Source organism: Jaculus jaculus, chromosome X, assembly GCF_020740685.1.
Source record: "Jaculus jaculus isolate mJacJac1 chromosome X, mJacJac1.mat.Y.cur, whole genome shotgun sequence".
Taxonomy (NCBI): Eukaryota; Metazoa; Chordata; class Mammalia; order Rodentia; family Dipodidae; genus Jaculus; species Jaculus jaculus.
Genome location: NC_059125.1, coordinates 39,054,122 through 39,170,729, shown reverse-complemented (window position 1 = coordinate 39,170,729; position 116,608 = coordinate 39,054,122). Strand labels below are relative to the sequence as shown.

Below are 116,608 nucleotides of genomic sequence, written 5' to 3'. Positions count from 1 at the left end.
AGAAAAGTACCAAAGCATTAAAAGACTCAGTAAGAATTAAGTAGAGTAGAGAGAGGGCTGGGGAGATGGTATACTATTTCTTTATGCAACTTATTTGTGCCTTTGGGGTCTGCTTTTGCCCGATATCATATACATCTCTTCCATTAAATGATGGAGTTTTGCTATGCATACACAACATTATGGCATAGCCAGTTGGAGAGCATCCAGTTCATAATAGGCAGTTTGGTTTATATAACTTGGTGGCTTATGGCTAAGCCAGACATTTCATCTCCCTGCATCCCAATGTGCCATTATTATTTCAAGAATTACTATATTTCCTGGGATATGATGGCCCAAGTGGCAAAGCAGCTTGTACCCCAGGCTTGAGAAAAACCTCTTGTTTTGGATCCTATGCAGAAGTAGAATTTCCCAGATTACATTCATAGGATGCATACCTAAAGAGAAAATTAAGAGTAATTCTTTTAACCAGCTTATGATTACAGGAACTTGTCCTTCTGATTACAGGAACTGAAAAGCCAAGTTCTACTGATTTTTTTTGTTGTTTTTTGTTTTGTTTTTTCATGCTCTAGCCAAGGCTGACCTAGAATTCACTATGTAATCCTAGGGTGGCCTCAAACTCACAGTGATCTTCCTACCTCTACCTCTCAAGTGTTGGGATTAAAGGTGTGTACCACCATACCTGGCAAATTATACTCTCTACCCTGTATATTTTTTAAATACATTTATTTATTTATTTATTTATTTGAGAGCGACAGACACAGAAAGAAAGACAGATAGAGGGAGAGAGAGAGAATGGGCACGCCAGGGCTTCCAGCCTCTGCAAACGAACTCCAGACATGTGCGCCCCCTTGTGCATCTGGCTAACGTGGGACCTGTGGAACCGAGCCTCGAACCGGGGTCCTTAGGCTTCACAGGCAAGCGCTTAACCGCTAAGCCATCTCTCCAGCCCAACCCTATATAATTTTTATAACACCCCATGGCCAGTGTTTGAGAGATTGTTGCAGTCAGCTTCAGAATTTTGGAATGAGCATCCAACCAGACACAATTTATGGGGAAAGGGATTTATTTCAAGATTACAGAGACAGAGGAAGTTCTATCAATGGCAGAAGAATATGGCTCTCTTTAACAGTTTTAAGCATAGAGAAAAACCACCAGCAGCCACCAAAACCAAAAAGCAGTATACAGGAACCTTGCCAGAGCACATAGCTATCCACACCTTTGGGCTGGAATCAGATCCACCCCAAAACACACCTTTGGGATGGACACTAACATCCATTCCCAGTGACACCTCTTCCAGCCAGGCATGTGGACACCCAAATCACAAGCTTAATAAAACACCCCAGTCTATAAGGGACAAACATTCACATTCAAATCACCACTGTAGGTTTACAAATAATTTTTTTCTGGAGGAAAACTCTATGTATATCCCCAAAAGGATTAAACTCCTACTCATTTTCACACTCTTCAACCAAAGAGATAATGTGGGTTTCTCAGTTATAAGTCTCAGAATATTTTATATGCATGTTTAGAAGCATCACCTTTATAACCTACCCATTATTATCCAGTTATTTTAGTTACATACTGATACTACTAATCTGCATATATTTCAATTTTTATTTTTACTGAACTATCTGTGGTAAGCATGATTCAGAAATGCCCATTATGACCATTGACTCCTAACACCACTCCCATGATTATGTTACCTTACATTATAAGAATGTTTCCACATATATAATTAAGATTACTAGTCAGTTGAGTTTAAGGCAGAAATTTCTGGGTGGGCTAATTGAGTCCTTAACAGTAGATATTTCTGACTGTGTGTACAAGAGTAAATGAGAGTAATGAAATTTGATGCATGAGAATTTAGAAATGAAGGAGTCTGTGGCGAAGGAATCTGGGGCTGTTGTATACTTATAGTAGCCATGAACCAACAAGCAGCAGGAAAATAGTACTTCAATCTTTCAAATGTAAGGATCTGACCATGTAGGACTTGGGCCATGTTGAATTTACCATGCCCTATGGTGCCAAAGGCTTTGTATTTCTTTAGTTTCTGCTTATGTCTCCTGTTTTGACTTTGGGCTTCCTACATCTTGTACTCTGAAGTAACAGTGTGTCTTGTTGCTTTTTAAACTGAGATTCATAGCCATTTTTCTAGAGTCCTCTTGGTATGGTATGAATAGGGAAGAGCTCTATCATTTTAAGATTAAATCTTAGCTTTTCTTTTCTTGGACTGTGATTTTAACATGTGTTCCTTAGCATGGCATGTGTGTGTGTGTGCGCACGTGCATGTGTGTACGTGTGTGTGTGTAGGTACATGTGTATATGTGTGTTCCTCCAGAACAACATTATTTATAAACCTACCATGGTGGTTTGAATGTGAATGTTTGTCCCTTATAGACTGGAGTGTTTTTTTAAGCTTGTCCAGATACCTGGCTGGAAGAGTTGTCACTGGGGGTAGATGTTAGTGTCCATCCCAAAGGTGTGTTTGGGGGTGGATTTGATTCCAACTGAAAGGTATGGAGAGCTGTGCGAGCTCTGACAAGGCTCCTGTGTACTGCTTTTTGGTTTTGGTGGCTGCTGGTGGTTTTTCTCTATGCTTAAATCTGTGAAAGGGAGCCATATTCTTCTGCCATTGATAGAACTTCCTCTGTATCTGTAATCTTGAAATAAATCCCTTCCCCCATAAATTGTGTCTGGTTGGGTGCTCATTCCAAAATTCTGAAGCTGACTGCAACACTCTCTCAATAATAGTGTCCACCTTCTTTGAGACTGGGTCTCATATTGGCCTTCAGCTCACCAATTAGGCTAGAGTGGTTGGCCAGTGATATGCAGTGATCTGTCTGTGTCTGCCTCACCAGTGCTGGGATTCAAAGTATACTTCATCATGTATGGCTTTTCTATGTGGGTTCTGGAGACTGAACTCAGGTCCTCATGCTTGCAAGGCAAACATTTCACTGATAGATATTTCCCCAGTCTGTGTTTCTGATTATAAAAACTGCCTCTCTTAGGTGAGGCAGGAGGTGGCTAAGAGGCCTGGGGAGACAGGATGTGGCTAAGAGGACTGAAAAGCAGGCAAATGCCCTTCCCTAAGACAAGGGCATAGCCATGGTTAAGTCTCTCCCCTTGTATAGTGGTGCTTTTGTTATGAAGAAGTCTCTCAGCATGGTTCAGACTATCAATCTTCTCAACCCAGCCAAAGCAGAAACGTCCTTTCTTGGACTTTCATCATAAAAAATTGGTGGGACTTCTGAAGGAAGTACCACAGTGTGTAGGTCAATTGCTATGACTCCAGCCACCAGGAAGCTCTCATTATCATAGTATTCCACATTAAACTTCCAGCAACTTTTTTCAACTTGCCATTTAAGTTTAGGGCTCCAGCATGTCTTCTGTTTCAAGTCTCAGCAGTGACTCTCTGGACTCGCCTCCCTTCACAGATTATGAAGGGAGGCAATTTGCCCTGAAAACATAGTTCCCTTTTGAGTTAAGAAATTGAAGATTTTTTTAGTATATTCATTCCTTTCTAGTTGTAAAGTCAAGCACCATAGTTTCCAAATATGTGACAGCTATATAGGAAATCTATTAGTTTCATCTTTAAATTTCTGCATTCTTATAGTTCTCCATTCACCTTAAGGCCTCCTATTCATACTTTATAAAAAGTATTTTTGCTGGGGATGATGGTGCACACCTTTAATCCCAGCACTTGGGTGGCAGATGTAGGAAGATCACTGAGTTGAAGGCCAGTCTGACACTACATAGTGAATTCCAGGTCAGCCTGGAATAAGATCAAGACTTTACCGCATCCCCACCCCCAAAAAGTGTTTTCAATGAATTATTATTATTTACCTATTTATTTATTTGCAAACAGAGAAGGAAGAAAAACAGAGAGAAGGAGAGTGACAGAGAATGGGTGCTTCAAGGCCTCTAGCTGCTGCAAATGAACTCCAGATGTACACACCACTTTGTGCATCTGGCTTTATGTGGGTATTGTGAAATCAAACCTAGGACCTTGGGATTTTTAGGCAAGTGCCTTAATCACTAATCCATCTCTCCATCCCAGAACTAGGTTTTTAATATATCCTACCTTCCCTATGGCTCTTTCAATCTTTCTACTCCCTCTTCCTCAATGTTCCCTGAACTGTTGCAGGCATGCTAGCAGTCTGATTTAGTGTCAAGTTCTATGTAGCCTCTGGATTTCTGCTTTGATGAGCTTAGTGTGATGACAGTGTTTGCCATCATCTCCCTGGAGCTAGTTGTCAGCCTAGCAGTGAGAGCAGTGCTCATGCCATTACTTCCTCACCAATGTCTCCTGGGCCCCAAGGATGTGGTAGAGGTGGCCCATCTCTTGAAAGGCATTTGTCTATGTTTCCTTGTGGCATTGATGGAATCTGGATCTCCCCAGTATTCTCTGTCATCTGTAAAATAAAACAGATTCTCTACCCAAGTCTGAGAGCAGTTTGGATTAAAGAGGCTGAGCATAGTTACACACTGGCATTTTATGAGACAGAGAGAGAGAGAAAGAGAGAGAGAGAATCTGTGTGCTAGGGCCTCCAGCTACTGTAATTGAACTCCAGACATGTGCCACTTTATACGTATGTGAAACCTTGTGCATGAATAACCTTTTGTATCTGGCTTACATGGGATCTGGGGAGCCATGGGTCATTAGGCTTCACAGGCAAGTGACTTAACCACTAAACAATCTTTCCAGCCCTCAAAAGACATTAATTTTTTTTTTTTTTTCAAGGCAGGTTCTTGCTGTAGCCCAGTCTGGCCTGTAATTCACTATGTAGTCTCAGGGTGGCCTCCTACCTCTGCCTCCCAAGTGCTGGATTAAAGGCGTTTGCCAAGTCCAGCTAAATGACTTTTTTTTAAAAAAATATTTTTTGTTCATTTTTATTTATTTATTTGAGAAAGAGAGAGGCAGATAGAGAGAGAGAGAGAATGGGGAAGTCAGGGCTTCCAGCCACTGCAAACGAACTCCAGACGCGTGTGCCCCTTTATGCATCTGGCTAACATGGGTCCGGGGGAATTAATTGAGCCTTGAACAGGGGCCCTTAGGCTTCACAGGCAAGCACTTAACTGATAAGACATATCTCCAGCCCCGGGTAAAAGACTTTTTGATGTGCATTCTCACTCTTCTTAACCAAAGAACAATGAAGTCTTCTTTCTAGAGTTCATTCATTTCCTATCCATGGAAATCTGACTTGGTTCCCAGGATAAGGTATGAGTTCTACCCCACTGAGTAGGTCTCATGTCCAATCTAAGAACAGGTTGTCCTTTTTTTTTTTTTTTTAACCTACATAGGTTGTGTTGCACTATTATACAGGTGTGTACTTCTTGCTCCACTGGTTGATTTCATAGCTTACAGGATCTACTGCTTTTTTAGTGTTGGTGACCATTATCCCTTAGCCACTCCCATAACACTTTCTAGCACTATAAGGACTAGCCAGGAGAAAAATGATTTCTCTCTCAGTTACAGTATGGCCTCTCTGTGTCTTGTGGCCACAGCCTATGTGGTTTGCAGCAATAGGGTTACCTCTGATAGGCAACCAAGTGTTTTGGCAATGGCCTGCATTGTTTGCGGGACCTTATGGGTGGCCCTGACCAACAGCTCACTGTGGGGGTGGTAACCCAATTCTAGCCCTGGGATTTAACAGCAAGTGCCCATGATTTTAGGGTTAAACTATTGCCATCCCCCCAATTCATTAATAGTAATGTCAAGCAGAGGAGGAATAAGATGAAGGCTTATAGGGCCTATATGCCATACCCTGAGTGACTTCCCTTCATTTTCATCACTAACCCATAAGTTATTTGACAGATTATGACCTAATTTCTTATCCTATTGTCTATCAAGATACTGTGGAATAAAGTGAAAAATATCTTTCCCCACCTTCCTTCCTTTCTCATTCCACCAGAGAAATAATAGTAATAGTAATAATGAAATAATAAAAATCCATTTGGAATTTTCTCTCTCTGGATAGCAAAGAGAGTAATTTTTTTTTTTTTTAATTTTCAGAAAGAATCTCCCTAGGTAGTTCCGTCCCATCTCAAACATGTGATGCGATTGCCTCTGCCTCCAAATTGCTGCAATCACAGGTATGCATCACTACACCTGGCTCAATTGACTGATTCTTAATTCTTAGTGTGGTGTTTCATATAATTCCTTGCCAGCCCACGAATACCTTCATGAGAACTCACTTTACAGGTCCCAAAGGAAAGGAAGGTCACTGGATCATGCTAACTTACATTAATGTATATCTGAAATTTGGAGTGCACAATAATCCTTCCTCATGGGCCTACAAAAATTCTTCCTAACTGGGAACAACTTTTGTTCTGGGATACATTTAATAATAGGTTGCATTTAATAATAAGGTTTTGCTTGCCAGAACTTACAAGTTGGAGGTTGCTACTGAATCTGGTGAGGAGATGAACAGGAGAGGCCCTCCTGAGGAAGAAAGTATCTCTCCTCAAATGGCAGTAGTGTTTATGTTAAGAAATTGTGCTCTTGAATTTATCCCATTCTCAAGTCTGTACCTCTGTGCAAAGTAAAAATGTCCATCTGTTGGAACCTTAATACCTTAAGGACTCTGATTTCATTGGTCCTAGGAAGAATCTGAAATAGTCTTTTCATGAATCTCCTCTGAGGGCTTCCTTTGTGTATGGACAGAATTGTCAACTGCTCTCTGGAAAGTCTTGTCTGAAGAGACTGACCTTCCCCATTTTTTTTTTTGCAATTAGGGGCTTATGGAAGAGTTGTTGACCCCTACAGGAGGGGACAAAATCCACATAAAAGTTTCTCTCAAGCACTGAAGAGGGTAGCAGGGAATTTCAAGGTTTAGGCATGAGTGAGAATTAGGAAAAGCCCCCCATTCTTGTTAAACAAATTCAAAATCTTCTGAGTGCTCCCAGGCTGTTAGCCTTGCAAGGAGAAAGGTGGATGTGGCTCCTGGCCATTCTCCCCTCAAAGGCCTCTGTAAACGCAAAGGTTACTGGGGTTTGAGTCTCACTTGCCCAGACACATTTGAGATGTATCCAGACTGTAAAACTTATGCAAGAAACTACAACTGGAATTGGCCTTAGCTAAAGTTTTCTGGATACTGTAAAGAGTCACAGAACAACATTTTATAGGGTTACCCAAAATAAAGCAAATTTTAAAAAAAGCAAAAAAAATCTCTGAGAGGCTCTCTCCAGTACCTTAAAGAAACCAGATCCATCCTGGGAGCAGCTTAAAAACCCTACTCTGATGCCAGGATCCTGCCATGCCAGCCCACAGGGTGGAGGCTGTGGGCTGGTCCTGGTCCTGGCCCTGATGTCTTTGGGATGTCTGAGAACAACCCAGGAGGTGGTAGGATCTTGGCTGCAGGAAACTGCCATTGGGTCTCTGAGTCTGTGGATGAGACAGAGAGCTTCATGTCCCTCCAATCAGCTGATTCTGAAAGGAGAATCTTTAAGTTCATCCTAAGCCACAGCCCAGCAAGCATGCACCAGGCTTAACCCTTGATTCATTTCTTTGCAAGAAAAAAAACACCCGTGTGTATGGACTTTACTGCCAGTGTAATCTCACATGTAGATTCTAACCCCTGATGTATGTCACTGGGTGAACTAAGCATTTACTTCGTCTTGGCAAAGTGAGTATAATGATAGTGAACTTGGGACATGGTTATGAGGGTCAAACCAGTGAGCCATAGTATCCAGCTACACAGGCCACTATTGTCTCTTAGATTTCCCTTTTTCTTTTTCTGTGACTCACACAGCCTTGTGCACACACACATGGTTTCAAGCTAGGGGCTCAGGATCTGTGAAGCGGAAGAGCCAGGAGCTTGTGTATTAGTGATGAGGGGCATGCAAATGGAGCAAAGAAAGATCCCCTCGGATATTACGTTGCTGGCGATCCATCTTTGGCTCGGAGGGGACAGTTTTGTTTCTGAGAAAAGGTCTGGCACAAAAGTTGGTGGTGGATGAGTGGGAGCCCCCAAATCGTTCCGTGATCCAGGGAGGCGGAGAAAGGAAAGCAGGCCCCTGGTGGGAGGGAGGGAAAAGAGGCGAGGGGAGGAGTTTTCTAGCCTAGCCCCAGCCCACTTGCTAAACAGCCCCTCGGTTTCCTCGGACTTCTCCCTCCCCTGGCTAGCTCCTCGCCGCCTGTGGAGCTGAACTGAGAGCGGGCTTGCCATGGGGAGCCCGGGACTCCGGCCTGCGCTGCTGCTTCCTCCCGTGTTGCTCTTTCTGTTGCTGTTACACGTCCCACAGAGCCACGGCTTCCCAGGTAGGATCAGAAGTAGGGCTTTCTCCTCAGCTGGGCATTGGGGAACCCGTGAGCCTTAGCTGCTGGCACTCCTTGCTCCGAACAGCGGGAGATGAGAGAAGCTACTTTTGTTTACACTGTGAGCTCATCTTTCGCATCTCCAGGGGGTTGGTAGCTCGGAGAGGGACTCACGCCTGGGCACGTGGAAGGGAGCAGAATGTCCCGTCATGCGGTGCCCAGAGCCCAAGCCTGAGCACCTTCTGCTCCCAGGGCTCCAAGAAAGTTCAAATCAAATATTCTTGGCACTGGAGGCTCCAAAAAGAAAGTTTGGCAACAGGCTCATTGGCTACTTTCTCACCACATGGCATCTTGTCTGTCACGCTGTTGATCAAGTTGCCAGGGCTTTTGGGCCTGACAGCTTATTCTGGTCTTGTTGGAACCCACTACCCCAGCCCACTCTGGGGACACAGGGCACATGCCAAGGTAGAGGGACTCCTGTGGACTGCGCAGCACCCCCCTCTCTACCCCCATTCCCAGGATGTCTGCTTCTCTAAGAGAGAAGTACCAGTTGAGAGTGGTGACATGTGGCATGCCCTTGGTTAGCCCCAGGGAAAGATGAAGAGTAGTATGTGTGCCTGTGCTGGTCAGGGGATAGGACTGCATGTTGCTGAAGGGCAAGGTTTCCATTATGGTATCTGATAGGGATCTTAATAGATGCAGAAGTTTAAGTTTTACAGTCTAGCCAAAATTCTTTGTGGAAATATGGGGTCCAAGAAAGAACCTCTGGGGTTACGATAGAAGGATGAGGGGGTCCCAAATAGAGTGCTGGGCAGATTGTAGACTGCTGGAAATTCTCTGCCCTTTGCCAAGTGAGTGAATGAATTAAAATGTGTAAAACAATAAACAGAAACTTTTGTGTTTAAAGTTTGTTGTTTTTTTTTTAATTTGTAGAAACTAATTCCAGACAAAGTATGAAGGAAACTTATCTTCAGTGCAGGCAACTGCCATTCTCATAGTGTGATAGTGTCTTCACTCCCACGTCCTCTGCAGGACTTGGGTTAATATTAAGCAGAAGGGACAGAGGAAGGCAGTAAGTGGACAAGAATCCACTTTAGGGGAGGAATGGCAAAAGGTGAGCTGCCAGGGAATCTCAACTTCTACATGATCCTGTCTCAGGCAGAGACTCTCTTCTTTTCCATCTGCTTTTCTTCCTTTCCTCTCTCCTGCCCTGCCCTTCTCATTCCTTTCTCTCAGCTTCTATCCTTATATAGTATAGCTTGCTGCCAAGGTTCAGCCACCCACAGAATCACGAATCTGCCAATTTGGGCACTTAACTTCTCTTCGTGTTTTAGGGACCTGCCCAGGACTTTCTAGATCTCTTTAATAGCTTTCAAGTCATTCTTTCTAGGAGCCACCAGGCTCCCCTTTGCCAGCACTTCTGTTCTTGCTTTAACCTGCCATCTGACTCTTCTCAGTCCACAGATGAGTTGAATCCTTTTGGAGCAGCTTGAGAGGCTCCTCTGTGGAGCCTTCTCCAGAAACATCCCAAATGAGTATTTTGGGAAATGAGCTCTGCCAAGGCTGTTGTATCCAACAAGGAGAATTGCAGTCCAACCTAGAGATTTTGCAAAGCTGGGGAGGGGAAGCTCTAGGCCTTTGTGTCTGGAGATAACTCATACCAGCTGAATTCACCATTATGGGTAGGATAACAGATTTTAAAGATTGTTTCAGAGGCCTTTCCTCAGTAAATGGACTACATGTCTCCAGGAAAACAGAAAGTAAAAAGCATTGAAACTGGGATTTCTGGAAGAGGGAGCTGGTGATCTAGGGCCCTATCAGTACACTAATTATGTAACCATTTGAGCTTTTATAGCAAACCTGTCAGAGAGAGCGTAAATGTTTTCCATTCCAACCCTGAAAAGTTCTTCTGGAGATCTTCTATCCTTGAATTTGATACAGCTTTTCTGGCCTTTTGAGTTATTATTTATTTACTTTTCATAGCTCAGCAAAGATTCTATGACTACTGAAACTCATGTAACATGTATGGATCATTCTTAGTGAAGTTGTTTATGTTTCATTGTGTTTGGATCCCTGTAAGAATTATGACTGTATGTGCTTGTTTTACATGCATGTGTGTGGGGTGTGTTCATATGGGTGTGGTATACACATGTGGGTATATGTATGGAAGCCAGAGGCCAACATTGCTCAAGTGTCTTCCTCACTTGCTCTCAGGGTCTCTTACTGAACCTAGTGTGCATTGATTTAGCTAGACTAATTAGCCAGCAAGCCCAAAGGCTCCTCCTGTCTCCACCTCCTCCACATGGGAATTAATGGTGTGTGCCTTCTGGTCCAACACTGATGTTGGTGCTGTGGATTCAAACTCAGGTTTTCATGCTTGTGCAAGAAGCACCTTACTGACTAAGCCATATCCTTGGGCCAGAAATGGGAGTTTTGCTTGATCCTATTCTTAAGTGAATTCTTGACAACTTCTTTATGTCTGTTTTGGATTTTGGAAGTTCATTCCACTTCCTGCAAGCAAAGTTGAGGTGGAAAATGAGCACCATTATCAAAAAGAGAGACTTTGTGACTCTTCCTAGGTATGAACAAAACAGATAAAGTAGTGTGCTGTCATCAGCCAGGAAAATCAAATATCAAACCAGATCACAGCAGTCAAAGCAGTATTCTGAGATACTACATTTGGAGATAAGTATTAGGAACAGAGCACCTGGCTCAGGATATACAATTAAAGACTCACCAGGAACTTGCTAAAAGTTCCTATTTGGGTTTTAAACATATAATCAACAGACAAAATTACTCTGCAATAACAAGGAGATCTGCTAGAAAGAACAGCACTTTTGTCTGGCATTGTCTTCATTGAGAACACTTCCAGGACACTTTTCACTGAATGAGACATCAGAAACCATTAGTAAAGTACCCACTTCACACTCTCCCATCTTCTCTGTCCTTGCACCATAATCAAAGTACCACCTTTCAGTTTTAGATGATGAACATACCATTCGCACTGTTAGTCTCCCTCTGGCTAATTCATTCTTTTTCTGACCAGATACTGGTCCTTTAAATATATTCACTTTATCATTTCCATACTCCCCTACCCAGAATTTTACTGAAGTGGATCCTTCCTGTGGGAATTTCTCAGTTTTATTCATAGAGCAATATGGTTTGCTTCCAACCCAATGTTTAAGTGTTCCTCCTTTATTTTCCTAAAATCCAGCCAACATTGACTACCTGTCCATATAGAACTTTAGTTACATTTTCATTCTTCTTGGTGGATGTTGCCTCCTGCACATACAATTACCCACCCAAGCCTTTCTGTCCAAATTTTGCTCATTCTTCAGTGATGACTTCACTTTCTCTGTGCTGGGTATGGAGCCATGACTATATGCGTACCCTGTGATGGAGCTACATCCATTCTTCTGCAACTGTTCTAAATCCTTGAAATGGGAAGCCTTATACCTACTTTTAAACAACTGTGACTCTTTGTAGGTGTCTTGGGGTCTTTGTGGCATATGCCATATGTTTTAATAATTTACGCACTTCTCCCACATCTAGATTTTGAGTTCATAAAAACAGAAGCTAGGCTGGAGATGAGTCAGTGGATAAGAGTGCTTGCTACACATGCATGAGGACTTGAGTTTGATCCCCAGCACCCATGTAAACAGCCAAGAATGGCCACATATGCCTTTAACCCAGTGCTGAGGGGGTGGAGATAGAATTGCTGAGGCTCACAGATCAGCCAGTCTGTCAAAAACAAAAACAAAAAACAAAACAAAAAAACAAAAAACACCATTACCACCAACAAAAACAGCTTCATATTCGATAAGAGAGTCCATCTCAAGGATATAAACCAGAATGAGACATTCTCCTCTGGCCTCTGCACACATTTACATGGGGCACATGCATTTGCACACACACATGCTTCCACTAACACATGGCATACAATCATATAATAAAAAAAAGATCAAAACTTTTAAAAGCACAGGCTGTGTTGTGTTTTACTCTTATCTGTATGTCTATGGTGTCTAGCAGCATACCTGGAGCCAAATGGATATTTGTGTTTATTGAACTAATTTTCCCATGCAACTGTGATGATTGGCCTTTGAATATGAAAGGACCTGAAAGGTACACAAGTGAACAGAGCTTTTTGCTACCATGAATCTACATACATAAAGACGATGGCTTGCTGGCCACAGAGGTTCTTTTAAATTCATGAACACCCTCTGTTGAAGCAATAACCTTCTCTGTTGGGGGCTGTAAGATGAGAGACTGGGTGCAACCACAAGCTGAAGTTTGCATTTATTATTTTTCTTGGACACTTTGCTTCAGGCCCTTCCAAAATAGTTGAATGGTTTCCTCAGTAAATACAAATATGTGTGATACATCAATTTCCCTCTCAGCAAACACAACTAAAACCTGTACTTGAAAATGAAGAGAAACTTTCAACAGAAGGTTTAAATTTCACCAGGAATAATATAGTATGAAGTTTATAGCAGCTAGGTTCTGATTAACATTCATGTTAAAGATTCATTTCCAAAATAGCAGTGTGAATAATCATCCCCAAGTTCTAGTTTATAGGGATATTTTCATGCCAGACCCTCTGTTCTTGATTGTACAATTTCCTGAATTTTCAGACCGTCGGTTTTGGGAGGGGTGGTCTTTTAAACCTACTCCTTCTCTTGGAAAATTTAATTCTGCTTTTAAATAAAATTGGTTTCTGCTTTGTCTAATTAAATTTGAGTTCTACCCAGAAACTTACTATTTTGGACAATTTTATTGACAGTGTGTGTGTGTGTGTGTGTGTGTGTGTGTGTGTATATATATATATATTATATATATATATATGATGCATTTTGATCATAATACACCCCATTACCTTCTCTTGATTTCTTCTCCCATTCCCTCTCCTCCCATTTCCACTAAATCCCTTCTTCCCAACTAGTCTCTCTTCTACTTTGATCTTTTATCTCACCAATGTGTGTGTGTGTGTGTGTGTGTGTGTGTGTGTGTGTGTGTGTGTGTGAAAACCACTGAGTTTAATTAGGACTGCCTTCATGCACACAGGAGAGACATTATTTATCTGAGTAAGTGTCTATATATACCAATTCCAAGGATCAGGGACCAATGTGAAAGAGGATGGAATGGATGTAAGAACCAGAGGATGGGAAAAACTGCTGTGCAATGTTGTCTTCCAGGCATGACATGGCTGTAGAATTCATTACCTCACAGTGACTGTTGTAACCTGTACAAACACAAATAATATTGCTGAGAGATGCTGATATCAAGATTTCAATGCTAAAGGTTCAAAGAAGGTTGCATTAGGGAGTCTGTGGGCTTCTCAAAGAACATTTTAAAATTGGAAACAAAAAAAAAATATATGTTTTGGGTCTATTGGTTTCCTACCTATGGAAATCTGACTTGGTTTCTAGTACCTGGTATGAGTTCTTTGCCATTGAGTGGGTCTCATGTCCAATCTGTGAACAATTGGTTACCCACAAAGGCTGTGTGCCACTATTGCACAAGTATATACTTCTTACCCACATGCTTGATTTTTCAATTTGCATTATTTCTTGCTTATTAACACTGGAATGGGTGTGGGGGAGAGGGGCTGTAAGAATATAAATTTAAATATTGATGTTATATGAAAAAATCTGTATATCTATTTTTTCTGGGGAAATACCCCTATTCTAATTCAAAACCACTATTCACTAGATCAGCTTGAAAAATACATATTTAATGGGCACAAAATGAGCATACAAGGTAAGGTAAAATTACCAGAGTAGGCAAACTTTGAACCAATGAGTAGGTAGAGGTGGCCTTTCTAGTTAAGTCCAGCTGAACAATTTCCAGTTCTCATTTAAAAAGAAACACCAGGCTGAGGGTGTAGCTCAATGGTAGAGCAAACAAATCCTTAGCAAGTCTGAGTCCCTGAGTTAAAATTCCAGCACCCCCTCAAAAAAGTAAAACTAAATAAATGAAATACAAAACAAAACAAAATAGTTATGAAATACATTGGAATTTCATTCTCTACTGGCATGATGTCTGAGACCTAGGGAAGGACTTGATTCAATAGTTGTGGATTAATTGATTGATTGATGTAGTTGTTACAATGAATCAAACCATTATATTTAAAATATCCTTGTAGATTTTTAATAAATAATTTCATTTATTATTTGCAAGGAGAGAGAGAGAGAGAGAATATGAAAATGTACACACCAGGGCCTCTTGCGACTGCAAACAAACTTCAGACACATGTGCCACTTTGTGTATCTGGTTTTTTACATGAGTACTGGGGAATCAAACCCAGGCCTTCAAGATTTGCAAGCAAGCACCTTTAGATGCTGAACATCTCTCCAAACCATCCCTGTAGTTTTAACCATAATTTACAAGATTACTTCCCAGTGGCAAAAGAGTAGGGGAGAAAGAAAAATGTCAGTGAAAATTTAAGGTACCCTTCACAAAAGAGCCAACTAGATAGGCAATAAGTTGTGACATACTTAACTGGTGAGATTCTTCTATTGGATTTTAAACCATACTGGGACACAATTCTAAGAGATTTAAAAACTCTGGGAAGATCTAGTGGTAGAGTTTTCAGATAAGTATTGAAGGGAAAAGCTTGCACAAGATAAAAGCCATTGGTAACATTGCTAAACTCCCAAGTTTTCCAGACAATAATTGATTCCACCTAATGTTACAGGAGCATGGTACACTCTGGCCTCAGAAACCTCTAGAGTACTCATTCCTTAGCCAAATGATTCACTCACTCTAACTCTTACCTCATATTGGATGCTTTTTCATGCATTGTTCTCCCAGGAGAAGATAAATGAGTTTGGACCTAATGTTTTGAATTATCCCAGAGATCTGGTATTGTGAATTACATATATTGGTGTTAAAACTTTTTCTGAGTAATATTTTGAGCAGATTTTCCACTTGGACTTGAAATGTCAATGCCATATTTTTCTGTCCTGTAGTATAATGTAGTAAAATCTGCCAAGGACTCATTTTCTCAATTGTCACTGTCTGTTTACATTGTCCACAAACTTGTGCTTAAAGGCTATGCCTTCAAATGCAGTGGCGTCCTATGATCCCCTAGTAATTGACCTCGGTCTGTGGCTTATTGTGAGGGTTGCTAAGCTTAATGACCCTGTCAATTCCAGGCATCTAAGAATGTTCAAGCACACTAGTTAAGTTAGGGCTGCAGGGTGAGAATTAAGCCAAGATTTTGTGGGCCCATTGTGGAGTGGTGAGGAAGTGGTGTGGTGGCCACATCTTCCCACCTTTTGAAACCCTATTCCCAGAGTGGCCATTCTTTACAGGAACTCTGACAGATATTTTGCCACTGACTCAGTATTTTTAAGACCAAAACTCCATTTTATTTTCAGTGTCCAATATTAAAATTATGTTTCCACTTAAATTTAGCTCAGATTTTCAGGGGATAGCATTACTTTGTTTCTCTAATGGATCTAGTGGTCTTTATTCATGTGAGCAGGTTGTGGAGTCTTGTTCATGTTTCCATCCTTGCAGCTTAACAGGAAACCTGAATGTAAGAGGCAAATAGCATGTGATAGCAAGTGCTTTTGGCCAGTTCTTACTCTATGAATGGGTATCTCTTGCTCTATCTAGGCTCCAGTAGGAGTTTCTCCATATCCTGGTTTACCTGCATAGACCATTTAATTCACTGAACTGTGAAGCTTCAGACTGAGAAACTTACTGAAACAGTAGCCCTCCTTATACTTTAGGGAGGAGCCTTAGAGGCCCAGCCAGTTGTGTCTAGAGTCACAGAGGGAGTTAGAAAGACAGCTTGTATTAGAGCTTACAGAATTCCGTTCACTACTACAGGTCCATCTTTGAATTTAAGTTCTGGGTGGTCACTGCATGTTAGGTACTTTGCTCCACTTAAAGGCTACCAAGCATGAATAAATTACATTGTAGCTCTCAATGACACATGTCCAGGGCTTGATCAGCATTGTTGTTTATAGGGATCCATAGATGTACTCTCAAGGTCTTATATGTGAGCTACTTGAATGTTTCTCAATGATTTTGAGAAGTTGCTATCCTAAGGCCAGTCCTTGATTGCTTTTAAGGGCATCAAGGTCTAAGAAGTTTTGTCTATACACCACTTGCTTTGAGCTCCAAACCTGATTTATGATAACATTTTAATAGCTTTTCAGAGGCATATTTCGCCTACTACACAATCTACCCATTTAAACTGTGCACCTCAGTGGTTTTCGTATATTCATAGTGTTGTGTATCCATCACCAAAATCAATTTTAGACATCTCTATGGCCTCCACAAGAAACCATATGCCCCTTATGTGTCATTGTTCAATCCCTCATCATCCCTTCATAAGCAACTACAGTCCATGTTCTGCCTCTGTCGATTTGTCTATTCTTTCAATTCTTAATAAATGGAATTATACAAAATATGTCCTTTTGCATTTTGCTTCTTTCATTTAACATAATGCTTTCAAGGTTCATCTGTGTGGTCACACTTGTCAGTACTTGAGTCTTTCTTATGGTAGAGTAATGCTCCATTATACTATATTTTATTGAAATATTATATTCTATTGATCAGCTAATGGGATTTGTATGTTTCCCCTTAAAATCTCTTAGAAGTAATGCTACAGTGAAAATTCGTGAACAAGTGATTTGTGAACATATGTATTTTTTTCCTCTTGGCCAGATGTCAAGGAATGTATGGTCACTCTAGGATTAACCATTCATCTGTTTACCAGACTGTTTTGCAAAGTGACTGCACCCTTTTACCTTCTCACTTGCAATATATAATAATTATAATGTCTGTGCTTCACCAAGCCTTGACATTTACTGTCTCTTTAATTAAATATTCTCATTTTATCTCAGCTCATTTATAGATTCCCCTCAAGGACTAAATAAGAAACCAGTGTCTTTTCTACCAATAGTGGCAGGGTATTGACAAAAGATAGCCAATGGTGTTTGTGTCCCCTCATTAAGGCTAAAGGGGCACCACTAGCTCACAATGTACCTTTGAGTGAATTAGAAAGGGTTGCTGTGGTGGTTTTATTCAGATGTCCCCCCATAAACTTAGGGGTTCTGAATGCTAAGTTCCCAACTGATGGAGATTTGGGAACTAAGACCCCCTGGTGGCAGTATATTGTTGGGGTGGGCTTATGGGTATTATATCCAGTTTCTCCTTGCCAATGTTTGTCACACACTCTCTTGTTGCTGTGGGCCACCTGATGTTGGTGAGGAGCTGATGTCCACTCTCTGTTCATGCCGTCGTTTGTCCCTGCCATCATGGAGCTTCCACTTGAGTCTGTAAGCCAAAATAAACTATTTTTTTACCCACAAGCTCTTCCTGGTTGGGTGTTTTCTGCCAGCAATGCGAACCTGACTGCAACAGATGACCTGTCTGGACACATATGGTTTTGTGGGCATAGAGCTAGGTTTGGATAGAGACTTTGTGCTAATAAGGAAATGAATAGATGCAGACCCAAGACTTGAGACTTAGAGAGGGGAGGGGAGGACAGGCTTGAGTTGAAAGCCTGTTTGCTCTTTTGTGCCTATGATAGTGGGTGTTGTGTAGACATTTCTATGAATAGCTACGTATGTAATGCCAAATGACAGTGGCTCAGCCACAAATGGGACAATAACATAGATCCAGTATTCTCTTATGGTCTTTAACTACTTAAAAGGAGAGCAAAACAAACAAAAACAAACCAGGATCTTGCCCACTTGGATCACCAAGTCAGAAATGCCCAGGCCCCCCCTTATGACCTACTAAATTAGTATCTACATGTTAACAAGATCCTGATAATGATTTCTAGAAAGCAAAATTTGAGAAGCATTGGTCTGATGAAGAAGTTACAACATTTGCCAAGACAGGTCGCTCACCTGTTCATAACTGCCACACAACAACACACTTCCTTTCCTCCCTGTGCTCTGATTGACTTTGTCTTCATCACCAAATCTGCTAGACTTCCTTTCTTAGGTCTCTCACATTCCTGAAACAAGCATGCACAGCCTTTAGGTTTCTACTTTCTTCTCTAACTTAAAAGCAAACTCAAACTTTCAGCCCCCCCTTGACTTCATCTACTTTTAACAGTCTTCCTACCAGGAGTGCTGCAGCCCATTAGGCCTGACCTAGAGCAGCAGCAAATCTCATGTGCAGATGCATAGTAGGACATTGTACAACTGTTCCCTGCAGCTATTGTGGTCCTTCTGAATCACTTTAGCTGGTTCATAAATCCAGAATAGTAAACCAAGCCTACATTCCCACCTTCTTTGGAGGATTACTGGAAATTTAAGTTCCATCTGGACTACAGAGTTAGTTTAAGTTTATGGTCAGTCTGAACTACTTAGTGAAATCCTGTCTCAAAAGAAAAAGGTACAAAGAGAGTTGGAGATATAGCCCAGTAGAAGAATGCTGGCTTGATATTCACAAGGCCTTAGGTTTAATCCCCAGTACTGCCTCCCTGCAAAAAAGCAAGAAAGCAAGAAAGCAGGAAGGAAGGAAGGAAAGAAAGAAAGAAAGAAAGAAAGAAAGAAAGAAAGAAAGAAAGAAAGAAAGAAAGAAAGAAAGAAAGAAAAAGAAAGACAGGCATAAAGAAAGAAAGGGGGAAAGGGGGAAGAAGGAAAAGAGGGAGGGTGGTAAGGAGAAATGATGTGATCATAGTTGTTCGTGTTCTGCCACTCTGTCAAGATTCTGTCCTGAATCTGAGACTCACTGGAACTGACTGGCCCTTAAAGATCCAAATGGAGAGTTCTTATCTTCATACTGGAAATCAATTCCATTGGGGTTAGGAAGGAGATGACTTCTTGGAAATTGGATGAGAGCAAGACCAGTGGGGAGATAAAGAGAACTTAACTGTGACTCACACATTTTCACAAATTGGGAAAAGTAGGGTTGTCTCAGATATTCACTTACAGTAATAGCAAATGACCAGAAACACTGGGTTAAGTGTGTTTCTTTACTGCAGGACTGTTCAGAGTCACTGATACATTAGTTTACTTTCTTACCCTCTGATGAAGTACTGGAAGGTATAAGCTCAAAGTATGGACCACGGATTACTATCAGCAGCACTACCACCTGGGAACAGTAGATAAATATTTGCCTAGGTTTCACCACAGAGCTACCACCTCAAACACAAGGCCTAAGGAGTTGTTGGTCTCGGTAATCTGACTTTTAACAGATTCTCTAAATGATTCTAATACACACTCAAGTATGAGAACCATTGGTGTGAAGATTTTCAAACTGTTTTTTTTCAGAAATTTTCATTATATTAATATTTCACATTTGTTGTTTTTATGAAAACTAAGGTGTTTTTTTTTTTTTCCAATTAGGACAGGGCTCTGAGAAACAAGACATTGAATTTACTAAGATATTTACTGGTGGCAGTGAGCACAACAGACTTCAGGGTTAACTTTAAGTAGAATCATGTGTCCTGCATCTGTTCCCTGAAGCAGTTCATGTGCATATTTGGTTTAAGGACGTTTTCTCAAGTTGAAAGCCACTAACTTTTGGCTGCTGTAGACATATGTTCTTTACTATGTTTTTTTTTTAAATTTTTATTAACATTTTCCATGATTATAAGAAAATATCCCATGGTAAGTCCCTCCCTCCCCCACTACTATGATTTTTTTTGTATTAAAATGTGAAGAAAACTGAGGATCAGGCTTTGAAATATTTCCTTCTTCTGTGCACAATGTCTCCTTTCAGAATGTGGTCCTGTCTTCTGAAAAGTTCCTCACCCAAATCCCAAACCCATCTTTTTAGGCCAGCCAAGTTCAAATGGCTTGACTTGGTATCTTAGATCACAGGGAGTAAACCTTCTTCCCATAGGAAAACCTCTAGAGGCTGTGCTGGTCTGCAGGTAGGGGCTCTCAATACAGAATGGCTGCCTCTTGCTTCTCAGAGCTCATCTCATTCCCTCTCATTTCTTAACATCTCTGGCACTCTATCTGGACCATCTGGTCACACCCTTGGGCCTGCACTTGAGGGTTCTTAACTGTTGTGTTGTCACATAGTTTGAATATCCCAGTGATACTGAGTCTTGTGGGTAATATGGGAAGAAACACTAGATTATTCTACTTTCTCTGTGGGCTTACTGCTGAGTATAAGAGAAGTGAGGGAGGGAGGAGAAAACCACTCTGACCTTGATTTTCTTTCAAAATGAATGAGACAAATAAAAACTTGCATTTTTTATACTTTTTTGGAGAGAGAAGATAAAACTCTTACAGCTTCATTTCCTTGTCTCTGTGGTCTGAAAACTTTTTTTTTTAATTTAATTTATTAGTTTTCTTTTCAGTAAATACAGGCAGTTTGGTACCATTATTTAGGCTCATCTGTGATCTACCCCCTCCCATTAGACCCTCTTTGTTATTGAAAATGGGTCGTGCATTGTGGAGTTAGCCCCCAGTTATTAGTATGATAAATGTCTCTGAAAATCATGACCCAACATGTAACTCTGACATTCTTTCCGCCCCCTCTTCCGCAAGATTTCCCTGAGCCATGTTGGGGTCATTTTTGGTCTGCTTCAGTTCTGAGGTGTTGGGGGCCTCTGAGGCTCTGGCTCTCTGATTTGGTAGGAGTTGATTTTTCTCTGCATTGATCTCCTTCCCCTTTGTGCTGGTATCCAGTTCACAGGAAAACTGTGGTCTGAAAACATATGCTTATCTTTAAAATATTTTTGTTTATTTTTATTTATTTATTTGACAGCAACAGTCACACTGAGAGAAAGAGACAGAGTGAGAGAGAACAGGCAATGGGCGCACCAGAGCCTCCAGCCACTGCAAATGAACTCCAGACGTGTGCACCCCCTTGTGCATCTGGATAACATGGGTCTTGGGGAATCGAGCTTTGAACCAGGGTCCTTAGACTTCACAGGCAAGCACTTAACCACTAAGCCATCTCTCCAGCCCTATGATTATCTTTAAAACAGGCCATTATGTTTCATATAAACTGGCATTCTCCTCTGATAAACACACACACACACACACACACACACACACACACACACACACACGACACTTTTAAAAATTATAAAAGTAAGGCTGGGCATGGTAGTTCACACCTTTAATCCGAGTCAGGCTGAGGTAGGAAGGCTGTGACTATAAGGCCAGCCTGGGTTACAGAGTGAGACCCTGCTTCAAAAAACAAAACAGGGCTGGAGAGATGGATTAGTGGTTAAGCGCTTTCCTGTGAAGCCTAAGGACCCCGGTTCGAGGTTCGGTTCCCCAGGTCCCACGTTAGCCAGATGCACAAGGGGGCGCACGCGTCTGGAGTTCGTTTGCAGAGGCTGGAAGCCCTGGCGCGCCCATTCTCTCTCCCACTATCTGTCTTTCTCTCTATGTCTGTCTCTCTCAAATAAATAAATAAAAAATGAACAAAAAATATTAAAAAAAAACAAAAACAAAAACAAACAAACAAAACTATGAAAGTAGCTCGGGATGTAGCTCAATAATAAAACATTTACTTGGCATATGCAAGGTCTTGGGTTTGAGCCTTAGTACTAATCAAAATTAAAGTAAAATAGTGATGGGGAAAGTGTTCAAAGAGATGGATGAAAAGTTGAAAGTAGACCTAGTTGTCATTTCCTTCCGATTCCATTTTCTTTCTGAAATTGCCACTCTCCATAGTTAGATATATATACACTTGTAGCTACGTTCTGTGAATATGATCTTTATAGGAAGCAAGGTAAAAATATTGCATTACCACATGCAGCAATGAGGATGAATCTCAGAGACCTAATATGACTTGAAATACTCAGACACAAAGGACTACACGTATCACTACCATTTAGATAATGCTCAGTATCAATGAGCAAAGCTAGTCCATGGTGTTTGAAGTCAGAATAACAATTGTCATTGGAAGGGTTAGTACTAAAAAAAAACACAAAGAAATCTAGTATTACAGAAGTGTTCTGTATCCTGATCTAGACTGGAGTTTCATATATACAACATAGTGATTCATGCTCAACTGGAAATGTTTAACTGAACTATAAAGCAAAACAGTACTAAGATATGTGTGGACAGGGCATAAAATGGGTTTTAAAAATCTGCAATTTACTTAATATATTTTGATTAACTTTTATGCCATTCACCAGCCTTTTTGGTATGGTGATTTTGGTTGTCACAGTGAGGAGGTAGGGACCCTAGTCACACTTACCAATAACAGGATATGTGTGTTGAACACCTTGAACTGTACAATATAGAACAAATCCTTCAAAATGCCTTTAGAACTCACTTTGAGAAAGGCTGTATCAAATGTCTACAGAATATTCTGCCATGCACGTGTTCATAATGTAGGTAGGTCTGTGAAATGGTTTTGCTTATATCTTGCTTTGTATTCACTTACATGAAGATGAGGCCTCAAGAGCTGCTCTAGATGTCTACATCTTTTTAATTTTTTTACCTTCTATTTTTTTTTTACCTTTTAAACAGAATTGTAAAGAAGTGGAATCACTTCATTTGCCAGGAAACAGATAATTCAAAGGTTATTGATATGAATGTGATCAAATATAAAACCCCTTGTCAGTTTAGCATTTCCTTGCTATACTCTGTTGCTCTCAGATACTATTTGGTCATAACCTTGGTCTGAGGTCCAGTTCAAAGACTAGCTGTACCTTCCCTTCTTTTCTTCAATTTTCAGAGTCTCCCTGGTAACCAATGTGGACGGCAGTTAAACCATTTGAGGATTATTTGACACAATTCAAATTGCTTTTGTTCCATTGTATGGCTTTACTTTAAAGGGTAGCCCTCTTGCTTCTGTCCCTGTTGAGTGAAAACGATAGGTTCCTGAGTTTTTTTTGTTGTTGTTGTTGTTTTTTTGTTTTTTGTGTGACTTCTTTTTTGGTTGTTTAATTTAATTTATTAGTTTTCTTTTCAGCAAATACAGGCAGTTTGGTACCATTGTTTAGGCTCATCCATGATATACCTCCTCCCATTGGACCCTCCTTGTTGATGTAAATGGGCCCTGCATTGTGGAGCTAGCCCACAGTTATTGGTAAGATAAATGTCTCTGCATATCATGACCCAACATGTGACTCTGACATTCTTTCCACCCCCTCTTCCGCAAAATTTCCCTGAGCCATGTTGGGTTCATTTTTGGTCTGCTTCAGTGCTGAGGTGTTGGGGGCCTCTGAGGCTCTGGCTTTCTGATTTGGTAGGAGTTGATTTTTCTCTGTGTTGGTCTCCTTCCCCTTTGTGCTGGTATCCGGTTCATCAGGAAAACATCACTCTTGCTTGTTTCGCCAATTGACCTTAGTTTCAGTCGGGCCCCTTTTGAGGTATGTTGGGGCAGCTCTCTCCTTAGGATCTGCATCTATCTGAAAAAGAGAAGCAGATTCTCCAACGGAGAGTAAGTTAGTACCCAGAAAATTGAGATAAGACTTACTTTTTTGATAAAGAGTTTGATAGGTGTAGGCCCTCTTGTACCCCATGATTGATGGTAGCTTGATATTGGAGAGTGGGCTTATGTTTGGGTATGGTTCTGACTTGTTTCTCAGCTCCAGCTATGGGTCTCATACCACCGAGGGGATCAGTTAGCCAAATCAAGAGCAGTTGGTTCCCCACCATGGCTGTGTGCCACTATTGCACTTGTGTGGGCATCACATCAGGTTATTTGTTGCTAATTAGGTTAGACTATGAGTTGTTTGGACAGATCTTGGTCATTTCCCCCAGTCGCCCATGTAGCACCTTCTGGCACTAGACACGCTGACTGGGGACTGACTCTCTCCTGGCTTCCAGCCATGCCATTCCATTTTATGTGTCAGCTGCGTATGTAGTCTTCAGCAATAGGGTCTTACCACTGGCCTTTGGTGGGTCATCAAGTACTCTGACAGAAGTCTGTCATTGTTTGGGGAAACCTTGTAGGTTTCTCTGATCAAAAGCTCACTGTGGATGGTAGCCCCAACCTGGAAGTGGGGGTTACAGGTCAGTGCCCACAAAGAAATTGAGGAAATACATAATTAATATACAAGAGTTAGAGAGGAGAGAGAGAGAGGGGAGAGGGGGAGAGGGAAGATGTAGAAGATATAGGTTAGTCTTGATCCTACCTTCTCCAGTGTCTTGTGGCTCAGGTGTTTTCTGTAAGGGTCTAGTGAAGGTTCAGCCATTTGGTCTGTCTTTTAGGAAGTAGAATTTTATGGTACCATTGCCGTTTGGGTCCGGATTACTGTTTTCCACCCTTCGATGCCCTCCCCACCCTCCCCATCCATCCTATTGTCTAGTCCATGAGGTGCTTGCTGGGTATATAAGGTATTTTGGATAGATTCAGGTTAGGTGTTGTAGATGAGTGAGACTATGTGTCAATTTTTTTTTCTGTGATTGGGTGAGTTCACTGAGAATGATCTGTTCCAGGTTCAACCATTTTTCCTCAAATTTCTTTGTGTCATTTTGTCTTACTGCTATATAGAATTCCAGTGTGTGATGTGGTATATCTACACAAAGGTTCCTGAGTTTTGCAAATGGTACTTAGTGATAGTAGGAGTTGGCTATCTTTGAGGGCCCCTGCTTTGAGCTGGCCTCTTGAGTTTTAGTGGGTAACTGTCTGTTTTGTTTATTCTCTTTTCTCCCAGGTCTGTGCAGTGTGTGCAGCAGGAACACATTTTTGCCTTTCATATTAAACAATTTAATCATATTTAAATTAAATTAAGCATATTAAGTGTATTTCCCAATTTAGGAAAATATTCTTTCTCGCCTATACCAGAGTAATTATAATGTGAGCCTTTCAACTTCTTTTTGTTAGCTCTGTAAAATATGACCTCAATTAAAATTTCATAAAGCACATGCTGTCTTTATTGTCTTAACTAATTAAAAGCTGAGTGTCTTGAGATTATATGTGCCATCCTCTTTTTCTAGAGCTTTCCTTCTGGGATCATTTAAATAGAAGGTGGGATGCTATACTATATGAAGCAGTTATAAGCCAGGCTGACAGGTCATGCCAGACGAGGATCAGTTTCTCATTTTCCACCCACTCTACTGACATTTATTGCTGGATGAAATCAAGTTAAAATGAACATTTAGGGGGATTATTGGGAACTAGTACATAAGAGCAGTGGTTGGGTCAAGAAGGGAAGAGTATTTCCTAGTAAGATGGAACTTCAGTCACCCATAGCAGTGACTGGCTGTAAGTTGCCCAATAATGCTCTGGTAAGCAATGCCCTTTTGCTTTTTCTTCTTTTTTGGTCTTTCATATTCAGCTCATCACTGTACTTCCTGGGCTTGCTTCCCAAGCCAACTACTTGTACCCTTTTTAAAGTCCTGCTTTGTGGATAGCTCACACAAATAATGACTATGCTGGAACTTAACCAAAATTTAGGTTTCTCACCTGAAATTGTTTCTCCTGATAATTGATTCTTCCTGAATAGAGATTTGTAGGTCACAGATGGAATTGTAATGGAGGTTTCTATAATGGAAGCTTAAGGATAGTTTCACTTGTGCAAGACACCACCTCAAAACTTGTGATTTAACTCAGCAGCAACTACCTTTTTACCTCAAATTTTATAGCTTATAGCTTGGACAAGGCTTAATGTGGATAGCTCATTTATAATCCATGTGCCATTGGTGTGGTGCCTCATCTGCACCTATTGAACCCAAGATGGAACCACTCATGTCTGGCACTTGATCTGTAATAACTAGATGTCTGAGGTGGCCTTTCTCCTCTTTCCACCTCTTTCAATTTTGGGTTTTGACGGTTATCTCTTGGTTTCAATCCCCATACTTGCATTCTCTGTGGTGGTTTTTATTGAATGTGTGTATTGCTATGTTGAATTTTAGAATTTGCCAGTAAATTTTTCTACCCAGCCCACTAGAATTCTTGAATAGCAGGCAAACTCAACACCTAGTATTACTTCTGTAGTTGGATTGGAGTACAAGAGCTACACTTGGCATGTTAAATTTGTATTCTGATGGTATATCAATTTGGATTTCCAAATCTAAAATCACCACAGATTATTAGAAAACCCAAGCATCAAATCAACTCAGCATGCAAAAATTACAACATTATAATATAAGAAACACAAACAATCAAGACAATACAATCCCACCAAAAATTATATATCCATAAGAAATGGCCCCATTGAGACTGTTTTGGATGAAATGTCTGACAAAGATTAAAAAAAAAAAAGATTTAATCTATACTCAAAGAAAGAAAGTGAATCAAAAAAGAAAACAAAGGAATTAAAGAAGAAAACAAACTCCTGAAGGAATTCTAAGAGAACACAGGAAACCAGCATAATGAAATAAGGAGGTTATTATAAGACATGGGTAAGGACATAGAAATTCTGAAGAAAAATATGGCAGAAATTCTAGCACTGAAAAACACAGTAAGTCAAATAAAATACTCTGGAAACTCTCACTAGTAGAATGGATAAAGAACAGAACAGAATATCTAAACTAGAAGACAAGGTGTCAGATCTAATACAGTCCAACCAGGAGAATGGCAAGCTAATAGGAAGGAATGTATGGGAATTTCAAGATATCCAGAACTCTATGAAAAGATCAAACATAAGAATTCAGGTTATTGTAGAAGGAGAAGAATTTCATTCCAGAGGCTTAGTAGGCATGTTCAACAAAATCATAGAAGAAAAATTTCCCCAAATTGGGAAAGAAATGCCAATGCAGATACAGAAAGCTTTTAGAACTTCAAACAGACAAAACCAGAAAGAATTTCTCCTCACCATGTTATAATTAAACTACTAAACACAGAAACCAAATAAAGTAAATTGAAAGCAGCTAGAAAAATCAAGTCACCTAAAAAGTCAAACCCATAAGGATCATGGCAGATTACACAATGTAATCTTTAAAAGCCAGGAAGGGCTTGGGATCATGTACTTCAAGTTCTGAAAGATAACAACTATCAACCAAGAATACTTTATCCTGCAAAGCTATCTACCAAAATTGATGGAGAAATAAGTACGTTTCACAACAAAAACAGGAATTTAAAAAAAGGAATTTATGACAACTAAGCCTGCTCTACAGAAAATACTAGAAGAAATCCTTCATACTGAAGAGAAAGCAAGGCACACACATGAGGAAATAGGAAAAAATAAACCATACTCAAATAACAGTTAAAACAAGAGAGTAAAGGGAAATAAGCACTACAAAACAAGAAGAATGGCAAGAATAAACACATACTTTTCAATAATAACTCTTATTATCAATTGCCTCAATGTTCCAACCAAAAGACACAGGCTTACAGAAGGGAATAAATGGCAGTACCCTGCTGTTTATTGCCTCTAGAATACTCATCTCTCAATAAAGGGTGAAAGGAGGAAAATTATATTTCAAGAAAATGGGACTAGGAAACAAACAGGGGTTGCTATCCTAATATTTGACAGGATAGATTTCAAACCAACATTCGTCAGGAAAGATAAAGAAAGCCACTTTATACTGATTAAAGAATAATCCAACAGGAGGACATTATAATCCTAAATGTATATGCACCTATCATGGGGGCTCCCAGTTTCATCAAACAAACACTATTAGGCTTAAGGTTATAGATTAAAAAAAAAAAACACAATTGCAGTGGGTGACTTCAATGCCTCACTCATATCAATTGACAGGCCATCCCAGCAAAATTAAATACACCATATATTAGGACACAAAGCAAATCTTAAGAAATACAGGAAAATTGAAACTTTCCCTTGTATTCTGTCTGACCACAGTGGGATTAAACTACAAATCAGCAACAAGAAAAACTACAGAGCATACAGAAATTTATGGAGATTAAAGAGTACAATTGAATGATGAATGGGTCATTTAAGAAGTCAAAAAGGGAATCAATAAATTCATAGAATCAAGTGATGACAAGAATACAACATACCAAATCCTGTGGGAAATAATGAATGCAGTCCTATGATGGATATGTGTAGTTCTAAGTGGGTAGATCAAAAAATTAGAGAGTTCACAAGTAAACAATTTAATGCTTCACCTTAAGGCCTTGGGAAAAAAGAACAGGGAAAACCAAAAAATCAGTAGATGTGAAGAAATAATAAAGATTAGGGAAGAAATTAATGAAATATAAACAAAAAATTCAAAGAATCAATAAAACAAAGAACTGGTTTTTTTTTGTAAAGGATAAACAAGTTTGATTAAACCCTTAGCAAATTTGAGCAGAAGAAAGAGAGAAGAGACAAAATTTAGTAAAATTAGAGATGAAAAGGGTACCATTATGACAGATACCAATGCAATTCAGAAAATTATAAGGACACACTTTAATAATATATATGCCTCTAACTTTGAAAATCTGACAAAGATGGATAATTTCCTTGATTCATATGATCCTACCCAAATTACATCAAGATGAGATAAACCATTTAAATAGACCTATAACAAGTATTGAGACCCAAGAAGTTATAAGAAGTCTTCCAACTAAAGAAAGTCCAGGCCCAGATAGATTCACTGGTGAATTTTACCAGACATTCATAGAAGAACTAACACCACTGCTTCTAAGTTTTTTTCCATAAAATAGAAAAGGAAGGAATTTTACTGAGCTCCTTCTATGAAGCCAGCCTCACCCTGATACCAATACTAGACAAAGATAGAACAAAAGAAGAAAATTATAGACCAATCTCCCTCATGAACATGGATGAAAAATCCTGAACAAAATATTGGCAAACACAATGCAAGAATATATTAGAAAGTTAATTCACCCCGACCAAATAGTCTTTATCCCAGAGATGTAGGGATGGTTCAACATACACAAATTGATAAATGTAATGAGCTATATAAATGGACTTAAGGGCAAAAATCATATGATAATCTCAATAGATGCAGAAAAGGCATCTTATGACATCTAACATCCCTTCATGGTAAATGTCATACAGAGACTGGGAATAGAAGGAACATACATCAACATAATAAAAGCTGTTTATGACAAACCTTCAGTCAACATAATACTAAATGGGGAAAAACTTGAAGCTTTTCCACTAAATTCAGGAACAAGATGAGGGTGACCACTGTACCTATTTGTATTTAATATAGTACTGGAAGTCTTAGCTATAGTAATGAAGCAAGAGACACTCATAAAAGGGATACAAATTGGAAAAGAAGAAATCAAATTATCATTATTTCCAGATGATATGATTCTATACATAAAGGACCCTAAAGACTCTACCAGCAAACTGTTAGAGCTGATCAACACTTTTAGCAATTTAGCAGGATACAAAGTAACTACACAGAATTTAGTAGCTTTTCTATATATTAACAACAAACATGCAGAGGATGAAATCAGGGAATCTCTCCAATTCAAAATTGCCTCAAAAAATACCTTGGAATAAACCTAACCAAGAAAGTTAAGGATCTCTACAATGAAAATTTTAATAAACTCAAGCAAGAATTTGCAGAAATCACTAGGAAATGGAAAGACATCCCATATTCTTGAATTGGAAGAATCAGTATTGTGAAAATGCCAATTTTACCAAAATCAATCTACATATTTAGTGCAATCCCCACTAACATTCCAATGACATTCTTCATAGAAATAGAAAAAAACAATCCTAAAATCATTTGGAAGCAGAAAAAAATCCTCAAATAGCCAAAACAATTTTGAGCAACAAAAATAAGGCTGGTGGCATGTATCACCATACCTGATTTTAAGCTACATCACAAAACCATTGTAACAAAAACATCATGGTACTGTCACAAAGACAGACACATAGATAAATGGAACAGAACAGAGGATCCAGTTGTTAATCTAGGTAGCTACAGCCATCTTATTTTTGACAAAAATGCCAAAAATTGGAGAAAAGACAGCCTCTTCAAAGACATTTGGATATTTATATGTAGAAGGATGAAAATAGATCCTTGTCTTTGTTCATGCACAAGAACCAATTCCAAATGTGTCAGCGAATTAATTAATATCAGACTTGAAACTCTGAAACTGCTAGAGGTAAAAGTAGGGGAAACCTTTCAACATATTGACATAGGCAATGGCTTTCTGAATATAGCCCCAATGGCTCAGGAAATAAAGCAATTAATCAACTACTAGGATCTCATGAAATTACAAAGCTTTTGTATAGCAAAAGACACTAAATAGAGCAAAAAGACCACCTGCAGAATGGGAGAAACTCTATACATCTTACAAAGGATTAATATCCATAATATACAAAGAACTTCAAAAAGAAAATAATAAGAAATCAAACAACCCAATAAAAAGATGGGCTATAGAATGAAATAGAGAGCTCTCAAGGAAAGAAATACAGATGGCATATAACATCAAAAAACCATGTTTCAGCCTGGACCCAGGTGAGACCCTACCTCGAAAAACAAAAACAAAAACAAAAACAAACAAAAAAAACGTGTTCTACATCCTTAGCTATCTGGGAAATGCAAATTGAAACTACTGTGAGATTTCATGTGACTCCTGTCAGAATGGCTATCATCAGGAAAAAAAAAATGACAATAAAGGTTGGTAAGGATGCAGTTGGTGAGAATGTAATCTGGTACAGCCATTGTGGAAATTAATGTGGAGATTCTTGAGACAGCTAAAAATAGATTGACCATATGATCCAGCTATTGTACTCCTAGGCATATATCCTAATGACTCTTCTCACTACCTTAGAGATACTTGCACAACCATGTTTTCTGTTGCTCTATTCACAATAGCTAGGACATGAAACCAGCCTAGATGTCCCTTAATAGATGAATAGATATTAAAGATGTGGTACATTTACTCAATGGATTTCTATTCAGTGGTAAAGAAAAATAAAATTATATGGGCTGGAGAGATGGCTTAGCGGTTAAGCGCTTGCCTGTGAAGCCTAAGGACCCTGGTTCGAGGCTCGGTTCCCCAGGTCCCACGTTAGCCAGATGCACAAGGGGGCGCACGCGTCTGGAGTTCGTTTGCAGAGGCTGGAAGCCCTGGTGCGCCCATTCTCTCTCTCTCCCTCTACCTGTCTTTCTCTGTCTGTTGCTCTCAAATAAATAAATAAATAAAATTAAAAAAAAAAGAAAAAGAAAATTATAAAATTTGCAAAGAAATGGATGGATCTGGACACTAAGTGAGGTAACCCAGGCCCAGAAAGCCAAACATCACATGTTCTCTCTCATATGTGGATCCTTTTACAGATGTTTGGATTTGTGTGTGAGCTGGAACCAAAAATATGTACCAGATGCTAGTAAGCTAAAAAGGCTGTGTGTGTGTGTGTGTGTGTGTGTATTGTTTTTCTGAAGAACAAAAAATATTTTTTAAAACTCCCTCAACTCAATAACAAGAAAGCACAGATTTTAAAGTATCCAAAACATTTGAACTGGCACATATACCAAAGAACAAGTGTTTAACATCCTTACCCACCTACCTTATGGATGGACTTTGTCATGCTCAACCTTTGATTTCTCCTGCCAACGATGTGAACAAAGCCACTTGCCCTCTTCTGGAATGGATTTGTACTGTACCAAGCAAATATAAGGTATGGTAATTATTTTCATAAAAGGACCTCCACATGTTTGTGATCAATGTCTAGGCTAACTAGCTGTTTTTTTTTTTTGTTTGTTTGTTTTTGTTGTTGTTTCCCTTACTAGACCTTATGTGGCACCCATCCACAAATTGCTAGCCAAGACCTTTAACTGACCACTGGCCACTAGCAATTTGAGGCAGGTCATTTACTGTAAACTTAAGAGGATGTGGGTGTCTTCCACCATGTTTTTTCAAGCTAGTCTGGTCTTTATGGCTCCCTTTAAAAAAAATCTCCCACCTACTTTTTCTGCCCTCAAGTATCCTAATGTTGTTTCATTTCAAGGAACTTGCATCATTTGAGCCTCATAACAAAGGACTTTACTGTCCTTGGTGTTATTGGTATGTAAAAGATATATTTTTTCTCATTTTTTCCTTTGTATTCCTTTGAATTCTATGTGTAAGTCTAAAATGTATAATTTTACATTATCCTTCCTCTAGAAACTGTTACATTAAATTCCAAGTGCTTAATAAGGACACTGATTATTTGAGAAATGTAAGCAGAACCATTTTAATCTAGTTTCTAAACCTGGTACAAAAAGCTTGGATGAATAGCTGTAGTGTTCCAAATAATTTTCCATTTCTATGAGTGCCCCTCCTCATGCACTGAACATTATGGAATTTTTGTTTACATAACACATGTTTTTTGTTAGTACTATTCTCTCTCTCCTCTTTCCCATCCCCCTACCATCTTTTTGTACCCTTCATCTCTCCAATTGTCTTCTTTCCATTCTCATGTCACATGTATTCTATAACCCTCTTGTTTCCTTCTCTCCTTCAATAAAACCTTTTTTAATCCCCTCTCATAGTACCTTTTTAAGTTTCATAACCTATATCCATCCCCCCCCCACACACACTGTATTTTTGTCCTTTGCATTTAGAAATGCTACTGATTTATGTGCATTGATTTTGTTTCCTGCCACTTTGCTGTCGGATTTATCACATTTAGAAGTTTTAAGATGGAGACTTTCAAGTTACTTATATATAGGATCATGTCATCTGCAAATAGAGCTAATTTGACTATTTACTTTCCAATTTGAATCCATTTTATTTCTTTCTCCTGTCTTATTGCTTGGACTAATACTTCTTGAACTATGTGGAAGAGCAGTGGTGAGAGTGAGTACCCCTGTCTTGTTCCTGATCTCAGTGGGAATTCCTTGAGTTTATCCCTTTAAGTATTATTTTGGCTTTAGTAGCTTTATAGTACCCTTTATTGTGTTGAGATATAAACCCTCCATGCCTGTTCTTTCCAGTGTTTTGATCATGAGGTGGTGCTTTATTTTGTCTAAGGCCTTCTCTGCATGAATTGAGATGATCATGTGCTTCTTATGATGAATAACTTTGACCTATTTGCGTATGTTAAGCCATCTCTGCATGCCTGGGATGAAGCCTACTTGACCAAGGTGAATAATGCTGTTGATGTATTGTTGAATTTGGTTTGCAAGGATTTTGTTCAGGATCTTTGCATCTAAGGTCATTAGGGATATAGTCCTATAGTAAGTATTCTTTCCTTGTTGCATCTCTGTTTGGTTTTGTATTAGTGTGATGCTAACTTCATAAAAAGGAGTTGGGTGGGTTTCCCTGACATTATGGAGGAAGTTAATTCCATTTTCCTGACTTTATGAAGACATGCTTTCTGGCTTAATATATGGTCAATTTTGGAGAAGGTTCTGTGGACTGCTGAAAGAAATGTATATTCTATAGAATTGGGTTGGAAAAATTTGTAGATATCCGTTAGGTTTAGTTGATCTATGATGTTGAGCTCTATTATTTCCCTGTTGATTTTCTGCTTGGCTGATCTGTCTATTGTTGAAAGTGGAGTCCTGAAGTCTCCAACTATGATGGTGTTAGTGTTTGTTTCTGTTTATTGTTATGTAGATTTTGTTTTTATAAGATGTAGTGCACCTGTGTTTGGCACATATATGTTTATGATTGTGATGTGCTCATGTTGGATCATTTCCCTTGATGTGTAAGAAGTGGCCAACTTTGTCTTTTTTGATTACTTTTGGTTTAAAATCTATTTTCTCAGATATTAATATAGCAACACCTGTTTGTTTTTTTATTCCCATTTGCTTGGAATATCATTTTCCAACCTTTCACCCTGAGCTGTCTATCTTTAGTGGTGAGGTGGGTTTCTTGAGGATAGCAGATTGAAGGGTCCAGTTTTTTTGTTTTTTTTTTTTTTTTTTTGGTTTTCTGAGGTAGGGTCTCACTGTATCCCAGGCTGACCTGGAATTCACTCTGTAGTCTCAGGGTGGCCTCGAACTCACAGCAATCCTCCTACCTCTGCCTCCCGAGTGCTGGAATTAAAGGTGTGCACCACTACGTCCAGCCTGTTTTGTTTTTTTAATGCATCCTGATAACCTCTGTCTTTTGATTGGTGAGTTAAGACCAGTAATGTTTAAGGTTATTAGTTTGAGATTTGAATTAATCCCTTTGATGATTAAGTGTTTTATGGGGTTTGATGCTTTCTTGCATTATGGGCTGTTTAAGGCTGGTCTATTTTGGTTATTGTGATCTTGCTGGTTCTTGAGATTGGTTGTTTGACTATTCTGTGTGGAGTATTCCCTCAAGTATTATCTGTAGGTTTGGCTTTGTGTTCATATAATCACAGAGTTGACTTTTTTCATGGAATGTTTTTCTTTCACCATCTATTATGAGGGATACATTTTCTGGATAAAGTAGCTTGCATTGGAAGCCATAGTTTTTCAGATTTTGAAGTGTTCCATTCCAGGCCCTTCTGGCTATCTGGGTTTCCATTGACAAATTTGATGGAATTACCTTTGTATGTTGTGACTTGTTTCTCTCTTGCTGCTTTTGACCCCCACTTTTTTGTTGTTGTTAAGAGTTTGAACTATGATTTGTCTTGGAGAATTTCTTCTTTGGTCCTGTCTGTTTGGTGTTCTGTCATCTTCTTGTATCTGCATGGGTCTCTCTTTTGAGATATTCAGGAGATTTTCTTCAATAATTTTGTTGAGTATATTCTCTAACCCTCTTGCTGGGATTTCTTCTCCTTCTGGTAAAGCCATGATCCAGATGTTTGGTCGTTTTAGGATGTCCCACAGTTCCCTCGTATTCTGTTTACTTGAGTTTTTGAACTTAGCAAAGTTTTTGGCCTCCCTATCAATTTTTTCTGTCTTCTCTTTCAGGTCAGAAGTTCTGACTTCCACATGAGTAACTCTGTTGGTGAGGGGTTCTAGAGATGTTTTTATAACTTCTATTTTATTTTTGTTTTCTGTTATGTTATTTTGCATTGTGTTCATTTCTGTTCTGAGGTACAATTTCAATTTGAATTCTATTTTTTTATGCTTCCTGTAGTTCACTCTTACATTTGATCAAGTCTCCATTAAGCTTAATCAACTGGTTGTTGAGGTGTTCCATTTCTTGACTTACCTTCAATTTATTCATATCTCTTTGGAGGGTTCTAAAATTTTCTTCAATCAATTTAAGCCTACTGTCAAAAGCTGAACACTCTAGGAGATGATTCTGTTCAATTTCATTGATATGATTGTTGATTCTGTGCTAGTTTGTTTCTAGTTCAGTGATTTTTTTTGATCAGTTTCTCATTGTTTGTTGTTTTCATTTTAGGAATGAATTTCTGTTGATTTCTCCATGATTTCACTGGAGGCTTCCATTGTAGGATTAGGCATCCTTGGTGGAGATCTCTCAGTTTTCTGACTTTTGTTGACTTTTTGCATAATTGTCTACCCATTTTAGGAAGATTCTTTATTTTATTCAGGAGGAAGCAATTTTTTGTCCTTGGCCAGTTCACCCTCTGACTTAGGTGAACAAGGATGTTGGTACCTAGTGCCCAGTGAAGATACCAGAGCAAAAGGCCTAATTCTGCCGCTCACACAGGGACCAGGCCTCCCCAAGGATGTCACAATGGGACCTACCAGGACCAGGGGACTGGGAAGAGCCAGGTAACAGGGATTTGGCCTACTTTATGATGCACCCTCTAGCACATGAACCAGTGTAGGGATCCAAGACCAGGAAGGTGGGAGGAGTCCGGAATCAGGGGTCTGCCCTACTCACTCCAGCCTACTAAGACTGCACACACTTTGTCCAAGCAAGGAACTCAGACCAGTGAAGTGGAAGGAGCCTGGATATGAGTCTGGCCCATTCACTCCAGACTTCTGTGCCAGCCTACACACTGTCCATGGCAGGAACTAAGATTGGGGAGGTGGGAAACAGGCTCTGGCCTTCTCACTTCACACTGCTGCATCAGCCACACAATGTCTGTGCAAGGAACTCAGATTCAGGAGGTGGGAAGAGCCCAGAAACAGGGGTCTATCCTGCTTATTCCATACCACCATGCCCGCCCACACACTGTCCATGCAAGGAACTCAGGCTGGAGAGGTGTAAGGAGCCCAGAAATAGGTTTGGCCTACTCCCTTCACATTGCTGTGTCCACCCACACACTGTCTGTGCAATAAACTCAGACCTGGGAGATGGGAGTAGCCAGGATACTGGTCTGGCCTACTCACTCCAGACTGGCACACGTGGCCACACACTGTCCACCCAAGGAACTCAGACCAGGGAACCAGTTCCTGCAAACTTTATTTTCTTTATTGTCCTAGTAACTTTTTCAAAAATTGATCACGGGGGGGGTGCTGAAGAGATGGCTCACTAGTTAAAGAGCTTGTCTGTGAAGCCTAATGACTTGGATTCAATTCCCCAATTCACATAAAGTCAGATGAACAAAGTGGAGTGTGCATCTGGTGTTCATTTGTACTGCCTAAAGGCCTTCACACATCCATTCTCTCTGTCATGCATGTGCTATCAGAGTCTTTTACTCTCTTTTCACAAATAAATAAAACAAAATTGATTGGTAGTTTTGAACAGATCTGCTCCTGAGTTCTGTTTTCTATCCCATTGATCTATGTGCCTATCCCTTCATTAACATCAAAAATGTCTTGAGTACTGTAGCTTTGCAATCAATCTTAAGATTGAATAGTTTGATTCCCTCTGATTTTGTTCTTTTTCAAAACCAATTAAGATATGTATTCACATAAATTTTTAAACCATCTTATCTTTGTTTACAAAAACCTTGCTGAGTTTCTGATTGAAATTATTAAAATTCTGTGGATTAATTTGGGGAGAATTGATGTGGTTTTAATTTGAATTTGAGCACAGTATAACTTTCCACTTATTTAGGACTTACTTGACTTTTTCCAACAGCGATTCTTATATTTCAATGTACATATTTGTTTATTCAATGTACAATATATTATATATTTTGGTGAATTTGTAATTATTTCATTCTCTGAAATAATTGAAAGTGCATTATTTTACTCTTCAATAATTCATGGCTATCATATAGGAGCCAGTTAATTTTTGTGTTTTGACTTTTATCTTGTGATAATGATAACCTCAGATATTACTGTTTATTCTTAGGGATTTTCTACATGGATAACCATGCCATCTATAAATAGAGTCAGGCTTATTTCTTATGTCACCAAATTTGCATCCTTTATTTTCCTTTCTTATCACACTTGCTAGGGATATCAGTATAATGCTGAGAAGGGGTAGTGAGAATTGACATTATTGTGCTATTCCTAACTTAAGAAAAAAAGCTCCTCAGTTTTTCATTATGAAATCTGAATTGTAGGCTTTGTGTAGATACCCTTCATCAGATTGAATAAATTCTTTTTCTTCCAAGTTTTATACATTTTTCTTTTAGATTTTAATTATTTTATTTTTTATTTTGATTTATTTAATTGAGAGAGAGAAATAGAAACACACACACACACACACACACACACACACACAGAGAGAGAGAGAGAGAGAGAGAGAGAGAGAGAGAGAGAGAGAGAGAGAGAGAGAGAGTTTTCCAGGGCCTCTAGAAACTGCAAATGAACTCCAGACACATGTGTACCTTCCTTATGTGGGTATTGGAGAATAAAACTTGTGTCCTTAGGCTTCACAGGCACAATGCCATCTCTCCAGCCCAATTTTATTTTTTTTAATTTCATTTTTTTAAGAAAATACTTTGTATGGATACATCCTATGTTTCCTTCTTACCTGCCTCCATCCCTCCGGGAGCCCTCCTCAGTGGTGTTTCTGGTACTTTCCATGGGGTTGTGAGTTATGTTTTGTGGGAACAGCAGTCAGTTATGGGGGGAAGGCAATGCCTTTATTTATTATATCCCAACCTGTGGCTCTTTAAGTTTGTTTTGAAATGCATTTTATATATCAATTAATATGGTCCAAAGAATTTTATGTTTTAGTCTATTATTAATGTGTTAAGATTATAAGGATTGATTGACTTTGAATACTAAGCCAGCTTTCTATTCTTAGATACCATTTGGTGTTATATTATTCTTTACATGTATTTCTGGGCTTTAGTTGCTATTGTTTTGTTGAGGCTTTTATCATTTCTCTTCATGTTGTTTATTGTCTAGTAATACTATTTTCATGTGATATCTTTGTGTGATCTTAGCATCAAGACTTTGTAGAATAAGTTTGGATATGTTCTCTCCACTTCTAATTTGTGAAATTATTCTATAGAATTTGGGTTCTTTCTTCTTTAAATGTTTGATAGAGTACACTAATAATGTCATTTGAGCCTTGAGATTCTTTTGTCTTTTTCTCTCCTTTCTTTTCTTCTATCTCTAGTCTTTATTGGATACATCTTTTATAGCATATAAAATGGGAAACAATAAGCAAATAAGCAACAGCAAAATAAATAGATCAAGTTGATAAAATATATAACATTAGCACTGACTGGAAAGAAGAGATAACAGTAAACTGTAATGTCTTAATATTTTATGTGATATGATCATGTGTTATAGCCTATTCATTCAAAATCACACAGTGTATGGATATGCCTTTTTAGATAGATCATCTGTTTCTTCTTAGATGAGTTTTAGTACTTTGTGATTTTTGAGAAATTCATGTATTTTTCTTTCTAAATTGTCAAATTTTGTATTATTTCAAGGCCAATTCTCTCTTCTAATAGAAGTATCTGATTCTGTAAATGTCCCTCTCAATGACAATTTTAAATGCCTTGTACTTTAGTCTTTCACTTTTCCAAAGATCAGACTCTTTGAACTTTAAGCTTGTCTTACAAGTTCCTGAAACTCTGAAAGGAAATATAAGTTGTTATAAAATCAAGATGACATAGAAAGAAAATGCCATGTAGACCTCCCCAATGTCTAGACTACATCTTCTCTAGAGAGAAACATTCCTCCTTTCTCACAGTTTTAAGCAATTTCAGGCCCAACCTTTGTGTTAATATCAAAATTCTATTCAAAAATTCAATAAAAGCCAATTTTGCAATATAATGGCTTCTTTGCAAGTCTTCTCTTTAAAACTAACAATATTGATATGTGAATTTATCATTAGCTCATAAAACGATTCAGGTGTATAAATCCATATAGAAGTTTATAATGGACTCATGCATGGTGTTACAAATAGAGCATCTAACCTGGGATTTGAGACTTTCTCTTTTCTAAAGCCATTCAATACTTTCATCAATATTATCTCCATCCTCATTTGCATCTTGCTTATATTCTTGATAACCAGCCTTTCCCTCTGATAGAATGTTTGTGCCTTAATTTTAAAGATAGTCAATAGAATATACCATTCTATGTTTAAATAAGTAGAGACTAAGCCTTTTGAAAGATTATGGGGCTAACCAAAGTCCTATATCAAGCTATTAGGTTACCTTATTAAGAACACTTAGAATCCCATGCTAGCAGTTTACTCTTAGTCTTCTGGAAAACTCTGTGGCATTCTCACAATCCTACACCTGAAGATAGAACATTGAGTTTTTGACCCACTTAGGCTTTCTTTTAATGATTAGGGGTTATATGAAAGCAAACCAATTTGTTCTGTTAGAAATCAAGATGTTGGATAATGAGAACACAACATACCAAAATCTCTGGGACACAATGAAGGCAGTTCTAAGAGGTAAATTTATAGCCTTGAGTGCCTATATTAAGAAATTAGAAAGGTCGCAAGTAAACGACCTAATGCTTCGCCTTAAAGCCTTGGAAAAAGAAGAACAAGGCAAACCAAAAATCAGTAGACGGGAAGAAATAATAAAGATTAGGGCAGAAATTAATGAAATAGAAACAAAAAGAACAATCCAAAGAATTAATGAAACAAAGAGTTGGTTCTTTGAAAGGATAAACAAGATTGATAAACCCTTAGCAAATCTGACCAAAAGAAAGAGAGAAGAGACACAAATTAATAAAATCAGAGATGAACAAGGTAACATCACAACAGATTCCAGAGAAATTCAAAAAATCATAGGGACATACTATAAAAGCATATACTCCACAAAGTATGAAAATATGAAAGAAATGGATGATTTCCTTGATCTATATGACCTACCTAAATTAAATCAAAATGAGATTAATCACTTAAAGAGACCTATAACAAACATGGAGATCCGAACAGTTATCAATAATCTCCCAACTAAAAAAAGCCCAGGCCCGGACAGATTCACTGCTGACTTTTACCAGACTTTTAAGGAAGAGCTAACACCATTGCTTCTTAAGCTTTTCCAGGAAATAGAAAAAGAAGGAATTCTACCAAACTCCTTCTATGAGGCCAGCATCACCCTGATACCAAAACCAGGCAAAGATAGAACAAAAAAAGAAAATTACAGACCAATCTCCCTCATGAACATAGATGCAAAAATTCTCAACAAAATATTGGCAAACAAAATACAAGAATATATCAAAAAGATCATTCACCCTGACCAAGTAGGCTTTATCCCAGAGATGCAGGGATGGTTCAACATACGCAAATCTATAAATGTAATACATTACATAAACGGGTTGAAGGATAAAAAGGCATAAGGCCAGTTAACTATGTGCCCTCTACTAGAATTTTTTCAAGTATCACCTGAACCAACATATAATAGACTCAATAAAAATTAATATGAAAAAAAAAAAAAGAAATCAAGATGTTGGCAAGACTTGATCATGTCCTGTTTCTTGATCTGGGTGCTATTACATGGGATGTGTTCAGTTTGTGGCAATTCATTGAACTATGTGCTTATTTTAGAGTCTTGATTTTTCCCTTTCTTCATCTTTCTGCCTACTGCTCCCTCCCTAAAGGTTGCTTTTTCATAAAATAAAAGTCAATCTTGGGCCTGTGTAGGAGTCATTGGTATTATAATTTCACAGAAGCAACCTTGGAATGGGCCTTAGAACTACTTCTCATCCCCAGTGCAGCAATCCCTCCATAACACCTCTCTTGACAGCATCCTCCAGCTTCAGGGGAATGCTTCCAGTACTATGAGTATATCTTAAGATGGTCTCAAAACCTTAGAAATTACTGTTCCATATTGGTTCTAAAATCTCTAGCCATTGTCCTTTTTTCAGTTTTAAGACTATACAAGAGTATGATCTCATTGCCCTAATCTAGTTACATCATGGCCATTGAACAGTAAGTTAGAATATAGGCATTCTATTTTTCTTAAGTCTAATTTTCAGGCACATCCAAATATTTATCTTCAGTAAAATTTGTTTTCTTATTATGAAAGCTAGCCCATATTACTCAACCCCTTCTGGATTTTTATTTTTATTTTTTTATTTTTTTGCTTGCTTGTTTGTTTTTACTACTTTCCAAGTTATCTCCAAATTCTTGGGCTCAGATATTTCTCCTACCTCTTTTTTCCAAGTAGCTAAGACTACAGGTACATGCCATTATTTATGAGAGAAAGTGAGAGAGAGGCAGATAGAAAGACAGAGAAAATGGGCATGTCAGGGCCTCTAGCCACTGCAACTGAACACCAGACACATGCACCACCTTGTGTATCTGGTTTATGTGGGTACTGGAGAATTGAACTGGAGAACTTGGGTCCTTAGGCTTCACAGGCCTTAATCGCTAGACCATCTCTCCAGCCCTGATTTTTCTTTATAGCATCTTTTGTTGCAACTTGGTCCTTTTTTTTTTCAAGGCGCGACAGATGTTTTATTCAGTTATATTAAATTTCTAGAAATTTTCTGTTTCTAGAGAACTTATATCACTACACACACACACACAGACACACACACACACACACACACACACACACTCGGTATTACTTGCTTTTTAGTTTTTTTATTAATTAGTTTTATACTCAGTGAACAGTCAATTTGGTACCATTGTTAGGCTCACCCATGTCCTACCCCTCCCCCTGGCCCCTCCTTGTTGAGGTATATGGGTCATGCATTCTGGAGTTAGTCCACAGTTGTGGGTAGGAGAAATGTCTCTGCATATCATGGCCCAACATGTGGCTCTGACATTCTTTCCACCCCACCTTCTGCAAAATTTCCCTGAGCCATGTTGGGTTCATTTTGGGTCTGCTTCAGTTATGAGGTGTTGGGGGCCTCTGGGTCTCTGGCTCTCTGATTTGGTAGGAGCTGATTGTTCTCTGTGTTGATTTCTTTCACCCTTCTGCTGGTATCCGGTTCACCAAGAAAACAGCACCCTTCCTTGTTTTGCCAATTGTTCTTAGTTTCAGCCAGGGCCCTTTTGAGGTATGATGGGGTGGCTCTCTCCTTAGGATCTACATCTATCTGAAAAAGAGAAGCAGATTCTCCAATGGGAGAGTAAGTTAGCACCAGGACAAATGAGATAACCCTTATTTTTTTTATAGAGAATTTAATAGGTGTAAGCCCTCTTGTAGCCCACGATTGGTGGTAGCTTGATAATGGGGAGTGGGCTTATGTTTGGATATGGTTCTGACTTGTTTCCCACCTCCAGCTATGGGTCCCGTAACACTGAGGGGATCAGCTAGCCAAATCAAGAGCAGTTGGTTTCCCACCATGGCTGTGCACCACTATTGAATTTGTGTGAGCATCACGACGAGTTATTTGCTGCTAAGTAGGTTATACCATGAGATGCTTGGACAGATATTGGTCATTTTCCCCCAGTCGCCCATGTAGCACCTTCTGGCACTAGATGTGCTGACTGTCTGTGGACTGCCTCTCTTCTAGCTTCTAGCCATGCCATTTCATTCTACATGTCAACTGCATAAGATGTCTTCAGCAGCAGGTTCTTATCACCAACCTTTGGTGGGTCATCAAGTACTGTGACAGAAATCTTTCTTTTAGGAAACCTTGTAGGTCTCTCTGATCAAAAGCTCATTGTGAATGATAGCCACATGCTGGTACTGAGAGTTACAGGTCAGTGCCAACTAAGAAAAGGAATAAAAACATAACTAATATAAAAGAGAGAGAGGGAGGAAAGAGAGAGAAGCTTTAGAAAATTAAGGTAAGTCTTCATCATACTGTCTCCAGTATCTTGTGGCTCAAGTGTTCCCTCTAAGGGCCTGGTGAAGGTTCAGCCATTTGGTCTGCCTTTTAGGATGTAAAATTTTATGGTACCATTGCTATTTGGGTCTAGATTTCTGTTTCCCACCCGTTCCCTTGTCCTCCCCTCCCTTCCCACCCACCCTATTGTCTGGTCCATGAGATGCTTGCTGGGTATATAAGACATCTTGGTAAATTCAGGTTAAGTGCTATAGATGAGTGAGACTATGTGATGATTTTCTTTCTGTGATTGGGTAAGTTCACTGAGAATGATCTGTTCCAGGTTCAGCCATTTTTCCTTAAATTTTATTGTGTCATTTTTTTCTTACTTCTGTATAGAATTCCATTGTGTAAATATACCACATCTTAGTTATCCATTCTTCTAGTGATGGACATCTGGGTTGATTCCAGCTCTTAGCTATTATGAATTGAGCCACTACAAACATGGTTGAGCAAATCTCTCTGGCCTGTGGTTTGAAGGTTTTAGGGTAGATGCCCAGTAAGGGAAAACCTGGATATGTTGGTATCTCTATAGTCAGCTTTTTCAGGAGTCTCCATATTGCTTTCCAAAGTGGTTGTACCATCTTACATTCCCACCAACAGTGGATGAGTGTTCCTACTTCTCCACATCCTTGCCAGCATTTATTTTCATTTGATGTTTTGATGTTTGCTATCCTTACTGGGGTAAGGTGGAATCTCATAGTTGTTTTAATTTGATTATTAGGGATGATAAACATTTTCTTAAGTGTGTGTTTGCCATTTGTATTTATTCCTCTGTGAACTGCCTGTTCAGCTAGTTGCCACATTTTGTATGTGGGTTATTTGACTTTAGTGTTTATGTTTTGGAGTTCTTTGTAGATTCTAGAGATTAGGCCTCTGTCAGTTGAATGGCCAACAAATATTTTCTCCTCTTCTATGGGTAGTCTATTGGCTTTGCTTATTGTATGCTTGTCTGTAATGAAACTCTTCAGCTTCATGTGATTCCATTGGTTGAGTGACTATTTAAGATCATGAGCTACTGGGGTTTTGTTCAGGAAGTGTTTGTCCATTCCTATATCATGGAAAGTACTTCCTATATTTTCTTCCAGTACTAGTCGAGTTTCTTGTCTTATTTTGAGGTCTTTGATCTATTTGGACTTGAGTGTAGTGCATGGAGAAATGTGTGGATCATGTTTCAATTTCCTGCATATTGTTATCCAGTTTGTCCAGCACCATTTGTTGAAGATCCTGTCTTTTTTCGAGCCAATATTGTTAGAGCCTTTGTCGAATATCAAGTAGCTATAGTTGCTTGACCCAAAGTCCAGGTCCTCAAGTCTATTCCATTGATCTATACTCCTGTTTTTATGCCAGTACCACGCTGTCTTTATTACTATGGCTTTGTAATATAGCTTTATATCAGGTATAGTGATGCCTCCAGAGGTATTTCTTTTGATGAGGATATGTTTGGATATGCAGGGCCTTCTGCCTTTCCATATGAAATTTGAGATCATTTTTTCTTTCTCTGTGAAGAACAATGTTGGGATTTTAATTGGAATTACACTACATCTGTATATTGCCTTTGGTAGGATTACCATCTTCACGATGTTAATTCTGCCTTTCCAGGAGCATGGGAAGTCTTTCCATTTTCTCAAGTCCTCCTCAATTTCTTTTTTGAGTATTTTTATGTTTTCGTTATATAGATCTTTCACTTCCTTGGTTAACGTTTTTCCAAGGTATTTTTGTTGTTGTTGTTATTGAAAAGGGGCCATGTCCCTTATTTCTTTATATCTTTGTCATCTGCATATAGAAAAGCTACTGATTTTTGTGCATTGATTTTGTGTCCTGCTACCTTGCCATAGAAGTTAATCACCTTCAGAGGTTTTGGGATGGAGTCTCTCGGGTCTCTTATATACAATCATGTCATCAGCGAACAGGGCTAACTTAACTTCTTCCTTTCCAAATTGCATCCATTTTATTTCTTTCTCCTGTCTTATTGCTTGAGCTAGGACTTCCAGTACTATATTGAAGAGCAGAGGTGAGAGTGGACAACCCTGTCTTGTTCCTGATCTCAATGGTAATTCCTCCAGTCTCTATTCATTAAGTATTATTTTCTTCCTATTTTCTATTTAATAGAACATTGTCAAGTTAATGGGTAATTGAAATCCTCAAATTAAAGAGAAATTTATTTATTTTTTGCCTGAAGTTTCAACACCCCGTGTTTAAACAGGTTTGAAAATTGCTTAATTGTTGCTCCTTTGAGTTCCCTTAATTTTCATTGATTAGGAAGAATAATTGCACTGTCAGCAATTATATTCTTTCAGGACCAGATATGTAGTTTCCTGAACTAGAAATTCAAGGTCAAGCAATACAGTGAGGTGAGTTCTTAGTTCTCTTGAGTTTCAAGCTCTTCATCATAATTGGTATCTTTTTTTCTAGCATACATATTGAACACAGGAAAGATTTTACATGGATTTTAAGGAAGAACTTTTGGCTTCCCCTGAGATAAAATGTTGATAACAGTTAGAAAGTACTCTGAAATGGCTGTAAGTCCAATGTTTTGTTTTCAATGGGACTCTCACAGTCCCTGGTGTTGATGCCTGTATCACATGATCTGCAAAAGTACGTCCAGATCTAAGGCTTTCCAATTTTATTGGCAAATATGACTTCTGGTGGGAAGCCCAAGTGGTTCTTAAGTACTTCTAGAATAAACAAATTATGATTAATTGCAAATAAATGAGAAACAAACCTCACAAATAAGCTCTTTAAATCAAAGACAACTTAATTGTTTTTGTTTAATTTTTAAATTAAGCATACAGCTGAACAGAGGGACATTTATATAATATGGATAAGGAAAAAAAATACAATAAGCACTGCAGAGCCTATCTGCCAGTTCAATAAGAATATTACCAAAAAGAAACAATATCAGTATAATCTAGTATTCTCTTGGATTCTACACCTTTTCCTGTCTCCTTAGACATAACAAATAATCTAATTCCTATTTACAGTTCCTTTGTCTATGTAATGTTACTGAATATATTTGTATTTTAAAAAATATATTACTTATGTTTATATGCCTTTGACCTTTGCATATTTGAGCTCATAATGCATGGGTTTTTTTCCTACAATTTGCTTTTTTCCACATCAACAGAAGAGTCTTGGAATATGTTCATATTGTTGTATATTGCTGCTATTTTAACAATCAAAATTCTCATTACTGTGCAGGATTTTATTGTGTAAATATGACAGTATATCCATGGTACATCTCATGTGCATTTGGGTTGTGGCTAGTATTAAGTTCTTATAAACAGTGCTGCTGATAGAATATATATTTTTTTCTTTGGAAAAATATATGGAAAATTTTCTATAATAAATACATAAGAGTGGATTTGCTTCATCATAAGGATCGCATATCTTTACTTTATTTAGTAATATCCAATTGCTTACTAAAGAGGTTATATTAATTTGAACCTGTATGACTAATATGTGATTACAATTCTCAATATCCCTGAGCAAAACTTGACGAGTAGTTTTATACATTTTCTCAAGGAATGGCTGTGCAATGACATGATTATGGTTTTAATCATTATAAATGAGATTTTATTAATAATATGGTTATAAATTCCTAGGCAAGTTTTTTTTTTTTTTATCTTCTACTCAGTGCCAAAGTACAAGAAAGGAACTTAGCTTTTTAGCTCCTATACAAAAGATAGACTTACTTACAGTTCACTGTAAGTTGAAAGTATAGGGTATTAGTGCATCAACTTTACCTTGAGGGTGAGAAATAGGAAGTTTTCTATAATACTGTTGATGTGGGGTGGTCCCTGGTGCTTCTCATCTGTAATCCAGGCCTCACAACTTGGCACTAATCTTATAGATTCTACTATCTCTCAATAACACCGTAGGCTGACAACATATCAGTATAGATACATAGCAAAAGAGAAAGAAAATTTCCAATTATAAGAAAGTGATTTGCAGGTACACTTTTGGGACACTGTCATCAACAGATGGGGCAACTGATGCCCCTTTTTCCATTACCCTCATATCTTATGGACACGACTGAAAATCACTGTGTTCTTCTCATTGAGCCTATCTGTGGCTATAAAACAGAGATCATGTGGTATTCATTAAATTCTGCCAGAAATTTAACCATCAAATATGAGATTTCTTCATGAGGCTCAGGAAGTTTCCATAATGAACAAAGAACCATTGGGGAGATTGTGTTTTTGTAGTTATATTAAGACATGTTGGACATGTGAGAATAAATAAAAACCTTCATTGATATGTATAGCAAAGACTACTCTAATTTAGATTTTTATATAAGTTATATATTACATTTGTTTTCAAACTTTCTGATTGTCTTACAAGAAACATAGTTTATATTCCAGATTAGAATACACACATCCATATAAATATATGACATTTAGTTTAGATTGCATTGTCAATTTTACCATTATTTTATGTACTATTAAGAGAACAAATGATGCCTAATAAAATGGACAATTCAATTATAGACTTCTCCAGAGTTCAGAAAAATTAACATGTAAAAGAAGTGCTTTATTCTAGTCAATGAAATCTGGAATATATATATATATATATATATATATATATATATATATATATATGAATCTGAAACAAAATTTCATGAAGGAATGTGAATTTTTTTACCATGTAAAAGGTCAATGAATTTTACTACATATACTGTGTTGTATTTACTATGATTTTATTTTTAATTCTAAACTAGTATACTTGTTAAAAATATAGCTGGTCCCACTAAGTTTATGTAACAGCTCACTATAATTCTGAGCTGAAGTATTGTTTGAAAATAGAGAATCAGGGGCTGGAGAGATTGCTTAGTGGCTAAAGCACTTACCTGTGAAGGCTAAGGACCTAGGTTTGACTTCCCAGAACCCACGAAAGCCAGATGAACATGGTGGGGCATGCATCTGGAGTTTGTTTGCAGTGGCTAGAAACCTTGGTGTATCCATTTTACCATTCTCTAATAAATAATAAAATAAAATAAAATATTAAAAAGACAGAGAATTGGAAATGATACACTGAGGTTGACCTTAGTCCAAAGGCAGATGGCATGACATGTTTTAGTCAATCATATGGTTTGACTATAAATTAATTGTCTTCTTTTTAAGAAGGTGATGGGTTATGACATGAACTGATCTTGAACTAACTTTGGGAAAAGGGGGATTTTATTGTTTTGTGTTTGTGTTAGGCTGATGGAGCCAAGGAAAACTGAGACCAAGGTTTCAAACACTATGGGATCTTTCCCACTTTTTCTCTTTTTCCTTTGTTGTTCTCTTTTCTCTAAGTAATGTTCCCTCTGAGATTTGGTCATTGCCAATGCTTATCATGTCATAATCTCTGTGGCCAATGGGTTAAAAACCCATCTCCACTAGAACCACATTTGTGATATAGGAAGAATACAGTTGTCCTAGAGGAGGTGTCTTGTACCCTAAGGAAAATACATGCCCATCACACTTAGGAAGCAGTCACGCCAGGCCTTGTGTGCTGGGGTTCTGCTTCCCTCAAGAGGTGATGCAAAAAAAAAAAAAAAAAAATCTGAAACCCAGGTTTGCTATCAATTCATTCCACCTTATTTTTATTTTCCCAAGACCTTGAGAATCATAGTGACAATCATAACTGACAACAGGCAGTGTGAGACTGTCTGTTTTAGGGGACTGAATGGAAAATGGATGTTTCCAAAAGGAATATTTCCAGAAATGAATCCATTCAACTCTCACCACAGGAACAGTTGGTTAAAAAGCCTTCCATGAAGTATGAAGTCCAATTTTCCATCCCAGAATTCTGATGATCTTAGGTCATCTGTTAGGGAATTATAGAATGCACCAGAAAGAGAAATCCTTAGATTTAACTTAAATGAAGAGACTGCAACTTGTCACTTACAGACAATTGATATTGTTTATTTCAGGGATTTGTGGGAAAGTATATTTCCACATAGTTTCTTTCTTTGTATCATTTAATCTACTGTATCAAAATATCACTCTGGGGCTGGAGAGATGGCTTAGCGGTTAAGCGCTTGCCTGTGAAGCCTAAGGACCCCGGTTCGAGGCTCGGTTCCCCAGGTCCCATGTTAGCCAGATGCACAAGGGGGCACACACATCTGGAGTTCGTTTGCAGAGGCTGGAGGCCCTGGCGTGCCCATTCTCTCTCTCTCACTCTATCTGTCTTTCTCTCTGTGTCTGTCACTCTCAAATAAATAAATAAATAATTAAAAAAATATCACTCTGCAGTTGTCAATTAAGGGCTTGCTGCCCACCATTCTCAGCGCACAGTGCAGTGATTTTATATTCTTAGTACTGCTCTTTTCTGGAGTCAGCTATTCTCAGTTGTTTTTTTTTTTTTTTTTTCATGATGTGCCAGAACTTTTTAAATTATACCAGTGGTTGATAACCAAGAACTATATGGTGTTCATCCTAGTTTTTTTGGGTAGCTTTTTGTTTTGTTTTGTTTTTGGGGTAGAGTCTCACTTTCTAGCCCTGGCTGACCCGGAATTCACTATGTAGTCTCAGGGTGGCCTTGAACTCACAGCAATCCACCTACCTCTGCCTCCTGAGTGCTGGTATTAAAGGCATACACCACCACCCCTGGCTTGGGCAGCATTTTGAACCTTAAATGCTGCGTCTGTTTCTGTAAGTGCAGCTTTCCTGATAGAGATAGATGTCCCATTCTGATATAGGCCAAAGAGCTTTAGCAGAGGAGTGGTGTTTCTTAAGGGATTGAACCCTTTTGAAGGCTTCTTATAAAGAGGGGCACTGTGTTAATTTCAGCCAAACAATAAGAAATAAATCTCCACATGCTCCTTGACCTGTTTGATGTTTAACTGGGAAAATGAAACCTGTATACATTTCAAAATGACTTCTGAAAATCTCCAAAAGATCAGTGCTAATGAAAACCTGTAAGCATAGCACCTTGAGAGGAATGGAATTCCAAAGAATAATTACCATGAGGAGTGTAATATCCCATCCTAATAATCCTGATACTTGAAAGATGGAGATAGGAGATTTGTGAGTTTGAGACCAGCTTGGGCTTACATAATGAGTTATTAAACAGCTTTGGCTTTATATAGTGAGTGCCCATCTTAAAAAAAAATATGAAACAATAATAATGATTAAAAGGACAAACTAGAGGAACTAAGCTTTGAAATATCTTCAGAGATAGGATAACTAGAAAGGAAGTGAATTTCTTGTGGGTCATACAAAGGCATGAAGACATGAAGTTTTTAATCCCCTTAGCCTACTGACCATCACAGTTTACAACACAACATACAGGAGTGTGACAATTTCTCTTGTGACCATGGGGCTGGCTGGGGTAGCTCAGTTCAGAGCTGTTGCCTAGCATCATCAGACAAGATAGAACCACCTATTACTAGCCTACTTACTGAATGGAATTTCTTTTACCCCATCATACAGTATAGTAAGTTAAGCTGTCATAGAGCAAGAACCATTTAGAGTTGTGACATTGCATAGATTAAGAGTCAGGAAAGCAGCTAAAGAGATGGGTCAGCTGTTAAAGGGGCTTCTTGGCAAATCTTGCTGGCCTGTGTTTGATTCCCCAGTGTTCACATAAAGTCACATACACAAAGTAGTCCATGCATTTGGAATTCATTTGTAGTGGCCAAAGGCCCTAGCATGTACATTCTCTCTCACTGCTCACAAACAAGTAAATGAAATTATTTTAAGTGTCAGGAAAGTTCAATTTCCATTTCACCAATAATTGACATTGTATTTATTATCTGAACTGAGTTTACAATTATGAACAAGGTAGTAAAGAACCACTTTCCTTACTGGGATGATATCCTAGTCACCTTATTATGCCTACCAAATGAATGAGGTTACCCTCAGGACCAAGAGGCAATAGAAATGAGATCATAGCAAATTTTTCAGTCATTTAACATGCTAAATGTTTACTACTCATTGGAAGAGGGGGATAGCAAGTTAATTTTCATTACTGCCATTATTCCAACTAAAAGGTCAAAGTTTGGAGTTCTCCAATGGAATAGAATTTAAAAATAAATACACTGCACCCTTCTACCCACTACCACCATATCATGGATATACCAGCTGAAGCATAAAACAGGGAAGTGGTTCCTGCAGTTAGGGTCATATGCTTATTGATTAAGAACCTAATTCCAGGGCTTGTAACATTGATTCTTACCTGAAAGGATGTCCAAGAATGGTTTGGGGAGCTCAATACCAGCTTTGTATTTCATGGGACATAACATCTCAACCCTGAACAAATTAAGGGGAAGTAAAGTTATCCTCCGCTAGCACCCAGAAACCTTTTATTGTAAGGAGACACAAAAAAAGTCCTACACAAATCTATAGATTTCAAAGTCTTTAGCTCAATGTTTTCTATGACTATGACATACAGAAATAAAAGGAATTCTAATGTGGCCTCTTCTTAGGGTGAATACATTATTTATTGTTCAAATCAAGAATGTTTCAAATGTGAAATAGAGTGCCATTATTCATAATGCTGAATAATAACCACATGAAGTTATGGATATGTTAGTTAAAGCTTGATTTGGGTGATTATTTCACAATATGCCCTCTTAAATTTATACATTTTTCATTGATTATAACAGTAAGTCATGGGGAAAGGTAAATAATGCTGGAACAAATGGGACCATGCCCCTTCACCACACATACAAATATGTAATTGTGAGTTTAAACAGGGCACAGAAGAACATTTACCTTTACTATATTCATTGTACTCTGATGTTTTAATTCTGCTCTATTTCACTGCAAAGATCCTAGTCATGGATAGTCTGAAACTACACTAGTTGATTGTTACTGTATGTGAGGGCCTTTGGGCAGTGACAGAGAAGGGCAATACAAACTTGTTCCACTAGAACATTGTAGTAAATCTTCTCCCCTCATTGAAAATATTGCTAGCAAACATTTTTCTTCATCCTATTACCTATGGTTAACAAAAGACTTAGATCAATATTTCTGGACTTTCTGCCATGGACTTTCTTCTCTCTTTTCGCCTTTGGTTTTCATGATACTCTGCCATGGATTTTAAGAAGCAAACAACCCCTTGAAGATTGTCTTATTTATACTTTACACTTTTCTGAATACATTTCTGGGCCATTGTCTTGGGATTGAAACAGATGTTCTAAACAACTTTTTCTCTCCTTCAAATATCTGCACTGTTCTGTGATGTGTCTCTTCTTCATGGAAACTTTGTCAAAGCTTAACAGAGTGATCCCTTTAGTCTGTCATGTGGGATTAGCTTATAGGGGGTCCTCAAAAGCTCTCTAAATATTAGGTCTTTCTAGCTAATAACTTCCTGTAGATTTGCCCATAGAAAAGAAAAATATTAATATTCTGCCCTTGACCAGGCATCTTGTGGACAGGCCCTTTCTTGGGGTCACCTGAGATGCCTATATACTCACATGTATTAAAAAGAAGCACAGAATGCAAGAGACTCAGTGGTCATATCATTCAGTAATAAAATAATTTTCTGTAGGCTTCAATTTCATAAAGGATTTTAGGTTTAAATGCTTATATCAAACTACAAGGATTTTCCTTGATCAAACAGAAAACTAGTGTAATGCTTGGAGCTAGAGAGTCATTTACTTGCTAAAACAATTTTATCATCTAAAGCTACAGACCAAACATGACAGCAATTTATTTTGCTAAAGAAGATTAGGGCATATGGCTTTTCAAGGTGATTATTAAATTGAATATATAGAGAATTTTCTAAAGCATAAATCATACAAGATGGTTTAGATGGAAATTTTAAAATGCCTGTGGGCTTTGGTACTACTGAGATTCTTGTGATACATTTAATGCTCCAAATATCATGCCAGGTATAAGTTTGTCATTGTTTTAATATTTTCCTTTGAAGCTCATTTAAACACACAGAGCAGCTTAAAGTATAGAGCACTTCAATGTATACTCAGTGAATTAAGTAAGAAATGTAACTGTGCATCATTGCATTACAAGCCCATAAAACAGACCAAGGCTATTTTAAGACTATGTACATTATGCCATAATGTATAACCACTGGGAATGTTTGATGTCTAGGGAGGTAGAGTGGTTATCTTAACTTGTTTTTAATTTTTTTTTATTATTTTTTTTAATTTTATTTATTTGAGAGCGACAGACACAGAGAGAAAGACAGATAGAGGGAGAGAGAGAATGGGCGCGCCAGGGCCTCCAGCCACTGCAAACGAACTCCAGACGCATGCGCCCCCTTGTGCATCTGGCTAACGTGGGACCTGGGGAACCGAGCCTCGAACCGGGGTCCTTAGGCTTCACAGGCAGGCGCTTAACCGCTAAGCCATCTCTCCAGCCCTTAACTTGTTTTTTAGAAACAGAGATTATGATGAACATCTCACAAACAATGAGCAGATATCAAGGAGATATTACATACTTCTCAGCAATTATTTTATCATACTTCACAGTAAAGAATGCCATAAAACCATGACTCTTAAGTTGTTTTTTTTTTTTTTTTTTAAGTCACAGATCCTTATTAAAAAACTAGGGAAAGCTATCATCATTTCCACAGGAAAGTATTTCATATATCAACAGTATGCTCAGGGTTGGGAGAGATGGCTTAGCGGTTAAGGCACTTGCCTTCAAAGTCTAAGGACACAAGTTAGATTCCCCAGAACCCACATAAGCCAGAATTACAAGGTGACACATGCACATAACAGCGTGCATGCATACAAGATAGCACATGCATCTCGAATTTGAGTGTAATGGCTTGAGGCCCTGGCATGCCAATTCTCTCTCTCTCTCATAAATAAAATAAATATTTTTTAAAGTATGTTTAGTTACAAGGAGTTTATTGGCCCTTTGAATCTCTTCCATTGACTCTGTAATAGAACATGGTACTCAGGTTAAGAATTCCTGCTGCAAAATGAATTTACTTTCCCATTAATTTTCATTAAAAATATTATGGTGCAACTTATTACTAAATATGTTAATGTCTGATACATTAAAAATTATATTTAGAATAAAGATGAAGAAAAAAATAAAACTTTCTGATAAAATATAAAGAATTCAGGACTGGAGAGATGGCTCAGCAGTTAAGGCATTTGTCTGTAATGACTAAAAACCTGGGTTCAATTCCCCAGTATCCATGTAAAGCCAGATGTACAAAGTGGTGCACACATCTGGAGTCTGTTTGCAGTAGCTAGAGTTCCTGGTACACCAATATTCATTCTCTCTCTCCCCCTGGAAATAATGAAAAGAAATATTTAAAATTAATATTAAGAATGCAGTACTTGGGCTGGAGAGATGGCTTAGTGGTTAAGCGCTTGCCTATGAAGCCTAAGGATCCCGGTTCGAGGCTCAGTTCTCCAGGTCCCACGTTAGCCAGATGCACAAGGGGCGCACGCGTCTGGAGTTCGTTTGCAGAGGCTGGAAGCCCTGGCGCGCCCATTCTCTCTCTCTCCCTCTATCTGTCTTTCTCTCTGTGTCTGTCGCTCTCAAATAAATAAATAAAATTAAAAAAAATGCAGTACTTTAAATAGCTGAAAATAAGCCCTTTCCTTATAGCTAAAAACATAATGCAGAACCAGTAAATCTGCCAGTTTGGATTATGTACCACACTCAACAAATATATCATTTTAGCCAATTGTCCAAGTTCCCCATTACTCTCAAATCCCACCCCAGTCCCTGATTCACAGTGAAGCCTTGTGGAGTGATGAAAGGAACATTCTAGTCGCCTTCAAGTCTCCTTATGAAGTTTCAGTACAAATAATAGATATTAATTTTTAGTTACTTTAATGCCTCAATGATCTTGTCTACCTAGACATTTCAAGTAGAAGAGTGAGGGCCCAGAAAGATCCTTCTTTGAACTTTGGAATGTTTCAAAAATATATTGTGTTATAAGTTCTGCAAGGAGAACCAGAGCTATAAATGAAATTGGTTCCAACTGTGGTTGAGGGACATCATCATGCATGGCTTTAAGCTGCTTATTTCTGAGCCAATGTAGGATTTGAATTTGTGTGAAAGAAGTACTGAAGCATTCTTTTCAAAGAGTAGTAATATGAACCACATGTATACTGATGAATGGTTATGTCATAATTAAACCTCAATTAACAAAATTCTAAAGGGATCACCTTGTGTATATAGACCTTACTAGAGAACCTCTTTTACCCTGCCCCTTCTCTCTATTTTTCTTCCTTTTGCATCCTGTGGAAAAATCTTTCCAGTTATGTGCTTTATTTATTTATTTATTTATTTGCTGCTTTAGTATTTCTAGTTTGCTAAACATATAGAATTTTTTTAAAATATTCTTTTTATTTATTTGAGAGAAAGAGAGAAAGAAAGAGGGAGAAAGAGAGAGAGAATGAGAATGCCAGGGCCTCCAGCTACTGCCAATGAACTCCAGATGCATAAACACCTTGTGCATCTGGCTTACATGTGATCTGGGGAATCGAACCAGGATCCTTTGACTTTGCAAGCAAACATCTTAACTGCTGAGCCATATCTCCCAGCCCATTTAGAATTTTTTTTATTGTATTGTATCCTTTAGAATGTTTTGTAATCTTGGCACCATATATTTTATAGATATTGATCTATACATTCAGGTTGGATGTAAATGGCATTTTCTGGGAATGACAACTAATATCCATTTATTTTCTCTGTACTTCTTTTTATCTTCTATTAACAGGCAGGAACGTTTGGTTCCATTTATTTGAGTATGAGTTTGGGTTCATTTAGCTGCAAGAAACAAACAATAGTATTTAAAGTGGACTGAAAGCACACTTATTGTTGACATAACATAGACAAGCTTATATTAAAGGCAGATTTAGTAGCCAAAGGAGACTATCAAAGATACCAGCTTCTTTTAATCCATCTACTCTACCTTCCTGAGTCAAAATTCTTTAATCATGAGACGTCTTATTGTATGCTTATAAAAGGCTGCTGAAGTGTTTAGTACTTACACAATACCTTCCAAAACAGGAAGAGAGATGTGTCTTGTCCTTGTAAAGTTCCTTCTTTTGTCACGGAAAAAATCCTTACAGTAAGACTCTTCTGCCAAAGGCAGAATTCATTTTGGTTGTCCAATACTATGTTACATGCCTATTCCTATGGCAATTACTGGGAAGGGAAAATTATTTTTTTTACATAAAGTCATCATGATTAATTTTCTGAGAAAAGGCAGTTTACAACTGAACACAACCTGAATTTTTTTTTTTTTTTCAGTTTTTCGAGGTAGGATCTCACTCTGCTGCAGGCTGATCTGGAATTCACTATGTAGTCTCAGGCTGGCCTCGAACTCATGGTGATCCTCCTACCTCTGCCTCCCAAGTGCTGGGATTAAAGGCATGCACCACCACGCCCAGCAACCTGAAATTCTTTTTTTTGAGAAAAGAGGACTAGCAAGGTCTGGCCAATGGAAGCCCGTATCCCCCAGGGAGTTGGGAGGCTGAGGCAGGAAGGTGACAAGTCAAAGGCCTAATTGGGATAATAAAGCAAGTTCAAGGTCAGTCTTGGAAATTTAGAGAGACCTTCTATTGAAATAAAAATAAATAAATATAGTTTAGTGATAGAGTGCTTTCCTAGTATTCAGAGGTCCCTAGGTTCAGTCTTCAGTACTGAATCAATGTGTATATAACACACACTAACACACACACACACACATTACTAATAAACAAAGGTCATGGGTTTGGTACTTAGCTCTCTACTTAAAAAAAAAAAAAAAAAGAACCAGGCATGGTGACACATGACTTTAATCCCAGCACACTCCAGATAGAGAGGTAGGAGGATCACCATGAGTTTGAGTCACCCTGAGACTACATAGTGAACTCCAGGTCAGACTGGGCAAGATCAAGAATATATCTCAAAAAAAAAAGAAAAAAAGAAAAGAAAGGAAAAATAAGAATAAAGGAGAAAATGGCTGTTGGACAGGCTATAAGCACCTTCTGCATAGACGAATGCATACTTTTGCTCTTATAGGGTAAACTCTTCCTTGGCACACTTCCTTTGGCACAGCTGAAGAGGCCATTTACTGTCTACCTGTCAGGAAATCCTGCCATCTCATGTCTGTGAAAATGCAGCAGCAGAAGGCAAGAAGGCTTAGGGGAAATATCATGACGGACTTGGAGGTCAGGCAAACTGGGTTTGAATCCCTAATTTACCACTTACTGGCTGTATACCCTTAGATAATCATTGGAGGCTGACCATAGATCCTCAGTGTGTGTTAATTCCCTTCCTGTGTGGATTCAGTTTCTCAGAAATCAGCTTGCTATTTAGAAGATAGACTAGCTCAGAAAAAGAACAAAAGTTTGATGCTAGCAGTGTTTTTATGTCTGCATTCATCTGTGTTTACATAAAAGTTCCCTCCTACCTCATCAAAATATTTCTAGGCAGTAGCAGCACACACCCTGTGTTGGGATAGTGTGCAGTTACCAAGAGAAAGCTGCTGTGCTGCTCAATTTTCCATCATCGTGACAAAATACTGGAGCAAAACAACTTAAGGGATAGAAGGATCATTTTGGCTCCAGTAGTTTGAGTCCTTGGTCAGCTGGCTCCATTGCTCTGGGGCACATGGTGAGACATATCATTATTGAGAAAGCTGAAATAGAGGAGTCTGCTCACTTCATGATGGCCAGGAAACAAAGAGAAGAAAAAGCCTAGGTCCCACTATCTCTTTCAAGGGCACAACCCCAGTAATCTAACTTCTCTTCCATAGGCCCTACTTCTTAAAACCTTCCAGCTCTTCCTAATAGCACCACCCTGGGGACCATGCCTTCAACATATGGGATGTGGCAAAGGGACATTCTTGATCCAAACTATAGCAACGGCTAAACTTGTTGTGCTTATATTTTTTTTTAAATTTTTTATTTATTTATTTGAGAGCGACAGACACAGAGAGAAAGACAGATAGAGGTAGAGAGAGAGAATGGGCGCGCCAGGGCTTCCAGCCTCTGCAAATGAACTCCAGAGGCGTGCGCCCCCTTGTGCATCTGGCTAACGTGGGACCTGGGGAACCGAGCCTCGAACTGGGGTCCTTAGGCTTCACAGGCAAGCGCTTAACCGCTAAGCCATCTCTCCAGCCCTTGTGCTTAGATTTATGTACTTTTTTTTTTTTTTTTTGGTTTTTCGAGGTAGGGTCTCACTCTAGCCCAGGCTCACCTGGAATTCACTATGTAGTCTCAGGGTGGCCTCAAACTCATGGCGATCCTCCTACCTCTGCCTCCCAAGTGCTGGGATTAAAGGCGTGAGCCACCACGCCCGGCTACTTATTTCTTAAATAGTAAACTTACATACTTATTTCTCAGTTGATTTTCTCAAATATGTGTTAAGGTTTAATATGGGAAACAGAATCTGCTCTAGGTGTTTTGTGTGAAAGGAGATTTAATGTAATAAATAAAATCATTAACAATCAGAAAAACTAGGGCAATGGAAGTCATGAAGTTGGCATTAGAGGTCAAAGATCTAGATCTTCATAGTTTCAATCTGTTCCTATCATTCAGAGATTAGGAACCTGTTACTGCTCTACCTATTACCACTGATAATGTCCTATGCTATCCACCTTCCAAAACTGATGAGGGGACAAGATAGGACATGACATTCCACTGCTGCCAAGACATACACTAAAGACTACTTCGTGCATATACAACTGTAGCAAAGAATAGAGACTTCATTTTCCTCTTCAAATTCCTAAAATCCAGATTTGTCCACAATGTACATGAATAAGGACATATAGGAAATATGTGTTGCAACCTTCCTACCCTTGAAACCAAGAAAATCCGGAACACAGTAGATTTGGAAGGAGGGGCTCATACACAATGCTTAGCACAGATTTTTTAAATTCATAGACATTTGCAATATAATGATTTATTCCACAAATTATCTATTGTTGAAAGCTAGGTACTCCATTTGAGAGAATTCTTTGTAGGTTCAGATTCTAAGCTTTGAACAATTGACAATTATTATTATAGAGATATCCATGACAAAATGTTTTCCATGAATGATGTAAAAGTCCAGTCCAGCTAAGAGAGTGGGCCTAGAAGCCAATGAATGATAACTATTGCTATTGGAACTCAGTATTAAGCACTGGAGAGAGTGCAGCTATAATGCTTAAGGAAAGATGAGGTGCTGGGGAGCTGTAGCTTTCTTACTCATCACCCATAGATAGGATAAGAATTGAGAATCTTAGTTCGCTGGTAATGTTTTTATTGTATAAAACTTGACTATGCAGGTCCTAGTTGATCATGAGACCTACAATCCTATGGTTGTCCAGTGCTGTTATTTTTGTGATAGGTATCTATACATGAGCCTAGAGTTTGTGCAAATGATTTACTCCTTCAAGGCTGGTCCAGGGCCTCAAGTATCTGGAATTATAGTTTCTTAAGGGCCTTAGGAACACCACATTCTATGTGCCTTGTGATTTATACTATTCAGCTTATGTACTCTTCTCATTGTTCCCATCGTTTCTTGGAACTTCTTGAATCATTAAAGTTCTAGAAAAATGAATTTGGAAGTAGACATCACTTCAAACAAGGAATGCATATTTATATGAGCTCTAATCTGTTCTGAGGGCTTCCTGTCTATGAGCTCTAAACAATAGCAATGGTTATCACCCTAAGAAAACTGGTGGTTACAATCTGAATTTAATTTGATTAAGCACCAGTGTGGTGAAGCAGTGTATTCAGAGGTGGGATGAGCTCTAGAGGTTTAAGATTTTTTTTTTTTGATTTTTTGAGGTACGGTCTCACTCTAGCCCCGGCTGACCTGGAATTCACTATGTAGTCTCGGTGTGGCCTGGAACTCACAGTGATCCTCCTACCTCTGCCTCCCGAGTGCTGGGATTAAAGGTGTGCACCACCACGCCTGGCTTGGTTTAAGATTTTTCGCTCAGATTGTTTGAGTTTTGGATACTGTACTCAAATTCCTAATTTCATATCGGTATCTGCAATTTTATGTAACACCATAGAGCTTATTCTAGCTTTCTTTCTGTGTTTGCACCTCACTTCTTTAATGGTGAGAAACCGAACTACAAATATTCATTTATTTGCCTATGTGATTATTCCTATGAATCTAACCAATCCTTGTCTACTCTAATGTTTCTTGCCAAATATGAATACAATTCTTACCATTACTCAGCCTCTCGTGCTAAGCTTTCCCCTAGACCTCATGGATCCCCTTTTACTGGTCTGTAATGATCCTGTGAGGCTTTCCTTCCATATTAATTCTTTCTTTGCTCCCATTTTCTGTTTACACACTGCTTAGATTCTGACATCTTACCCAGGCCAACAGTCCCCTGCACTTTCTGTTACAGAATCTAACTACTTTGTTCTTTCACAAATAAAAAATTTAGAGCTGAGTTCTTTAAGAATAAGCTAGGAAAGGATTCATTCTTTCTCCCTGTCCTTCTCTCTTTGTATCTCCCTCTTTCCCTCCCTCTCTCCTCATTCTTAGTACTGAGAATTGCACCCTGGGCTTCTTGTAGGTAGAAAAATCAGGCAAGAGCTATTCTATTGAGCTACATCCTGGAACCATTTGCTACTTTTATTTTGATAAGGCTTTCTGTTAAGTTGCCAAAGCTGGCCTGGAGCTCACTATGTAGCCCTGACTGACTTCAATCTCATGATCTTGCCTCAGCTTCCTACGTGCTAGGATTACAAGTGTGTGCAACTGTTATTTACTTCAGTGATGAGCTCTTAGGAGCATCTGGATCTCTCATTTGCTAGTTGTTCAGCATCCTCAGGGCCTGTTTCCTTCACCCTAAAGACTCTTTGAGATGGGGTCTCACAATGTAGCCTAGGAAGGCCTTGAACTTGTGATCATCCTAACTCAGTTTCCCCATGTACCTGCATGCTTTAAAATTTTAATAAGATTTAGTGGTTGGGGATCATGGAAATAACACTTGAGAGAGGGATGTTGACAAGCATAGGTAAAAGCATAGGCAAGAGCAGGTTGCATTGGTTCAGAACCTCTGAGGTCATCAAATGATCAGAGGAAGTCTGGCTGGATTGGGACCACATTGATTGTACCTTTAATGTGACATTGAAGATTTTAGATTTAACTTTGTAGCCATGAACAAATTTGAAAAGTATTTCCATAAGTGGATGATATAGTTTCTGATTCAAAAAGGTAATTCCTAAGATAAGTTCAAAGACTTTTTGATGGTGGGAATAGAGGAGGCTAAATTAGGAGTATAAACAGAGATTACTAGTGAAAGACAGAATAGGTGACTATTGCAAAGGTCTTATAAATACTATCGACCTGCAATGGGTACTATGTATACTACAATTAGATTGGTGGAACAAATTCCAATATAGTATTACACAGTCAGTAGCATGACTACCACTAACAGTTTTGCACATTTCAAAATAGTTATGAGAGGATATCATGGCAAATAAAAATGAAACATTAAAATTTAAAAAGACAGGCTTATAGATCAGTATCATCATGCTTGTTTAGCATGAGTGAGATCATATCCATAGCAACAGAGAGGCAAAGAGGGAAAGAAAGAGAGGGAGAGAGGGAGAGAGGGAGAGAGGGAGAGAGAGAGAGAGAGAGAGAGAGAGAGAGAGAGAGAGAGAGAGAGAGAGAGAGAGACTATTTGCTTAAAGTATCACAATGGATGTTGAAATGGAGATTTGGGGATAAATTTGTGAATTGTAACTTTTGGGATGGAATCAAAATGTTTGGGCTATATGGTAAATGAGCTAACTTGAAAAAGAGGCTGATATTTTCCTCTGAGGAAGACTAGCTGGAAGGTAGGTGATCTTATTTGTTGAAATGATAAATATTAGGCCATGCATGAATTTGGTGATCATAAAGGAGCTCTACTTTTGAATGGGTTGAGCATAAGTGTGAAGATGTACAGCAAACAATTGGTATTTCTAACCCTGAAAGTTCGAGGCTGAAAATCTTAAATACATGGGAACAGTTCAAGTGGGGTGCATGAACAGGCAAAAAAAACCAAAAAAATAGACTGAGGATATGAAAAGTACCAAAACTGGACCCCAGTGAAACACTTACATCTAAATAATAGGCTGATGGAAAGATTCTTCCCAACGATTGTTGATAAAGGAGGAAGAAAATCAGGAAGCCAGTGCAAAAGAAAAGGCTCTTTGGAATGGAAAGGTGGCATTTATTTAAGTTAACTGAGGGGAGAAAATGAGTGTGTGTGTGTGTGTGTGTGTGTGTGTGTGTGTGTGTGTGTGTGTGTGTGTATGCAAGGAGGGAGAGAGAGAGACTGAGAGAGATTACTGCCCATAATCTGGATGTTTGGTGCATTTTTTTTTTAATTTAGATGAGCAAATGATCAAAGATTTAAATGGCGTTATTTACTTAGGATGGATTCATGGCAGAGGATTGACCTGATCAAAGGGTTTGAGCATAAGCTTTTAAGCTCATTTTTTCTAGGTTGCATTACTATGTTTAATGTTCACATGTTCACTACTGGATGCAGGACAATGAAAAGTTTATATTTTTTTACAGGCCTGAAAGGTCAAGTGATCAGGTGAGGAAATATCCTACCAAGCAGAATGCAGAGCCTCTCTGGTTGGGGAAATCTTTTCTAAGTGGATGTTGTCAAGCTACCACTCCTTCCCAATGTTTCATTTCCAAACCTTTATTCTCTCATTGATAATGCCAGTGGGACAGGAACCATTACTCATGAGCTCACCATGCATAGCAATTTGAATTAGCTATTTGGAGTGAATTTACTTTTCCATTATAGCTACAGGTACATGGAAGTAAATATATGACCAAGACAGTGTTAACTCAAGGGTTAATGATCAGATTGCAGTGTAAGGTTCTCCAAGCTTAAGATTGCTATTTTAAAGTTTTGGATCTACTTACTGCTTCAAATGTTAAGGACCACAACTCATTGAAATTCAATATTTAATATTTTAAAAATGATTCCTATTTAAGTGTCAAATGAGTTAATTTCAAAATAATGTACAATCTTTTTTCTGAACCTGTGGGACTTGGGGGTACCCGTACTCACAAATAAGTGTTACTTTGGACCTGTGAAATGACTAAGTTGGTAAAATGACTCAGCTGGTAAAAGTGCAAGTGTGAAGACTTGAGTTTGGATCACTAGAACCCATGTAAAGCTGGACACTGTAACCTCAGCCCTCCTGTGGTTCTATAAGAGGCCCAGACAGGAGCTGGTGTGTCAGCTAGTCTGACAAATACTGTAGGGAATAATGAGCGATCCTGCCACAAGCAAGGTGGAAGGCAAGGACCAACACGTGGAGCTGACTTCTGACCTCCATATGCATGCACATGCACTCACACATGAACACATGCATACACATACACACCCACTTCATACAAGCACATGTTATTTTTTTTAAAGAAATGTTATTTTAGCCATGGCTGGGTGAGAGGTTTACAATAAACATCAAGGCCCTCAGTTATGGTCCTCATTTCCTTGAAATTCACCAAAGCAGCTTTGTGTTTCTTTGTCATTAAAATAATACTTGATTTACCTTCTTAACCTATACACAGATTCATTTCACAAGATGTTTCAGGTACCATAAGCATTTGGTTCTACTAGGTTTTCTTTGTCTGTTGAAGAAACTGTGGTTTGAGTCTGAGTCACACACATTTTACTGCTTCTCCCTTGGCATAACATTTATATATATTGGCATCTTCTCAGAATAAAGTTGACTCCCCCCACTTTCCAGAATTTCAGTTGGCATGTGGTGATTCCCAAACAGCTCAGTGCTCATTTTGGTTGGCTCTTGCCATCTAAGCCCATCCAGGTTCACTCTGAGAGGTCCTGTCCCTTCAGAAAGGCCACAGTAGCTTTTATTCTTGGCTCCTGCATTCTAATAGCATCTCTTGCATGGATTATGCCAATGCAACACTTGGAAATATGCACTCATACTATATGGCTTTTCTTGCTGCAGTTTCTGTTCTTTTTTTATTGTAGGATCGGGAGACTCACCGCTAGAAGATGATGGAGTCTGGTATTCACACACTAGATATAAAGGTGAATGCTTTGCTTCTCTGCTGGAGAGGACATGCTGATGCCAAGAGAAACTTTCTTTTTGCTCTGCAGAGCATATTATAATAAAGTGACCAGCCAGCACATCAAAGTTTTAATTCCCTGTCTAAAATAAATAAATGCACATATGATTGATTCTTTAAAAATAAGCAAATGAAAGAAGATAAAATACAGTTGGAAATTTCTGAAGTGCTGTTCTTCAGCCCCCCAATGGTCATTTTATTCTCCTAAATTTCTTTACTTCCCTGCCTTCTGCCAAAGCAAGCTGCAGCTGATGAAAGTAAAAATCAAGCCCCAAGTTCTTATTGGTTCATACATTACAGCCAGAACTGTCCAGAGTAAACCACCCAAGGTCAACTCTGGTACCAATGCTGCTAATGTACTGACTTGAATGAGGAGTGAAATGACTTGATTTTCATGAGCTCATCTTGTCATGCTCTTTCTGAGCCCAGCATGGCTTTTTAAAGATAAGTAAAATGTGTTGTTGCTCAAATAGAGTTTAACTTAATGTTAACTCAATTTTGACACAATTCTAGCAATCCACCCCCCAGCAGGTATAAAAACCTAGTCAAGAACCTTCTATGTAGACTCAGGTAAGTATATCTGTAGATATTTCTCCTGCTCAAACACTTCTCTTGTGATTTAGTGGCATAATGAAGGCAAAGGTTTAAATGTTTTCTTTCTAAAACTGGTAAATGGTTCCTTTTACAGAAGAGGAAACTTGTAAAAAAAATTAGTTGCTGAAATTCCACTTTGCCCAAGAAATATATATACATTAAAGGAACAGGAAACTTCCCTAAGGTGTTGTGATATTTGAGTTATGGAGGAGTTGAGGTAGCTCTGGTCAGCTTTTGACTAAAGATTGCCCTTCAATTATTTTCCAAAGAAGTGCAAAAGCTTTGTAAACAATTACTAGTAAAAGTGCTAGTAAAAACCTGGTACCTACACTTAGGTGTACTGCCCATGATATGCCTATTTGCTTTGACTTATGGGTTGGTCATGCTACCTTAATGAACATAATTAAGATAATCCCTCACAGGTGATTCTAGATCCTGTCAAGATAACAATCAATATTAACCATCACAGAAGTGAACATTATTAACTGAAAATTGAGCTCTGGAATGTCAAACCTCCTGCACTGTGTGTGGCACAGAATATATAGCTATTTAATGGTTTTAAATTAAATCATTTATTAATTTATTATGATGCTGGAGCTGCAACCCAGGGCTGATTCTTTTACTTTGAATGTCATCATATATTCACACTAATTAAGGGAAAGGAGAAGGTGTGTAGAGATATGTCACTTTTGCCCCCTGTTTACAGATGAAGTAGCCAAGCTTTATAGAGAGTAAGGGACTTTTCCAGAGTCCCTCAGCTGGCAGACATTGCACTTGGGTCTGAACAGATATTGTGACTCCTATCCAGAGTTTGCTAGCAGCTCCTCATTAGTCTGTTGCACCATGCTGCTTCCTCCGCAGACTCTATTTCACCAGAATGCCCCCCAAATTGCCCCAGAGCTTCCTTCCTCTAAACCTCTGTGTTAAACATTGTGTTAACTCTCTTTAATGCATGGTGCTTACGTGCACTTTAGATTCAAGTCCTTCATCGACATTTCAGTTACCATCACTGATGAATGGTTGAGTGGCCAAAATGTCTCCCAAATATTTGTCTTGCAAAGTCATAAAACCTTCATTTTACAAATAAGTAGAAATGAGATTCTTGCCACCCCAACTTTTTAACAACAACATAGATTTTTGGATATATGATGACTGATGATAGGAGAATTTGAAGACTCAAAATAAGGAATAAATGTACTAATTAATTGCATATTACACTGAAATATGTGAATTTGTGATGAATGCATATGCAGATCTTACATACACAGATCATAAATATATGTAGTACATACTCTTTCAGAAAGGAAATGTGGTTCAAAGGTGGCTTGCAGGAGTTGTGTGAGTTTTACATATCTGTATCCACATGGTAGAAGCTAATCAGCTCTAAGGTAAGCCCCTAAGACATCATTTTATTTTTGAGGTAGGGTCTCACTCTAGTCCAGGCGGACCTGGAATTCACTGTGTAGTCTCAGGGTGGCCTCGAACTCACAGCAGTCCTCCTACCTCTGCCTCCTGAGTGTTAGGATTAAAGGCGTGCACCCCCATGCCCAGCTATTTTTTCTTTTACTTTTAAATAGTATTTAAGTAAACTTCAATAATAAAATCTTAGATAGGGCTGGAGCCTCCTGAGTGCTTGGATTAAAGGTGTGCACCCCTCTCTCTACATATCTGTCCCTTCTTCTCTCCCTCCCCCTCTTCCTTCTCTCAAATACATAAATAAAATATATTTTTTAATTGAGCTGGAGAGAAGGCTCAGTAGTAAAAGTGCTTGGCTGCGAAGCCTAAGGACCCAGGTCCAATTCCCCAGTGCCCACGTAAAGCCCAATGCACAACGTGGTACATGCATCTGGAGTTCGTTTGTAGTGACTGGAGGCCCTATTGTACCCATTCTCTCTTTCTCTTTCTCTCTTTCTGTCTCTCTCTCCTTCTCTCCCTCCCTCCCTCACAAATAAATAAATAAAACATTTTAAAGGTGTGCACCATTACACCTCGCTTAGGACATCACTTTTATCAAGAGTCTGGGGAGTATTTCTTGAGTTCCCAGTTTAGGACCTACTTGGCAGGTATATGCAAAATATCAAATAATAAAAATAAGGAAAAAAGGAAATGTAAAAGCACAAAAGTGAAAAAAAAATAGTCTATCTGAAGACCTGGACTTGTTCATTGCTTTTCATGGCTGAGAGGTAAACAGTAATAAGCACATCCTTAGAAGAAAATTCTTGGGAACATGTAACAGACCATGTGCTCCTTCCTGGCCATGTGATGGTGTACTAATCTACTCACTGGAAGCTCAGGTGCTGATGGGAAGTGAGGATCCAAGAGGTTGTAGAGAAATGGTGCTTATACACAGTATTAAGAGCCCTAAAAATCTTGGGGGAACTTATTCCTTATCCCTATAGATTATGAGAAACTGATGCAGAGGCCACTGTAAGAATTCTTCCATCAAGGACCTATACTTGTCCTTACATTGCAAAGATCACCTTCCAAAGACATAGGAAAGAGGTTCCAATTTTATTAGTGACATTAGGTATATTCTGAGTATTATGAGACCAAAATTAGAATACCCTGCAACCTTGACATTTGGATAAAGTGTTATTGCCTTACCTACATGGGGCATAACTGTAAACATCTGTAAAGTGGGGCTGTTTTTCTTTGGGGAACAATTATTTTGTGACTGTAAACCAAAAATATATCCATTTGCAAAACGTGGATAGCTTAACTCAAATTACCAGACAGAAGTACTATCATTTTTATTAGAGAATGTGTATATATAGCTGGGCAAAAATCCTAATTAACCAATTACTGACCCTGTATACATTATATTTAGATGGTAATACAATAACATCTGTTACTCTAAAGAGATTAATATAACTAGTTTGAGGCACTACTTGAAGGAACAAGTATTTATTAAACATGTACATGCTGTGCACTGTGCAAGGGAATAGGCAGGCATTCTTACCTTATCCCGTATAATAGCCTATAGCATGGGCATTCTCAGAGGTGAAGTAATTTGTTGTCCCATAGCCATAATCTCCTTATCTAAAGGCACCTAATATATAAGGCGCTACTGGAGTTCCAGAATCTGGACTACAGCTAATCTGGGAGTAAAAACCTAAGAAGATTCCTTTTCCAAAGATGTCCCCTCTCATTCTCCCCTACCTTTGTTTCTGCTACCCATAGATACCCCATGGTGCTCTCCCATCAAGGTGAAGTATGGGGATGTGTACTGTAGGGCTCCTCAAGGAGGATACTACAAAACAGCCCTGGGGACCAGGTGTGACATTCGCTGCCAGAAGGGTTATGAGCTGCATGGCTCTTCCCAGCTGATCTGCCAATCAAACAAGCGCTGGTCCGACAAGGTCATCTGTAAACGTGAGTAGCCCAGCCCTCTCAAGTCATTGCATGAAATTTCAGTTTCCATCAGTGCTGAATTGGCAAAATATCTTCTAAAGATTCCTTTGATCTTAGATCAGGTTTTTTAACTGAATGATTTTATTTTAAAAATCATAGTGTGAGCAGAAGACAGAGGGTTTCTTAGACATGGTGGGGGTGCAAGGGATCCTTTCAGAAAGAAGAACGTGAGTGCACTGATCAGAAAAGGGATGAAGAAGAGATTTTTTTTCCCCAGCAAATTGGCGATATTTGTTCAGTGAGTAGCAAGGTCCTGAAGAGGTGCTGGAGATTTGAAAGCACAGAAATGTCCAGGGCATAGAGATAGCTAGAAAGAAATGACAACAGTGATACAGGTGCAAGAAGGGCCCCAAACCAAAAACTCATGGTAACAAATTAAAGGAAAAAAAAACAGTGGAAAAGAAGTGTTCTGAAGAGTGGAGCTTAGAGAAGCAAGAAAGAGTCATTGAGGAAGGGATGGGTAATTCATGTAAAGAAGTGGGCCTGGGGAAGACCATGGGAATTGCATTTCAGTGGCAATGTCTTTAAACTGCCCTATGAAGTTACTTGTTTGTTGACTAACTCTGGAGGCAGATAGGCTAGTAGAAGCCAGTATTTTACCCAGATCTCCCTGTGCCTTTTACCAGTTCCAGGTATGCTTCTGAGTGCCATGATCTTAGCACTGGTATTTGAACCCAGGGCCTGGTGCATGCTGGGCAATGATCTATCATCAAGGCATATTCATAGGTTCCCTGAAATCACTTTATAGCTCATGTTGGCTTTGAACTTTCTGTCCTCTGACTTCAAACTCCTGAGTGTTAGAACTGTTTGGAAATAGAGGTTCTGGGACACAACTTATTTTGGGATAGAGAAGTTTATTAATGGCTCAGAGCCAAGTGGTTTGAGGTGTGAGGAAATCATTTTGAGAGAGTTGAAATCAAGAGAAACTGCCAGAGAAACGGTGGATGACAGGAACCCAGGGGCTCTGGCCATGCTGGAAGCTGGCACTGGGTGAGTGTTAGCCAAATCCTAGGGGAGACAGCAGGATTTGAATTCCTGGGCCCAACAAAAACAGCTGCTGTGTGTGACTGTCCTGAGCCAGTGACTTTGGCCATGGTGAGGGAGAGAAAGACTGGTAGGAAGGTGACTGTGAAACAGAGAGAGGGAGAGAGAGGATAGAGGGAGGAAAGAATGGAGAGAGGGGTACATTCATTGAAACAGATGAGAGGCTGAGAAAGAGAAAGACAGAGGGAGAGATACAGAACATGTACTTTATTTCAGGACAAGAGCTTATAGTGAGAGAGAGAGAGAGAGAGAGAGAGAGAGAGAGAGAGGCAAATACAGAGAGAAAGATTGAAACAAGAGACAGCTGGAGGCTGAGGTGCAGAAAGACAGAGGGAAGAGACAGAGATAAAGAATACACAGCTTATTTTATGAAAGAGTGAGCAAGCGAGCGAGCAAGAGAGATAAACCTCAGTAAATATGAAGGAGCCCTGGTATACAAGAGAATGAGTTATACCTGAGAGAAAGCAAGTGACAGCATATGTAAGTCTAGCATAAAAGGAGTATAATGAGAAGTATAAGCCAGGACTAGAGATTTAGCTAGCCACAGAGATGGCAAGTCATACACAGAATATAATTATCTGGCAAATTCTAAAATGCCAAATATTATTTTGGTTGTGTCAGGTGGGAAAAGCTAAAATATTTGATTAATTTTAGCAACTTATTATTAACAGTTGTTTATTTAACCATAGGAACAATACAATTTTGCATAATTAGGCCTAATTTTTCCAATAAAATAGTTTTTGTCAGATAAATAAGTTTTACCTAGTAGGAAATCATGAGATTAGAACAATATCTAAGCATAGAGAATCAGGTGTTATATCATACCAAACAAATAACAAATTTACCCAATGGGAAAGGATACACACTTAGCATTTAGATATAATGAACTACAGGATTTTAGAGGTTTCAGTTTGTAAAATAATGAAACATAAAATCTTTGTAAGCCATTTTAAAACATTGATAAAATTAGAACAATATTTAAGAAACTCCATTGTTGTAAGTGAGAAGCAGATGTCATATCAAACAAACTAAAGGATGAATCTAATGGAAAACATGTGAATTTAAAATTCTTATTTGTATACAATTTCCAAAACAGCAGCAAAATATAACAATAGCTAAGAGCACATCTATTGTTGTAAACAGATAATAAGGAATTTGTAAACATTATAAGAGCAGAATCATAAATAATAAAATTTTATTTTAGGAATTTTTAACCTATAATAACATAATCATGTCATATTACTTTAAATATTTTATCTAAATATTTTATTGAACCTTTTAATTTGGAAATCCAGGACCAATCCTCTGGTTAGGAGGTAGTGGTTATTCACTTTCAAAATATTTTATTTATTTATTCATTTATTTGTGAGAAAGGGGTAAATAGAGACTGAGAAAATGGGCACACCAGGACCTCCACCCACTGCAAATGAACTCTGGATGCATGTGCCACTTTGTATGTCTGGCTTTATGTGGGTAATGGGGAATTGAACTCAGGTTGCTAGACTTTACAGGCAAACGCCTTAATGGCTGAGCCATCTCTCCAGTCTGGTTCTTCCCTTTTTAACATTGTCATGGCAAAAGGAAATTGGGTCAGTCCTTTAATGATTTATAAGTCTAATATCTTCCTGGACATCTATAATTCCCCTTTCAAGAGTTGAGACCCTAAATTAATTTAGGAAATGGGTGTCAACTTGATCTAGCTGCTTCAGTATGCAGTTGGACCAAAAGGGGTTATTTAACTTTTTTGGGGGAGGTGTCTGTACTCTTGCTTGCTTTTAGGCCTTGAAGAATAATCAAAGGGACCCCAGAAGGTCAGTAATATTAGTCATGTATTTTTTACATTTTTTTTTGTTGTTGTTTTTCAAGGTAGGGTCTCACTCTAGCCCATGCTGACCTGGAATTCACTATGTAGTCGCAAGGTGGCCTCAAACTCACAGCGATCCTCCTACCTCTACCTCCTGAGTGCTGGGATTAAAGACATGTGCCACACACCCAGCTATTTTTTTGTTTATTTTTATTTTTTGAGAGCAACAGACAGAGAGAGAAAGAGGCAGAGAGAGAGAGAGAGAAAGAGAGAGAGAGAGAGAGAGAGAGAGAGAGAGAGAGAGAATGGGCACACCAGGGCCTCCAGCCAGTGCAAACGAACTCCAGATGCATGTGCCACCTTGTGCATCTGGCTTACATAGGTACTTGGGAATTGAGCCTTGAACCAGGGTCCTTAGGCTTCACAGGCAAGCACTTAACAGCTAAGCCATCTCTCCGGCCCTCATTTTTTGTTTAATGCCCAGCTATTTTTTTTTTTTTTTTACTTTTAAATAGTATTTAAGTAAATTTCAATAATAAAAACTTAAAATAGTAGCTCGGTGTGGTGGCACATGCCTTTAATCCCAGCACTCAGGAGGCAGAGGTTAGGAGAGTCTCCATGATTTCAAGGCCACCCTGAGGCTACAGAGTTAATTCTAGGTCAGCCTGGACCAGAGTGAGACTCTAACTCAAACAAACAAACAAAAAACTTAAATGGGGCTGGAGAGATGGCTTATTGGTTAAGGTGCATGCCTGTAAAGCCTAAAGACCCAGGTTTGATTCTTCAGGTCCCACGTAAGCCAGATGCACATGGTAACACATGTGTCTGTAGTTTGTTTGCAGTGTCTAGAGGCCCTGACGTGCCCATTCTCTCTCTCTTTCTCAATCTCTCTCTTTCTAATAAATAAATAAATAAAAATAAATCAGAAAAAACTTAAATAAATTAAATTATTGCTGGGCTTGGTGGCACGCCCTTTAATCCCAGCACTTGGGAGGCAGAGGTTGGCCAGGGCTAGAGTAAGACCCTACCTCAAACAACCAAAAAAAATATATATATATCTTTTATAATGAAAACCCTGGTGGATATAACTAGTAACAGTTTTAAGTGAAAATTAAAAATAGAAAGAAGACGTGTAGCAGACATAGTAAGAGACATTTGGAATGAAACATTATAATAAGAAGGATGGATATTATATTTGGCCATTATAAATAAAGCTTAGTAACATAGAGATATTTTATCAATAGACTTAAATTACAATATAATAGGGAGCTACCTAGCATCTATAAATTGTTAGCAAAGGCATTCAAAGCAGAAAATCATCTTGGTATTTGTTTTAAAACAGTTTTTGTTAACCCGCACATCTTAAGAGGCAAATATTCCAATTAATCAAGAAAAGCTAGAGACAAGCAAGTCAGGCTTGGACCATTCCTTTCAGATGATGGCAACTGCTGTGAACATGAAGCTATATTCTAGAGAGGATACCAAGTCTTCATAGTTGCTTTATTTATTTACATTTGAGCAATAGGAGCTTTTTGAAATATCAGAATAGGGATTGATTAAGGCTATTTTGATTACATATGTTAACAGAAGAAAAGCAGGACCTGGTCATTTATAAACTGGTAAGTTTGAAAGAGGAAGCACAGCATGAGGCTATATCCTAGTAGATCAAAGAAATTCAATATAAATCTTATATTTGGTAATACAAAAATAAGATAAAATTTTTCATTTGGTAGTACATGAAATAAATCGTACATCAAGTATCTATACATTAATCTAGTAAAGGACCCTTATTGCACATTATTCAAAGGTATTTACACTGACATGGATAAAGTACATTAACAGCCCTGTGTCAATAACCTGAATTAATTATTTGTTTAAGATTTATGAAAATTTAAAACCATGTAATTAATAAACCAATGCTATTTGTTAGATTTTAAGTCACTGTAATAAGCATTTGAGATCATCCAACTAATAAGCCCAAATAATATCATCTGAAAATCCTGACCTTTTCATTGAATCTGTAATGTATTAAGGAGTGCAGAATTGTTTTTGAAATTCAGTAGCATCCTAAAATACATCTAGGTGAACATTTTAAAATTAGAATAAAATTAGAACATTCAATTGTCATAGTTTAATTAAGTAGTTGTTAAACGTGTAATACAAAAGATTGCATAAACAGAACATGAACATGTGACAGTAGCTGGCCAGCCTTAGATGTATAACATGAACATGTAATAGAGACATGAAACATCCTTTTTCAAATTCTAATGACATTGTAAATAGAAAGGAATGTAATAATATGATTTATAATATAACTTTTAATTTAATATTATTATAAATTCAAAGATAATTTAATATTTTTATTGTATGTAAGTATTCTTTTATAAGCCCATATAGAGAAATATATGTGCCTTTAAAGTGTTTTTGAGCATTAAAAGCAGGCATCAAGCAGTCTGATTTTTCAAAGGACACCTTTTAGCATTTTTCCCCATAACAGGATTTGGTGACAGCTGCTCTTTTGGCCTTTGGGTCATCTCACAGCTCTGGGGGGAAAGAGACTATGTACTCTCCTTGGCAGACTCATCTTCAAGTTTTGGTGTGGCCCACAGTGTCATAGTGTCAGTGTGGAGCCTAGCTTGGAGAATGAACTTTAGCTTTGAATTAGTCTGCTTTGGATTATAATGCCATGAAGTGTGAAAAAAGAGACTAAGGGGATTTGAGAGGGAGGTAGATTGCCATGTTGCCATTTTTCATTATGTAAAGTGTCTGAGGAACCAACTGTAGGCCCTAGCCTTTGGACTATCCTGCTTAAGTTCTGGAAAATGAACCAAACAGGGAAAGGTGAGGTTGGCCAGCATCCAAACCAACTCTCCAAATCTCCTAAGAGTATGACTCTAAATCACACACAGAAACCCGTGTGGAAACAAGAAGTCCCCAAATTTCCATTGGGTTTGGGAAAATTCCTGGGGGAAGGAATCCAACTGGGTAATTAGATTTCCAAAACAGGAAGGAGGTTCCGGACAGGCAGCAGAAGTTCCTAAATCAACTTGCTGTGGAAAAAGTGGTAGAGGGGCAGGGAGTGGTATCTACAGTGGCAGAGGAGAGGAGAGAGCCCAAGAATGTGGGATTTCTCCCAGTCAGGTCACCAATATGTTAGAATTGTTTGGAAACAGATGTTTTCTGACATAATTTATTTGAGGGTAGAGAAGTTTATTAGCAGCTCAAAGCCGGGTGCTTCAAGGGGGGAATAATTTTGGAAGGGCCAGAGCAAAAAACAAACAGCCAGAGGAGATCTGAAGAGATTTCACAATGGTTAAGGTGGGTTCTTGCAAAGCCTGATGACCTGGGTTCCATTATTCAATACTCAGTAAAGCCAGATGTACAAAGTAGCACAAGTGTTTGGAGCTCATTTTCAGTGGCAAGAGGTCCTGGCATGCTCTCTCTCTCTCTCTCTCTCTCTCTCTCTCTCTCTCTCTCTCTCTCCTTGCAAATAAATGAAAATATTAAAAAAAAACCGGAGGAATGGTGGATAACAGGCACCCAGACAAGCACCCAGAAGTCCTGGGGCACTGCCACTGCTGGAAGCTGGCACTGGGTGAGTGTTAGAAAATTCTAGGGCAGATTAGGGAGGGATCAGGCTATTTGGATTTCTGGGCTCAGCAACAGGCGCTGCTATGTGTGGCTGTCCTGAGTCAGTGACTTTGGCCTGGGTGAGAGGGAGGAGGACTGGTAGGAATGTGGCGCTGAAACAGAGAAAGGGAGCAGGACGAAAGAAGGAGAATGGGGAGAGAGAAGGGAGAGATGGTGCATGCATACAGAGAGACAGATGAGAGGCCAAGACAAAGAGATATAGAGGAAGTGATACAGACATACATAACAGAACTAAACAAAGTTTCAGGACAGAACTGGTAAAAGAGAGACAAAAATGGGAGAAATAGTGGGAGGCTGAGACAGAGACAGAGACAGAGACAGAACAGCCAGAAATACAGAACATGCAAATTATTTGAAGAAAGAGCCAGACAAAGAGGATGAGGGACATCTAGAAAGGTGTTTATGGGAAAGGAGGATGGCCTTGATAGACATGTGGAGATGTGGCAGCATGGGCTGGTGCTCAGGGAAGGAGCCAAGTTGGCTAGATATCCCACTGAACAAGACTTTTGAAGACTCCAGTTTTAGTCAGGTAGGACGGGAAGGAGGAGGGCGCTTTGAGACCCTAACACTAATTAGCTAGTATTATAGACCCAAGGTGTCAAGCCCAGGTATACTTGTATCTTTAATCTAGTCTTAAGAAAGGAAACTATTTTAGAGAATTGGCTTATCCTCTTCCCCTTCCCTTTCCTCTTCCTCTTTTTTTTTTTTTTTTTTTTTTTCCTTTTGGTGCTTAAGGAACCCTGCCTTAGTCTCCTTAATCCTGGAATTATAAGGTTTTGTTTTCTTACATTTCCTGCCATGGACATTTTTTTCCAATGACTGAGTGGTAAAGAATTGACAAAGGCTGATTTCCTGGCCTGGAGATAGAAAGGCTGGGAAATGCTATTGCCCTTCTAGACCTCCCCTGAAGAAGCAAGCTGTGTCTGACTATATGACTATTATTATCACAACTTGCTTGGCAAATTTCTCCTCCCTGTCTATTTTCCTTATCCCACTGGTCTCCACTGGAAATGCTTCTTACTAAATCATTGACACACAAATACCTATTTCAAGGTATCAGGGTTTACCTCTAGGAAAACAATCTAAAAGGTAGTGGCTTGACTGACATGTCAACCTAGGCTAGTCTGATTTGAAGCTTACTCCCTTCTATGTGACAAACAAACAGCCATTGCATAATTCCATATATTTCAATGAACTTTTCACTGTATGATTTCAGAATTTCTAGATTCTTAAATATGGACAAAACCTAAGACATACTAAACAACTAAATTTCTCTTTTTCAGAAAAGCGATGTCCTACGCTTAGTATGCCGGTAAATGGAGGGTTTAAGTGCATAGATGGTGCTTACTTTAACTCTCGGTGTGAGTATTATTGCTCACCAGGATATACACTGAAGGGAGAGCGGACAGTTACATGTATGGATAACAAAGCCTGGAGTGGTCGGCCAGCCTCCTGTGTGGGTAAGACGTGTCATAGCCCTCAAGAGGCAGGTGTTTTGGGAGAAACAGGGGTTGTTTGTTCATAACATATATTTTAAACGTAGCATCAGTATTCCACATGTGAAGCCTCAGCAACCAGCTTTGCTTTTATTTCAAATACTTATCTATCTATTTATTTATTTGCTTGTTTATAAGAGAGAAATGGAGAGAAGGAGGAAAGAGAGAGAAGCACAGAGAAAATGACAGGGCCTCTTGCATTACAAAGGAATTCCAGACTAATGCACCACTTTGTGCATCTAGCTTTATATTGGTACTGGGGAATCAAACCTAGGCCATCAGCCTTTGCAGTATACACCTTCAACTGCAGAGCCATCTCCTCAGCCCCAGTTTTGCTTTCATTACCTCTCTTCATCCATGACTCCCTGGACCAACCATAGCCCAGTCTCTATCTTATAGCTGAAATAAATAACAGTAGTTTTCATCTGATTTTTGTCTCTCCCTTGGCCTGCTATTGAGGTATTGTGCCAGCTGGCAGAGATTTGATGTGCTCCTGCTGATTTAGTTCAGGTATCTGCCTGTTACAGTGAGCAGCTACTTGCAGGGACCTTCCTGCAGAGAGCACATACATATTTGTCTTTCATCTGAATGATGCAGTTTCTTAGTTGATGAGTACTTGTCAGTAAGCACTCAGTTTACTCAGCTGGAAGGGACTGGGCTATTACTCTGGGTTTGCTGATCAGTGAGTAGGTCTCACTGGTTTGCTTATGAGCAGCAACAAGCGCTCATAGAAACTGACTACAAATGCATATTCCCACATCACTTTCTATCTGCTGAATTTGAAATTTTGGAGTCAGGGCACAAACCATTGTACTTTCATGGTCTTCCAGGAATCCTAAAGTATTCAAATAGAGAGCTAATGATCTCAGGCTGCTTCTCAAATTTTACAGTGTCTGGGAATTTTCTAGGGTACATTAGGGAAATGCAAATTCGATCTCATCAGGTCTAAGGTACAGGCTTGAAATTCTGCTAGACTATTGTATAAGACTGAATCTTGGTACAATGAATATTTGGGGCCAGCTATTTTGTTGTTGTTGTTGTTGTGGGCTTTCATCCTTTGCACTTATAGAAATTTTATCAGCATCCTTTGCTTTTAATCACTAAGTGCCAGTAACACTGGCCTAGTTCTGACCATCAGAAACATCTCCAGATAATTTTGAATGGCTCTGGGAAGGGAAACCACTCACACATTTGCAGAAGAGGGGGTGGAAAGAATGTCAGAGTCACATGTTGGGTCATGATTTGCAGAGACATTTAGCATACCAATAACTGGGGACTAACTCCACAATGCACGACCCATTTACATCAACAAGGAGGGTCTAATGGGAGGGGGTAGATCATAGATGAGCCTAAACAATGGTACCAAACTGCCTGTATTTAATGAAAAAAAAACCTAATAAATCAAATTAAAAAAAAAAAAAAGAAATACTGATCTAGGTGCAGTGGATACCCACCCTAGATATTGTTATCATGATTTGGGTATTTTGAGTGCCAGCCACACGTGGGTCATACTCTTGAGAGTCTGATTCAAGTAACTTGACATAGGGAAGCTTGTAGATGCTAGCGAGGTTCAGATAGTATTCCTGTGGCTCATTTTCTGAGAGCAGTGGTTTTCCAACCATAGTTGCTTAGACCAGAAGCATCAACAACACCAAAAAGCTAGTGAGAAATATAAATTCCCAGTCTTACCTACTCCAGGCAGACTTGGTTAGAAACTCTGCCCAGCAATGTGCTTTTGTAGGAGCAATCCAAGGTAATTCTGATGCAAACCGAAGTTTGAGAACCTGCTTTAAAGGTCAAATTTGGGAAGGTTAGTATCTTCCTACTCAAAATATTGTGCTTGGATCAAAAACATCACTACCAGAAGGAAGATTGTTGGTAAATTAGAGTCTCGGAATGCACCCCAGACCTAGAAAATCAAAATCTACATTTGGATTTTGGTATACCCTCCAGCTGTACCCAGCTTTTTGACATTGTGACACCATAGTGTCATCTTCAAAGTACATATGAAAACTGTGCAATTGAGTTATAAACACGTACCACAGAAAAAGTATCATGAATTTACAATTGATTTTATGTTCATGTACATTTATAGCTATCCTTGGGTGCATGTGGCCACATGTGACTCATGGTCTGCAGGTTGGACATGCTTGTTTGAGGCACACTGCTCTAAGGGTAATGGTTTTCATCAATGACTGCCATTGGAGTCTGAATCTCTGGAGCACTGGAATTTTTAAAAATATTTAATGAATTTATTTATTTACACCTGTATGAGAGGCACAGAGAAAGAATGGCCATGCTAGGACTTTTAGCCACTGCAAGCAAGCTCCAGATGCATGTGCCACCTTTTGTTTGTGGCTTTATATGGCCACTGGAGAATTGAACCTAGGTCCTTTGGCTTTGTAAGCAAGTGTCTTAAGCAGTAAGCCATCTCTGTAGCCATATTTCTTTTTTAAATTCTTCTCCTGGTTGTTGAGAACCACTGTTCAAGAGGATCATTTACTCATAAACTGTGAGAGCTACCAAGTCCTGTCCTTAGAAAACATTCAAACCCAATTCCCCATTCTGTAGATGAGACCAGAGAGGTCAGTTGACATGCTTAAGGTGGCACATAGCTAAGGCTAGAATTTTTCTTCAGGTTTTTCAGCCTAAAATTGCTGAACCAAGGGTTTTTTTTCCCTAGGATACCAAAAGCAGTGTGCCATAGGAGCCTGGCTCCTGTCCTGCTTAAGTCTGCTCATTCTCCAGCAAACTGATTATATTGGTCTCCTAATGTTCTTTTCTCAAGGACTTTCCTGAGATAGGGGGAGAGAGATGGTTACTTCAATATTAAGCCTGAAATCTAATGCTGTCCTCTGGGACCAACATGAGGCAGCACCCCTGGCCTGCTGTCGAGGGGTGTTTTCATGATGGAAACATTGTTCACTGTCCTCAGTGGCAGCATCAGTCATTCTCACACTGATGTTATATACTCAGTGAGCTATAGACAAGGGACCAACTGCAAATGTAGTTAGTTTCATTCTATAGCAGAGTCACAGTCTAGATCATACCTATAATTCATTTCACAAAAGCAGCATATCCAAATAAATATTCAAGAAATGTATCCTGAGTTATTCTAGGCTCATTCTTTTCTACTACTTAGGTAACCCTGTATATTGATTATGAATCAGGACAACATAACCCACACTGGGTATTTCTGACACCAGAAAATTTAACATTAAGAACTTGGTTACAAAAACATAGGAAGAACTGAAAGAGTAAAACCACAAACACATTCTGTGTTAGTCTTTCTTTGTTGTGACAAAATGACTAATATAAGCCACTTACAGGAGGAATAGATTTATTTTGGTTCATGATAAGGAGGGTGGGACAGCTCACCTTGTGGTAACTAGGAAGAACAGAGAGAAAATGCCTGCACTTTCTGGCTTTCTGCCTTTTCTCCCTTTATTCCATCCCAGTCCCTAGCCTATGGAATGAGGTCACCTACAGTTAGAACAGACCTACTCCCCTTAGTTAATCCTTCCTGGAGACACTCTTATAGGCATACCTAGAGATGCCCCTCCCCACTCTCCTAAACATTTCTCAAACACATCAAGTTGATGTTCAAGATTAATTATCACAATGTTTCTATCAACAATAGCAGTAGGAAATCACTACTGAGTTTGGGCTGGAGGATCAAAAGTAGAATACCACCCAGAAGCCCACAAACCCACCTTGATGCTGACAGTTCTGTAACTAGCACTGTGTCTGATGAGAAGGAAATCGGGAGTTCAGGAAACACTCTTTGAACTTGCTACCAAAAACACAATGGCTACTACTGTCTTCATGATATCATTTCAGTTCCTCCTACCACTTATCTGGCACCAGCTGACAAAGTAATCTTTGAAAATGTCATTTTAAGACCTTCAGTGCTGATACTAATGGGGGAGTTATAGCAAACCTGAAGGCCAATGGAATGTTTGGCACAGTCACCTTTTTATGAGGATGTGGATGTCTCCCAAGTCATATAATATTCATGGAAAATACGAGAAATCCCACTCAACAGAGGCAGGAGGAATGTACAAGGGATGAGCTCTAGGCATTCTCCTTTTGAAGGACATAACCCAAAACCAGATGCTCAGATCAGAAGAGCACTTCACAGGTTTTGCCTTCATTATCTCCCTATGCCTAGGTATATGCACCTTAGCTCTTAAAACCAACTATAAAGGGGTGAATAGAATCTCTGTTCCCTTGTATTGAAAGGTTGAAGGTGATGGAGCAGGAGAGGTGAATCTCAAAACTCTTTCTGCTAAGCAAGCTTTGGCAGAGCATTCTGGGGACATAATGTTCAGATTTCCACATTGTGCATAACAATGGAAAGAAAACGCTAATTGTTCTCAAAAAGCAACAAGCATGTCTAAAGCCAGACCAGATGGTCCTGGAACTTTCCAAGTGGGGGGAAGAGGGAATTAAGAAATGAGCCCCATTTCAGACAAATTATCTTACCATTTGTCAGGAGGAGGTTCAAGCACGTTTTGGTGGATGGGAGTAGTGTATACAATTAGGTTGGAGTGGGAAAAGGGTCACAGAAAACCACAAGAAGCTTATAGATCCAAGGACAAAGAATGGATAAAGTAAGTAGGCAACAATTTCTCTGACTTTGGTGACAGAAAGGCTGAAATTTGTCTCCAGTGAATTTTACTCAAATGGTATCATTTGCTCTTTTGGCTTTCACTCTATTATATTAGTTCAGCAAGTTTGTTTGTGTGTTGGCAGGAATAGGGGTCCTTGAGCATAATTCAGAGCCTCAGCCTATTTTAGGAGCTGACACATGGTGCCTGACTAGTTCCCAGGTTTCCACACAACCATCAATAGTACATCTTGGCCAGAGCTATGCTGAGTCCTGAGAAAGTCAACCCAGTTCTCTTCCAAACTGGGAAGGAAAATGGAAGACTGTGCTTTCTTTGACTCTGAGGTGGTCAGTTCTGAGGTCTGGCTAATTTGTAAGTGCCACAAGTTAAAATTAATTCTCTTATTCAGACTAATATCTGTCCTTGGACTCAAATTTATGGTTATTTTAGAAACAAAGAGTGGACTATAAGAGTAAAAAAATACTGAAAATGGCAGGAGGGTAAAGTATTTAAAAAGTTCTCCTTCTAAGACCATATTTTAAGTAGATACATTATCTCTAGTGTACATCAAAAACATTTTCTACTATAAAACTGGAAGAAAAATTAAAGATACTTTTTAAACCACGGACAAAGAAAATCTAGCAAATGTCTTTTGAAATGAAGTGAGTGCTGAGTTGATTGCTTTAATAAAGGACAATGTGCAGGCCAATTTTATGGCTGGAATTCTTTGCTTCTCATTTTTTTATTTCCCACAGAGCATAATAGCTGGATATTGATTAACACAAATGAAATTCTGGGGGAAAAAAATCTCTGCAAGTTAAGATATGCAAATTCATGGCAGACTTCTTGCTTCTCAAATATCTGATGGCTTGGCTTACCCACCGACCCATAGAATGTTTGTTGGGCCTCACTGCATTATTCAGTTGATGATACATGAGTGGACCTAAGAATTAATGTCTCCCATGCATCATTATATATGGTCTTGAATTTTGTTATTTCCTGGGCTTACAAATGCACATTCAATCAGGAACCTAATTTTAGTTTTAAAACCACCTGATTGATTGAGGTACTGATCCAATTTTGCCTTATAAAATTTTCCAGTATAAGCTGAATAGTTAAATTTTTAGTGGTCCACTCAAGTATATTTAAAAAATTACTTAGGTATCTTTCAGGTAAAGATAGTATGATTTTTAAAATTTTATTTATTTATTTATTTGTGAGCAGAGAGCTAGAGAGAGAGACACACAGAGAGAATGAGTAGGGGCATGTCAGGGCCTATAGCTACTGCAAATGTACTTCAGATGCATGTGCCACTCTGTGTATCCAGCTTACGTGAGTATTATGGAATCAAGCCCAGGTTATCAGGCTATGCAGGAAAGCATCTCTCCAGCCCCAAGAGAATATGTTTTAATTGTGCTCATTGCTCCCTCTTTTGCTTCTTTTGTCATTTCTGGCAAGTTCTTTGAAATCTTACTGTGCCAAACAAATGGAACTACTTCCCAAGATCATCCACAGGGATTTTACTCTGGCTAGAGGAAGCAAAGAATTTGGCAAATTTTTCAATGGCAAGGCTTGCCTGCCTTTGGCAGTTATTCACTTCATGTGCCCCCATAAAATGAATGCTTCTGGCTTCTATCACCAGTGTCAAACTCCATTATATTTGTCTCACTAATATATCATTGCAAAACAGACTGCACAGAACTCAGTGATTGCGAACAACTGCATTATTGTGCAAATATACTGTGGGTTTGGAATTTGAACATGCCTCCATAAGACTGGCTCATCACTGTTATTCATGATAATGGCTAAGGTGATTGAATGAAACTGGAGAACCAAAGATTGGCTTCTTTCATATGTCAGAAAACTCAGTATGAGAAAGTTAAACTGGCTAGTGTCTTACCAAATCTTCACATCTTCCCTCTGCCCCTCCCCTTCTTTCTCTTCTCTTATCTCCTATTTTCTTCTTTGTTCTATTTTCTCTACACACACACACACACAGACACAGACACAAACACACACACACACACACACACACACATACACACACTACATAAGCTCAAGTGTACTGCTTTAGATGGAATCCAGCTTCCAAGCTCATAAAAACAGAAAGTGCCGGAGTCTTGAGGAACCTGGGTCTAGAAAAGGCATAGCACCATTTTTCCCTTGCTTTTCACTGTTAATTGTTGGCCATGGCACCATATTTCTGAATCTCTTTCTTATTTCCACCACCTGTCTCATTAAACATGTTCAGGATCCCCTGAGTAAATACTTTTGCTGTCATAGTAGATAAAACATAGTATATTTGTTTCTCATATTTTCTATGCAGAGAGGAAAGTGAAACACAGAGAAAATAGTTTGTCAGATGTCTCCAGTGAATGGGGCTGGGAGCAGAGAACAGGATTTCCAACAAAAACTGGCTCTGCAGGCATCTGGATTCAATAGAGAATCATAGTTATGTTTCTATAGTAACGTTCTCCATTTCATTCACAGAAATTTACCATAGCTTTTAAAAAGCTATGGTGGCCATGGCTAGCTAGGGAATAATATGCTTAGCTCTCTGGAGCATCCGTATGATGAGCTGGCCATCTGGGCTCATCTGCTGACAGGGAAAGCAGCTATTTGAGGATGCATTAGAATCTAGTCTTACTGCTGTTCTTCAAAGGTTCACGAGGAAGCTCTGGTAGGCATTCTAAAAAGAATATGTATGCAAAGGTTGTGAAAAAATCAGGTCAACAACAGATGCACAGGAATATTTGACTTACTAAGATACATTTAAAATATGTAATGGTGTCATAATATCCCAGACAACTAAGGAATTAAAAAGGAGGAAATGCTTCCCTGTCTATTAATGAGGATAGTAACTAATAACATTGCTTACTAATTAACTTGGTACTTTTCATTTATATTCCGTGAGAATTCAATATGATGAGGTAGAGATAGTGTTTAGGGTGGGATGAACACATAGGAGGGGTTCATAAAATGTTATCTGTTGTTTATAGTGAATAGTTCTTGCTTTGTGTTTGGAAGAGCTCTGCTTCTATCAAACTAGACCACTTTTGACTGATCATTTTTAGGAATACAGGCTGGCTGTGGTAAGCTCTGAGACTCTCCCCCAAATATCCTTTGGAGTGTGTTTCTTCAAACTGTCAGTACATCTAGTTGATTCATAAAAAGAACTGAGAGTGCATCATCTAAATGTTTTATTTACCTTCCAAGAAAAATATAACATGATATAATTTTATATGGAAATTGTCATTCTGTCATTCATTGCTCCCTCTTTTGCTTCTTTTGTCATTTCTGGCAAGTTCTTTGAAATCTTACTCCCTCTCCTGTTATTTTACTGTTTTCATAAATATGTTTTCATTTTTGGAGACAGGGTTTCACTTTAGTCCAGACTGATCTGGAACTCACTCTGTAGTCTCAGGCTCACTTTGAACTCACAGTAGTCCTCCTAACCACAGCATGAGATACAATGCCTAGCTATATACGTGTAGTTACCAACTATATCTGACCAAAAGACAGCAGGAATTGTATATTTATTTTTCTCATTCACCCGAAGCTTTTTAATGTTTATCAGAATCACAAAAAATATATCTTCTATCACCTAACATAGTAAAAACATGGATTATTTTTAAGATCCTAATAACTGAAGATGACACTTCAAATAGATTTTAAGCACAATTCATTTTATCATAATACTCATATACCTTGTTTTGTCATATTAAGAGGCATGTTTTTCATATCTTAATATCCCTGAAATTGAGACACATCTCACAATTAGAACTTACTTAGATTCAATTAAATATGGGAGTTATTTAAGGGAATTTGATGCAGATAGACAACTTGCTCCTTTCATCAGTTTTATAATGAACTGTTTATATAAGGCTTCAGTATTGCTTTGTCTTATCTCTTTAAGTTATGATGTACACAAAGATTATTTACAATGCAATGTACCTGAAGTTTTGATATGTGTAACTGTTTTGGTCATAATTAGTTTAAGAACAATGAATTTATGTTTTGCTACTCTTTGGCTATTGTTCTTGTGTATCTTCACATCAAGATTGTCAGTTCATGTCACTCAAGATGGGTGATTAGGAAACTTCGTATTTCTAAAATAAATATTTGGAATTAAAAAATAAATTCAGTTATGAAGGGTTATATAGTAGTGTTTCAATTTAATATTGGTATAATAAGGCTTTAAGTGCACAATTGGTTGAAACATGATGTAGAATGAATGTGAATTTGGATAGCTAAAGGTAAAACTGTTGATAAAAGTGTTCATAATTTCTTATCCTAAAAAAAGTTATTTTGCTGGGCACGGTGGCACACACCTTCCCAGCATGTGGGAAACAGAGATAGGAGGATTGCTGCGATATTAAGGCCAGCCCGGGTCTACATAGTGAATTACAGGTCAGCACAAGATAGAGTGAGACTCTATCTCAAAAAAAACAAATAAGTAAACAGAGTTATTTCAGATGAGATAGAGGAGGAAGTGTGTGAAGACTTTCACTTGATGCATTTGGTTTCTGCATGATTCAGGCCCAAAAGCACATTTGATTTTCATATACCATTTAGTTAATTGTTGGTTGATATGTAAAGCAATGCAAAGCTGAGTATCCTATACTCTTACCAAGTACAATTTCTAGCTATTGAGTATCATCATTAGGATGTGTAAATGTTTAAACTACCTCTTGTGATTTCACTACCACTCTACAACTATGATCATATGAATATAACCTGAAGTATAATTTACATCTCATTTATTTCATCTTGATAATGGAGGACAGAACTTCTACTATCAAGTGTTGAATAAGTTGCCCAATGCCTTGGAGCTGCAATTTGCACATGTGAGAGTTGAATGGCTCCTTTGTTTCTCTATAGCATTCACTTTTTCCTTACCCAGTGCCATTTTCTATCTCCTGTTACATTCCACTTATGAAGAAATAATCCCCCTAATAGACTATAAACTTTGACAGGTTTTGAGCATCATTTATCTTGCATCTTCAACCCAAGTAGTTGGAATGAAACCTTTGATAACATAGAAACTTGTGAAAGAGATGTTGCCTTGAATTGAATCAAATTAAGTCACAGCTCACATGCTGTTGTCTTATATTCTATGGCGTTGTCATTAAGTCAGAACACACTAAAAATAAAGGAAACCTGGCTTCAGCTGGGTTCATCTGTTGTGTTGCCAAGTCAATAGGCAGAGTTTGGAAGTGTGGAGAAAAAGGAGCTCTAGTTAATGTGCTATTACCCAGGACACTTAAGAAGAACAGAGGATGGCAGAATTAATTCTGTGCACGTGAGTACTCAATCAGTTCTCAAAACTTAGCAGGAAATATAGGGCAGAATGAAAGAACGGAAGAGAAATATACAAAGCAAGTCATTTCTTCAGAAATAGGGAGTACATCGAGTTCTTGGTATGTCAGATTTTCAGTGATGGCTGCCCATTTGATATAATACTTCATGATTGGGTTATATTTTCAGATATAGAACCTCCTAAAATAAAGTGCCCAAGTGTAAAGGAACGTATTGCCGAACCCAATAAGCTGACGGTCAGGGTGTCTTGGGAAACCCCGGAAGGCAGAGACACAGCAGATGGTATTCTTACTGAGTAAGTGAAAACATTAAAGTTGGAATGATCTCTCTCTCTCTCCCTCTCTCTCTTTCATTCTAATATGGTCTTACACATGGAAGGCAAACTGAGCTACATCTGCAGCCTAAGTTGTCTCATATGTGAGACACATAGTACCCAGAATGGGAGAGTTTATCAATGCTGATATATTTATAATTTCAGACCTGGTCCCCTTGGTCACCTTCTAACATACACATATTTTATTTACATATTTGTTTACAGCCTACTGCAACTACATTATGTTCACTGCTGTGTCCTTAAATGGAAGAATTGTGCCTGCCTGGAACATGGTTAGCACCCCATATATATTTATTTATTGAAAGTAGGAAGAAAAATAAGAAGAGGAGGAAAAGAACAAAATAAGGGAGCTAATTCAGGAATCAGCTCTCGCCCTATTTCCTGTCAAGGAGTCTCCTTCTCCTCCCCTAACCCTTACTGAGCCCTTCCCGTCCAATGGAAGGCCTTCCATGTTTCTCAGGCTGGTCCAGGTGCTGCCCTCTTATTTCAGGATGTTTTCATGCAGAACTTTTCCACCCTTATTTTATGGTGGCACCAGTTTAAAAAGTTTCTATTTATTGTTATTATTATTAATTTTTCAAGGGAGGATATCACTCTAGCCCAGAGTGATCTAGAATTCACTATGTCGTCCCAGCATGGCATCGAACTCACAGCAATCCTCCTACCTCTGCCTCCTGAGTGCTGGGATTAAAGGTGTGCACCACTACACACAGTCCATTTTATTATTGTTTTAACTTTGGATCTCAAGAACAAAGTGAAAGTGTTCTTTGAATTCCCCTGGACCACTGGATTTATAGTTACTCTGAGTAAACATGAATGGGTCCCACTGGGGAAGTTCAGCCATATGCTGTTCACTTGTATCATTTGGGCTTATGCTCTGATAGAATGTTCCCAGGAGACCAGTACTTATGTCAGTATGCTCACCCATACTTTTAGTACATGGCACAGTTCAATTTCCTCACACAATTTAAATTTCTGGACAATAGGATGCCTATGACTTACCCCTCACGGGCCGTAAAGCAAAGGCAGACTTTCTAGAATCCCATCTAACTTGGATAAGACAAAGCACTTTAGTTCAATTATCAGGAACAGAACATCTCCTAGTAAGAGGAGGCTCAATTTCTTCTGTTCTCATGTCTCAGTCTTCCTCCAGTCTATCATCTACTTCAAATGACAATAGCTGAATTTCCCATTGTAGCTTCCCCAAGCTAGTGTTTTATCATTAAAAATCCCTTAGGAAAAGCTATATGCCATTGGGACTAAAAAATAAGTCACAAAAATGTAAGTTACTATATATAAGCATATATCTATAACACGTATATACTCTGAACACATATACATGCACAAAGAAAAAAATTCAAAATCAAGTTGTATTTGGCATAATTGTGATTGGGTTCTACTTATCTTTGATTTTTCAGGATCTACAATAGTACCTAGTTAAGGCCTTGGCATGCTAGTAGGTTCTTAGAGTTTTGCAACAGTTGATTGCTATTGAAATCATGTATGTAAATATAAAATGTTAAGACATCAAATGACACCATTTGTCTAAAAACTTTTAAAAGATATTCACTTTGACATTTCTTGTGGGTAGCCTTATATTAGAGTAAGAAATGTGACATTTTAAAAAACAACATTTTAGTAGCCTTGTCCTTTTGTTCACCCCAGCTATTTGCCTTCAGAGTTCTATAGCCTAGAGCCACCAGCACTTGGAGCAGGTTACCATGGGGAAAACACAGTGAACGCATGAGTTCACGAAAGGCTGTCTGATCTGTTTAGCTTGTGCTTGGGCTCCTTGTTTCCCTAGAATATCTCCTGTGACCAGCTTCCCCAGTGTCATATCCAAGCCACTTATAGTCTTTTTCTGAGGAGGAAGTCTCTAGTGTGACCCCTGGAGTGATGCTTCCTTTGAGTTCTATTAATGACTCCTGTTATTTGTAAAATGAAATGAAGGCTCAGAAAGGTTCGTATATGCTCATATTTGAATGATTATTTCATACAGGTTCATCTAATTTTATATTCTGATATCTAAGGATCTGAAGGTACCTAAAGTCAAAAGTGACATATCTGGGCTGGAAAGATGGCTCATCCAGTAAAAGTGCTTGCCATAGGACCTTGAGGACCTGAGTTTCAATCACAAGCACTCACATAAAAAGCTGTGTGTGGCCACACATGTATGTAACCCCAGTCCCAATAGGGGCCGAGACTAAATAATCACTGGAGCTTGTGGATCAGCGAGTCTGAGCAACAACAAAGAATCAGCTCCAGGTTCAGTGAGACTCTGTCTCAAGGAAGAGCAATAGAGGGCATTCTGTCCTGGCCTTTATGCATGTGCTTATGGAGCCTACATTTCTGCACACACAAAAATGCATATAATACACACAAATAAAAATTAAAAAGTGACATGTCTTTGAATGGTGGGATTTCTGACACTTTCCCCTCAGTTCACATATCTTGCAAACATCCACCTCATTTTCCTATCTGTAAGGCTTTCCTCAGTGGTAACAATGATAATTCTGCATGCCCAATATTATCAAATATCAGTATTCCTAAGAAACATGGTGAGAAGTAGAATTATCGGTATAATGTTAAACAGCCCAAAGCTTGCATTTGATTTTGTGGATCCTGCTGGTGTTGTTATCAGACAGCCAAGAAGTCACCCTAGCTGTTCAATCTTTGGCAAGTTCCTTTTAGCCTTCTGGTGCTTCAGTGTCTTCATCTGTGAATTGGAGAGAATACTACTTACCTAATAGAAGTTCTATGAGCATTAAAGAAAATTATCCATGTAAAATGCCTAGAACCATGCTTGACCTATGTAAGATTTAAATAAGTACAAAGAAGAATTATTATTGCTAATATAATATTAGGATAATCACGAGTTCATAAGAAATTTGTCTTTTGCTCAGAACGTTTCTCCACTGGTCTAAATAGAAAAAAGTAAAAAAGGTTCTAGCACTTTCTGCAGGCCAATATTGCCTATAACTGACTGTTTATACTATCAAATTAATTTCCTCATAAAAATTTCTGATAACCTCCCAGCAGGGTGGGATTTGAGGAAAAGTTAGACCCTGTCATCTGTTCTACCTTACAGAAAGAAAAATTAACTTTGCATAAGTTGGAGCCTTTTAGTTTTGAGTCTTTTTTTTTTTTTCTTTTGAAACATAGAACACTCAGGCGATTTTGCTCTTCACAAAATCTTTATTTTGGTTATACTGGCCTGGTGGCTGCCCTTCAGTATCTCTACATTCTGTGCAAAGTCAGGACTCAACAAGTTCTTTTTAGGTTTATAAGCATCATCTTTGATGTTTTCTTTTTTCTAAGTGTTATTTTAAGAGGCCTCCCCCCAGGCTCACATTTTCCAGAAGGAGACCACAAGATTGAGTACACAGTCTATGACAGAGCTGAGAACAAGGGCACTTGCAAATTTCGAGTTAAAGTAAGAGGTAAGAGTATTCATTTGGGATTTTCTTCTCTCTAGAAAAGCAAAAGGAAAGGGATGAGACCCTCAAGCAAGAGATCTCTCTGCATGTCCACTGTGGTCGGGTTACTGCTGCTGAGGCTAGAGACATGTTCCATGTTGATGTTTGTATTGTACAGATGGGGTTCAGTGCTGGTAGGATATGTAGGAAGTGCCACAGGACTAGCCTCACTCGAGGCCACAGATGGCTATCCAAGAAGAATATTACTTGATAAATTTTGCATTTATGAGCTGGGTGAGCATTTGTGAGTTCTTCAATAACCAGAGTAGTTAGGAGGAAACCTAGCTTGGGCCATCAGGACACAATATTCTTGGTTTTCCAGATCTTTGTTTCACCTGATTTTTTTAAACTTTGGGTCTCATGGTTTAGAGAGCAATATTTAGCCTTTATTCTGGCTCAACCTCCTCATCTGTAATATGAGAGGCTTAAACTGATCTCAGGGGTCTCTTTGGAATGGATGCCATCATTTTTAGGCCATACCCTGGACCAAGAGGTCACACCATTGCCCCTTCACTCACTTCACAAGTTGGTATAGAACCTCATGGCAAAGCTGATGTCTATTAATCCTGAAATTCCATTGTTATTTTGTGAGAGTTAACTCTGGTCTGAGGCTACTCTGGTCTTTTGTCCCTACAGTCAGACGCTGCGGCAAACTCAATGCCCCAGAGAATGGTTACATGAAGTGCTCCAGTGATGGTGACAATTATGGAGCTACGTGTGAGTTCTCTTGCATTGGTGGCTATGAGCTCCAGGGTAGCTCTGCTCGAGTATGTCAATCCAACCTGGCGTGGTCTGGCACAGAACCCACCTGTGCAGGTATGTGTGCAGTTCATTCTCTACTTAGCAGAAGAATATGCTTCTTGAGTACATGTACAGGGAAAGGTGGCTTCATTTCATGTGCTTGCAAAGCTCATTGCCATCTCTCCTCCCCTGAGTTTGAAAACAAAGTCTCTAAGTCCTTACAACTCAGCACATCTGCCTTCCTCTTTTAACTCCATGCTTGTCTACTGATTTCTTGTTCATGTCTCAAGGAAGAAAATGGAGAGTGAAACCCAGTGCCAAACTTCAATGACATTATGAACCAGCAAATTTTGTTCTAGTTACCCTTAAACCTCTGTTTTTCAACCTCAGGATCTTGTTCACAAAGGCAGTACACTGCTGTATTTAGACATTATAATTCCTGCTTTGCATCACCGACTTGAATGTCACCTAGAACTTGGACATTTGAAATCTTTCCTCCTGTGGAAAATGAGGAAAATCATCATACCTCCTTAGCTCTTGAGATTTAAGGATAAAGTGAGGCCACCTACTGAACACTCAAATAGGGTACTACCTGGTATAAGGTAAGCCCTTGACACATGCCAGCTATGTTACTGACAAACTATAATTGAGCCACATCTAGATAGTGTGAAATCTAGACAATCTAGAAGCTTCTAAACAGGTCTCTTGTTTAATACCTTTTTCTCTCTTCCTGGTACCATTTCATCTTTATTCTTTCCTTTCAATCATAGCCATTCAGAATAGGCAGGAGAGAGACATATACACCAACAACAAAATGCTTGAAGCTCTTAAATTTCTTATGTTAAAGCAGCAGAGAGAACATATATGTACCAGAATGCTCAATAAGGAAATCATGCCCATCATACTTACACTGAGGTCTGGATTATGCGTCAAATACAGTCATAAAGCCGGGCTCAGCGGTGCACACCTTTAATCCCAGCACTTGGTAGGCAGAGGTAGGAGGATCGCTGTGAGCTTGAGGCCACCCTGAGACTACATAGTGAATTCCAGGTCAGCCTGGACCAGAGTGAGACTCTACCTTGAAAAACCAAAAGATAAAATAAAATAACGTAGTCATAAGCCTACATGCTCCAATATGGTAGCCACTAACTACACATTGTTCCAAAGGACTTGAAATGTGGCTAGCCTAAATTCATGTGTTCTATAAGTATAAAATGCACACCAATTTCAAAACCTCAGCCCAATAAAGAATATAAAGCAAAAAGAAAAAAAGACAGACAGACAGAAGGAAAGAAAGAAAGAATATAAGACATTCCCATCTTAAAATACTGATGAAGTATTTGGACATATTAGGTTAGATGAAATGTATTGTCACCTATTTTTACTTTATTTTAAAGCAAGGTGCTAGTATAAAATTTACACTTATGGTCTGGATACATTACTCAGTGGTTAAGAACACTTACTTGTAAAGTAAGCAGCTTGGGTTCAATTTCACAACACCCATTTGTAAAACCAGATGCACAAAGTAACACATCTGGAATTTGTTTTCCTTGGCCAGGAGTCCTGGTAGGCCCTTACATTCTCTCTCTTTCTCTCTCTCTTTCTTTTTCTCAGAAGCAGCCATCAACCAAAGATGGAACAGTTGGTGAATAAATACAAATAAATACTTCAGTTCCCTTATTCCTCCAGTGGGATAACTCTAAATTATGTGATATACAATTTCCCAGAGTTCCTCAGAAAGGCTGAACTTCAATAACTTACTTGATAAACCATCCTGTACTGTTTTCTTTCCTTCCCTGTCTTGTTTCCTAGGGTAGGTAGAATAATGTATGCCCAAAGATGTAAATGTCCACATCCTAATCACCCAGCCTTTTGAATATATTACTTTATATGGAAAAAAATTGTTTCAAATGTGATTAAATTAAGGATTTTTAAAGTGAAGAGAGTATCTGGGGTTATGCAATGAGCCCAGTTAGACCCCTAACATATCGTACTTGAGAGTGCTCAAAGCATCGGGCAGCAGAAGAAGGCAGAGAGAACACTGATGACGCTACACTGCTGGCTTTAAAGATGGAGCCAAGCAATAATTCATTGTCAAGGAAAAAAGGTGGCCTCTGCATACTGACAAGTAAAGGCAACAGTCTCTACCTTAGAACACAGCCTGCTGACAGCTTGGTGTTAGCTCAATGAAATGCATTTTGTATTCCTGTCTTCTAGGATTGAAGAAAAATGCATTGATGCTATGTTAAGCTGCTAAGTTTAATATGATTTGTTGTAACTGCAAGAGAAAATTAACACATTGTTATATTTCTTTACCAGTGTTTATTGGAATCACTTCAAAAATAAACTAATTGCCTATGAATCCTTTTCTCAGGATCTGCTTGTGGATTTCTACATGGCTCTGTGTTATCACAGGTTACATTGAGCCAGAACACTAAGGGTTTTGCACCCATGTGACCATTTCATTCCTAATTATAGCCATGAATGTCAATGTGGGTGTCAGAACAGCTGCTGCACTTCTGGATCAGTTTTATGAGAAAAGGAGACTCCTCATTGTGTCCACACCCACAGCTCGAAACCTCCTCTACCGACTGCAGATGGGGATGCTGCAGGTGAGACCTACAAGCAGGCCAAGGTGGGAGTGAGCCCTCTAATGGGAAGAGACAGGGACCTTCACTAAAACCAAAGGCCAGATTCAGTACCCAACCCATTTAGGGTGAGTTTCAGGGACCAGGACTTAAGAGATACCCATTCACTTCTGATGCTGGAGCATGACCTGATTAACATTGAGTCCTTAGAGCTTACCCAATCATTCTTCACTAATGAGGTTTCTCTGTGTTTGCTAATAAACCTAATTGAATGCTGTCCAGTCCCAGCCAAAGAACAAGTGTCCTTGCTGATCTTATCCAGGACATGCATGGGTTGCAGGTAATCAATCAGTTATCTGCCCAAAAGGCTAGCACAAGAGATGAGCAGCATCTGAGAGCCTCCAGGTGCCACATCCTTCCCTAGGGAATTTGTTCCACTCTAACAGAGCTCCTTGGAATGGTAGCCATATTCACAATGCCATTAGTGAGCCAGCAGTATTAGCATCACATAGAGGTGTCTTAGAAACACAATTTCCCAGTGACCATACCAGGCTCACTGCATCACAGTATACATTTTAATACTATTCCTAAACACTTAAAGTGATTTCTAAACTCTTTTAACTTAAAGGAGCATTTTTCTAGAAAATGAACCTTTTTAGCTACATAAACGCCATAGCTAACAAATGAGGCAACCAAGATCTTGGTGTTTGCCCAGAAACTGTAAAGAATGAACTAGAAGTGGCTTGTATTTTGCCTGGAAGCTTGTTTGAACTGAATGCTAAAAAGGCAGGATATGGTTTAAATGTTTATTATTATTAACAAGATTTTTGTATGCATACATCATGTGTTGGTACACTCTTTTACCTCGTCCCTGCCCCCATTCTGTTGGGGACACTACTCAGTGGGGTTGCAGGTCCGATGGGGTTGTAGTTTATGCATTGTGGGAGCAGTAGTCAGTTTTTTTTTTTTTCGCGGGTCAGGGAGGGAATGCCTCTGGGCATGATGTCTCATTCTGTGGCTCTTACAACCATTCTGCCACCTCTTCCGCAAAATTCCCTGAGCCATTGTGGATAAGATTTAAGTCTACTTCAGTGATGAGCTCTTAGGAGCCTTTGGATCTATGCTTTGGTAGGTGTTGAGTACCTCAGGGTCTTTCTCCTACATCCTGGCACTAATTATCAAGAACACCATGGAAGCAACACTCTTGCATATCTCTGCAGTTCCTCTATGGATTCAGCTGTGGCTTGGCTGAAGTTTCACTACCTTCTGAAAAAGAACAGATTCTCCAAGGGAGAATGAAGTCAGCATAGTTTAAATGGGACAAGCTTCATTAATTTAGGGAGAATTTGATGTATTTAAACCCTCATTTAGCCAAAGACTAGTGAGAGCTTGACACTGGAGGGCATATTCTTTGTCTCTATAGGATTATGATCTGTTTTTCAATTCCAAATATGGGTTCCTTTACACTGAGCAGATCTCTTAGCCAATTAGAAAGCTGTCAGTTACCCACTGAGGCTGTGTGCCACTGTTGCACTGGTGTTTACATCATGTCAGCATGTTTGCTTCTAAGTAGCTTAGACCTCTGCTTGCTCAGACCACTGTTGGCCATTTCCCCCCAGTAGCTCATGTAGCGCTTTCCAGCACTAGACAGGCTAACTGTCTGGGGACTGGCTTTCTTCTGAATTCCAGCCAGGTCTCTCCATGATCTGTGTCAGCAGCATATGATGTCTTCAGCAATAGGGTCTTAGCTTTTGCCTCAGGCAGGTAATTAAGTGCTTTGACAGGAAGCTGTCTTGATTTGGGGCCTCATAGGTCTGTCTGATCAACAGCTCAATGTGGGTAGCAACCAATCTCTGGTACTGGGAGTTACAGGTCAGAGACAGAAAAAAAAGTCTTTTAAGTTTAGGCCTAATCCCACCCTTACCACAGGCCTACTGTTCAGGTGCTCCCCCTTACTCCTTATGAGGGTTGTATCTTTTAGGCTATCTCCAACGTTTCTATATTATCAGCTCATTTTGGATTTACTTTTGTGTTTATATTCCCCCTTCCCTTCCCCTCTCCCCAAATCCTTCCATCCCTATTGTCTGGGCCTTGAGTTGCCTATCAGGTATGACAGCAACTCGAGCTGGAACATGCAGCTACCAGCAGACCCAGTTATTCCCTTACTGGGCATTTATCCTAATTGCTCCATGCATCAATACAGAGATATTTGCTCAACCATGTTTATAGCTGTTCAATTCATCATAGCTAAGAACTACAGTCAACCTAAGTGCCCATCATTGGATGAATGGATAACGAAGTTGTAGTACATATACACAATGGAGTTCTACGCAGCAGTAAGAAAAAAAAAAGATACAATGAAATTTCTAGGAAAAATGGACAGACTTAGAACAGATCATACTTACCAAACACACAATCACAGAAAGGCAAATGCCACATGGTGTCACTTATCTTTTTCTTTAGAACATTTCATTTATTTATTCCTATAACTGCAACTAAGAGTTTAGAACAGTTTTGGTTTAGTCAAAGAGTACAGCTTGTCACTCATTTCCATAGCAAATAAGTCTTCCTTCATTATTCTCATGTACTTTAATGGGTTATCCATGAACAGTGAAGAGGTATATGAAAAAAATGGAACTATCTTGATAGGTATCAAATATCACACCTGTATCCTCAATACCTGACATCTTTTCAGCTCTTGCATCCTCTTGTCTCAGTGAGGGGCTTGCGCATCAGAAAATGAAAACTTCTACTTTGGTGATGTAGCATGGCATAGCATATGAATACATTCCCTGGGCTTTTCCTCTCCCTAGAAAGATGAATAAGCCAAGAAATTTGCATTTGCTCAGCAAAACAGAGCTCATCAACCAAATATGGCTCATTCCTGGGTTTAAGTTAAATTTTGTTACACCAAGCTGTAACCATTCATTTGTTCAATACTTAGGGATATGTTTAAATTATAAAGACAAAGTTGAGTTCTTAAATGCAACTCAGCTGGTATAAGCCTGAATATTTACTGAATCTTGATTTTATTATTTATTTAAGAGAGAAAGCAGGAGAGAGAGTGGGAGAGAGAAAGAGAGAGCATGTGACAGAACCTCTAGTGACTTCAAATGAACTCTTGATGCATACACCACCTTTGTGCATCTGGCTTATGTGGGTACTGGGGAATCAAACTTGGTTCCTTAGGCTTTGCAGGCAAGTGCCTTAACTGCTAAGCCTTCTATCTCTTCAGTCCCTTGATCTGTATTTTTAAAAATAATTTTATTTGGGATTTTAATACATGAACATACTGCAAATTGGTCATATTCCCATGAGGTTATTCTCTTTTGTTCTCTCTTTGTGTCCTGATTCCACTGAAGACCCTTGTCAGTGGAAGCATCAGTAATGACAGTGGGGTCCTGAATGCAAGAGTTAGTCTTAGAGTGTTCTTCCTACTTTTTCCTTTAGTTTAACAGGTCTGATATTGAGGCTCTTGATCCATTTGTAGTGAATTTTTATGCAGGGTGACAGAAAAGAGCCTAGGTGCATTCTTCCATGTGTGGTTATCCAGTTTCTCCAGGATCATTTGCTTAAAATGCTCTCTTTTGTCCAGTGTGCAATTGGTGATTGTGAAAATCAGGCAGCTACAGTTACTTGAACTTATACCTAGATCTCCTATTCTATTCTGTTGACCTGTATGTCTGTTTCCATGACAGTGCCAGGCTGTTTTTTTTTTAATTACTGTGGCTTTAATACACACACACACACACACACACACACATATAGAATTCAGGTGTGGTGAGAATAACAGCAGTATTCTTTTTACTGAGATCGTTTTTGGAAATTTGAGATCTTTTTGCTTCTATATGAATTTTGAGATTGTTGTTCCTATTTCTGTGAAGAATGGTGCTGGGAATTTTATTGGAATTTCATTGAATCAGTATATTACTTTTTGTAGGATGGTCATTTTGATAACATTACCTCTTCAATCCATTAGCATGGGTTGTTTTTCCATCTTTTCATGTATTTCTCAATTTCTGTCTCTAGTGTTGTAATGTTTTCTTTGTAGAAGTCTTTCACATTCTTGGTCATGGATATTCCAAGATATTTAGTATTTTATGGCTATTGTAAATGGGGCTGTTTTCCTGATTTCTTTTTTCAGTGTGTTTGTCATTGGCATATAACAGAGCTCCTTATTTTTGTGTGTTAATTTTATATATTCTGCTATTTTGCTGAAAATGTTTATCATCTCTTCAAGATTTTTGGTGGACTCTTTAGTCTCATAAGTGCAGAATCATATCATCTATAAATAAGGTTAGTTTTTTTTTCTTCCTTTCCACTTTGTATTCCTTTTATCTCATCTCTTTTCTTATCACTCTAGCTATTACTTCAAGTATTATGTTAAAAAATAACAGTGGTGAGAGTAGACACCTATGTCTTGTTCCAGAATTTAGTGGTAATACTTCAACTTTTCCCACATTCAGTATATAGCCTTTACTATTTTGAGATATTATCCCTCCATTCCTAGTCTAGTCTCTCCATAGTCTAGCCAGTGGGTTTTTTTTTTTTTTTGTGGGGGTGGGTTTTTTGAGGTAATGTCTCACTGTAGCTCAGCCTGACCTGGAATTCATTATGTAGTCTCAGGCTAGCCTCAAACTCATGGCAATCCTCCTGCCTCTGCCTCCCAAGTGCTGGGCCCGGCCTCTCCAGTGTTTTTTTTTTTTTTTTTTTTTTTTGTCATGAAAGGGTGTTGTGTTTGGTCAAAGGCTTTTGCTTCATCTATTAAGATCATCATGTGATTTCTTTCCTTAAGTCTATTTATCCTTTCCTATATGTTGAACCACACCTGCCTCACTGGAATGAAACCTACTTGATGATAGTAGATGATATTTTTAATGTGTTCTTGAATTCTACTTGCAAAAATTTAATCAAGAAATTTGCATCTAAGTTCACAAGGGATATTTGCCCAAAACTTTCTTACTGTGTCTCTCTGGATTTGGTATCAGTATAATCCTGGCTTCATAGAAGGGGCTAAGGAGCATCCCCTCCTTTATAATTTTATGAAATAACTTCAGAAGCACTGATTTCAACTCTCCTATAAGGGTCTGGTAGAACTCAGAAGTAAATCTAAGTGTGCCTGGACTTCTTTGGGTTGGGAGATTTTAATTATTTCTTTAATTTCATTAAGTGTTATAGCTGTAGATAATATTTATCACCTCTGCGTTTAACTTTGGTAAATCATATGTAGCAAAAAAATCAGGGCTGGAGAGATGGCTTAGTGGTTAAAGCAATTGCCTGTGAAACCTAAGGACCCTGGTTTGATTTTCCCAGTAGCCACATAAACCACATGAAGAAAGTGGTGCATGCATCTGGAGTTTATTTGCAGTGGCTAGAGGCCCTAGAACACCCATTCTCATTATCTGTCTCTCTCAAATAAATAAATAAAAATTTTTAAATCACTTATTTCTTGAAGATTTTCTAGTTTTATGGAACATAGATTTTTGAAATATGCCATTATGATTCTCTCCATTTCATTGGTGTCGGTTGTAGCATCTCCTTTTTCATCTTCAATCTTGATGGCGGTCTTCTCTTTTTTTTTGTTTTTCTTTTGGTTAATTTGGCCAGGGATTTATTAATCTTGTTTACTTTTTCTAAGAGCTAGCTCATTTCATCAATTTTTAAAATTTAGTTTCTTCATTTCTAATTCATTGATTTCTGCCCTGATCTTGATTATTTCTTTCCATCTGGCACTTTTGAGTTTGGATTGTTCTTGTTTTGTCAAAGCCTTCAGATGAACTGTTAAGTTACTTGTTTGAGATCGCTCTAGTATTATAATCTAGGCATTTTGAGCTATAAGATCCCCTCTTAGGATGGTCTTCATTGTGTCCCACAGATTTTGTTATGTTATGCCATAATTATTATTTAGTTCTCAAAAGTTTCTAGATTTCCTTCTTAATTTCTTCAATGACCCATCCATTATTCAATAGTGTGATGTTTAATCTCCAGAAGTTAGTGTATTTTCTGTTTTATTTCTCTTGTTGTTGATCTCTAGCTTTACTGCATTGTGGTCAGATATAATACAGCAAGCTCTGTTTTTTTATGAATTTATGGAAACTTGCTTTTTGCTCTAATATGTGATCTACTTTAGAGAAGGCTCTATAAGCTGCTGAGAAGAATATGTATTCTGTGGAGTTTGGATGGAATGCCCTGTAGATGTCTCTTAAGTCCAGTTGATCTGTGGTGATCTATTTATTTTTAGATTAGATCTATCTATTGATAATAGTAGAGTATTAAAGTCAGCCATTATTATTGTGTTGGGGTTTATGTCTGACCTTATGTCTAGTAGATTTTGCTTCATAAAATTCAGTGCACCTGTGTTTGGAACATTTATGTTTAGGATTATAATATTCTCTTGCTGAATCATACCCTTAATGAGTAAGAAGTGGCCTTCTTTATCTCTTTTGATTACATTTGTTTGAAAGTCTATCATCAGATATTTCAGATATTAGTATAGTCACACCTTGTTTCCTATTTCCATTTGCTTGGAATATCTTTTTCCACCCTTTTATCATAAGGTAGTGTCTCTCTTTAATGATAAGGTGGTTTTCTTATAAACAGCAAATGGATGATGAGCTTGCTAAACTGTGTCTTTTGACTGGGGAGTTGAGTCGATTGATTTTCAAAGTTATAATTGAAATGTATGAGTTAATCCTTAGCACACTAATTATTTTGTAAAGTTTTATGTTTTCTTAATATTCATTTATTTTAATGACTAATCTAGTTTGATTGTTATTTTCTTCCCCTGTGTAACCTCTTGTATACGTTTATTCTTTTTAGTGCAAAGTATTCCATCAAGTATTCTATGTAGGTTTTCTTAGTGCTCATAAATTCAGATTGCCAGCTTTTCAGTGGAAAGGTTTTCCTTCTCCCATTATGAGGAATAATTTTTCCTAGAAGAGTAGTTCAGATTGGCAACCATGGGCTCTCAATATCTGAAATATTCCATTCCAAGCCACCCTGGATTTTAAAGCTTCTATTGAAAAAGAAGAGTGTTATGCTAATGAGCTTATTTTTGCAAGTGACAAGTTTCTCTCTTGCATCTTTTAATACTTTCCCTTTGTTTTATATTTTTAGTGCTCAAACTATAATGAGATGTGGGAAATTTCTTTTCTTGTTCTGTATATTTGCCATTCTGCCTTCCTATGTATCTATGTGGGCATCTCTTTCATAAGGTTTGGAAAATTTTTTTCCTTTATAATTTCATTGAAAATATTTTCTATGACTTTGCCCTTGTATTTTTCCCTTTCTGTCTGGAGTTTCCTCTAAGTAGTTCCCACTGGAGTTTTCAATGACAATTATTCAAATTTTTGTTCTTTTTAAGGTTCCCCATATTTCTGTCATGTTCTGTTCACATGTTATTTTTGAACTTGTCATTGATTATGACCTCCTGAGATCTATTATTTCCTCTGCCTTATCCTCCAGTCCTAACATTCTCTACTCCACATGATATATTCATGACTTTCCTGGGAGCCTTTCTATTGAGATACTTCAGTTTTGCTTTTCATTAGTTTTTTTTTCTTTTTCTTTTTTCCCATTGCGTTCCATGTTATTTTCTTGGTTTACTTTCTCACTTTCACATGTATCTGATTGATTGTGTTCTTTTTGAATTCATTTAGGCATTTGTTCTTGTTCTCTTTTAATTCATTCCAGTATCTATTGAGTGCTTTCAGTTGATTCTCTTGTGTTTCATTCAGCCATTTGTGCTTGCCTTCTTTAAATTTGTTGTATATATTTATCATAATAGTGTTTTAGAATTCTTTGCCTGGAGTTTCCTCTAAGTAGTTCTCATTGGAGGCTTCATTTATTGGACTAGGAATTCTTGTTGGGGTCATCTTTTTTGTTAAGTTTATAAAAATATGTATTTATTTATTTGAGAGAGAGAGGCAGATAGAGGGAAAGAGAGAATTATTGCGCCACTGTAAATGAACTCCAGATGCATGCTACCCCTTGTGAATCTGACTTACGTGGGTCCTGGGGAATCAAATCAGGGTCCTGAGGCTTCTCAGGCAAATGGCTTAACTGCTAAGCCATTTCAATAGCTGTTTCGGACATCTTAACTTGGTTTCTTGTATTATTTATTTTTCATTGGGGGGTCTGCCCATGTAAAGCTCATGTCTTTGTCTTGCCAAGAATATATTAACTATGGCACCTCCAGGGAAAAAAAGTGGACTGAGGCCAGTAACAGACATGTTTCTGGATTGCAAACTCACTGGATCTGGGTCTGATCTGCTTGAATCTGGTTCATGGGACTGTGCCAAGCCAGTAGGTCATTCTTTCTCCAATGGACACCTGGTCTGGGATGGCCACAAGGAGGAGCCTGTCCTGTGTTCACTAGCAGTTTAACCTTCCTTTTGGTGTCTTACAAGTGCACACACCTAAAACCTCTGCCAAGTAACCTAGTCTTCCTTGTTCTAGGTGAGCAATGCTGGGTGCCCACCTGGGCTAGGTGCAGGAGAGAGGGTACCTGTGCTAAGTTGCCTAGTCCTCCTTGCTCTGGGTGGGCATGGAGAGAAGGTTTACAAGTATGTGGGTTGGGACCAGGGTTTAGCCTATGCCATGCTTACTTGGGACCTTGGAAACCAACTTGCATCTAGGGCCTGGGTCTGCTGGCTTGGAGCTGGGCCCACCTCCTGGTGCTTTCTGTGGGGTTCCCTGACTGTGACCTGCAAACATCTCTGTCCTGGGCCTCTTTTTTGCTTTTTACAGTCCTCTTACATAGCCTACTTGTGTGACTTCATGTCTTTTCATTCAGCCATGTGTTCTTATATGCTTTAAATTTGTTGTATACGTTTATCATAATAGTATTTTGGAATTCTTTGTCTGGAGTTTCCTCTAAGTTGCTCTCATAAACTAATCCACTCATTGGCTAATTAGGCATGATATTTTGGATTATGGTGTTCTTAGATATGGCTTCATTCCCCAGCATACATTTAAATTTTAACCAGAACTTTTAAGGAGGTGTTTGTTTGATTGAGTCATTTTAGTTAGAATAACACAAATGCATATTTCTACATTTCATTTTCTAACTTTTCTGTAAGTCTTGCAACTGCATATAGGGATATTTCAGTGGAATTGTGGTAAAAGTCATTTAAAATTCTAATAGTAAACTTAAGTTTATTTATTTAAAATTATTTCGCCCATTTATCCAGATTTATTTTATTCATGTTCTATTTTTGTCTTTTATTGTCACTGCCACACTTGCTGAGACCTCCTGGAATGTGGTTGACTGAGCCACATTCCACAGTCTCTTACTAAAAGCCAGCTGAGAGTACTGGAACCTTTTATTTTTGTTTTTCCTAGGTTTGGGCATGGGGCGACGCATAAGGTAGGGGTATGTGGAAAGTTGAAATAAGTGCAGAGAAGAATATCCTGGAAATAGTGTCTTTCTAAGCAAAGAATTAGAAGCATTTGGGGTGGCCTTGGATACTTTTTAGGAAATTTTAGTCATGCAAGGTTTCACCCTGTCTGGAAGTATCTTCGAGTACTATTGTGCTTAGGTTTTCACAATCCCATTGCCAAGCCAATACTGTATGACTCTTCAAGGAAGGTATTTTAGTTTCAAAGCCAGTAGTTTAACCCTAATTTCTCAACTGTTTTCAGAATAATTTGGAATGGGCAAATAATCAGCCGCAAACATACCATTGCTTCATCTGTCAGTCTGAAGTTCATCATGATGATCTACTTCCATAGACTTACTCATACCTCCTCTATTGTTCTTCCTCCTCCCAGCAAGCACAGTGTGGTCTGGATCTTCGACATGTCACAGTGGTGGAACTGGTGGGCGTGTTCCCGACCCTCATTGGCAGGATCAGAGCAAAAATTATGCCTCCAGCCCTAGCTCTACAGCTCAGGTAGGGGAAGATCTCACCTTAAATGTAAATGCATTTTGTATCTGATCATGATCAGAATTATGTGTTTCTATCTGACAAGTTTCTCTGATTTCTTTGTATTCAGTACTGAGTTTAGGTAAACTTCAATGATTAATTGCTTTGATTCTGGAATATTATAAATGTGCTAATTGGGTAATTGTCAGTGTTCTCTTCTTCCTCCATAACCAAGTGCTTAAGTGCTTTTGTATTCTTTTTCTTTCTCTCTCTTCTCTCTCTCTCTCTCTCTCTCTCTCTCTCTCTCTCTCTCTCTGTGTGTGTGTGTGTGTGTGTGTGTGTGTGTGTGTGTGTGTGTGTGTTTAGTTGTTAGGGAAAGAAGACTGGAAAGCAAAGCAACTTAACACCTAGCAGGTGTTGTTCATGTTAAGACAGACATCCAATTTAGTCACTTGGGGACTGGCCTTTTTTCCTCCATGAATCCAGCACACTTGTACCTACCTCTATTTTAACAATTATAGCATTTTTGACACATTTACCAATCTAGAACCATAGTATTCAGACTGCGAGTAATGCTGTTTTGAAACAAAATTCAACAGCTTTTTAAGCGATTTAATAATCTGCATTTTTACTTGTATCTCTTCGGCCATTGCGAAATGAGCAATTAGACAAAGTAATTTTCTTTAAAATCTTCCTTTTGAACTGGGGAGATGATTCATTGGTTAAAGGTACTTGCTTGCAAAGCCAGTAGGCCTGGGTTAAATTCCTCAGTACCTATATAAAGACAGATGCACAACATGGCACATGCAATTGGAGTTTGTTTGCAAATGTCCCTTGCATGCCAATACTCTCTCTGTCTCTTGTCTCCCTCAAATAAATAAATAAAGCATTTTCAAAACCTTCCTTTGTCACCTTCTCTTTATCTCTCACACATGATGAGGAACAGAAGTAAACTCTGCTTTCAGAGTCCCAGATGGCTACATCAACATCCAAAATATATTTTCAGTTTTCTGCAAAGGGTGAAGAAAGTGAACAAAAAGAAACAATATTGTATTAACCAGGTTTTTGTTATTGTCACAAAATACCTGAAACAACTTATAGGCAAAAGGTTTATTTTATCTCATGATTCTAAAGGTTACAAACTGAAATCAGGCAACCCTATTGCTTTGGACCTGGTGAGGGTGGTAGTTCCTAGAGGGAGCATATGTCAGAGTAGATCACTTGAATCAGTAGAAAGGAAGTAGGGTGTTATAGTTACCTTCGTGTTCCTGGGACAAAATCAGCCAAAGGTAGCTGATGGTAACAAAGTGTTTATTTTGGCATACTATTTTAAGGGGAACCTTCATGACGGCAGGAGAAAGATGGCAAAACCATCTTGCCATAGCAGGTGGAAAACAGAGGAGAGTGAGCCAGCCTCTGACTGGAGAGAGCTGGATTTAACAACCCTAAGCCCTCTCTCAGTAAAACACTTTCTCCAGTAAGGATGAATCTTCCCACTTGCCAACTATTGAAAACTGAGTTTATCAGAGACATCATATACCAACTATCACACAGGGGCTGGGCGTAACTCAGATGGTAGAGCATTTGACTAGCATGCAACGGCTCTGGGTTTAATCTATAGCACTGCATAAAACCAGGTGTGATCATGAGCATCTGTCATCCCTGTACTTCGGAGGTGGAGACAGAAAGATCAACTCATTCTTGGCATATCATTGGCTAATACTTCACCATATGATGTACATACTTCACTTTAAGCCCCTCTTCTCAAAGGTTTTCCCACTTCCCACTAGTACAACCTAGGAAGTAAGCTTTTATATGTTCTTTGAAAGGCATTGAACATTCAAATTATAGCTCATACCCATGTTTTTATGCTTTACTGTGGGAGTGTCACACATTGTTCACTCTTCCAGCCCTTTGGGCAGAAATAGTCATATGATAGCAATAGAACTTCAAGGGAAGCTGAGGAGTTCAGCATTAAGTATTCCTGGGAAGATAGTGAAATATTACTTAGTGAACCCTGTCAGAGATGTTCAGACAGGTTCACAAAAATCTGTTGAGAGATTACAGAGTAGAAGCATCTTAAAAATTATTTATTTATTTGAAAGCAAAGGCAGACAGAAAAGAGAGAGAGAGAGAGAGAGAGAGAGAGAGAGAGAGAGAGAATAAGAATAAGAATGAGTGCACCTGGGCCTCTAGCCACTACAAATTTAGTCCAGATGCATGTGCCATCTTGTGCATCTGGATTTACATGGGTTCTGGGAAATTGAAGCTGGTCATTAGGCTTTGCAGGCAAGCACCTAAACTTCTGAGCCATCTCCCCAGCCCTAGAAGCATATTTTTAACAAATAATGTTGTAGATTGATACAATATATTATATATTTACTCAATAGCTTCTTTCACAATTTTTCCTATATTCAAGTTCCATTTGACCCATTCCATGTTCAATTTATACTTCTTGACCATGAAAAGGAGACTGTTATACACCAACGAATACCAAAAACTCAAGAGTAGAATGGGTGATACAACAACAAAATAAATAGATGTGCAATTGGCCAATGATTAGAGATCACTGGGCACCCTCATCTAGTGTCATTTCAAGTCTAACAACTGTGATCTATACCAGATTGTTTTTCAATATTTATTACTTTGTAGTGCCTGGTATTCACAATTGGCACAAATGACTTCTTTCACTGGAAGAATTTTCCTATTTCCATGGGGTAATCACAGCCTTTACGAGTGTGTTGACAATCATTAATACCTTTAATTGAAGACTATAAATTTTCAAAGACATGATTGTATTGATTTATAAAAATTTATAATAAGCTTTGTCAAAGTAGGCTTCATGAAGCTGTTGCTAATTTAGAATTACCTGCATATATTGTATGTCAATGATTTAAAAAGAACATAACAGAATTTTCTAAACAATCTTATTTGAATGGCAGACAGCAGACAGACTCACACACATATGTACTTCTGCTATATGCACATATATAATAATCATGACATCTTCATGTGATTCTTAGGCCATTTAAGCATAAGGAAAAGAAAATGGTGACTTAAGAAAATATTGTTACGCTGTGTATGTTGGATCTCATATACATTTCTGTAACTGAGAATGAGTTAAATAACAAATGCATTGTTTAAATGAATTATTTACTGTTAAACACTACACAGTGATGATCATTCAGATTCAGCGTAAGGCTGCATGTTCTTTCTGTCAGCCATATCAGTGAGGCACAGAGACCTTGGCTCTTTTCCCACTTTAAATTGCAGCCTGGTATCTAGCACAGAGGAAAATTGATGACTTGAGCAAAAATATGAAAATTGGGGGGAATGGAGAAAGAGAATCCGAATACATGGATAATTTGAAATTTTCTTGTCTAGTTTAAATGGTCTTTTTTGAGAGTGTGTGTGAGAGAAAGAGAGAGAAGGAGGGAGGGAGGGAGAGAGAGAGAATGGGCTCACCAGGGCCTTTCAGCAATCGTGAACGAACTCCAGACATCTGCGCTCCCGTTGTGGGCATGTGTGACATTGCATGCTTGCATCACTGTTTTGTCTGGCTATATGTGGGATATGGAGTATTCAGGAGTACTTGGGCTTCACCCACAAGCCCTTAACCATTAAGCCATATATCCAGCCCTAAAATACTATCTTAAATAGTTCTGAGGCCATAGTAATATTAATTTGAATGTGGTCAGCAGAAAAGAGAAGTTGCCTGGTATTTCAAAGTCACCATTTACCTTCTTTCTTATGCTCATTTCTTTTCCATCTGAATGCATAGGCTAAGTCATGTCTCCAAGACAACATTCTAGCATTCCTAAAGATGCTAAGAGAGCAAGAAGGCTATTAATTTTGTTTTTGTTTTTGTTTTTATTTATTTATTTATTTATTTTTTTATTAACATTTTCCATGATTATAAAATATATCCCATGGTAATTCCCTCCCTCCCCACCCCCACACTTTCCCGTTTGAAATTCCATTCTCGATCATATTACCTCCCCATTACAATCATTGTAATTACATATATACAATATCAACCTATTAAGTATCCTCCTCCCTTCCTTTCTCCACCCTTTATGTCTCCTTTTCAACTTACTGGCCGCTGCTACTAAGTATTTTCATTCTCACGCAAGAGCCCAGTCATCTGTAGCTAGGATCCACATATGAGAGAGAACATGTGGCGCTTGGCTTTCTGGGCCTGGGTTACCTGACTTAGTATAATACTTTCCAGGTCCATCCATTTTTCTGCAAATTTCATAACTTCATTTTTCTTTACCGCTGAGTAGAACTCCATTGTATAGATGTACCACATCTTCATTATCCACTCATCTGTTGAGGGACATCTAGGCTGGTTCCATTTCCCAGCTATTATAAATTGAGCAGCAATAAACATGGTTGAGCATGTACTTCTAAGGAAATAAGATGAGTCCTTTGGATATATGCCTAGGAGCGCTATAGCTGGGTCATATGGTAGATCAATCTCTAGCTGCTTTAGGAACCTCCACACTGTTTTCCACAATGGCTGGACCAGATTGCATTCCCACCAGCAGTGCAGAAGGGTTCCTTTTTTTCCACATCCCCGCCAACATTTATAATCATTTGTTTTCATGATGGTGGCCAATCTGACAGGAGTGAGATGGAATCTCAATGTAGTTTTAATCTGCATTTCCCTGATGACTAGTGACGTAGAACATTTTTTTAGATGCTTATATGCCATTCGTATTTCATCCTTTGAGAACTCTCTATTTAGCTCCTTAGCCCATTTTTTGATTGGCTTGTTTGATTCCTTATTATTTAACTTTTTGAGTTCTTTGTATATCCTAGATATTAATCCTCTATCAGATATATAGCTGGCGAAGATTTTTTCCCATTCTGTAGGTTGCCTCTTTGCTTTTCTCACTGTGTCCTTTGCGGTGCAAAATCTTTGTAATTTCATTAGGTCCCAGTGGTTAATCTGTGGTTTTATTGCCTGAGCAATTGGGGTTGTATTCAGAAAGTCATTGCCAAGACCAATATGTTGAAGGGTTTCCCCTACTTTTTCCTCTAGCAGTTTCAAAGTTTCCGGTCTGATGTTAAGGTCTTTAATCCATTTGGATTTAATTCTTGTGCATGGTGAGAGAGAAGAATCTATTTTCATCCTTCTGCAGATATTTATCCAGTTTTCAAAACACCATTTGCTGAAGAGGCTGTCTCTTCTCCAATGAGTATTTTTGGCATTTTTATCGAATATCAGGTGGCTATAGCTACTTGGGCTTACATCTGGGTCCTCTATTCTGTTCCACTGGTCTACATGTCTGTTTTTGTGCCAGTACCATGCTGTTTTTGTTACTATGGCTCTGTAGTATAGGTTAAAATCAGGTATGGTGATACCACCAGCCTCTTTTTTGTTGCTCAGGATTATTTTAGATATTCGAGGTTTTTTGTGATTCCAAATGAATTTTTGGATTGTTTTTTCTATTTCCATGAAGAAAGCCTTTGGAATTTTGATAGGGATTGCATTAAATGTGTAGATTGCTTTAGGTAAGATTGCCATTTTCACGATATTGATTCTTCCAATCCAGGAACAAGGGATGTTTCTCCACTTTCTAGTGTCTTCTGCAATTTCTCGCTTGAGTGATTTAAAGTTCTCATTGTATAGATTCTTTACTTCCTTGGTTAGGTTTATTCCAAGGTATTTTATTTTTTTTGATGCAATTGTGAATGGGAGTGATTCTCTGATTTCATCCTCTGTGTGTTTGTTGTTAGCATATATGAAGGCTACTGATTTCTGTGTATTTATTTTGTATCCTGATACATGGCTGTAGGTTTTGATCAGCTCTAACAGCTTGCTAGTAGAGTCTTTAGGGTCCTTTATGTATAGAATCATGTCATCTGCAAATAATGATAACTTGATTTCTTCCTTTCCAATTTGTATCCCTTTTATGTGTGTCTCTTGCCTTATTGCTATGGCTAAGACTTCCAAAACTATATTAAATAGAAGTGGGGACAGTGGACACCCTTGTCTTGTTCCTGATTTTAGTGGAAAAGCTTCCAGCTTTTCCCCATTTAGTAATATGTTGGCTATAGGCTTGTCATAAATAGCCTTTATTATATTGAGATATGTTCCTTCTATTCCCAGTCTCTGTAGGACTTTTATCATGAAGGGATGTTGGATTTTGTCAAATGCTTTCTCTGCATCTAATGAGATGATCATGTGATTTTTGTCCTTCAACCCGTTTATGTAATGTATTACATTTATAGATTTGCGTATGTTGAACCATCCCTGCATCTCTGGGATAAAGCCTACTTGGTCAGGGTGAATGATCTTTTTGATATACTCTTGTATTCTGTTTGCCAATATTTTGTTGAGAATTTTTTCATCTATGTTCATGAGGGAGATTGGTCTGTAATTTTCTTTTTTTGTTCTATCTTTGCCTGGTTTTGGTATCAGGGTGATGCTGGCCTCATAGAAAGAGTTTGGTAGAATTCCTTCTTTTTCTATTTCCTGGAAAAGCTTAAGAAGCAATGGTGTTAGCTCTTCCTTGAAGGTCTGGTAAAATTCAGCAGTGAGTCAATCCGGGCCTGGGCTTTTTTTAGTTGGGAGATTATTGATAACTGTTCGGATCTCCATGTTTGTTATAGGTCTATTTAAGTGATTAATCTCATTTTGATTTAATTTAGGTAGGTCATATAGATCAAGGAAATCATCCATTTCTTTCAGATTTTCATACTTTGTGGAGTATATGCTTTTATAGTATGTCCCTATAATTTTTTGAATTTCTCTGGAATCTGTTGTGACGTTACATTGTTCATCTCTGATTTTATTAATTTGTGTCTCTTCTCTCTTTCTTTTGGTCAGATTTGCTAAGGGTTTATCAATCTTGTTTATCCTTTCAAAGAACCAACTCTTTGTTTCATTAATTCTTTGGATTGTTCTTTTTGTTTCTATTTCATTAATTTCTGCCCTAATCTTTATTATTTCTTCCTGTCTACTAATTTTTGGTTTGCCTTGTTCTTCTTTTTCCAAGGCTTTAAGGCGAAGCATTAGGTCGTTTTCTTGCGACCTTTCTAATTTCTTAATATAGGCACTTAAGGCTATAAATTTACCTCTTAGAACTGCCTTCATTGTGTCCCAGAGATTTTGGTATGTTGTGTTCTCATTATCATTTGACTCTATAAATTTTTTGATTTCCTTTTTGATTTCTTCATTGACCCACTCATCATTTAGTAGTGTATTGTTTAGTTTCCATGATTTTGTGTATGCTCTATAGCCTTTCTTGCTACTGATTTGTAGTTTAATTCCATTGTGGTCAGAGAGAATGCAAGGAATTATTTCAATTTTCCTGAATTTGTTAAGATTTGCTTTGTGTCCTAATATATGGTCTATTTTAGAGAATGTTCCATGTGCTGCTGAAAAGAATGTATATTCTGCAGCCTTTGGATGAAATGTCCTGTATATATCTGTTAGGTCCATTCCTTCTATGACCTCATTTAGTCCAGATGCCTCTCTGTTTATTCTTTCCCTGGATGACCTGTCAATTGATGAGAGTGGGGTGTTAAAGTCACCCACCACCACTGTGTTTGGTGTTATCTGTGACCTTAGTTCTAATAGTGTTTGTTTGACGAATTTGGGAGCCCCCATGTTAGGTGCATATATGTTTAGGATTGTAATGTCCTCCTGTTGGAGTGTGCCCTTAATCAATATAAAGTGACCTTCCTTATCTTTCTTGACTAACGTCGGACTAAAGTCTACCCTGTCTGATATTAGGATAGCAACCCCTGCTTGTTTTCTAGGCCCATTTGCTTGAAACACCGTCTTCCAACCTTTCACCCTAAGATAATGTCTATCCTTTGTAGAAAGGTGAGTTTCTTGGAGACAACAAATTGTAGGATCCTGCTTTTTAACCCAGTCTGCAAATCTATGTCTTTTCGTTGGGGCATTGAGACCGTTGATATTAAGAGATATTATTGAAAGGTGTGTATTTATGTTTGCCATTTGTGTGTGTGTGTGTGTGTTACTTGTTCTACCTGTGCTCTCTGCTGTTAACTGGTATTTGAGTATAGCTGGTTTTTTCTAGGTTCCTTATATGTGTGCTTTTCCTTTTGTTCAGCATGGAGGATTCTATCAAGTATTTTCTGTAGAGCTGGTTTTGTCTTCAAATACTCCTTTAACCTGCTTTTGTCATGGAATGTCTTTATTTCTCCATCTATTTGAATGGATAACTTTGCAGGATAAAGTAACCTTGGTTGACAGTTGTTATCTTTCAGAACTTGGAATATATCACTCCAAGCCCTTCTGGCTTTAAAAGTTTGTGTTGAATAATCTGCTGTAATCCTGATGGGCTTGCTTTTGTAGGTAACTTGATTTTTCTCTCTAACTGCTTTCAATATTTTTTCTTTGGTTTGTGTGTTTGGAAGTTTGAGTATAATGTGGCGAGGAGAGGTTCTTTCTGGGTTTTGTCTGGCTGGGGTTCTAAAGGCTTCCTGTATCTGTATTGGCACCTCTTTCCCAATTTGGGGGAAATTTTCCTCTATGATTTTGTTGAAGATGCCTACTATGCCTCTGGAGTGGATTTCTTCTCCTTCTACTATGCCCTGAATTCTTATATTGGATCTTTTCATAGTGTCCCGAATATCTTGAAATTCCCACTCATACTTTTCTATAAGTTTGTCTTTCTCTTTGTTGGACTGCATTAGGTCTGCCACCTGGTCTTCTAGCTTAGATATTCTGTCCTCTCCCTCATCCATCCTACTGGTGAGATTTTCTACAGAGTTTTTTATTTCATTAACTGTGTTCTTCATTGCTAGTAATTCTGACTGGTTTTTCTTTATTATTTCTATTTCCCTATTTATGTCTTGTATTGCCTTCTTTATTTCATTAAATTGGTGTCCTGCCTCTTCTTTGATTCCTTTGATTTCCTCTTTGATTTCCTCTTTGATTTCTTCTTTGATTATTTTCATGAGTTCTTTGACCTCTTTGAACATATTTATAATTATTCTTTTGAACTCTTTCTCAGGCATTTCCTCTAACTCTCTCACTGGAGGACATTTCTGATGCATTAATACTTTTAGGTGGATTTATATCGTCTTGCTTTTTACTGTTTCTTGTGCTATAATGTATATATTTTTGCATCTTGGATTAAGTTAATGCTTGGATTTTCTAGCTAGCTGTGTATTCTTCCTGTATCAATTGATTTGATGTAATATATTTTCAGGGTAGGACCTTAAGGTATTAGGTGTGGCTCTTAAGACTCTCAGAGTATCTACAAAGATGTTCTTAGGGGTTGAGTTTCCCTGCTATTGGAGTATTCAAGCAGGCTGAGTGGAATAAAATACAGGTAGATTCTAAAATTTAACTAAACACTGTACACATTCAATCAAAAACAGCCCCGAGTATGTATGCAAGAGTAGTTATTATAATGACCAGATCCTCTATCAACAAAGAGGTTTAGATTTCTGGTCTGTTGAGGTATCCAAGTCAGCTTGTGACCAAGTGAGACCCTTCCCTGGTGCAATCCCAGTTACCTTGGGTGATTTTGGTCTCAGTCAAGTTGCTGCCTGGGTCGTCGGGCTGCTGTTCTGATTTCTGGAGCTGGGCACTTGCTTATCCTACGGGGCAAACCGAGCCGCTGCTGCTGCCTCTGCTGCTGTCATAGCTGCCACCACCGGAGCCACCACCGCTGCTGAAGCTGCTGCTGCCATGTCCACTGCTGCTGCTCCCCCCGAAGCCGCTGCTGTGGGATCTGCTGCCGCTGCCGCTCCTTGGTCCGCTGCTGCTGGGGCCGCTGTACCGGTGCTGGAGCCACTGAAGTTGCTGCTGAACTCTGCTCCTGCTTGGGTCCCGCCGTCAGCCCAAGTTGGCGTGGCCAGTCCGGGGTCGCTGCTGTGTTCGCTGGAGCTGGGTTCAGGCAGTGGGGGAGGGGAGGGAGCCGCGGCTGCTCTGGTTGTCTCGCGGCTCCGGCTCCACGTGTTCTTCTACCTCGCGGTCTGCTCCTCCGTTGCTCGCTGCCGCTCTCCCCTCACGTTTCTGAGTTGCGGAGAGCGCGGTGTGAGGGGAAAATCCCGCACCTGGCTTTTCCTCTTAATTTTTAATACTCACATTATTATCTACAAATGTTCTTGGATGGAGCTCCAAAAAGAACTCTCAAACTAATGACAGCCAATGTATATCACAGACATGTTTCTGGGCCATTTCTCATCCCACAACTTATGATGTGTGAAGTACTCTGCCATCCATCCCTGTTATTTCTGTCATCTCTTGACTGCAGTAGGATTCACTCATGTCCCTCTTACTGATGTGACTACCCATCTTTTCCCAAGACATTTTCCCCTCTTTATAGTCTATGTCAGTCAACACAAGGCTCACTTGAGGAATGTGTATGGTAGCCTTGAGTATGGTACCATTTGACTTCATACAAAACCGTGTAGTGCAGCATCTCATCCAGTTATCCTACATACAAGCTTCAGCTATGACATAACTTGGGCCTTTTCTCCCTCCAGACCTTTTCACTTTCCTATACCTCTACTTTTCTAGAACCCACTTGTGTGAGGACTTCCTCCCAGAAATGTGGACCCCATTCCTTGTAAAAATGCACATTAATTGGCTCTCTGCATCCCTATCTCGTTTAATTGCAGTTTACTTACTTACATGGCCTACATTCACATGTTCAGACTCATTAATATAGTTTGCCAAGTCATCTACTCTGGACATTATCTCTTAGTACCACAGGACACCTGCTGGAGTCAGTGTAATGTCATCTTTAAGATACCTGTCACTGAAAATGAATTAACAATTTAGCTTCCTACTGGAATAAAATATGAACTGTCCCTCTTTTTATAAAATGTTCATTTGCAGAGGAGAAGAAAGTACAGTGTATATTTATGTGATTTTATTAATTTTTAAATTAGCACAAATGGGTAAGATTCCCTATGGCATTTCCATACATATGCACCATTATACTTTGTTCTTATTCATCCTCATGTTCATTTACTTCTCCCATATTCCTGCTCTCCTCTTTATATAGTGATTTTTTAAGCTTGGAATAATTTTTATAAGAAAAAAATAATTTTAAATCCAGATGGCAGTGTATATTTGTCTCACACATAATATCAAGTTATCTCAAGTGGAGAAAAAAATAATAAAAAAAAAACATAAAAATGTATGGATCATTATTTTATTGGGCTCAGCTTAGCTATTTGTTTACTGTCTCTTGATATTCTCATTTAAAGCAGGTTGGCATTGATGTAAAATATTTACACAAAATTCATAAGTAGTGGAGTTATAAAGCAGACACTTAAATTTCTCTGAGATATTTAAGGTATAAATTATAAACAAGTAAGAACATCTGAGGTGAAAATCAATCTCATTCCCTTCTAATTATGCAGCCCTGTGCTGGCCATTGGATAAGTCATAATTCTAATCTTTGTAAAATGATTTCTATCAAGTTTACCTCATCCAGACTTCTTCAATGCTGGCCCTTTTGACATTTGAAGCTGTATTTTGGCGAGGAAGCTGTCTTTTGTATTGTAGGGTATTTATCAGCATCCCTGTCATTTACCCAATAGACATCAGTAGCATCTCCACTCCCCCATTGTGACAACCAAAACTGCATCCAGACATGGCCAAATGGCACCTGAAAGATCATACATGCTGATAATCACTGATATAGTTCTAGCATATATATATATATACCAATGCAAAACTAGTGAACAAACTTGACCTAATTCTAGTTCAATGATCCCCAAATTTGTTAGCCTTGCTTTCATTCCTTGCAGCAACTTTTTCATAGTACCATGGCAAGCATGCAGTCCTCCTGACCTTAATCTAATGCAGAGTTTCTCAACTTTTATTCTGCACACCAATCATCTGGCGATATTGCTAGTAATATAGTTTCTAATTTGATACTTTGGAGTCAGATATGAACAAGTCCTTTTCCAAGCAAGTCTTCATATCATGCTCCTAGTGCAAGGACCAAATTTTTTTGGGGGTGGGGGAAAACATGGAATGATTCATGAATTTGCATGTCATACCTTTCTCAGAGGCCATGTTAATCTTCTCTGTGTCATTTCAATTTTAGTATATGTGCTGCTGAGGCAAGCACAAGGACCACATTTTGAATAGCAGGACCCTAAAGGATGATTCATCTCTTCATGGCATCAAGGCTTTCTTGCCACAGAATCACTATAGGGCTTTGATTAGCCTTCTAGAACCACTGGGAGTTTGTATGTAACATAGCCTTTTCTTCTCTCTGTCTACCCAAGGTTGTTGCTGAGAATCCCCCTCTACTCCTTCAGCACAGTGCTAGTAGATAAGCATGGCATGGACAAAGAACGATATGTCTCCCTGGTGACACCCATGGCTCTCTTCAACCTGATTGACACTTTCTCCTTGAGAAAAGAAGAGATGATCCTTCAAGCCGAAATGGGCCAGACTTGTAACACCTGATGTAATATTATTTTCTCGATGGTTCCTCTTCTCTTTCTACATAGTGCTGTGCACATGGAAAGGCCTTAAAATAACTTTGATGTATAGATTTCCATTTGTAATTTTTAAAAATCTATTTTATTATGTGCTTTCTTTGCCCTTAAATTTAGCACAATGCTTTTTATTTTAACTTTAAAATGTCTCAAATATGTATGAATAGTTTGGCGTTTCTAACTCTCTACTCCATTGACAGGCTAATTTGTAGAGAAATTAGAAGCCACAACTATACACATGCTTTCAACATTTTATTCATTGTGATATATCATTTTGTGTTGTTGTTTTTATGAAACATTTGTTAATAAAATATTTTGAGCAAATTTATTAAAACTCATTTGTCAAACATCAGGCATACTTGCATAGTAAGTTCAGTGGTTTAAAATATATGATTGTTGCTGATGTTTTAGAAAAGGAAAAAATGTAGTCTTGTCAGAAACTAAACTGAGATTAGAAAGCTAAATGCTCTCAGGTGGCAGATTGATACAAGAATCCCAAAATGAAATGTCTTGCAGTGAGAATTTAAATCAGTACCTAAAGCTATAGAAAATGCCAACTCCTCTTGCTCCATTTTCTCCCATAGAGAAATGTATTTACCTTGTATGAGGTACCATAAATAATCTAAATATGACTTAATGTATACAGAAAGATGGAGAAAGTTTATAGGCAAAAACTATGCCATTTTAATCAAGCAGTTGAGTATGCACAGATTTTGTAATACCTGGGAGGCCTGGAACAAAATCATTTCTGGAATTTTATATGAGAGTCCGGTTAAACAATATAGATCAAGGCTATCTGGAAATTTTACTTAAAGGTGCAACAATGTCAGCTGGGACCTCGGTCATCTGAAAGCTTGACTGGGGCTCAAGGATGAACTTACATGGTTGTTCCCTCATATGACTTGTAGGTTGATGCTGATTGTTGTGAATCTTATCTTTTCTTCCACACAGACTTTTCTACAGGATGGCACATTTTTCTTTTCCTCAGTACATGGCAGTTGATTTCAGGTAGTGGAAACTATCCAAGATAGAGCAAATTAGAAGAAATACTATCTTTACTGAAAAGGCTTCAGAAGACATATTGTGTTACTTCCATTGTATCCTCTGGACCATACAGTTCAGTCCTTTTCTATTATGGAGGACAATGTGCAAGTGCATGAATACAAATAGGCAATGCTTACAAAAATAGGCTGGATTTAGGAGGTTAAAAGGAAGCATCTTGAAGCTGTCATGTTCCAAAGATAAGTGGGTTGGGCCCCATGAAGGATAAAACATCTGATGATTCTGATAAGAATTGAGGCAGAGGA

The 116,608-nt window shown here is 38.5% G+C and overlaps 1 protein-coding gene and 1 non-coding gene across 3 annotated transcripts; one reads left to right on the top strand and one right to left on the bottom strand.

The window, feature by feature from the left end:
- The first annotated feature begins 8,104 nt into the window (after positions 1-8,104).
- On the top strand, positions 8,105-115,626 carry Srpx (sushi repeat containing protein X-linked). 2 transcript variants are annotated; one of them, XM_012950452.2, is made up of 10 exons: positions 8,105-8,260; positions 63,814-63,873; positions 67,686-67,877; positions 75,699-75,875; positions 86,009-86,135; positions 89,493-89,614; positions 90,287-90,466; positions 92,870-93,003; positions 102,751-102,872; positions 115,086-115,626. In XM_012950452.2, the coding sequence occupies exons 1-10, from the start codon at positions 8,167-8,169 to the stop codon at positions 115,267-115,269; spliced, it is 1,392 nt and encodes a 463-aa protein (XP_012805906.2). In that variant the 5' UTR covers positions 8,105-8,166; the 3' UTR covers positions 115,270-115,626. The 2 variants fall into 2 exon arrangements, with proteins under 2 accessions (XP_012805906.2, XP_044997021.1); XM_045141086.1 differs by lacking the exon at positions 63,814-63,873.
- On the bottom strand, positions 114,818-114,925 carry LOC123456865. Its single transcript, XR_006634738.1, has one exon. It is a non-coding gene; the product is annotated as a U6 spliceosomal RNA (small nuclear RNA).
- Positions 115,627-116,608: the final 982 nt, after the last annotated feature.

Bases quoted from the DNA above. Each gene is read 5' to 3' on its own strand.
- Srpx (XM_012950452.2), top strand. From the start codon at position 8,167: ATGGGGAGCCCGGGACTCCGGCCTGCGCTGCTGCTTCCTCCCGTGTTG. The intron at 8,261-63,813 runs GTAGGATCAGAA...TTTTTATTGTAG, and splicing joins ACAGAGCCACGGCTTCCCAG to GATCGGGAGACTCACCGCTA. The intron at 93,004-102,750 runs GTGAGACCTACA...TCCTCCTCCCAG, and splicing joins TGCAGATGGGGATGCTGCAG to CAAGCACAGTGTGGTCTGGA.